At 35.4% G+C, this 144,179-nt stretch overlaps 2 protein-coding genes across 5 annotated transcripts in view; both read right to left on the bottom strand.

Annotated features, from left to right (window-relative positions):
* The window catches only part of LOC138710601 (very long chain fatty acid elongase 7-like), a 47,076-nt gene extending 13,115 nt beyond the window's left edge, over positions 1-33,961 (bottom strand). The window contains exons 1-4 of one of the 2 annotated variants that reach the window (XM_069841604.1): positions 33,831-33,961; positions 11,803-11,993; positions 10,250-10,330; positions 1,558-1,614 (exon numbers count right to left, since the gene is read on the bottom strand). In XM_069841604.1, the coding sequence (XP_069697705.1) occupies positions 1,558-1,614; positions 10,250-10,330; positions 11,803-11,993; positions 33,831-33,891 (390 nt within the window). In that variant the 5' untranslated portion in view covers positions 33,892-33,961. The remainder of the gene's footprint in view (positions 1-1,557; positions 1,615-10,249; positions 10,331-11,802; positions 11,994-33,830) is intronic. The other variant, XM_069841605.1, reaches the window with a different exon arrangement.
* Positions 33,962-58,815: 24,854 nt separating this feature from the next.
* On the bottom strand, positions 58,816-141,399 carry LOC138710600 (very long chain fatty acid elongase 2-like). Of its 3 annotated transcripts, XM_069841602.1 has the most exons (8): positions 141,242-141,335; positions 140,538-140,631; positions 130,900-131,090; positions 121,153-121,233; positions 93,462-93,518; positions 85,213-85,318; positions 66,311-66,447; positions 58,816-60,514 (listed from the first exon to the last, which is right to left on the bottom strand). In XM_069841602.1, the coding sequence occupies exons 3-8, from the start codon at positions 130,987-130,989 to the stop codon at positions 60,350-60,352; spliced, it is 636 nt and encodes a 211-aa protein (XP_069697703.1). In that variant the 5' UTR covers positions 130,990-131,090; positions 140,538-140,631; positions 141,242-141,335; the 3' UTR covers positions 58,816-60,349. The 3 variants fall into 3 exon arrangements, with proteins under 3 accessions (XP_069697703.1, XP_069697702.1, XP_069697704.1); XM_069841601.1 differs by lacking the exon at positions 140,538-140,631 and having other exon boundaries at positions 141,242-141,399; XM_069841603.1 differs by lacking the exon at positions 140,538-140,631 and having other exon boundaries at positions 130,900-131,007; positions 141,242-141,333.
* Between the last annotated feature and the right edge of the window lie 2,780 nt (positions 141,400-144,179).

The following is a 144,179-nucleotide window of genomic DNA, read 5'->3' as shown; positions in this document are numbered from 1 at the left end:
GCTATTGCCATCTAGTGGTGCCGGAAATAAACTACTATTGCTTTCTAGTGATGTTACTTCAAGAGGAGTAGAAATATTCTACTCTTCTTGTGTTACTTTATGCATTTTACTTGAATTTTCTTGATGTCCTGTTCGACTATAGGTAGCCATATGTCGGAAAGAACGAGACTGGATTGGCTAATAGCATTATTCGAAAAACTCATATATGTGCGGATTCCTTGTACTTCCTCTGAACCAGAGAGTGCTCGGTTTGTAAGATGGAGGTGTTTTCCCATTTTATTCTGTGACCACATTCAAAGCTATGTTGAGCTACTCTAGATCTGTCTATGAGGCATTGTTTGAAGTTGTAGCCTACTTGTGTTCTTTGATACTAGTGGACAGGGGTCTGCTAGTCTCCCCTACGTACACACGACTTGACGACTTTTCACAAGAAATGTTGTAAATGCAATCTCTGGTATCCGTGAGATCTGACTTCAGTTTGTTGTTGTTGGACAGTACTTGGCAGAGTGTATTCCTTATTTGAAGACCGTTCTGATATTATATTTCTTAGAAATTTTCTTGAATTTTAGGAAATGCCCTTGATATATGGAATTGCAATGATACTGATGGGTTTAGAGGGAGAAGAAATAATGTCCTTGTTGATGGTCCTATTGATAAATTTGTAGGGGTAACCCTTGGATACGGAGATGTTGGTGAGAGACTATACTGTATCCACCCTACACAAGAGGGCTACCTTCATCTCTAGTAAAGAATCCAACCTTCAAGATGAAGTACAGTCTCTCACCAACACCTTTGTTTCCAATGGTTACTCCTACAAATTCATCAACAAGGAAAAACAAGGACATTATTTCTTCCACCACCACCACCACCACCACCACCACCACCACCACCACCACCACCACCACCACCACCATCATGAAATTACTATTGAAGTTAGTTCTGATGTTGGTGGTTGTGATCTTGTATATAATGCTAATAGTTCTTATACATGTTGATGGGTGTATTACCTAATAATGCTAATGTTGTTAATGTTGTTGGTGATGCAGTGGTGATGGGCATAGAAACAAGATTCATGGAACACGTTATTTGTGCCAGAGTGATGTGAAATTTCGCTTAGATATCTATGATTGTGCAGATGACGAAACTTCTGTGGTAAGTAGAAAAGCATTGTTTTTAATGGCCTTTCTGTATAGCCATAAATACTAAAAATAAATTCTTCATTCTTGATTACACTCTTTTAACACTTATATAATCAACTTACAAACTGTTGTTACCTATTTAAGTTAAATAAATAACGACTTCACTGTGTTAACATTTTCAATTATGGTGTTAATATTACCTGAGTGACTTAGTTTTTTTGATGTTATTTCCATCATCTAGTCAGGATTAGGATGCAGGAGATGATGGGAATAACATCGAAACTTGTCATTTAGGTAACATAGCACCTTAATTTAAAATGTTAACACAGTGAAATCGCTATTTATTTAATTTAAATAACTCAATAGATTAATCAGTGGCAAAATAAATTGTACACACCTCTAACCAAATTCTACTTACTGTGTCCAAGAGGTCGAAAACTTTCGTCATATACATCATCCATACCCATGATGCCATCTGCAGAATTAAAACAAAACGTTGTTAGCCATTAACCTAAGTATACTTAATTTTATGTAGCAATTTTTTTAATAACATGTAAGAATAAGGTACCTCAATAGACGAGGATTATAAGTTCGTGTACATTAATTATAATCTTGTTTACAAAATTATAACTTATGTCTCGAGTAAAAATGTCATATATAGGTACTGGTACTAATTCTGTGTGATTTTAATCAAGCTAGGCAATTTTTAAGGAAACTTTAAAATTTTAGACTGTGCAAATTCTGTATCAGTTTCATTCATAATTTGTGTTTTTATATACTAGGTAATGGTATTAGTTCAAATTTAAAATAATTCATGTAAAATTTTGTAAGAGCTTTAAAGGTAAAAATAGATTAATGTGGTTATTTGAGACGATAATTTATTACAGTAGATCTTCAATGCACATTTATACCAACTGTTCAGCGAATTGGACTCTGTGATCTGTTGCAATTGAGATGAAGTTAGGTTTATGTTAATTTCATTTTCTGTTTTATAGTAAAATATCTATTCACTCGAAATTCGACATTTAACCTGTCTCAGCAGCTTCCCAACATTGAAGTCATTGCTGAATTCCACTGATGAATTGCCACAAGAAGTTCAATGTCATCATTGAGGATCTGAATGATTTAGCGACTAGCTTCAGAGATTACTTCCCTCCATCAGATTCTGAGAACTCATGGATAAGAAATCCTTTCGAGTATGGTGTGGTACAATTAAAAACTTTGTCTGTGAAGGAGGAAGATGAACTTGTTGATGTTACTTGTAATGGCTGATTGAAAATATTTTTCAAAGAATGTACACTTGATCAGTTATGGGTGAAGGTATTTTCTGAGTATAAGAAAATGGGTGAAAAGGCATTGAAACACCTGGTTTCATTTTGTAGCACATATCTTCGTGAACAAACATTTTCAATACTTTGTTTCCTGAAAAACAAACCTAGAAATCCCCTCGATGTAGAACCTGATTGAAGGCTAAAAGTAGCAGATATTGAACCAGACAGGGAAAGAATTGTCCGAAACAAAAAGAGGTGTGATATTTCCCATGACATCTAGATTGAGATATAGGCTATACTGTATGTTGAATTTAATTGTTGTTAATATTGCTACCTACCTCTCAACTGCTACTTCTATGCACATACCAAAATTTAAAGGTGTGGAGTCCGTAGCTTGCCTTAAAAATAAAAAGGGGGTTTATAACTGTAAAGTAATTGGGAACCACTGCACTAAAATATTTTGGGTTTCTTTCCGACTTCGGAATTATATCGCGAATATTAAGCCGAAAAAAATATATTTAGTAGTGATGTAATGTAATGTATACATGACTAGATGTATGTAATATTACATGCTGTAGACATGTAGATTTACATAAATGTTACACCTTAGTACATCAATATTCAACATTACACGCTGTACCTAATATCTTATAGGCCTACTGTTAATATTGATGCATATTGTTAGGTTGTACATGAATATTTTGCATCTAACAGCTTAACAATACGGTGGAAAGTATGAGTTACGTAATATTTTACATAATATAGGTACCAGTACATTATAAACTATAAAGTACAAACTATAGCTAATGTCTTACAATATTGAGATCGGTAATTGAGTCATTGCTGTGCATTAGTTTCAAAGTCTCTACTATTTAAAAATATATGGAATTTTTTCAGATGTTTACTTACAAATCCATGTTTTCGCGATAGCCAGATTACTCCTCCTTAAATTTTATTGTGCTTGTTCTTAAGATGTTACGTTACTATTCAAGTTTTGTACAACACATTAGTCATGTTTAGGGGGCAGATTTGAGCATATTTATATGTTTTGTTCCTTTGTTCAAATCCGTAAGCTACCAGGATTTATATGGGTTTCAAGAGATTTGTAACCAAATGAGAGTTTTTTCATATCAGATATATATCGTCGTTGTTCCTGCAATAACTCCTATGTGCAAAATATAAAATTTTTCAGTAGGGGGGAAAAAAAAACATTTATTCATCCTACGACAGCCGTACATAGGAGACTGTGAATTCTTACATTTTCAAAACGAAATATAATTACGTATAGGATATTTTATTATATGCTGTATCACTATTTAAGTTTTTTAATACAGCAAAAATCTGAAAATCGATAAATATGTCACATAGAGTTATTGCAGGAACAAAGACCATATTTCAAGAGTTAGTACATATTTCCGCTTTTAGTGCATATAAATACGTATTTGTTCCTTTTTATCAATCAACCCTCAAAATAATGTAAAAAAAATGAAAATCGCGATATGCAAATTACAAGAGACGGAGACAATGTAATCACTTTTCAATTTTATTTAACTTATTGTAATCTGACAAAACACAGATGGTGGCATCACCATCAATAAAACACACATTATTAAACTCATTGTTCTGGACAGATATAACGTAACATCCTAGCAGTTCATCATCATCATCATCATCATCATCATCATCATCATCATCAGTTCGTTCATTACTGGTGTAATGTAGACCCTATGGTGCACTCTGTATAATCTCTAAGTAGTTTACACTTCTCGACATTACCGACATCTGGGATCTACACTTGTAGAGTAGGGGAGACTAATGGCAAGTTTAGGACTAGCATTTTACTTACCAGCTCCTTTAAAAATATTATTGTGGAGAACAGAAAATCTTTGTTTTCTGAAAATTTGGGGGGGGGGGAAATTGCAACGGTGTCGTGTATAGTTCCTGGGGTAGCTCAGTCGGAAGAGCGTTCGCGCGCTAAGCGAAGGGACCCAGGATCAATACCCGGCCCCGGAACAATTTTTCCTTGAAATTATTCAAACCTGCTTTACAGGGAACTACTACCTGAAAGCCAGATTTGTATAATATATGTAATAGTTTATTGCAACTTCAATTTCACACATTTTTAAGTTTCTTATATGTAATAGGATAACTTTACTGCCTTATTTGTAAATATTTATTGTAGGTGTTTACTCCACTTTCGATGTGAATTTACCTCCAATTTCTATGTGAATTTAGGAAGTATAAAGGATGTGCATGCATATGTTTTACATTTTTAGTGTCCTCTAGTAATGTTCCACATTCTGATCGTCCTAGTTGGGTACACCCTGGATCCTCTACTATGTGGAATCTGTAATAGTAGATAGTCTTGTCACCATTGTTGGAAAGTTGGGCATTATTGGGATTTTTCCTTTTAATCTATCAGTGATGTGGAGAAAATGTTTTTGGTTCTCTGTGCATTTGTTGATGTGTCCCATTCTCTTTGCCACGTTGTATATTTCTTGTTTGTATTTCACTTTCTCTTATTCCGAGTGATTTAGTTGGAGAAAAAAATATTTATAGAAACTCACCTTATCAATTTAGAAATTTTATTATGTACCAAGTGAATTCGTACAGTATGGGATATCAAGTTCGTCATCCTTATGTTCCAACTTTCATACATTTATATGCAGTGGCATTTGACTGGAGTCATTGGCCATACAATGGCGATTAAAAACAAATGAAAGATAGAAAACAAACTAAAGCAAACAATGTGCAAAGTGAAACTACGAAGGAGGGATGTCAGCACTGTTGCATTCTTTCTCTGGCCTCCCAGTTCCTATCCACAAAGCTGACAGATGAAAGTGCTGACAAGTCCTAATGTGACTTGAGTTCATGTTGTCTGAACATCCACAGAGCAAGCAATGGGGGCTGAATAGTACACCCAGGCGGTAGAGATGATTAACCAGACAGTCATGGCCTACTGCGGTGCGGAACGTCGCAAAAGCTTCTCTTCTGGGCCATTAGGGGAACGGGGAGTTTAGTGCGTCCTTCCAGTGTTTATCCTTAATTTGTTCCTCCAAACTCTTATGGAAATATTGTCTTACTCGACTTCTTATATTTGTAGATGCTCTATGGAATGGCAGCATGTTAGGATATGAAAGGCGGAATACCGCAGTGAGAAGGTATTCACTACAGATGTACAATTTTATTTAGTTTCTACATTTTTATATACTGGAATGGTTCTGGTCCACTTAAACCACCATTTATTCCTTAGAACTTTTGCGTACACTATTAGTTTCTTCTTCTCTGCTGCTTCCTTTGCCAGTCAGCTATTTCATTTCCATAGATTCCTGCATAAACCTTGACCCATCGGTAGTGTATTGGTATAGTTCAATTTTTTCTCTAATAATGTTAGTGACAATCGGGTCCTTCTGTGATTGTTCTGGGGAGCCAAGCTATATTCACAAGACTGCTTATAATTTTTGTAGTTGTAACATAATTGACAATAGTATATAACAAATAACAGTCTTGTGAAGAAATGTTTCATAAATAGGAAACAGACAGATGCCTCAAAGTGTTCAAACAGTGATTATTATTTCAAAAGCACCTGATCGCTTATGGTGATGGAGTGTAGTAGTTGGTGTTCATTATAGTTCTAGCTCTTACTGGAGTACTCTTAGCTCAGTAGTAAAGAGTTAGTTACTTGTTGAGGTCGCACGTTCAGATTTCCTTGGTATTATATGGAAACATTTTATTATATATTTATTTTTAATAGATTAATAAAAAATGAAGTTTGCTCCATTATTCTATCCTTATAATAATTTCCTCTTTTATTATTTGGCTCCTATCTTTGGCCGACATGTAACTTAAAAAAAAATAGGGAATATGATTTGTAACTAAAACATTACTGTGTCATCGAATAAAGCTTTTAAACTCTTTAAGCAAAAACAATAATCATTAATATATGTATATTTACCAGAAGAAGAATAAGAAACAAAGAAGCTACAGCCTCGGTAATCACTTCAGTAAATTTCCACATTTATAATTCCTCTCAGTTATTTTGGTATGGAGTTAACTAATCTTGGGGAATAATTTCTTTTTCTGGCTATAACCTTCCAAGAATTGTGGACATGATCGCACAAATCATTTTCTGTGCCACAGTATTTGCGAGAAAAATAAGAAACGGAATGGCGAAATTATATTGGAGTCACTGGTAGGGGGTGACTTTATAGCCCATCATACTGATAAATGATAAATGTGCATATATTTTGGTACCTGGCGGCTTATTTAAATTGGGGAGGTGATGAATTCATGCTTATTCTACCACATGGGTGAGCAATTTACTTTATAATGGCAAATGTTCATCGTACTTGTAATCATCTGTAAGTAAAGTCGACTATCTTAGCAAATTTAACTGAAAATATTACATCAAGAATCAATGGGATAAAAATAATATGAAAATGAAATATATCAACAACGAGAGATCAAATGCGAATGTCAATTTTATTGCATGGAAGTCTATCAGCCTAACCGTTACTCTATTACAAGCACGCTGTGGAGTTGCCACCAAGAGTTCCTTGTATTTTTGCATACACAGAAAGTGCATAGAGAAGTTCCCTATAGAGAACCATGCACTCACCCAACAGGACGTAAGTAAATTCACTGTTCAATAGGTTGGCCAGTTTTATTTTGACCGAATGTACAATTTATAAGTCGCAAAATAAATGGATGGGTGGGTAAGTGTGACGAACAGATGGGCGTCAATAAAAAATACAATTTAAGATATACTATTATTAAAAAAACTCTTTAACACTATAAATATGATTTGAAATCAATGTTGAAATGGCCGTTATTTTAAATAAATTATAATCTAGGCCCTTCACGGGCTGTAGCGCCACGGATTATTATTATTATAAGTTAGATCTCTAATATTATTATTTGGGAGCTTATTAACTCTGGATAGGTTGCGACATACAGAATTTTTCGGGTGATTACATACCTGGTATTTTGCCAAGGCTAGCACGGCATTGCATATTTTCTGTGAAGCAACAACACATGTTTCTTAAGACTACAGGCTTTCTTTTAATGTTTCACAGTACATAGTTCTTTGAAAAAAAATGTCCATACTTGCTTCAATATTTTCGGCTCTATTATACTGTATGTTCAAGTATCTTTTGTACTGCAAAGTTGGTGTACTTTTATTTCATTTTATAAAAGGATAAGTTTTCTTGCGAAATATTTGCATTCAAGGAAAGGTTTAGGAACTTTTTAAGGAAAGTAATAAACCTGAATAGGATAAGAAGGCCATTAACTTCATTAGTTTCGCTACGGTAAGTATCTCTTAAATGGGAGAGTTACTTGCTTTGTTCACTATTCAGAAAGTAATTGTTGAGAGTGCTGGCATACGTTATTAAGAATGTCCGTTACTGGGAATATTCTTTTCCTTAAGAATGTGTGTATTTATACAGGGACTTCTATTTGGAAGTGCTCGTTATGGAAAGTTTGACTGTATTAAGTTGACACAAACTAATAAACACAATCTGGTATCTAATTCTCTCAGATGAACTTGAAAGTTAGCAACTTATTCTAAATAGAATAAGATACATAGTTATATAGAATAATCAATATTCAAATTAGCCAACAAGACTCTAAGGAAGAAATATGAAATACACACTATCAAATACATAGCACAGAAAAATGGATACAACCCCAACATAATAGACAACATCATAAGAAAGACTAAACATAAACAAAGAAACTCAACACAAACACAGAAATACAATAAATACATTACACTAGCATACGAAAATAAAAACACATACAATATTGCATCATCTTTCAATAAATTAAAATATAACATTGCATACGGAACACACTACAAAAAACAACTCAACACACACACAAGAGAGACAAACAAATACAACAGAACAGGTGTATACAAACTAATAATAGTTGTAATGACTTCTACATTGGACAGACTGGAAGATCATTTTAAACATGTTAAAAGGAACATAACACAGCCATAACCAAACCACACAACAATTCAACATACGCAGAACACATCACAAACTCAATCACAACGAGAGCAATATAAATGCAGACATGAAAATACTACACATTCAACCAAAATACCAGAAACTCGGTACTGTACCAGTACTCTACGTAGATTCTAGAACAATACGGAATTGATAGACATACAAAAACACATCCTAAATACTCGATTGAATTTCAGAAAACATACAGTTTTCGATAAAATTATGAACACACCCTACTATAACAGGAAACCAGAAGACAGCGCTGAAACTTACTAGGATTCAACAGATGAACATTGAAACTAGTCAATGAGGTACAATAACAACATTGCAAATCAAGCTTTCAGGTATAACTCCCTGTGAAGTTGATTTGAATAATTTCGAGGGAAAAATTGTTCCGGGGCCGGGTATCGAACCTGGGACCTTTGGTTAAACATACAAACGCTCTATCAACTGCACTACCCGGGAATTCTACCAGACACCGATCCAATTTTTTCCTCTATGTTCACAGACCTCAAAGTGGGCTGACAACCGTCAAGCAACCAACATTGAATGCACACTAACTCTGTGTGACTTAAATTGTGGTTTTCTGTTAACGAACAGTGACGTTTATTACGCAAATCAAGCTTTCAGGTATAACTCCCTGTAAAGTTGATTTGAATAATTTCGAGTTAGTGTGCACTCAATGTTGGTTGCTTGATGGTTGTCAGCTCACTTTGAGGTCTGTGGATATAGAGGGAAAAATTGGGTCGGTATCTGGTAGAGTTCCCGGGTAGCTCAGTTGGTAGAGCATTGGTACGTTTAACCAAAAGTCCCGGAACAATTTTTCCTTCGAAATTATTCAATAACAACATTATTTAAAATGTTAACACTGTGAAGTCGTTATTTATTAATTTAAATAACTAATCAGTGAGAATAAAAGATCTTGAAATGGTTCGGATGTTAAGCTTAGTATCGGAAATACTAAATTTATATTCTTCAGCCAGTAGCAATATCTTAATATTACATTACAACTTCAATGACAACTGTGAGAAAAATATTGTATATAGACTACATCTATGAATACCAAGGTACCAAAATAATAGAACAATTAGCAGAGTAAAGATTGTCCGTGCAAATAAAAAAGAATGAAACAGAGACAACAAATGGTGAAGTGCTATACTGGTATAGTGTATGATCTGTTTCACATGGTATTGAAGCGTGGACTCTTGAAGATAAAGATAAAGTTGAAACTTCTGAAAAGTGATTATACCGAAAAATGCTTCTTATAGGTATCTATAGTTGCCAGAAGTGCCAAAAAGAGCGAACACAGTGAATTGATAAGATTAGCTGTTAAATACTTGTACTTAAAGATTTCAGAGCTCAGACGTGTCTCGAGTAATTATCATTATAGATTTTTATAAATTATCATGAATGACAAGCTAGAAGGAAAATGCGGCATTGGAAGAAAGCAAACATTGGGGTTGAACATATAGTATGCAGTTGGACCAGGAATATGGAGTGCAAAACACCTTTTTCGATTTGCTGAAAACCGAGTTCGTCATTGACGTGATAGTCTGGGAAACTAAATATGATTCTTGCAAAAGAAGAAGAGGAGTTATGCCAAAGATATTCTTTAGTAACTGTCTTGCAGCAGGCCTGACAAAAGCCGGTATCACAGCTGCAGGTAGTGAAAATGCCGCTTGACGTTAAACAACTAAGAGAGCCAGACTATACATAAGCGCTCGCACACACTCAGACACAACTTATACAGTACAAGTCTGCAGTAGGCCTACTATAGGCCTACATTGCATTCTCGGTATGAGAAAATGGTTTTCATCATACTTACTTCAATAGCGTCTGAATTATTGGAAGTATCTACTGGTTCGCAGTTGAAGCGTAGCTTCGTTCCCCATCCGAACGTAATACCCTGTAATATAAGGTTTATTTAATATTTCATCTGTTAAACCTTCAAGATTAAAAATGTAATACCTGTAGAATATAACAAATTTGAAATTATATGCTTGATTTTTAAGTAACTGTGATTTGTTATGCTATGTTCTGGAAGTCTGTGACGGACACCCACTAATAATTAAAGACAGGATTTCCGTGCAAATACATGTTTTTATAATATAAGCTTGCTACACTTCTCAAACTTTGTATGTATCAGTATGAAACTGAGTCAAAATAAGTATATTTTTCTTTGGATATAGGCCTATGTATGTTCTGACATTTTCAGGAATTACAGTCATACATATTGCTCTTTTTTTTTTAGATTTCAAGTGTAATAAATCATATTTAGAGGTTTATTCCGCATATTACGTCCATTTCTTATTTTTAATTTATATTTTACGTTAAATAGCACTTTATAAATGTCGCCTTTTAGAGTACCGGTATGGTATTCCTAAGCTTACAATATTTCATTGCATCATCTGTAAAATATAAGTGAAATAGAAGAATGCCTCTCATGCATCCCTCCCATACTTAATAGGCACACTGGTAGTTCGGCGAAAATAGTGCTAATATAGGCTAATAATTCCCCTTACAAGCCTTTAATTTGTACAGTTAGTAGGTCTGTAGTATATGTACAGTTGCTTTGTGAATTGATATATTTTTCTTCCATAGTGAATTATGAAGTGCTGCAATGAAACTTGTATAAAATCTTATCTTATAAATAATGTCGGAAATGTGGTACTCCCTCGGCTAAACAGGCGTTGTATCGAAAAACTACATTCTGATTAACATGATTAAGTTCGACACTGTAATGTTTATTGATTTCGTTTCTGTTTTCCTTTAGAACAGAAGCAATGGGTCGACTAAACCTTTATTGTCCGATGCAAAAATTCACTAACAATAACATACTCGTCCTGCTGGATCGCCTGGTTGAAAACAGTAGATTCCTGTAAAGCTGTAAGGTTTGGATTGTAACAATCTTGTTGCTTTGTGTGAGGAAAAAACTGAAACCTCCATTTGTGGTAATTTCGGGTGTGATTTTCGTTTAATTTTTCCTCTTTTAAAACTGTACGCTTTTGCTTATGGTTTTGTTTTGCACTGAGTCAGTAGATTGAAATTTTTCCACGATATCTTGAATTACAGTTCTGGAAGGAGGTAATTGATGAGGAAATACCTGATCAAATTTCGCTTGTGTAAGGCGAGCTGATTCGTACTGGAAAAAAAAGGGGGGGGGTTTGAACAGAAAAATGCGTTAGTCTAAAGTAAACTGTCTAACAATCTTCGTGAATGAATGTATATTGCCGTGAGACATGAATTGTCGGGCATTGGGAGAGAAAGCGGAATTTTTATGTATGGGAGTGGCATGCAGTAGCTGAGACGTAAAACAGTGCTTGAGCGGGTAAGATTTATAAGTGAAACCATGTATTATATTGCCTTGTATGTACTTACTTTTATAAATAAATAAAAGCAGACAATTACTTGTGTGATGTTATAAATTGCGATGATTATATCGAGATTATATGCAGGCCTGTCTTTAATAAAGCGTGGGCCAGCAACTTTTACGAAGTATAAATATAATCCCAGAAGGACGAAGAGAGTCCATGGCTTGCCAACAAGAAACCAATTGTCAGTTCTCCGATCTGTAACATAAGTTCAGAGGAAATTAATGAACTATAGAGTGAGTGAAATAATAGAAAAATGAATTAATAAATAATGCCAGAATAAATGAGCGAATGAATAAATTAACGAATAAGTTAATAAACGAATAAATTGATGAAGAACGAAAGAAGGAACGAAAAAATGAAAAATCAAATGGAGCAGTTGCAGAAACGAAAGAACTAGAGAATAAAAGACGAATGAAAGTATGAAGGAAACACCAGAGAACTTAATGGGTGACGAAAGTTTGGAAGAAGGAACGAAAGAGTGGACGCAGGAAGGAATGAATAATTGAAAAACAAAGAGTGAATAAAAATTATTTATGAAATAAAGGTCGCCATAAGCAAGATAATACTAATGTATTGCATTGTAAAGCAGTAACATGTTCTTAATTATCTAAGTTTTGACCCAGCATAACTACAATGAGGACTTCAATGTTTAAGTAACTATTCCGAAATAATATGTGTGCCACTATTGTTGTTGTTTAGTCAACTGTTCGAAGATAGGTCTGAACCTCAGAAGTAATACCAAGAAGGCACCACTTATGAGGTAACTAGGTAAAAAAAGTAATGGGTTACGGTGGCCAGTTCCTTTCCCTCTCCATTGCATACATCGCCGATAGAAGCTTAAAGATAAAGACAAGACAGGGTAAACAAGAAAATACTTATAAAAATATGGTGTACAAATTTTACTGTAGGCCTATAGTTGTGAGATATATACTCCTATGCTATTTGAAGTACGTCCAGGTTAGTGAAATATTTTTGTACACTTCGTCTTGTAGAGTTCTCCAGATATCAAAATTATAAGAAATCGAGGGGAACATACGTTCCTATAGATAAGTGAATTCTTGAATATACTACAAATTTAGTTCATAAAATAATCTCTTGTATGTGCTGTAGCAGAATCCCGTTGGAAAAAGTCATGCTACCTCTCCAACATACGTCTGCGACAGCACATACGGCCTACTATCTCATGGACGAATTTAATAGAATATTCGAGGAAGGAATTACGAGTAGCGATGCGTCATCCCTTCGACCTCCGACGCAGTTCCTCGTAAAATATCTCTGGGAAACCAAAGTTCACAAAAATAATCCATACCGTAAACAATCTCGGAGTGCATTTCGAATCTAATCTCAGTTGGGGTACGCATATTAAATATACATGTAAGAAGGCATTCTCTATTCTCCATTCACTAAAAAGATTTTATCATTATCCATCTAAATTAAAACAGACGCTGGTACAGACACTCATTCTACCTCACTTCGATTATTGCGACGTTTTGTTCAGTGATCTCAGGATTGATTCCGCTCAGAAACTACAGCGTGTTCATAACGCGTGCGTCCGCTTCATTTGTAATGTTCGATACTATGATCATATCTCACCTTCTTTCGAGAAGTTATCATGGCTTAGGTTACATGAGAGGAGAAATCTGCACTCACTTTCTCTCCTATATCGAATTATGCACACTTCATCTCCCTATTATTTATTCGCTCGTTTTCATACTCTCTCTCGCTATCATAATATTAATACTCGATCACAACGCGATAACACGCTAGAAATTCCACTTCACACATCATCTCTGTATTCCTCATCTTTCACTGTTGCTACCTCTCGTCACTGGAACTCTCTGCCGCCTGAAGTCAAGGGCTGCCGAACATTGAAATCTTTCAAATCCAAGTTAGAAAATTATCTTATGACGAGTTGCCAAACTAACTTACTATTATGACAAGTGTTATATTGCATGTTTCCACGTATTCACATTTTTTTTATGTTCTAGTGATATTTAACTTATTTTATATTTTTGTTTTCATATTTTCCGATAACGGTATATCTCTAATGTGATAAGTTGAGCTATATATAATCATAATTTTCCTTACTGTGTGTACTTAAAAATATTGTATTCATTGTATGCTTTGTACTGCACTATTTTATTACTACTATTAGTATTATTATTACTATTAGGCCTGTTATTATTATTATTATTGTTATTATCATTATTATTATTATTATTATTATTATTATTATTATTATTATTATCAATAATTGTCTTATTTTTTTATACTTTGTATGCCTTATTTATTTTTGACCTGCTGTTCACATTTTATTATGCTTTTTTCTTTCTTTCTCTATGTTATATATTATGTCTGATTTTTTCTTACTTGTTGTTTACATTTTATTATTATTATCTTGTTCAGTTTTGTGTGTAAAATTGTAGTGTACTTTGTAAATTTTTAGTGTTTTTGTAACGCAGTTTTTATTCCTGGTTGAGTGTTAGAGAAGGCCATATGGCCTTAACTCTGCCAGGTTAAATAAATCATTATTATTATTATTATTATTATTATTATTATTATTATTATTATTATTATTATATCCTGAGTTAAATAATATCATCTAGAAAAACTTAGTCTTCTTTGCTAAACAGGAACAAAAGTAATATTACTTCCTAAAACTCCTACCACGTTTTCCTTGGATAGCCACGAGCACTCATTATGAAAGTATTGCTTTGCAACACAATAAGAATTATAAAGTAATTTTCACATAATCACTTGATTTGCAATTTTCTAATAAACAAGAGCAAAAATCTCAAATGTAACATCCCGTGAAAGAAAAAAAAAATATTCAAACGTAGGCCTGTATATAATTAACACACACATTTTAACAAAGTTATATTTTCCCCTATTCGCAACGTTAATAGCTTTTGATTGAGATATCAGACAACTTCATATTTTAAAGTTGTCAAAATATTCATGCCAAATTTAGATTAAATATATGGATGGCTATTGTAGACATAGTTTCATTTGAAGATCATCATGAATTAGAGTTTTTCGATAATTTAATATAAGAGTTGAGACACAGGATCCAATCCAGTAAGTACTTAAAACGGCTTTGCTTCTAATAAATACAAGTTAACAGGTTTTCCTTATTCCTCAGTTATAAAGTAGTTGTAATAATTTTTATGTAGGCCTATTATATTATGTCATATAATAAATTATAATATAAAATAGGGCTTCATATATATTATAAAATTATGTATCAGATTTGTTTAATAACTGTATACAATCCACAGGAATTATAATTTAGTTCTCATAGGAGATTTTTTTTCAGTGCTATCAAATCATTACATAATTGCAACTGCTGATGGCATCAACATCTCAACTTTCATTATACAGGGACTCTAGAGTCTAGGCATTACAGACTGTTGTTGTTTAGTCAACTGTCCGAAAACAGGTTTGAACATCAAAAGTAACACCAATAAGGCATCACTCATGAGGCAACTAGGCCAAGAGATAATGGGGTAGGGGGCTAGTTCCTTTTCCCCTCCAATGCATACACCGTCGATTAGCTACATATTCCACTAATCAGACTTGAGATGCATACAAACAATTATTCTTCCTCTGACATATATCAAGTGAGATGTACTTTCCTGATATAGATACACATATCAGCCAGAAACTCGATCATTACAGGTAACATTACAGATAATGAGAGATTATTTCATCTACCCAGTTTATTTTTGAGTATACATGTGTACCTAGATTTATTAATTGTATCAGAAGGACTTCATTATCGGGGGACTCTTATCATGAATCAAGTCAATTCTGGAGACCATAATCTCGGACGTAGGCCTCTATGTGCTTCGCTTTGTTTTATTAATCTCTTTCCTCGGTTCTGTTACAGTGCACTTACCGCATATGCAGTGCAATATACTATATCCCACGAATCCACGTAATTTGCGTGGGCTGTGCATACTTTGCGTTATTATATTGCAAGTTAGGCCACGTTTCCACTATTGCAACTGCGCAGGAATAATGAGAGGCAAAAAACAGTTGCCAGTTAAAACTGCAGATTTTCTTGCGCACATCTCATTTCTATTTGCGCACATATTCATTTTGGATAAGCAAATATCACAAAGGAAGGGATGAAACTAGAATCATGATTGAGGAAGTGAGCTGGCCGAAACATCATTTTTGTTTTTTAATTACGCGGATGTCAAGACCAGATTTTGAAATTAAATTACAATTGATTGGACCAGGAAGAATTTTTTTTTCGTGAAGCAGTTTCAGCAGTTACCACACTGGCCATGAGTGTAAGGTTTTCAGCCTCTGGTGACAGCGTTCCAAATTTAAGATTCACTTTCAAATTTTCACGTCCTACTATTTCACACTATAAAAGAAATTTTCCCAACGATCGTGAAGACTCTCTAAACTCAAGTAAAAGTAAGCTTTTTTAAAATTATTATTATGTTACTAAATTAATTTATTGTGAAACATAACAATAAACATAAATAAATAAGACAACAGAATAAAAGTATTTTTTTCTGCAATCAAGCTCCTTTTTTCAGAAGGAGCCCAATAATTATCTAGATAAAATTATTTCTGATTAATTGGATTATCGGGACAGAGTATAATACGTAACGGTAGGGACAGGAGAGCAAATAAACCAAATGGCTTTAAGAAACCTGGAGGTTCATTATCGCCCTCACATAAGCCCGCCATCTATCTCAATCATGTGCAAGATTAATCCAGTCTCTATCATCATATCCCACCTCCCTCAAATCCATTTTAATATTATCCTCCCATCTACGTCTCGGCCTCCCCAAAAGTCCTCCCCAAAAGTTTTTTTCCCTCTATATGCATTTCTAGATTCACCCATACGTGCCACGTGCCCTGCCCATCTCAAACGTCTGGATTTAATGTTTCTAATTATGTCAGGCGAAGAATACAATGCGTGCAGTACTGCGTTGTGTAACTTTCTCCATTCTCCTGTAAATTGATCCCTCTTAGCCCCAAATATTTTCATTCATTCATTCATTCATTCATTCATTCATTCATTCATTCATTCATTCATTCATTTTATTCTATAGATCTTACATGAGCAATGAAGCTTTAAGATGTGGAACAAGTCAAAATTTTACAATATTACAATTACAATTTTTACAAACTTTTACAATATTTTACAATTTTTATTTTTACAATTGAGTAATTTTCTACAATTTTTACAATTTTGTGCAATTTTTTTATAATATTTTGGCGAGATGTAGTGAGATGAGGTGAGGTCCGAGGATTCGCCAAAAGATTACCCGGCATTTGCCTTTTGGTTGGGGAAAACCTCGGAAAAACCCAACCAGGTAATCAAATCAAAGGGGTGAAATGAAGTGATGCCGAGGACTCGCCATAGACCATCCGGCTTCAGTCTCAATGCTGGGGAAAACCTCGGAAGAAACCATTCAATTAGAGAAAACATTCAACTCAAACACCTTTAATTTCTGTTCCTCTCTCGAAGTGAGAGTCCAAGTTTCACAACCATACAGAACAACCGGTAACATAACTATTTTTTAAATTCTAACTTTCAGCTTTTTTGAAAGCAGACTGGATGACAAAAGCTTCTCATTCGAATAATTTCTGACATTTCCCATATTTATTCTGAGTTTAATTTCCTCTCGAGTGTCATTTATATTTGCTACTCTTGCTCAAAGACATTTGAATTTTTTCACCTTTTCGAAGGATACATTTTCAATTTTTATATTTCTATTTCGTAGAATGTTCTGGTTACGAGACATAATCTAATACATGGTATTTTCGAGATTTACTTCCAAACCTAACTTCCAAACCTAACTCTGTACTTGCTTCAAGAGAAATTAAAAATGAATGAATGAATGAATGAATGAATATGTAAGTGCATGAATATGTAAGTGAATGAATAAGTGAGTGAATAAGTAATTGAGTGAATAACTGAGTGAATAAGTGGATAAATAAAGAAATAAATCATTAAATAAATAAACAGGCGAATGAAGAAGTGAATAAATGCATGAATAAATAAATAAGTGAATGATTAAGTGATTAAATAAATGAATAAATAAATAAATGATCAAATAAATACATAAGGGTATATATGTATATGAAAAAATAAATACGTGAATAAATAATTAAGTGGATAACTAAATAAATAAATAAGTAAATAAATTAACAATGAGACAGGTGTATACAGACAGACAGGCAGATCATTTCAAACACGTTACAAAGAACACATTACAGCCATAATCAAATAACAAAACACTTCCACATACGCAGAATACATCACAAACGCCAACCACACCTACAGCAACATAAACACAGACATGGAAATTCTATATCTCCAAACGAAAAACCAGACAGAAACTAAACGCACTAGAACAATACGAAATATACAGACACACAAAAACACACCCGCATCAAATCGTCAACACATAACTCAATTTCAGAACATACACACTTTTTGACCCCACATTACACTACACAAACACACCCCCACAGGAAATGTAATCAGAAAGCGCAAAGACCACCCAGTTCTGAGGATAACTCACAGGCTGAAACTAGTCAACAATGTAACTTAGTTATTTAACACGCGGAGGCATATATATATATATATATATATATATATATATATATATATATACTTTATATTCCAAGTGATATAGTGTTAAAAGTTGTGTGATCAAGATGTATAAATTAATTAATTCGGTTTTCTTCGCTCCTGCGTGAAGCCTATGAAAGTGGCATTTTAAACTTTTAATTTTATAGTTGACTGCTTTTGTAAATCCCAGCTGATACTTTTCTGCTTAAAAATTGATGGGCATCCCCCCCTTTTCTGACAGTCCCTATAATTCGGTTCTGAGGTTCGCCAAAGACCAGGATAATTTGTGTATTCTTCAGTCTCTACGCTTTTCCCATTAGACCAGTTCATCACAGTCTCGCATACAGATAACCTATGAAAAAATACTTGACAAACTAGTCGAAAGCACCGAACCTATACAAATGTTTGGAGTGAAAACAGCAGCTCCTATGGAAGATCTGAAATCAGCTGGTGAAGAAGCAGATAGTTGTCAATGTCTCCCCGTCCCAGAGCGGGAGACTCGCGCATACTTGTCCAAGGATTGGGCGCACACAGTTTATTCCTGCATCTCGCCTTGCGCATATCTGCCTAACTGGCAACTGTTGTTTGCCTCTCGTTATTCCTGCGCAGTTGCAAAAGTGGAAACGACGTTTTAAGTGGAAACTGTTGTTTGCCTCTCATTATTCCTGCGCAGTTGCAAAAGTGGAAACGACGTTTTAAGTGGAAACTGTTGTTTGCCTCTCATTATTCCTGCGCAGTTGCAATAGTGGAAACGCGGCTTTAAGCCGCAAGCCGCGTTTCCACTTTTGCAAATGCGCAGGAATAATGAGAGGCAAGCAACAGTTGCCAGTTAAGATATGCGCAAGGCGAGAGACAGGAATAAAATCTGTGCGTACGTGCCTTGAGCAAATATGCGCGAGTCTCCCGTTCTGGGACCAGGAGACATTGGCATCTACCTGCTTCTTCACCAGCTGATTTCAGGTCCTGCGTAGGAGCTGCTGTTTTCATTGTGAAAAGACCTATTTGTATAGTTCCGTTGCAGTTCGACTAGTTTGTCGAATATTTTTGTAGGTTATCTGTGTGTAGGAGTGTGATGGAGTTGTCTAATTAGAAAAGAATAGAGTTCATTCAGGAATTTAGGAATTATTCTTGTGTTTGTCAAATCTCAGATTCAAATGATAAGGACCGTCAGAAAAGGGAGGTGTCCATAAATTTTTAGCAGAAAAGTATGGGCTGGAAATAAGAAAAGTAGCCACCAACAAAATTAAAAGTTTCAGATCCTACTTTCATAGGCTTCACACAGAAGCAAAGAAAACCGAAGTCTGTCTGTCTGTTGTCTGTCTGTACGCCTGCCTATTTATTTATTTTTTTTTTCCTTTGCTTATTTCTTTGTTTATACTGGCGGAGTTAAGACCATAGGGCCTTCTCTTACACTCCACCAGGTCACAAAATTCACAAGCAATGAAATTTGACAAGTGAAAATAATAAAATACTAACATACAAAATAATAATCCATGATCGACTGGAACATAGTCAAGCAACTGAGGGCTACCAGTTCGAAAACACACACACACTCACACACACACACACACACACGCACGCACGCACGCACACACACACACACACACACTCTCTCTCTCTCCCTCCCTCCCTCCCTCCCCCTCCCTCCCTCCCTCTCTCTCTCTCTCTCTCTCTCTCTGAGTTTGTTTATAAAACTGTGACAGAGAATGTGAATTGAAAAAGTGCAATTTTAGTTAATTTTTAAAACTTGGTCATATCCGATAGCCTTTGAGATGCTGTGGTAGAGTGTTCTAGAAATGTGATCCAAAGACGGTGAAGAGTATCTATTTCGTGATAGGAGGATAAATTTTGAAAAGGAAAAGCCAAATATTTAGTGTTATAGTTCTGAAGAATATTGAGGAGTAAGGTGAGAGACTGAATAACTGTTCTTAGTTTTCTGAATCTGACCCAAGACATCATATTAAGTGTAGATGAGATAGGTCAGATCTACGGATGTTGAAAATCGAACACATGCATAATGAACACGCTGTAGTCTTTATCACACTCTCGTATTAAGCCAGTGAAGATAATATCACAGTAATCAAAATGAGGCGTCAATAGTTACTGCACTAGATTCTTCTCAAGAGCCAACGGAAGGAACTTCTGAATTATTTTAGCGTGTGAATTTTTCTAAAAATTATTTTACATATGATTAAAGATAGAAAACATGCAACACAATTTCATTGTAAGGAAACTAATTCAGTGAAAGAGGCTGTTCTTTGGTCCGAAATACGAAACAAAACATTAAAAAACGAGATTATTAAACTTCTTTTAGGACATACGTAGAAGAAGGCATTAAAATTTAAAAAAACCACGGAACTTCTGAATTATTTTAGCGTGTGAATTTTTCTAAAAATTATTTTACATATGATTAAAGATAGAAATCATGCAACACAATTTCATTGTAAGGAAACTAAATCAGTGAAAGAGGCTGTTCTTTGGTCCGAAATACGAAACAAAACATTAAAAAACGAGATTATTATACTTATTTTAGGACATACGTGGAAGAAAGCATTAAAAATAAAAAAGAACCACGGTTACAGGCAATTGCTCAAATACGAATCAATAATGATCTTTTTGAGATGGAAATGAGTCAAAATGCTACAGTAGGGCTATTTACTTCTGAGTTTCAGTCTTTATAATGCACACCGATATACAAGTACCTGCAGCTACCAATCCCTGCCCGAGTTACCAGATGCCTAAAAAAAATAATCTGTTAGCTCAGGCTCAAATAGATACTCCTTCACTAGCCGATTCCCGCATCACCTCAACTCTGGGAACTAGTAATTCAAACTTGAGCTGTAAAAGTTTTTGTTTAGTTGTGAATACCACAAACCACAGCGATAGCGGAAAAGATTTCACTTTTACAGACGCTTCGAACCTTCTGGACTTGACAATCGGTGATTATACAATGCAAATTATCATTATAATAAGTCAGAACGAAGCTGTAGTAATGAAGTATATTTGAAAATAATAATGATCGAAATAAAACATAATAAATAAATAAATAACAATAATTAATGGTTTATTTGACCTCCTCTCCATACTCTTACGTATTCGTATCATACTCTGTAACGATAATCCAATCAATCAAAAATAATTTAAGGCACATAATTATTTGTCTACTTCTGAAAAAAAGGACTTGATTGTAAAGAAAAAGTTTATTTTGTCTTATTAATTTTTCTTCATTAGTATGTTTTATCAATAATTAAAATTAATAACACTTAATTAAAAAAATCTTACTTTTACATGAGTATACAGAGCCTTCACAATCGCTGGGAAAACTTCTTTTATAATACGTGAAATAGTAGGAACTGACACTTTGAAAGCGAATGAACGTTAAATTTCGAAAGCTCTTCCCAAATGGCTGAAAACCTTAAACATATGACCAGTCTGGTAGCTGCTGGAACTGCTTCACGAAAAAAGTATTGCATTTATTTGTTTATGGTCCAATCAATTGTAATATAATTTCAAAATCTGATCGTAACATTCGCGTAAAATTTTGGAAAAAAAAAAAAAAAAAAAAAAAAAAAAAGGTAATTTTTCGGCTAGCTTCATTTCCTCAATCATGACTCTACTAGTTTCATCCCTTCCTTTGTGATATTTGTTAATCCAAAGTGAATGTCTTTTTTCTCGCTTCCGTTGCATTCTATTGTATTTATTAACATTCCATGGTATTCGTACATTGCTTCACAGCTAGAATATGGAACAAGTCAAAAAACTTAATACTACCATAAAGTCTTAAATTATAGTCACAGTCTAGTTGAAATATTTACAGAAGAAGTTTACAATATAATCTACTAGTACAACACAAAGTTTTAGTATCAATTTCATGAAGCGTTGTTGAATGTCATGAATGTTGTGGTTGTTTAGCAACTATAATCAAACAGCTGCAGTGATAGCTACGTACAGTACATCATCAAGCGTTGGAAAAATCGCAGAAATATGTGCGCAAATGGAAACTAGATGTCCGCAAGAGAAGCTGCGGTTTTAACTGACAACTGTTGTTTACCTCTCATTATTCCTGCACAGTTGCAAAAGTACAAACATGGCATTACGTAAACGGAAATGCAGTAGAAGTCTAGGCTATCATCTCTTCGACTGTACCTATTCAATGGGCAATATAAATAATGTATTATCGCGGCGCTCTCATGCTTAACATGTCGGCATCATACAATAACGTGCGGTGTGCTTTTAAAACATAATTTTTCCGACCGATTGTTGCTCTGTAGGTTTCACTCTAAGCGTCACGTTGTCACGTCTACTTCCTCGATAAGAATAAGCACTAGTTTGTTATATTGTTAAATGGCTATTATTATTATTATTATTATTATTATTATTATTATTATTATTATTATTATTATTATTATTATTATTATTATTATTATTTCGTATACGAGTACGTTGACATTCTTAACTTTAATAATAACTCTTTAATAATTATTTTTAATCACATACCTTAATGTTCGTCCTCAGCACAAGACATTGCAACCTCGGTTTTAGTACACGTGGATTAGACAAGTAGGTATCATTTAATAATGGAAGCAGCTTATTGGTTGCAATATTGAAATTGAGGCGAGTGATTGGAGCGGCGACATAAGAAATTGAAAACAATAATGCAATTAAATTTCAAAGACCTGCCGAATGTTACGCACGAGGCCGCTCAAAGACCTGCCGAATGTTAACCAGCTGTGACCACATGCTTCCACGTGGCAACGAATTTGAAGGTGGTGGTGTTGTTGGCTGTGGTATAACTTTGACCTGCTTCAAATTATGTTCTATCGCGTTTACGTTAATGTTAATGGACAATTGGAGTGTAATCCGCTTGTTCGGCAGGTCGTCTATTCATTCAGTTTCCTGCTCAAGGGCAGGTTTTTCAACAGTAATCTCACTAGAGATTTTGATTTATCTAGAGAAAATCAAAACTCGAGTGAGATTTGACTATTACACGATTAGAAGAAAGTATATAAAGATTAGAAGAAATAAAGTACTCTAATACAACCATGGGGAAAAATGACTCCGAAGGGCCACTGCACTCAAAGCCTCCTTACCTCACTCCACCGACCATCCCCTCCACCTACCATCTCCTCCGCCTTGTGCTTCGTAAAGACACGCTTCATTTAGTGGCGGGTATGGCTTCGATCTCGGGACGTCAGTTTCAGAAAGAGTGGCAGAAAGAATTTCTTGTTACTTACAAAAAGAAGAAAGTGTGCTGTTTAATATCCGGATTTAAACTTGCGCATATAAAACGCTTCAATATTAAACGCCACTTTGATCAGAAGCATAAAGTGGTTTTTGGTGATCTTACAAGTATTTATTTACAATTTGAAAAGCTATTTTCGTAATATTTGTGAAAAGATACAAAACAAAATATGTTTATGGTATTTTCGGCCTTTCGGGGTTTAGTTACTTATTATTTTGTTAAGCATCTGGAACTGAACTTACTTATTTAAAACTTTGAGTGCATATTAAGCCTATTTGATGCGTTCTCTTTCCAAGAAGATTTTCAGAAGTAACTGCAATTGACAAGGAGATGTGCCTGTTCAATAATCCATTTGTATTTGATGTTACCCAAGCAGCAGAGCCACTACAGAATTGCAAACGAGCATGCCAGTAAAGTGTTTAAGAAAAAATGGATTAGATCTCTTTAAATACCTACCAGAGAAGCAATTACCTAATCTGCGCACATTTGCAATGGGTATTGTATCTATGTTTGGCTCAACTTACTGTTGTGAGCAGTTTTTCTTTTCAAAATGAATATGACCAAAAGTATCTCCAGGTATAGGATCATAGACATGCATTCAGTTTCAGTATTACGGTTGAGTTAGTCCCGCGCCGTGGCGTCGTGGACTAAGGCATCCTGCCTAGGACTCGCGTTACGGAATGCGCGCTAGTTCGATTCCTCATGGGGGGAAGAAATTTTCTTGTGAAATTTCGGGCAGTGTATAGGACCGATGCCCACCCAGAATCGTGATGCACTTGGGGAGCTACGATAGGTAGCGAAATCCGGTTGCGAAAGTCAGCTATAACGGTTGGGGGGATCATCGTGCTAACCACACGATACCTCATTTTGATTGGATGATCGTTCAGCTCTGCTTCGGCATATGGACGTGAGGCCAGCAGCCGGCTGGTCGGTCTGGACCTTCATGGGCTGTAGCGCCACGGATTGTTATTATTATTATTATTATTATTATTATTATTATTATTATTATTATTATTATTATTATTACGGTTGAGTTGTTCTACTTTAGAGCCAAATATTTCCTTTTTAGTTAATAACAAGAAACTCCGAGGGCCATCAACAACAAAAAATGAAAACTAGCAGTATAGGCCTACAGTATTATTTCGTTTCATTCATATCTCATATATTTTGTTTAATATGTTTTAAAGTTAAATGACAATGGAGCTTAGTTACTTTCTTTAGTGTTTTACAAAGAAACAATTGATTATGTTGATCAATATATTGTGTTTAATATGTTTTCAACTTAAATGACAATGAAGCTTAGTTACTTTCTTTATTGGTTAAAAAACAATTTATTACATTGATCGTTATATTTTTTAATATATTGTACAGTTAAATGACAATGGAGTTTTGTTTTTTTTTCTTTCTTGTTTTTAAAAAGAAACAATTTATTATGTCGATCACAAGGCAGTTAAAGAATTTTTCGTGCACATGATAAAGGAATGGTTATGCAATTGAAGAATATGTAATTTGCCTAATCATAGTAGGCGGCTGTAATAATTATTGTGTGATACATCATGTACTTCATACAAACAAAAGACTGTAAAGATTTTGAAAAAAGAACTAACAGCGCAGAAATTACTGATGCGCAAGGTGTGTCGAATCCACCACTGCACTTGACTTAGCACAACAACTGCCTTACCCCTCGCCTGCTAATCAAACGAATGTGAGGTGAGTAGGAAACATTCCCTTCCTACTTTGCTGATAGTCCCCATAGCTGCTCTACTAATACAATAAAACAGATATTAATTGCCTTACTAAATTATATTTCACTAATGTTACCTTCACCAAAATGTTTGAACGGAGCCGCCATTTTCAGTCAACTATTTATGCGGGAAACAATTAATGACGATCGCAAAACATGTTTTATAGTACCGTAAAGAATTTTCAGTTTGAAATGTTGGCAAACAAAGAAACAAATGCTAGGGAAGCGATGAAATGTAGCGATAAGCAGCCATGATTGGTTGAAATACGTCCTTTCGTAACGTTTTATTGGGCAAAAGTAGTATGGCATAGTAAAAGTGTAATAGTCACTATAAAATCCAGCATTCTCCAATCTTTCTTATTTTTTACCTTCCTCTTCATTTCCGCAAATGATCCATATATCTTAATGTTGTCTATCATCTGATATCCTCTTTTGCCCCGAACATTTCTCTCGTTCACCATTCCTTCCGTTGCATCCCTCAATGGGCAGTTTCTTCTCAATCAGTGACCCAGCCAATTCGCTTTTCTCTTCCTGATCAGTTTTAGCATTTTTCTTTCTTCACCCACTCTTTCCAGCACAGCTTCATTTCTTATTCCGTCTGTACATTTCACACGCCCCATTCATCTTCATATCCACATTTCAAATGCTTCTAGTCGCAATGTCCATATTTCTGCCACATGCAATGCCACACTCCACACAAAGCAGTTCTTTTTCCTGAGGTCCGCATAAGTTGTTCTTTTTTCTATTAAAAGTTTCCTTTGGAATTATTATCCACCTTTTGACTTCTGGCAGCAGCTCATATTATTGCTTATTCTCTAGTACACCCGAAGTATTTGAAGCTGTTCACTCGTTCCACTGCCTCATTTGTAATTCCCACGAAGCAGGCTCGAGCGGACACGAACTTACCCGAGTATCGCTGCAAACTGTACAAGTTACCTCTTCCCTCGCGGAGTAAGTTTATTTATATAATGATAATTCGGAAAATAATTAATTTCGAAGAGTTTTTCGTGTGAGATAATAGTGTGTGTGAAATTATACAATAGTCCTTTAAAAAATCCGTACGATTTACGCATTTACGGCCTAAGTTAAATCTGACGAAATAATGGCACTGGAACATGTGACTCCTGCCAGTTCCAAATTCAACGAGACCGAGCGCGAGCGCCCTGATGCAAACCAAGACATCGCGTGTTGTGTTCGATCAGCTTAAGTCGAGAGCGTTTAGTTCGAACAATTTTGTTGAGAAAGCGCGGTTATTTAGAATGGCAAACCTACTCCTCTCCTTACAGAACTTAAAACTAAAACAAAATCTTATACAAGACATTTTCAAAGTAGTTACTATAATTCTGTGAAATGGTTAACTGGGTGCTCGTCAAGCAGTACATTGTAGGTTTAATTTAGGTTTAATTATTTTTACTTAACGGTATTATATATATTTAGGCCTAATAATATCAATATAATATCATTAATTTGTTTTATATTAACATATTCTTTTTCTGATTAAGTTGTAAATGCCAAAATTAAAACAGACTTTAGTGCAAACCCTCTTATTACTACTGTTTGACTATTGCGACATAATACTTACAGATTTGACAACTGAACTTTCGAACAAGCTACAGCGTGTGCACAATATGTGTATCAGATTCATCAGCAATGCTCGCAAATTTGACCATATTACACCTTCGTTCAGATATTTATCCTGGCTGCGACTCAATAACCGTAGATCACTTCATTCGCTTTCCCTTCTGTTTCGAGTTCTCCACACTTCTACTCCAAATTATCTTCGTTCCCGGTTTAACTACTTATCCTGCAATCACAATCTAAACACCAGGTCACAAGAGAGCCAAATCCTAGCAATTCCTCCCCATAGAACATCCCACTATTCATCCTCTTTCACTGTCTCCGTCCCTCGTGAATGGAATTCTCTACCTCAGAAGATTAGGGGCTGCCAGACAATAACTACTTTCAAGACAAAGCTAAACAATTTCTTACTGATGCAGACAAATTGAAGTTGTAATTATAATCATAATCGAGTTTAATGATTTAATTATATTTAGGTATGATTATTATTATTAATGTTATTACTAGTACATAATTATTTCATTGGAGTGTTGGGAAGGTAACAGAATTGTTATGTATTATATTGTATTGTATTAATTATGTTTTGTTCCTTAGCAATATAGTAATTTTGTATTTTTGTGTCGCACTGGTTGAGTGGATGAGAAGGCCGAATGGCCTTAACTCTGCCAGTTAAAATAAACCATTATTATTATTATTATTATTATTATTATTATTATTATTATTATTATTATTATCATTAAATGAAGTAAAAAACAAGGAATTGGTAATGTAAATGTAAATCATAATACAGATTATTATTATTATTGTTGTTGTTGTTGTTGCTGCTGCTGCTGCTGCTGCTGCTGCTGCTGCTGCTAACCTGTTCCCCATCGAGAAATAGCACCGCACGCCACTGGCAATTAGGGGCCGTATTCATAGACATCCTTAGCGCGGGCTTCCGGTGGATGTTCAGCGAACTAACGTTTTTCGTATTCATAAACCAGTGTTAGCGATATGAATTGATATGAATCCTGTACAAGTAACCAGTCGATAGCCGGGGCTAGTTTAGCATGCTCGTAGCGCGGGCTAGCGAAATGTCTATGAATAGCACCCTAGTTGTCTACATTGAACAAGTAACTGAGGACTACGTTTTTACCTTTCTTTAAATATACGTTTAGCATACCTACATAAACCGATTAATTGGAATTCCTACTTACAAAGCGAAACACCAAAAGTATGGAGTGCAAGACGTTGTGTGCCCACAGATTCTAAAGAAATACGTTGAGGAATATTTTTTATAAATGAGGAAAATACCACATTTTGTAGTGTTCCATGTTGATATAAAAGGAGACAAAAGTTGTTGCATTCAGAAACATTGTAACAGTAATAGGTACAAGAAAGAATAACAAAACTAAATCCAGTATAATGAACATATTTCAACTTCCCCATCACGCTTAGATAGTCAAATACATTTTTTTCTCAATTTATGTTTAATTTTGGTACATGCAGAATTCGTTGGAAAATATGAACATAAATTCTTCAATATTCTTCTGGTACAAAGTTTTAGTAATGATAAGAATAGTTTTACTTTTGATATAATATTTAAGATGTATTTCGCAAATAAATACAATGAATTGTGAAGGAATTACAAATGTATAGCAACAAAGTGTGACATACTAAACGTTTTAACTTTTATATTTTAAGTCTTCATTGTAGCCTGTATGCGAACATGTTATAGAACGTCACATCTTATGTAGGCCTACATACAATACAAATATATGAAACTAATATTTTTGTGCAAATTGTATTTTACGTAGGTAGGCCCACTAGTCTACTAGAAATATACAGTATTTGTGAATTTAAACATTGCATTTTTCACTCGACTATACTTACCATCCATCAAGGCGTTTGTAAGAAAAGTACAGGGATTACCCCTCACCTTACCTCTCTTACGACAGAGGAGAATGTTACATGTTCACATAACATATTGAAGAGGGATAGGGGTGGCCGAGCTATGTTGATGATGATTAAATATTAATTTCTTCTGAATATTGTTCCAATGGGATAACTTCGGCGCTTACAACATTTCTATAAAAACGGTGTGAGGACATATTTTTTATATTAAGAATCAAAGTACTCAAATGGAAAAATAGTTGAACAAACGCTATGTTAATCGAATAATGTTTTTTGTCAAACATAATTTACCTGTAAATCAAGCTTACTGGCAACTTGCTTTGACGAACTTCATCCATATACCGTTGCTAGGGGCCGTATTTTTTGGTAAAGCAATACACACGATATGTTTCACAATATCTATCATTGTTACATTTACCCTTTCCTGATACGTAAAATACCATATTATTTCGAGCAAAACAAACACACGAATTAACGGGAAATTTGGATCATTGTGCGTAATGTGTCAATTAACACGAAATATAGGCCTACCCCCTCTATTGCAAAAACTACGAAACATACACAGAATATTGTTAAAAAACATGCTTGTGGCTTTTGTTTCAGTTACTTCGTCGTCGCTTGGTAACACCAATATCTGTAATTTTTGTGTGAATATTACGTACACTTGACTTTTCTGTCTCTATGGCTATAAAAATGATCGATTTTTGTAGTCGACTACAGCAAAGATTGATACGACGTGCATCATTTTTGATGCAATATGTCATGCACCAGAGGTTACAGTGCTAAAAAAATTGTTGCATATTATTTTATTACAAACTTATGAAGAAATATGCAAATTTATTTTTATGCTAAAATATTGCCCACTTCTTAATAAGTTTGGAATAAACTATTATGCAACAATTTTTTAATAAAAAACATGCAACAATTTTTTGAGCAAAAAACAAAATATATAATTTTTCATAAGTCTGCAATAAAATTATATCAAAAAAATTTTCTTTTAACACTGTATATCTTGATGCGAAGCGGGTTTGGGGCACTAGTAGAGGACCACAATGAATTTGGTGTGAATTGTTAGCAGACAGTGTGTTTTCCTATATCTAATGTAGCTTCCAGAACGTTTCGTCAACAGCAATACGTCTACAGCCAATTCAACATGTTTTTTTTTTTTTTTTTTGGTCAGCGGACAGTACCTAAGGCTATGGTCATTTCGTCAACAGTCTTTTCGCCTACATTTATTTTAGTCAATAGGAAAATTCGCACAAGGACTTTCCGTCAATACAATTATTATTATTTTTATCGCTTTCATGGTTTTGAAAATGAAATTATCGTTTCCATGGTTTTGTACATGAAAATGTAATCGAAATGTTTAGTACGAGTATAAGCGTGTATTGATTTTAAGTGCAGATTCTAAACAAAAGTTTCGATATGCCAAGACTACTACAGTCCAACAGGAGACGACCTATGTTAGAGGACGACAATCGCAGGTACAATTGAGGGGTTGGGTGCAAGGAAGTCACTTGTCTCAAATGCAAGTTTTGAGAAAATTGATGTTGAAAATTCAAACCGTAATGATGTTACCTATGCACGCCTTTACATTTTGGGTACTCCTGACCTCTATGATCAAAGTATTGAACTACAACTTGGTGATCATATGCGTAAGGGTACGTACACGTTGGAGCAACGATAAACGATAAAAGAAACGACCTAGCGAGGCTTTGGTATTATCACAGTCTACTATATACAGTCGCGAAGCTCAATATGTAGTAAAAATGCAAACATGGGTAGTTGCCCACCACTAGGATCGCTACTATCGCCTCATCATCGCAGATCTCTCTCCTAGCAGACGACAAAATATGTTACACTTTCGTTGTCGTGTTCTTTTGGAAAAATTAACACCTTCCTTCCATTATTGAAATATTAAATGCATAAAGTTAATTTATTATTTTAATGAACTATATTAAATTCCACCATAAACTCGAAGATAAATGCAATAAATAGGTTAATATTATTTTTGTTTGTGCAACACGAACTGAAATTTACTAAAATCACTGCACTCATTCAAGATTATAGCTATAATTAACTATGAAACCAATAAATATTAATTTGCATTTCCCTTTACAACAATAATAATGAAAATATTAATTAATGGAGTAACGTAAGTGTACCGGTAATTGTAGTGTAGGCTTACGTAGTTAATAAAGTTGGATGAGGTTAAGCAATAATAATCACACCAGAATTGGAAATAAAACGTGATCAATAAATTTTATTGTAACAGACTTTTTCTACGTCTCTAGTAAAGTAACAAATAAAAATAACAACAAAATTAACAGCTATAATTAAAAACATATCCTTTGAAAAAGAAAAGTAGGTCTAAGCAATAATAATCCCACCAGAATTGAAAATAAAACGTGATCAATAAATTTCATTAAAGCAAACTTAATTTTTCTACGTCTCTAGTAAAATATTATTATTCCAATTATTGTATTTTAGCCCTTGACATTTTCATTACAACCAATAACGAACATTTCACAAGCACCAATGTGAAATACGCAACGAGCTAGCACTCGATGGAAATACGACACAGTCCAAAGTCGACCGTGGACAGTCTATAGTTTCTAGTTGCTAACCGCTTGGAGCGCTTTATCACGAGATTTGCAAAAAATCACCTCAAGCTTCGTGACTGTATATAGTAGACTGTGGTATTATCAAAGAATCAAGTGTTCATATCGGAGCAACGAGGACGCGGGAAGGGAGCATTTTGATTTATCAGTAGAAGATATTCTATACATCCACTTAATGAAAGAAGATACATAGGAAATATCAGCTGCTAAGTTCAAGGTTAATATAACTTTTTATAAATACGTACAAAATTAAACCCGTTTCTCATCCCAAAGATAATATAAATTCGTTGTGTTGTGATGGGTTCTTGTGATCTCATAACATATGACGAATAAATACACAACTGATCAATTTGCCAATATCTACAATAATTAATTTAATGTGCCGAAATAATAATAAATCGATTAATATTCGAATATATTGATAACCACCGGTAATTATACAGATTAATATTATCTTAATCAGAGATGATATGAACGACAAGAGCGAAGAAAATGGAACTTTTCTTTTTCGTCGCTTTTATCGTGTATCTTCACTTTTATCGTTATTCCAATATGCACACCTCAATGACAATGCATGCTTCAATTCTCTCTGATATAGCATCGCTGCTTCTTTTATCGTTTATCGTCGCTCCAACGTGTACGTACCCTAACAGATCAGAGAATACAATAAAGCGTTTTACTTAAAAAGGACACATCCTCTAAAATTCCCTTCTTGCACCCAGCCTCTCAATTACAATGCAAGTAATAAAAATACACACGGAAATATTGTCGCTGTGTCAATAGAGAGCCATGCACAGGTTCATGTGTCAAGAATTTCGACGTGGACACCCATATAAATATCATTAGCGTTAGACCCCACCAATGTGCTAGTGACTCTACTTCAGTTAAAGTAAAGGAAGTTCATGCAATCAAAACAAGAGCACAGGCTCATTCTAACGAGCCCTCAGTAGCCGTATTCAGAGATGAAATAGAGCCCATTAATGATGAGGCAATAATAACAGGACTTCCGAACAGGAACACGCTCAACAGTCAACAAAATAAGCAATGATCACCTATACCATGATTACTCTCCGAAGTCGTCACACGAGCACCGTACTGAATGATGCCACTTTTACCAATGAGGGGTTCCTTTTACATGACACAGGGCAACACGACCCCAATCGAATTATTATTTTCTCATCAGATGATTGTCTACGTGTCCTAGCACGAAGCCCACGACTTTTTGCTGATGGTACTTTCAAGATCGTTCCTGAAATCCTTCGACAGCTATACACACTGCATGGTATGGTACACGATTATGTGTTTCCATTAGTAGACTATACATTAGGCGGGATGAAAATTCCTATACCACACCCTTCGAAGCACTGAAAAATGCAGCACAGCAGAGAAATTCGGTTCTGGAACGTAGATGATGTATTAAATACTACAAATAAAATTTCCGCTTTTACACTTCATTATTTCCATTCATTCTCGCCAAATTTTTCATTTGGTGTACATATAGTAAGCCTATTCACGAATTTCACAAAATAGTCAAAATATTTCGTTGACGAATTTCACAAGTAGTCAAAATATTTCGTTGACGAAATATCTGTTGTCGACATTCCCTTTGTCGAGTTTCTCAGTTGCCAAACGCATCTTGATGTCGAATTTCACAATCAGGTAAAATTAATCGTTGACGAAAGATCTGTAGACGAAACGTCTGCTAGTCCTAATGTAGGCAGTGAGGAGGGCTTTTCTGCGTGAAGGAAAACACTCACCGACTGTCGCAAAAATGCAGAAATCATGCTTAGTTTATGTTATACTGGTTATGCTGACATGTAATATGAGTAAAAAAAAAATGTATTAAACGTACGGTAACATAATACATTTAATTGAATACTTTTTTCACGTAATATTCACGAATTTATAACTTATTTCATGAAATGCCCACCAAAATGGTGGTAAGCTTGAAACCGAAATGAACCATTTGAAGGGTACACGGGAAAAACGAACAATGTCACATTTCCATTAAAGGTGAGATATTGATCTATTTCAGTATATTACTGCTAAATTTATTGATGTTTCTACTTGAAATGAAGGAAATGATGAGTGTATCCGCGGTTTTAATTCTCCTTTAGCACTTTTGGTAAAAATAACACTAAAGTTCGTAGTAATACAGTGAATTAGATAATGACATCACCCTTAACAGCATTGTGACATTGTTCATTTTTCCCGTGTACCCTTCATTTCATTTCACGAACAAATATGCTCCTTTTCCATTACACTCGGCGTCACTATATTATGCAACCGCGACGTTGTAGAAATGAAAAGCGTCTCTGCGTTCATAGTCGTCGAAATTTGTTCAACTTACCAGCGAGATCATACCCTATGTATAGATAGGCGTTATACACGCCCGTCAGGAGTCCTTCCATTGTCCCACGAAGAGATGGAGTATACGTCTGCTGTTGGCTAGAGCGGGGGATGGAGCGAGTAGAACTGTTGAGTAACTCGTTTCTAGCTGTTTAATGTCCTTGGCGCGTGGCATCGAAGTTACCCGGTCAAGCCTGGTTCACAATAAACCGGAAACGAGAACAGAAATATTAAAATATGTGTATTTAAATGTGAGCATTGACAATTAACTATTGTGAATGCTCACATTTAAATACACTTATTTTACATTATTTCCGTTCTCGGTTCATTATGAACCAGCCTTTAACCGTAGCCGTTACTGGTCAATTCAAACGTTCAGAGTTCACGTGTTGCACATAGTTCTAGCAGACAATGACGTAGGTAATATTTATTATATTTAAATATTTCCTGCTGCAGGACAAATTATTTCCGACAGGAAATCATCTTTATCCCCAAGGCGGGCTGAAACCCTAGTTGAAGAGGAATTCATCTATATATGACCTGACAAGTGAGCCTAATGAACACTGACAGTCTGTACATATTACTGTATGTAATAATAATAATAATAATAATAATAATAATAATAATAATAATAATAATAATAATAATAATAATAATAATATTGTTATTATTATTATAATTATAATTATTATTATAATTATAATAATAATAAATTATTATTATTATTATTATTATTATTATTATTATTATTATTATTATTATTAAAGTCCAAGATAACAGAGAAGATTAGGAATTGAACGGGTTACATGAGCTCCTTGTTTATGCGGAAAACCTGACTATGTTAGGAGAAAATCCACAAACTATTATGGAAAATTTTACTTCAAGCAAGTAGAGAGATAGGTTTGGAAGTAAATCCCGAAAAGAAAAAGTATATAATTATGACTCATGACTAGAATATTGTACGAAATGGAAATATAAAAATTGGAAAGTTATCCTTTGAAGAGGTGGAAAAATTCAGATATCTTGGTGCAACAGTAACAAATATAAAATGTCACTCGGGAGGAAATTAAACGCACAATAAATATGGGAAATACGTGTTATTATTGGGTTGAGAGCTTTTATCATCCACTCTGCTCTCAAAAAATCTGAAAATTATATTACCGATTCTTCTGTATGGTTGTGAAACTTGGACTCTCACTTTGACAGAAGAACAGAGGTTAAGAGTATTTGAGAATAATGCGCTTAGGAAAATATTTGGGGCTAAGAGGGATGAAGTTACAGGAGAATGGAGAAAGTTACATAACGCAGAACTGCATGCATTTTATTCTTCATCTGACATAATTAGAAACATTAAATCCAGACATTTGAGATGGGCAGGCCATGTAGCACGTATGGAACTCATATAGAGTGTTAGTTGGGAGGTCGGAGGGAATAAGACCTTTGGGGAGGCCGAGATGTAAATGGGAGCATAATATTAAAATGGATTTGAGGGGGTGGGATATTATTGTAAAGACTGGATTAGGGACCGATGGCGGGCTTATTGAGGGCGGCAGTGAACACTCTGTAGGAAGACACTAGTATAACAAAAGTACCAAGACTGTTGCACAAAGAAATGCCCAAGTTAGTTGCTTCGCGTGTTTATGAAAACTATTTGTTTTGTAATGTCTGTTTATGTGATTTTCTATACCTCATGGCGATCGCCATGACCGTAGAAGACACATTGATTCAAAGTTAATAATGATGACACGAAGGTCACGAATTCCTAACTGTTGTTTACATAACTTCTTTAGAGCACAGTACCTCATTATCTCTTCGCAAAAAAGTAGCTGTTATATGGAAGCCATTGCCACGAAGAATGTTTTATCGTAGAGGAACTGACAGGTAACGAGCAATTATATATAGCCTAATATGTTTGAGATGTGACTTTTTGAAAAAAAAAATAAAAGGCAGGTTAAATACGATGGCATTACTGATAATCCACTTCGATGGTTGACATAACTGATAATATGGTTCAGATCTTATTTTTCTTCGAAAAGGAGGGTGAATGCGTTAGGATTACGGATAACCCATTACCAAGGTTGGCATTTCTGCGAAACAGTTCATGTACATATTTTAATCACTGAAGTAACATCCAGAATTTCAGTTGGATATGTGATTCTGAGGACTTTCTTTTGACGAAAAAGTATCTTCCCCCTGTGTACCTACAGTTTAATTAATTTTGCAATATCAAGCCCCAAGTGGAAGTATAATTTACGAACGTTTTCGGTTGATGCAAACGTTCGTGGCGTTTTTTTGCTGTGGCAAAAGTTTTTAATTTAGATTAATAGACGACAGCAATTAATCAGTAATATATTCTCCTACATTAACTATGACTCTCTGTCAACACTGGGGTAGTTTTCCGATTCCGCGTCTGAACAAATCTGCTGATTTGGAGTTAAAAAGCATCTTCGTATTCGGAAGAGTTCCCTTGAAGATTGATGGATAGAGAACGGGGTGGACATCTGAGGACGTAAGATCGAGAGAATATGGGGAATGTGGAATCACCTCCCAACCAAGTTCCTGGATAGCTGCTTTTGTCATGTTGGCGAAGTGCGAACATGCATTATTATGTTATATTGCAGCAGCACTTGATGCAATTTTCCCGATCGTTTTTCTTCAAAGCTTCTGAGTTGTTGGCAATAATTGTCAGCGGTTATGATTCAATTCCTGGGAAGAAATTCGTAGTAACATACAAGTATTCTTTATCCCATCATCATCTTCTGTGGATGAACACTAACTTTCGTATGGAATGTTGATTTTTTTGTTAGGGCTTAGCCATTTCTTTCTTCTTTTGATGTTGAAAAAAATCACAATTTTTCGTCACCAGTAACAAACAACCTTGGATAGGAATGGTTGATCTTATTGACAATCTAACCGATGACGAGCAAGCAGAGAGTGATTTTTAATGCTTTCACTTAAAGCGTACGGTACTCATACAACCGGTTTTTTTAACCTCGCCCATGAAATGTAAATGTTACACGATAATTCACTGGTAACATTTCATCACATCTGTCAATTCTCGAGTTGACTGACGTGGATCATCATAAAGCGTTCAGAAGACTTTCGTCGAAGCCCGATGGTGGCTCTATTTGAAACGACAGAACCATTTTATTGGAGTGCTTTCCTCGATGACATTATCTCTATACACGATACAATGTTTCCAGCAGCCTCTTTTTAGCCTTTGCTCCTCATTGAAATTCAAAACAACTAGTGGCTTGTGCAGCAAATGCTGCTGCAAACTAAGTTCGTTAGACGGTCAAATAAAAATTTTTCAGATTTATTTTCAATGAAGAATACTTGTTTTTTTGATAGTTATTTGCTTCCATAATAATGAAACATACTCCCTCTGAATGGATTTTTTTAGGCCAAATACTTTTTCTTGAACCTATCAAACTTCAGTTTTTGAGTTTCAACTCGAAAACGCAAGTATTAATGTCAGGACGATAGCAGTAGGTATTTCAGGTCATTGTGGATTGTAGGCGAAAGTTAAAAAAAGTCAGGTTTCCTAAGCTTTCGAACAATAGCATTTTCGTATAGCTGCTGCATGTAGAACTTGAAATGTAGAGCGTAAAATCATTTTATCCTACTAAGAGATCTTGCTGAAATGATCTGGAGACTACAAAATTTTCTAGGCCTCTTATTTTATCTTTACCTTTTGATCTTTCCTTAGGAACTGTAATTTTTGCGCTCTCTCGAGCCAATACTGAAGACAATGACACATATCAATATCTACACTACACCGCCATTAAGTATATGAAAAAGACCCAACTCCACTGGGTTAATAAGTATAAAAATATTTGATTTTTAATAACAATATTAATATCTTAAGTTTTGTAGTTATATATAGCAGCCACTCAGTAAATTATAGAATTAAAGATCTAAATTAAGATATTCTCTACATTTACTTACATAACCTCAAAACGTTTCACTTTCATGTCATCAATGTAGCATCAATATTATGTACAATTAATGAAAAATAGATGCATCATGATATTAACTATAATAATATTTAATTTCTAATGGTAATAATGTCATCAAACCACCTCAAGTCTCGTAGATTTTAATATCCAATACACAGCTGTACTTAGAAAATTATACACTGCAGAATCAGTTTTTAATAACAAATTGAATTGAGCTCTAAATATGTCGGCAATCCTGCAGGTCCATGGCCTTCGTGTAATAGCCTATTGATTATTGTAGTGTGTTTTGTTCTGAAATTCAATCAAGTCGGCCGTGATTCAATAAAATTAGTTCTCAAAATTGACAACAGATGGATTTTGGAAAATAGGAAAATTATGTAGGAAAATTGACATTTCACTGAAAACTACTATTTTTCCGAAAAACTTTGGATGCCAGGCATGAAAATGAGGGGTCACTCATTAAATCCGTTCAACCGTTTTCCCGTAATTTCCATTACCAGTTCAAATTATATATATAGATATGTCGGAAGTGTTCTTTTTTTTTTCCACTTCCTTTTTCTTATCCTACAAATAACAAAAACTTTCTTCAAATCCGCAAAATATAAGACGTGTTTACAAGCACAACTCCCCAAATAATAAATGACAAAAATAAACAGTATCCTAACAATGCAGTGTTGTAATGCCGAACAGAAACGCTACGAACTTAGGTATGCACAATCAATATAAATTTGATATAACAGTTTTTTTTTTACAGATACACACATGTACCGTTTAATTTTCCACTTCTTCTTGTGGTGGAAGTTCGTTAGGATGGAGTTTGAGTAATTTCAGTTACATATTACTTTTGAATGCGAGTAAATTTTATTAATTAAGTAAAGACGACTAAAGACGAATGAACTCGTAGATACTGAATTTAAACAAATTTTCGTCCACCATACTCTCCCAAATTTCTGTACGCAAATAGAAGGGAGACTACATATCTACTCGTATATCCATTTTCCATACCAGGGATGCTGAATAGTTACATGATAATCTCGGAAGTAGAATTTTCGACATTATAATAAACTTATCCTTGTTGGCTACTTATAATGAGAAAGTAAAAATGCAAAGATTTGAATCACAAATATCGTAATGACTTCCTCCAATTTAAAGAAGTTTCTCTACCTTGTCACATTTGTAAAAAGAAGCAGGGGAACCTAGGTTCCCAAGTTGTCGTTGTATAACATTACGCAATGTATTTGTATATGTATGTTACAACACCTCTTTTCTTTTATAGAATAACTACGTTCATATGTTTTTTTTTCTAAGCTCTGTACAGATCATAACGTGATAAATCTTGTTCACCTTGTAAACATATAGGCCTATATTGCTCATTATTAAATAGTTCGCTCGAGCAGCATCAGTTTTTACTTATCGAGTGATGTATGTCATTTTTTCTAACCCGTAATATACATATTAGAGCTTGAAATTGAAACATGTTTGATGAATTTTCTCGATCGGTTCGATTTGGCGCCCAGCTTAATTGCTTCTGCAGTTGATAATCGTGTTTTATAAGAATTAGACGGCATAGTGGAAATCATCCTACACCATTCTGTTTCAGGGTATTGGCAATTTTATCTTTGTTGTAATGCAACTTTATGTAAGCATGCGCCTTGGATACATTTTCTCGAAAAATTTTATATTAAAAATGAATCCAGTGTGAATAAAAACAGTTGATTTTTAATAAAGTAGACCTGTTACCCGTTTATCTTCCCTCTGAAATTCTCAAGTCTTTTGTACAATTAAAGCTCTGAATTGACAAACATCCCTAGTCCAAAATTTACCGAATTTGACTTTTTATCTGAAATATATTGTGTTTGGCACAGGGTACCCCATTTTGTAAAAAAGAAAATTCCAAATCCGACTCTAAGCCTGTGAATTATAAACATTAACAATAATGTTAGACGCTAACGCGAGAGTTCGCAAACTCCGAGCTTTCATGTTCGCGTTGACGTGATTCGAGGGGGGAAAAAAAAACACTGTCGTATCGCACAAGCACAAGTGACAAGAGAAGAACGCGCCAAAATGGATTCGTTTCCTGACAAATTGATTTTGTTTCAGTCATTATTGTTTCGTATGACAAAAATCACAAATCGTAAAGAGATAATTTGTTAAAAGAATATGGAAATAAAATAGCTTATGAAATGAAATCTGATGGCAGGTTATAATTGTAACATTATTAATACAGAAGACGAAATCGGAAATGAACTAAAATTAACAGACAAACAAGGAATATTGAACAGGTTGACGAAATATTTATAGGCTACTTCGTTCCATAATGTCTGACAAGTAAACATTGCCGGCAGAAGAGGAGAGAAGTATAATCGCTACTCAACCAATGGCAGAGGTCTCATTACGCCCTTGTCTTGAACTTGGTCGAGTAGAACGCTTCAGATCGCCCAACTTCAAGTCAAGCGTGGAATGTGACCTCTTCCATTGGTTGAACAGCAATTAGGCCTATAGTTCTCTCCTCCTATGCCGGCAATGTTTACTTCTCCTGTCAGGCATTATGGAACAAAGTATGGAAGAGTTATTTGAGGCAGGCAATTGTCCAGATGTCTTATCTATAGAAGGCGAAGCAGCTGTGTCAGAAGATAAAAAATAATTTTCTATTCTAAGGGAAGAAGTTGAAACAATGCCTAGAGAAATGAAAAATGGAAAAACAATAGGAATTAGTACAATCACTATTGAATTAGTGAAATGTTTGTGTGAAGATAAGAAGGAAATTATATCATGAAACGAAACGTAATGAAACGGATGGCCTGAAGATTTTATTGAGACAGTGTTACTGCTAATACCGGAGGAAAATAAAATGCCAAGAAATCTAGCGAGTTCAGGACTGTTAAACTCATATCGAACTTTGCGAAGATTCTTCTGCGAATACTGAATCGACGTTTATATTGTAAGATGGAAGAGTTGGAAAAGAGAAATTCCATTAGAGTGCTGCGAATGATCAGCGAATGACACTTACAGAAGAGTAAAGAGGTGTACAGGTATATTAGTATTCGCGGAACTGGAAAAGGCATTTGACAGAGTGGATTGGAATCCTGAAACATATACCGTAAACATATGGGGATCCTGAAGAAAATTGATATGGATTGTTCAGTAATCATTATACAAAACAACGGTAAAAATCAGGATAGGAGAAGAAATGTCAGAAGGAAGTTAAATGGAGAAAGGAATAGGACAAGGATGTCTTTTATCAACAACTCTGTTCAGCATCTTCTTGTAGAATTTAGTGAAGAACTGTTTTCAGAACATGGGAGGAGGAGGAGGAGGAGGAATAAGAATAAAGTGCATAATATTTGCTGATGATACGGCGCTGTTAGCAGAAGAAGAGATGATACTAAGAATGTGCTACAGGAGCTAAATGACAACTGTAAGCGGTACGGGATAAAGATTAATGCAAACAAAATGAAGACCATGGTTATCGGAAGAAAAATAGGGAAGTTAAACGTGTGAATTCTAAATGAGTCATTAGAACAAGTGGACAGGTTGAAATACTTGAACTGCTGCCAGAAAGTCGAAGGAGAATAGCAATGGCAAAGCAAGCTTTTAATAAAAAAGAAGCATCTTCTTTGGTCCTCTGGATAAAGAACTAAGAGAAGAGACTAGTGAAGTGCTTTGTGTAGAGTGCGGCATTCTATGGGGCAGAAACATGGACATTACGAGGAAGTGAAGAGAAACGCCTAGAAGTGTTTGAAATGTGGATATGGAGAACAATGGAACATGTGAAATGAACTGACAGAATAAGAAATAAAGCCGTGTTGGAAAGAGTGAGTGGAAAAATAATAATTCTGAAACTGGTCAGGAAGTGAAAAAGAAATTGGCTGCGTCACTGGCTGATAAGGAACTGTTTACTAGCGACACACTGGTGTGTCGCGCATCTCCATGGAGTGTGTCGCGAAATTTTGGAATTGAAAAATAAATTGTATGTTATCCATGAAACCGAAATATGTGTGAATAACTATGTTTTAATACAATTTTTCTTTGAATTCAGCTTAGATCTTGAAAGTTTTAGTTGGACGAAAACAAGGTTAAAAACTACAAAATTCCCGTACAGTGAACAGTAATCATCTCCCTGTCCGCTATAAAATATTCGCCTTTTTCTCCAGAAGAAAAGTACTGGTTATTATTATTATTATTATTATTATTATTATTATTATTATTATTATTATTATTATTATTATTAAATGAAATAAGTATGTCGCGATATCGTGAGCTTTCAGTAAAGTGTGTCGTCATTCAAAAAAGGTTGGGAACCACTGTACTAAAGTATACACTGGAAGGAATGAGGAATTGGAAAGAAGTTTGGGACAGAAGATATCAGATGATAGACGTCATTATGACATGGATAATATGCAGGAACTAAAAGGAAGATAGAAAGTAGGAAACAATGGAAAATGTTGGGTTTGCTGTGAAAGACCTGCCCTTGGGCAAAGTATGAATTAATGAATAGACAGTAGTACCTTTCCGCATTATGTGAAAAAATTAGCTTTGTATATTATATTTTCTATTATTGAGTGTAAGGAATAAATATTTATAGCATAATAATCTTGGAATAGTCGAACTATAGAATCAATGGATTATCGTTTTGTATGACGTTCTTTTATTACAAGTTTGTCTATTCAATAGTTAGCCGAATTGGAACAGGTTAGCAATATTTTAGATGATGTTTTGTTAAATAATAATAATAATAAGAATAGTAAACTGCCCCCCATTGAGGGTAGTCCTTACGGACTCAATATATCCTCAAAAAAATTATTATACATATGTGAACATAGATATTAAATTTTAAAGAAGGGAAACAAAGAAAAGGGCGTGAAAAATTACAATTGCTATTAATGCGGCACCATGTGATTAATTAGGATTTGGCAGGATTTTTTTAACACAATTATTACAATGTCACCCCTCAGAGATGTTGGCAGAGCAAACTGCCGTCGAAATTCTTTGAAAAAAAGCTGGTATAGTAACTCGAGCACCTATGAGCAAGCCGAATACCTCAACGTGAATTAAGGCATATTTCAGCTTGAAATAGTTAACTGTAGGCTCATAGATCGACTTCTTCTCAAGGTGGACCTCGGCTGACTGATGACATTCTACTTCGAAACGTATCATGGGGTCCACAATGGTGCCCTGTTTAGTGTGAGCATTGTACGCTAAAATATCTACTCGTCTCGTTGACCCATTTTCAGCTAGTCAGGAGATTTCTTCTTCTACTATCCAGCACTTATTTCTTAATGCGGCAGCAATTTTTGATCTTACAAGATGATGTCTAGAGTTCCTCAAGAGCAATCCCTGTTCACAGAATCCCAAGACGTGTGCTAAAGTGCATTCAGAATACCACTAATTGTTGAAATTTATTTTCTGAACATATCACTGTTTTGTCTACGGATTTTAGTATAAAGAAATGAGTAAATAAGAATAAATTAGAAATCAAAACTATAAGATAGAAGATACACTTAGGCTGTATTTGTGATAGCATTTATTATAATTTGAGGAAAAGGCACGAAATATTTAAAGGCAGATAATGCAACATTTTACACGAAACAACAAATTCCTTCCCAATTTTCTCAGACCTAGGACTGGCATATTGGTGAGGTTAAAAGTGTTTTTTCTGTTTTTTACAGTACAATTTTTAGCTTTGCATTTTTAAGTATATTTGAGTCTGAAACTGCATTAAAATGTCAATAAAATCGAATAAGTTGGGGTGAGACTTATAAAACTTATGCTAAGTGAAACTATTCGCAAGCGTTCGTGGTGTTTTCCAAGGAAGCTGTAGCTCGTGCCCATATTCCTGGAGAGAAATTTGAATAGATCTGTATATAATTTTCAAGAAGATAATCGGACAGTTCTGTTAATTTTGAATTAGATGACTGAACTCGCAAATAAGTCGAAAGCAAAGAAATTACCAATGTCTTCAGGTTTTAGAAATGCCAACCCAAATAAATAACGCAACCACTTACCTTCTTGGGATTTATATCCTTGCTAGGCTGCGCTTAGACCAAGCTTTTCCTCAAATATATTTTCTGTATTTATTTTCCTCAAATTACAACTATCTTTTCTGTGTCAGTGAGCGGAAATCCTCTGCGGTTCCTCGAATTACTGTCACCGTTGAAGATGTTGCTATCGTGTGAAAAGTAGGCCTAATATCCCGGACATGGGTATCCCTGGAGGCAAAACATGTGATTGTGCTTTTGTTGAACACAAGAAGACAGTTTCTCCCATTAAGAAATCCTTGAATTTCTTGAATTATGATCAGACATAGGACTGAAAAGTACATTTAAATCTATGAGTAATTCAAAATTCTGAATATGAATGGAAAATTAATATTCAAATTTACATTAAATAGCAATCATATTTCTTCTGTGTTTTTCCACCACATATCTTTATGAAACTGTGTTTTTTTGCCATGAATGTGCTTAAAACAAAGTAGAGGAATCGTCTGCAATTTTGTCACTCTTTGGCTTTCAATTAATTCCAGAATTAACAAGGTAACGGACAGAAAACAGCAACAAAAGTCTCACTAGCCTCGCTAAAACCTTAAAAACATTCAGGTGTAATAGTCGGCCTGGTTGGCGAAGTTGGTATAGCTCTGGCCTTCTATGCCCAAGGTTGCGGGTTCGATCCCGGGCCAGATCGATGGAATTTAATTGTGTTTAAATGTGGCAGGCTCATGTCAGTAGATTTACTGGCATGTAAAAGAACTCCTGCGGAACAAAATTCCGGCACACCGGCGACGCTGATATCAAATACCTACTATAATAATACCGGACAGCTAGCAGTTCTGCGCGCTAACGGCGCTGTACCTAGACGTCCGGTATGGTGAAATCCAGGAAACAAGTGTAATCATCTGCAATGTATATTGTTGCTGGGCTAGTTTTAATAGTTGTATTAATTAGTGCTGTGTTAAAATGTCAGGGTGTATATGTGCTGTTTATAATTATTGCTACAATTACAGCATTACAAACTGCTCCAAATCGTACTTTCGATTTCCGAGAGATCATAAAACGTGAGTCAACAACATTCCTCAGTAGGCCTAATTTCTTCGTCTTTGTGTTGATAGAAAAATAAAAATTAGCCTTTTTATTTAGGGCTAATAAATAAATAGAAGTTAAAATAAACTATATTTGAAATTTTAAGGCTTATGAAATTAAGTTTTATGTAATTATTACAAGCATCAGATTACTATTAATTTTATCTTTGCAGCTGTCAGCAATGGGTATATAAAGCATTATTGTAAATTCATTCTTAATGTCAGAATTAATTTTGTCTCACTAAAGCAAAGAAAAAAATATGTAACAATTAATTACGGAAAGTAATATGAAGTATGCAATATTTCTCATAATAAGCAGCTTTGATATAAGATAATAATGTTACATTAAATACTCTTCAACATTTCTTAAGTCTTTCAAATATTATTCCACATTAATAACTCACGTTTTAAACAATAGTCCGAATCCCGCTATGTTAATATTTGTATTTGTGGGCGTAATTTCACTCCAACCCGCTAGATATCAGGTCCGCGATATTTTGCACTCAATGCTGCTAGTATACAGCTGTTCGGTACTTAGTATTATTGTAGCAGTAGCAGTAGCAGCAGCAGCAGCAGTTGTTTACCTGGCAGAGTTAAGGCCATAAGGCCTTCTCTTCCACTCAATCAGGTTTCAATAATATACATGAAATACAACATTATGTGATAGATTACAAAACAACACAAACTTTAGAAATTACATAAAATACAGTAGAAATTTACAAATAGTCAAGATCAGTTACACAATATAAGGACAATATAAAATAAAGTAGAAAATTACACATAATCAAAATCAGTTACATAACATATATGGGTATATATATGTACACACAATTTATAAGACCTAAAATGCTCGAGATAAATTCGACGATTAATTCACTTGAGATATAGTATACAGTTAAGGTAAGGGTAAGGTATATCTATCTATTTATTTATTTATTTATTTAATCTGACAGGATTAAGGTCATAAGGCCTTCTCTTCCTTCCTACCAGATAGCACATATAAATACAAAAAAGAAATATAAACACTGGTGAAAATAATACATATTAAATTAAAGTCCTGTAGAGGGTCAACTATAGAGCTCTCATCGAGCTAATACAAGAAAAAAAGGAAGAAAAACAGAGATAGCAATGATGATAGTGATAACTGATAATAATAATAATAATAATAATAATAAATACATTACATATTAACTGTCAATTTTACAACAGCATAGTTACAATATTTACTATATGTCATGGGTTAAGCCGAAGTTGCGCAACCTGACAGGTGTTCAACAAGCAATTCCATGAACTAGAATGCACTTTTTTAATTTAAATTTGAATTTTGATATTGTCCTACAGTCTCTGACAAGGTATTTGCCGATATAGCCTCGGCAGTTGTGAGCTTCGTTAAATAAACCATAACATTTTTTTCAGGTGTAATAAAGAATGTAATAAACCAAGCACTAAGGTTAACTTTTGAAGAACTTATAATTGCGATATTAATGTGCTGGGTTTTCAAATTCATAATAATAATTAGTTTTAGAAGAAGTGTTTAGAATTGAAAGATTCACATATACATATAAATTACATACCATGCATATTATAAAAACATTTGGTGTGTCTGTGTGATAAGCGTCTCGTCTACATGTTCGATACCCTTCTGCTGCTTCCCCTGCTCAGCTGGCTTCTGTGGTGAGATACAGTGCATAATAATTCCTCCCAGTAACTTTTATTTTTCAAACCAACATAATTAAAACCAATTTAATAAAACAATATTGATTGTTATAAATTTTGTAAGGTTTTTTGTGATCACAAAGGGATAATATGACAATGAAAATTGGTATAAATTAACTAATGAAGTTGACTTGAGGAAACTACAACACGCTAAAAAATTTCATTAATCCAGTGATTGACAATTAAGTTATTTGTCAACATGTCACGTCGTTTTCTATTACTCTTGAAGCCCTAAGATTACGTCATACTTAATTATTAATACTTATGTGAGTTAAATGTATGAAGCTCTAAAAAATCGGAAAGATATTTACGAGTAAATTTGTTGGTACCGGGCCCTCGTCTTATAGAAAAATAATTTACCGAGCTACGGTCTCTCACAGGTTGAGAACCACTGCTCTAATAAATGGTTAAAAACGTTGTTTCCCTTTTCACTGCATAGGAATTGTAATGTTCTAAAACAGAGTCTCTGGTTGAATTTCAATCCCTGTTGTCTCGAGAGTGGTTTAAGCTCAAGGAAAACGTGTTTGTTTTTTATCAGCGGAATGCAGTCTTCCCACTAAGCCATGGAATAATCCAGAATTTGTAATTAGCTTTATAACTAGAATTCTTGTGTAACTAAGTTTTACACCGTTAGACATTACTGCCAGAATACTGACAAACATTTTAACCGTAAATTACAGTTTTCGATTTCATTTGGATTAGCTTCCGCTTTGTCTGACCCTAATATTAAATACCGTTAAAAATTTATGTATTTCTGGCAACTATAAGACCAAAGAATGACGAAGTTCAAGAAACTTCGAAACATGTTATATGAGTAAATGCCTTAAAATTGTTTACATTCTATAAGAAACCTTAAAGTTATTTTGTGCGAGATCGTGCGTATTTGCTTGTTTTCCGCACAGAACCAATACGCGGTAAGTGTGAAATACCACATTCAGTATTCCCAACGTAACACACATAACAATTTCCCTTTTCTTACCGCTTAAGCGCGACATTCATTTTACTGCTTTAGGCTTTTAACATATTATTTTTAGAGACGTTTAACATAGTAATAATTATAAATTGGAAACTTACCACTGCAATTTCACCTAATTTGCAATGTTAATTATTGTTTTTAAATATTTGCAAAAATTAAGTAAAGTCTACTACTCCACGAAACTTATTGCATTCCTGATACAAGTAACATTAAGGAAGCCGTGAAAAAATCAACAAGATTTCAGATGCCGATGTTATTACTGCAATATGTTATATAAATAATATTGTTAAAATATTAAAATGAAAAATAAATCATTACATAACCTTACCGTTTGTTTTCAGTTCGCATTTATAGACTGGGGGGAAAAAAAAGACAGACGTATATCACGGCCTGCTGGAGTATAGTAAACACAGAAAACATTTTATAGCAACAATGTTGAAGATAGATATTTTAGTTTTCAAGAGTTGCCGTCATTGAACAGAAACCAAGATGGAAATGTCATTGCAACTAATTAGACATTCCTCTTTCAGGTATGTAATAAACGATCTTGACACAAAATAATATACGATACACGAGCGGTATGTTTTTCATGTTCTCGGAAATTAAAAAAGCTCAACTACTTTTCGCTTTTTCAATCTTTTCCTCGAACATGAAAACATCAACATACCGCTCTTGTAACGCATATTACTATTTCAAAGCTACGTATTCAAACAAACGAAATACTTGTATGTTATAATAGGCTTACTGGTCATGTAAAATCATAGCTGCATATTTAAGAACAGGTTAGCCAACTATTATCCGTGACATACAGACTACTAGAAAAAACTAATTTTAAACATTTACTGCAGTGCAGAAGAGTATGGTATAGGACTCGCAAGTAGGGAATACCGACGGAAGGAATGCGAATGAAACAATGCGATATGGAAGAGCGGGCGACAGGAAAGGTCACGAGATAGCTTGAACGATATTCAAGAGTACAGTCGAAAGAGAAATGACATCGATAGAACCAGTCTTGCGTTTTGATAGTTACATTACGACTTTAGTTTGTTCCATTGCATGTGAATACTTGACTTGTATCGCACGGTATTATTATTTCATTCGTAAACATATGTTGCGCGTTTAATTAGCTTCGAATTTTTCTCTTGCTACGTTCTTTATTTCCACAGCGATGTCCTTCTTCTTGGAAAAGACAGTACTTCCATCGGCTCGTACCTCTCGCCCCCTTGGCGTACCTACATACAAAAGTCAAAACAGACAGCAACGCCACCATTGCTTTTCGGTAATCGTTCCTTGCGCGAGCTATAAATGAGAGAATTACCAGACATATTTTGTGAGTTTACTTTCCTCACGGTACTTATTTTAATTCCAGGTTCGTATGTAGGTTTTCTTCATTGATTATGACTTCTTTGTTTTGCTAGTTTCTTGGACACATTTTTTGTCATTCAAATCTCTGGTGTAGTTATTAATAAATATGTTAACTAACACTCTCATACATTTTTAAACAAAGGCACATAGCAACTGCATTTACTATCTACTGTGTATGTTAGATTTTTCAATAAATTTAATTCCTAATGTTATCACAGCATCCCTCTGAGATTTTAATGAAAAAGTTCAGATTCATAATTGTAGTAATCAGTATTTATAATATTGAGTAATTTTTAAAACATAAACAAACACACCAAGAAAGAGGAAGGACGCTTTAATTCACCTCTGTTTAATTCAATTGAAGTAGAAAAGAAATATTCCTCCTGTCACAGTTGAGACTCACATCACATCACATATACTTCATATTTCAGTATTTGCTTACAATCACTGCTTTTCTGATTCTCCTAACTTTTCCGAAACTATCATGCTTGTGTAACTAGCTATGCATACAATTATTTTGTATTTCTAAGGGAACGGACACAAATGGCGCTTCGTTCCAATGTAGACTGTAATTTATCTAAATTTTTCTCACCTTCTTCTTGACTGAACATATCTGCCAGTTCCTTCGATATGAATTCTTCTAACTTTGCAGAGTTTAGTTTCAGCGAACCTAACACCTTGATTCTATGAGCAAGCATAAATTTTTGTAAAATACACTCTCATCTAAATTACTCCACGCTTTAACAGAACTCATCGACACAAATGGAACATAATAATAATAATAATAATAATAATAATAATAATAATAATAAAAATCATCATCATCATCTATATCTATATCTATTTTAATGGCAGAAGGGAAACATCTTTCCGGACTGCAAACTTACATCGAAATGATGAACGCATACTATTATTTTATCATGGACTTCAAAATTATCACAGTGTATATTCCTGATCCACATTTCCCTTATTTTCTCTTTAGGAAATTTGAAAAGTGTAATAATGTAGTAGTGCATCAGTTATTCATAGATTTCAAAAAGATATATGACTCGGTTAAGAGAAAAGTTTTATATGATATTCTTATTGAATTTGGTATTCCCAAGAAACTAGTTCGATTAATTAAAATGTGTCGCAGTGAAACGTACAGCTGAGTCCGTATAGGTCAGTTTCTGTCAGATGCGTTTCCAATTCACTGTGGGCTAAAGGAAGGAGATGCATTATCACCTTTATTTTTTAACTTTGCTCTAGAGTATGCCATTAGGAAAGTGCAGGGTAACAGAGAGGGTTTCGAATTGAACGGTTTACATCAGCTGCTTGTCTATGCGGATGACTTGAATATGTTAGGAGAAAATTCACAAACGATTAGGGAAAACCGGGAATTTTACTTGATGCAAGTAAAGAGAGAGGTTTGGAAGTAAATCCCAAAAAGACAAAGTATGTGATTATGTCTCGTCACCAGAATATTGTACGAAATGGAAATATAAAAATTGGAAATTTATCCTTTGGAGAGGTGGAAAAATTCAAATACTTGGGAGCAACAGTAACAAATGTAAATGATGCTCAGGAGGAAATTAAACGCAGAATAAATACGGGAAATGCCTGTTATTATTCGGTTTAGAAGCTTATATCATCCAGTCTGCTGTCAAAAAATCTGAAAGTTAGAAATTACAAAACAGTTATATTACCGGTTGTTCTTTATGATTGTGAAACTTGGACTTTCACTTTGAGAGAGGAACATAGGTTAAGGATGTTTGAGAATAAGATTATTAGGAAAATATTTGGGGCTAAGCGGGATGAAGTTACAGGAAAATGGAAAAAGTTACACAACACAACTGCACGAATTGTATTCTTCACCTGACATAATTAGGGACATTAAATCCAGACGTTTGAGATGGGCAGGGCATGTAACACGTATGGGGGAATCCAGAAAAGAGTGCATATAGAGTGTTAGTTGGGAGACCGGAGGGGAAAATACCTTTGGGGAGGCCGAGACGCAGGTGGGAGAATAATATTAAAATGGATTTGAGAGAGGTGGGATATGATGATAGAGACTTTTTCCCAATACCAATTTCCCAAAGCATTTTATCCCACTATCCGTATTTCCCAGCACTTTTGGTCCCCAAAACCTACTTTTCCCAATACATTTTTTTTTACGTTTCCCAGTACGGTATTTCAAGATTTACGAAATAAAGTAGTGAGTAATGTGTGCTTTTATTTGCAACTTTCTGAAAAATTTATAATACAAAATTGTGCCCTAATGTGCTTAGATAATCATCCGGCCTTTCTTCTTTTCTGAAGACGGTATACTCACAGTATTCTGAATACGAACTTGAATGCGGAGCCACTTCTTTTTTGGTTTCTTGCGTACCACTTCCATCTGTGCAATCGTTGTCTCTGTATCATGTTGTTCTTTAACGAATTCAATTAAGAGCCCATAAACTGATGGATGGTGTTTGCCGACTACAATCATAAATCAGTTATGCCACCCGTGGTTTTGTCCTCTTCTACGTTCACGTCGCGAAGCTTCTTTTAAGGTCTCTCCAGCGAATAGGGATAATGAAGAATGGACACTGAGCGTCGGTACCTTTGATGTAGCCGGACCGATTTCAATGACCTTCAAGCCAGTTAAAGCGTGAGATTCTGCTTTCTCCCTAGAGTTGGCGCTGACATCACACCAGCTAGCCGTCGACACAGCAGAAATATAACACATATAATTAATATATCTAGTACATTATGTACTCAAATAAAATAAATTGGATCCATAAAATAATAAATCCGTCATTAACTGTAATGTCTATATTCTAGAGTTCCTTTATAATGAGAGTTGAGACGTTGAACCCAACAACAATTAAAATATGTAATGATTTGATAGCGCTGAAAATGGAAAAACAAAACTCTTACGAGAAGTAAAACCATATACTTATATTATATTATATACAAATATTAAACGAATTCGATACTTAATTTCATAATGTATTATATTATTTTATAATATAATTTATATCTGAAATATAAAATATTATTACAACTAGTTTGTCACTGAGAAATAAGGAAAAGCTGTTAACTTGAATTTATTTGAAGCAAAGCGTTACTGGATTATGCAATAAGGTAGGCGATGTTCGGATCCCGTGTCTCAACTCTATTCTGAATTATTATCTTAGCGTATGCTCGATTACACTAACCTCTAGCGCTTGAAAGTGGAACTATACGCTGGCGCACAGAGAAACAAAACACAGGAAAATTCGCTCAGTGTCCATTCTTTATAATCCCTATTCGCTGGTCTCTCTTTCTGGAAGTTGACTAAGAACACCCGATGGCACTCTTGACAGCTCTGTACGAAGAATTTGTAGTGATGGGATCTCTGGATGAGCAGCTGCCTTTCTCTTCAAATTGCTGACAATTGATTCTGCCTGTAAACTCTAATAGTTTGGCGCATGAGCACGATCACCTTCCTTCAAAACATTGATAGAATTTTCTGTACTTTGAGTGATTGCAGTGCCTCTGCATTTATTTTTGCGAATACATAACCAGTAATCTTTTCCGTTCTTTGTATCACTCCTGTGATATTCATATAGTAGTAATTTCTTACCACCTCTCGATGACACAAAAATTTTAGGCCCACCCATTATTAAATTCGAAACAAAACTTGTAACTATAGTTACCATCAATAAATAAGAATACAATAGAAGAAAGGGAACTTGATAAAATACATTTGTGCGAGATCGTGCGTATTTCCTTGGTTTCCGCACAAAACCAATCCGCGATAAGTCTAAAATTCCACATTCAGTATTCCCAACCTAACACACATAATAATTTCCCTCTTCTTACCGCTTAAGTGACATATTGATTTTACTGCTTTAGGCTTTTAACATATTATTTTAGAGACGTTCAATTATAAATTGGAAACTTACCACTGCAATTTCACCTAAATTGCACTGTTAATTATTGTTTTTAAATATTTGCAAAAATTAAGTAAACTCTACAACTCCACTAAAGTTACTTCATTCGTGATGCATGTAACGTTAAGGAAGCCGTTTGTTTTAAGTTCGCATTTACAGACTGGGGGAAAAAAGACAGACGTATATCACCGCCTGCTGGAGTATAGTAAACACAGAAAACACTTTAAAGCACCAATGTTGAATATAGATATTTTTGTTTTGCAAATTTGCCATCATTGAACAGAAACCAAGATGGAGATTTCATTGCAATTAATTAGAAATTCCTCTTTCAGGTATGTAATAAACGATCTTCGCACAAAATAATGTACGATACACGAGCGGTATGTTTTCTTTCAATTCTCGGAAATTAAAAAAGCTCAACTACGTTTCGCTTTTTCAAACTTTTCCTCGAACATGAGAACTTCAACATACCGCTCTTGTAAAGAATATTACTATTCAAATGCCTTGAATTTTTTATTTATTAGTAGAAATTGATGTGGTCACTGGGAGAGCTGTAAGTCCGCCGATCCGCCTAAATACGTAGGCCTACATTACTTATATACGAAAATCGTCGTGCGTGAATGATGAATGCGACCATATTTCGTTAATGTAACAGTGGGTTTCAGTGTCGCCAACATAGTAATAATACTACACACTTAATCAAACCTAACCTCTCTCATAATAACTAGAAACCTAATCAAACCTAACCTAACACATAATACATACATAATCTAACCTAACCTAACCTGTCGCATAATACTACACACTTGTAGTAACATTCATCACATTTAGTATAATTTCGTTTGCATGTATTGCCGGCCCTGCTTCTGGCGTCGGTAGCCATCTATGGAAGTGGATCGTAATTCCATGAAGAAAATATGGCGACTTTCATAATAATTACATTTAATTCGTTCAGTCTATATGTTGTGATGTATTAAATGTGTCATTATAGTAATAATTATATATATAATAAAATAAGAATTGAAATGTGTTATGGTTGTGATAAAAGTACTAAAAACTGGTGTATAGCGCCACTTGGCAGTGATAAAAGTGTGCAATTTTCGTTCAGTGACTGGAGGATATTCTATATTGACCGAAGAAAAAAAACCGAGTAATGAAAAGAAACTTGTAGAATACAATAGTAGAAAGGAATCCAGTAATAAAAAATAAAGTAAATTAGTATTAGTTAAAGTACCGTAATATAGAAATGGGAAAAATTGATATAGCGAAGAACGCGATTTGGGAAAGATGGATATTGGTAAAAATGTATTTGAAAAAATACGGCTTGGGAAAAATTAAGTGTGGGAAAAGACGTTTGGGAACAGTGAATTTGGAAGAGTATGGAGGAATGCTCTTCCACATAATTTATTAGTACTCTGCACTCTACTTGTCTCTTGGCTATAGACATTCCAAAATGCGAGTGAAAATCTTGGAGGTATCCCTCTTCTACATCTTGCCTCTTGCTAGACGGTCTGTTGCATATAGCCTATTGTCTCAATGTATGCAAAACGATCTTGAACATCATCTTCACAACTGTCTGCTATTTGGTCTAAATTATCTTCTAAATCTTCCACTGAAACAAGAGGAAGATTCAGAAGGCGACGAAAGCCAATGCGAATGACATCATTTAGGAAATGTTTTCTAAGTCCAAGATTTACTGCGTGACTCCAAATATTTTAGCGAAAAAGAAATAGACATCTCTTTGCCATAGTTATGGAACGAAACTTGAGCGGCATTTATTGCACTAATTTTGAATTCCACTAAGATTAATTTGTAACTTCAAACACAATCCCATTGACTTTTTTTGTTTAGCTGTAAAATTGAGAAGGTATTTTTATTGCCTACAGACATTAGACAGCTATTAAAATGGACGTAGGTCCCAATGTGGAGTGGACGTATCTATGAACGAAAAATTGTGGTTAAGTAAGTGGTATTGAGTATTTCTCCTCATCACTATAGTTATCTTTTATTCTTATTGTCCTCCACATCAGTATCACTCCAGCTCTGTCTTCTCTTCGTTTTCAAACGCTCAGTAAAGACACATTTTATATGCAATAATAATGTTGTTTTTTTTCCAACTGCATATTGTAAAAAAAACAGAACATTAACAACATTAATTAAAACTAACATAACTTGAAACTGATTTCTTATACAGACACTTTTTTTTATTTGTAAATATAGTATTTCATTCTAATAATAATTTAGCATATTCAATGTAAATACCTTTCGTTCACTTTAAGTTACTGTGACGGAAACTGTTTAGGTGTTACTATCCGTACTACTGAATTTACAGCTCTATATCAATAAGCTACCCGTTTTAGATATGCATTTATAATAATAATAATAATAATAATAATAATAATAATAAATACTATACACTTGAGCTACATTAGGCATTGCAGCCCGAAAGAGCAGAAGCTCGTGCTCGGGCGCAGTTCAGATCAGTTATACAAAATATATCACAAAATTACGAGAGTTCATTGAGCACAATCACATTAATAAATGGTAAAATACATACAGCATGTAATAACAGGGTCTTTATACAAATAGAAAATACAGAAGTACATGAATATTAGAGTAACAATTTTAACTCAATTAGCTTAAACAATTAAATAATTAATCTGATTTGTTTCTTAAATCTATGTGTGTTAAGTGTACTTAGCTCAGGGTAAGCTCTAATTAATGTATTATATATTTTGGGTCCAAAATTTCTGCTGTGTTTTAATCCAGCAGTTGTGTGGCATTTGGGAGTATTTAGAAAGAAACTGTAGTTTTGTCTCGTCTGGTATTCATGAGGATCAAATTTAAATTTATTGTGGTTTTTATGGAAGTAAATCAGCAATGTTTGTTTATAAATTTGTTCTAGATTTGATACGCCAAATTCCTGAAAAATTAATTTTGTTGGGTAATCAAAAGGTTTATATAGACAAATTTTGATAATTCTTTTTTGGAGCAGATTTAAAGGACGGAGAGTCGATTTTGCCATTCCTCCCCAACCTAAAATACCATACTGAATTATTGATTGAAACAGAGCTAAGTACACAGTACGCAGAACATAAACAGGTAAATAAGAGCGTAGAATGGAAAAATTGTGGATTGTTTTACGCAATCTGTTACACAGAAAGGAGATATGCTTGTCCCATTTTAAATGTTGGTCAATAATAATGCCTAAATATTTAACTTGTGAGGATATACTCAAAGCGTTACATGAGCAAGTAGGTAGGTTACAATCATGTATAGTTATACTTATATTATTATTTATTTCTAGTTGCTCAAGGCCATGTGATGTTAATGAAAATGGTATTAATTTTGTTTTAGAAACGTTCAAAGAAAGTAAGTGAGCATCCAGCCATTCTTTAATAATATTAATACCACTGTTAGAATTTTGATAAGTTTCATTCCAACTCGAACCGCTAAATATAACCACAGTATCATCAGCATAAGAATACAGAGTACCAGAATATTTCTCAATGTCAATTTTAAGTAAATCGTTGATATATATTAAAAACAAAACAGGACCTAAAATCGTCCCCTGAGGTACACCTATATCAATGTTACGTGATTTACTAAGGTGATCATTTATTTTAGTTGCTTGAGTTCTGTTACTTAAGTAAGATTTAAATAATTTTAAAGCAATTCCATTAATTCCTAATCTATCCATTTTATTCAAAAGTATACTGTGATTGACCGTATCGAAAGCTTTTTGTAAGTCTAGAAAAATTCCTAGACATTTATTTCCTACATCTAATTCTTGAATTATTTTTGAGGTAACTGCCATAATAGCATCATCAGTGCACACATTTTTTCTGAAACCAAATTGATTATCATTTAGTAGTTTATTTTTTTCTAAAAATGTTATTAACCGTGTTTTTATACATTTTTCAAATACCTTAGAGAGACTGGGTAATAGTGAAATGGGTCTGTAACTATTAAGATTACTTTTGTCACCAGACTTGTGAATTGGTATCACCACAGCATGTTTTAGGGCTGAGGGAAATACACCTTGAGATATGCACAAATTAAATATAAAGGCAAGTGGTTTAGAAATAGCTTCGATAATAAGTTTCAGGGTATTTGTTGTAATACCATCAATACCAGGAGCCACATTATTTTTTAAACTGTTTACAATATTAATGATTTCACATTCGTTTACAGGAAACATAAACATAGATGATATACTTTTATTATAAAGCTTATAGTGATGAGTACCAAATACTTTCTTTTTTATATTAGATACGATGTCATGACTTACATTAGTAAAATGATCGTTAAATTCATTTGCGATAGTTTCCTTATTTTCAATTGTTATTCCATTTCGACTTATAATTGTCTTTAATATACTATTTTTATTACATTGGGTGTCAGTAGCTTCGTTTATGGTCTTCCAAAATTGCTTTGGATTATTTTTATTTTTGTTAAATTTTTCAGAATAATATTTGATTCTCTGATTTCTTATTACATTAGTGAGAATATTTCTATATTTTCTGTAGTAATTTAATAAAACATTGTTTTGTGGGTCTCGTTTAACTTGCTTAGCTAACTTATCCCTAGATCGTATTGATTTAACAATACCTGTGGTAATCCAAGGTTTAATTTTTTTGTACTTACTTGAGAATTTGAGAGGGACATGATTAGAATATTTACAAATTAGGTTACAGAGTATTTTATAAAAATTATCGAAACATGTATCTGCGTCTTCATTGTAGAATATAGATTCCCAATTAATATTATTAATATTTGATATTAGGCTTTTATGGTTTATAATTAGCTTATAATTGTCCGAAGGTTCAGTGGCTTCTCTGCTAATACTTTTATTACGGATTGACAACAATGCAAAAGTCATATAATGATCTGTTATTGCGCTTGCATATACTCCAGGTATAAAATTTAAGTTATTTCCCGTTTTTAGGAAAATATGGTCAAGACATGAATTGGATGATGGACGAGTAATGGAATTTAAGTATTTCACGTATCCATATTCATGCATGATATTTAAATACGTGTTGCCAAAATTATCTAATCTATTTTCTAAAATTTGAATGTTTATGTCACCAAGAATAACATGGTTGTTTAAATCTTTGTATATTGACAAGAAGCTTTCAAAATTTTTCAGAAATTAATTTTTGCATAGTTTTGGAGATCTGTAAATTGCAGTTAGGTTAACAAGAGTATCATTAATAAGTGTTAATTGAAAATGTATAGCGTTGCAATGGGAAATGTCAATATCACTTAAAGACACTACGATGTTTTCCTTGAAATATACAACTATACCATCACATTTATTATACTTATTACTTTTAACAAATTTTTTATAACCATTAATATCATAGCCAGAGTCATGATCAAGCCAGGTTTCAGTTAGAACTATAATATCAAAGTAAAAGGAAAAATTATTAAGTAAAGTACTTGCTTTACTTAGCTCTCGAAGTAAGAGCAACGAACGATACAAGCCTGCATGATATGATGAACGGCCCAGTGCTCATCTCTAATTGACACCCATAAGGCACCCATTAAGTCTCAACGTCACCTCAGGAACTGAGACTTTAATACGAGTAGTTAATTAATGTTACTTGTATTTGTGATTAGATGCATGAAAATTCTATGGAAAAAACTCAATTTAAAACCGCGTTGCTAGCAATGATTCAATATTTATGTTGCGTTCTCCTAAATGGCTCTGCGCAAGAAATACTCAACACTAAATATACTTGAAAAGAAAGTTAGTTAGTTAGTGGGGTTTAAAATGGGCGCGTCAGCTACTATGGCTATTTGCGCCCTTATCTAAAACCTTTCACTAAACACAAACACAATACAATAACCAGAATGCTTAAAAGAACTAAAAAGCGTTGTCACGGTTAAAACGAGGCAGAAAAGAAATTTTAAATTTAAGTTGCAAGTGAGTTTTATAAACGAGTGCGTTTATAAGTTCACATTGTGCTACAGAAAAGAATAAAATGATGTCAGAATAATTTGTGCTTTTATTTTTTTCCGTAAAATTACAATAAAAATCACGTAAATAATAGATTCAATAAGTTCTACATTAACAGCCATTTATACACACGTCTCAAATCTTTCGAGACGGGCACCAGTATTTGAGACAAGCTAGAAACTTTTAAGGAGATATAATTGTCATCCCGTAATGCACAAATTTTCAATTTGCTTATTTAATTACTCTTTATCTCAGAATTACTGAAGATATTATACTTACTGATATTTTTACAGGATGAAGATGAAAGGTATCTAATCAAACTGACACAGATTTTATCAGTAAATATAAGTTCTAAACAACGATCTGAATTTTTAAAATTATGTTGACATATTATTTTTATGCAAATATCCCATTTTCTTAGAGATTATAAATTGAGGAGTTGGGTGCAAGAAAGGCACGTCTCTCAAATGTAAGTTTTGATAAAATTGATGTTGAAAATTGAAACCATAATAATGTGATCTATGTACCCCTTTAAATTTTGGGTAATCCCGACCTCTATGATCACAGTATTGAACTACAACTTGGTGAAAATATGCATAACAGATCAGAGAACACAATAAAGCGTTTTACTCAAAAAGGGTACATCCTCTAAAATGCCCTTCTTGCACCCAGCCCAGCAATTATAGAAGGATGCAATTTTAAATATATGTTGACAATACATTAATGAAATATACTCATATTAAGTGGTGTATGTTTATTAGTTTCACTAATTTAAAATACTATATGTTCTTTACAACTTGTATTTCTTGATCAATTGGCATTAGTTCGATTAGAAAACTTGTATCTTTATTTTTCAAAATTTTCATTACGATATTACTTTCAGTAGCTCCTATACAATTAAGCAGGAAAATTTAATATTGGTGCTATAGGGCAATTAATCTTCCCTTATTGTGAATGACGAAGTTCATTATACAGAGTAAACACAGTCTTTCCCTGATTATTGTTAATAACTGTAACTTAAAAACTATCTTGTGGCATTACATAATCCGATTCATAGGGTTTTCTTTGTTACTGGTAGAACTGCGGCAAAGTACAGTTCAATATCAAAATGACGTCTATGCAGAGTTTGTTTATGGAGTACACAAAGAACAAAGTTTACAATTCGCCAGTTCCTGATGTTGGTTGAAATTCTGAAGGTATGATTAAGGGATGCTATAGCGATGGTGACTGAAGAGGTGTTTACTAAAACATGCTATGGAATCGAGTATCGATTAGGTGTTCTCCGCGCAGTAAACATTTTGAAGTCTATGCATGGAAACGTTTGCAAGTTTACATATAAATTGCAGATAATCACACCCCTGTATCTAGTGAAGGGTTTCATCAATTAAACTTTATAATCAGGGAAGGACTTTATATTGAGCTTATATATAAATGTTTGCACAATTTGTCGGAAGTAATAGTTCTGGAAGATCAAAAGTAAAGTTACGCCACTCAGTTTCAAATTGCATATTACTGCTTCAAGTCCAGTCCATGACAAGAAGTAGCGACAAGAAACCACTGAGAACTTAGTTCTCCTTTTTCTTCCAGTATGTGTTTACATAGAATTTGAAGAATAGTATAAGCATGAGTATGCTTTCAATATACATCTTTCTTCCCGCGAAAGCTGAGAAGGCGCAGTCTTCTTGTATAACTGTGGGAAGATTATGGAGATTGATGAGAATGAACTGGACCTGTGGCAAGAGATAAATCATAAATAAATTATTTCGTACACTATTAAATACCTTTATTTCAGAGACTTACATATTATATTAGGTCGTCTCACAACTAATATCGGTTTTTTTAAGTTTGGCGTTTTATAAGATTTCAATGAATTTCTTTAGCTTGGGCGATGCAATTTACAGCACACTATGGTTATTATTGCGTATTGTGATCATGTGACAATCGTAAATTTTCAGTACAATGGATGTGAAGTGCAGGCGATAAAGTTTGAGATTAGAGTTCTTCTAAAACACTACTGAAAACAAGATTATAAAGCTGCTGCCGCGGCTCGAAGAATATGTGAAGTCAAGGGTGAAGATGTCGTTAGTGAGCGTGTAGCACAATGATTGTCCCAGGGTTTCAATAATGGAAAAGGAGACATTGAAGATTTACAACTCTTCGAATATAAGATACTATGGAATATTGAAAATACACTCAGAGTTTTGGAAGAAAACCATGAAAATATACTCGTAGATTGTCGGAAGAACTTGGCGTTTCAAAAGATACATCGCCACATTGACATACTTAGGAAATCATAGAAAAGTTATAGATATGAAGCTCATGAATTGATACCTCTACTGGCTCAACTCAAACTGGATATCTGTCGCCAGCTTATCGCTACCCATTGATAGTAAATTTATTAGGATAAATATCACATGTGATGAAAAATAGGTATATTACCGCAACCCTGACGCCTCAAAGCAGTGGCTTGACTCCGTCAGCTTGCCAAAGTCGTTGTTAAACAAAATCCTTATGTTACTGTGTGTTTTGTGGAATTCTTAAAGTGTGGTTCACTTGGAGTTTGTTCGAAATGAATGTGCAATCGATGCGGATCTTTATTCTGAACAGCTGAAACGAGTTCATTAAGTTTTGAGAGAGACGGGTACCCGGGATTAGTTAATCGAAATAGAATTCTCTTACAACAGGACAATGCGAGATCTTATACCGCTTCAACAACCATGACAAAATCAAGGAATTGAAATGCTACTACACTAGAAATATGGCCCTGATTTTGTGCCTTCAAATTACCATTGGTTTCGATCCACGGTGCACTTCATGCGTGGAAAAAGATTGCAAAACATAGAAGTCGTTGAAATGGGTATTACAGAATTCTTTGAATCAAAAACCAGAAACTGATACCATCGCAAGACAAACCTTTCTGAAAGGTGGCTGAAGACTATAGAATCTAAGGTCTTCATTTCGAAGATTAGATTAATTTATTGACACAACACACTGCAACTAAAATTTTGTTCCAAAGCCGTCATTACTTATGAAATAGTATTTATACTTTCGAGAAGATTGGGTAACGTTCCAAACATGATTCAAGTTTATTGAGAATTTTGGATAATTTACTGTAAATATAATCGAATTGAAAGAAAGGGAAAATGGGAGGAGAAATTTAAAAGGTACGCGAAAATGCGTCCTTATTAAGGGAGTTCGGGGCCGAGAGAAACTGCATATGTGAGCTCCAAGCCTGTCTCACTCCGGGTTTTGCTGCTCCACTGAAGGAGTTCTAGAAAATTTTGAAGGGGAAAAGCCAAAATTGGACGTAACCTCTTAGGTACCACATACTGTAAAGGAAAGAAGTCCCTTGCGTATTTATATTTATTTTTTTTATTTCTCACAATAAGTTATGTGCTCGTGTGACAGTTACACTATTAATATGCTATTTTTCAATCCTTTTTTATTCACTTCTTGTTTACTCCTTTCCAATAAAGAGGCCCCTACCGTTGCTAATTCCCCAGTGTTTATTTTCTGAACTGGTCGAGCTGAGTTGTCAGATTCTCGGGATGTGACTTTATTCTGGAGATTGAATGGAGTACATCTCTAATCATGGACAAGGGTCGATGCCACATGGAAAGAGGGTGAATGCTACGTAATCATTTCTCTAGATTACTCAAGTTTAGATGAAATGCAGAATTTTTCGTGCCCTGGCGTATTTCTACAATGTTACTCCTTGTGTATCGGAAATTATGTTACACAGATGGGGAGCGGGTTCAGTAGCTCAGAGCGATGATATTTGCTTAATATACTTACGACCGGAAAGGCGTCATGTGTGCAGTAGAGACTAGCGAAGTTTTGTTGAGTTTGTTCCTATGAAACATCTGACAACTCTGCATGCCGATATATGTACGTAAAGTTGGCCGTGCTTTGCCAAACCAAAGAATCTATTCATCTTTGGCTTGGTGCACAGTACTGGTGAATGTACGTATTTCTTTGTAAGTATAACAGTTTTTGTTTATATTAATAGTTATGAAGTTAAATGGATCGGACTTGGATGCCTTTACCGCTTACATGAAGTATGCAGCAATTAAAAATAACACCATTCTCCATAACAGAAATGTATCTATATCACATAGTCATAAGTACAACATTAAGAAAAACTTTGTTGGTCTCTACATTTCACATAGCCTAACCTGTTTCCGGCCATAGGCCTAAGTACAATTTCTTTAGTTTGGGCGGTGCAATTTACAGAACGCTATGGTTATTATTGCATGTTGTGTTCATGTGATAATCGTCAATTATCAATACAAAGAATGTGAAGTGCTAGTTTTGTCGTCGCCTGGCAACCTGAAGCTGTTTAAATTTTAACAAATACAGAATAAGTCAGTTCATTCGAAATTTAATTGATTAAATTTACTAAATTAAATGTTCAAAATGTGCTCCATTACTAGCTAGGCAGTAATGCAGCCTATTTTGGAACTCCTCGCGAACTTTTTGGTTTTTCCTGACATCCGAATACATTTTTGCGTTATTCTGTTTTTCAGTTCTTGAATATTCTCAGGCGGACGAGTATAAACAACTGATTTCAAGTGACCGCAGAGGAAGTTAAGCGGCTTCAGGTTTGGAGATCTCGCCGGACATTCTACTGCACCTCTACTACTAATTCATTTTCCAGAAACTTTTCTGGCCAATCATTGTCGCAAAAGTACTGCATACTGTGGGGGAGTTCCGTCCTGTTGAAAATGCAAATTTTGTTCGTCCAAAGCCATGTCTTCTTCATTGATTTGGTTTTATAGCTATAGTGTGATATGTGGATCAATTACATTGTATAATAAGTTCAGATACAATTCTCCAGTCAGGTTTTCTTCAATAAAAATCGGTTCAACAATGTCGTCTCCAGAAATTCCTGCCCACACATTGATCTTCTGAGGAAACTGAGTATGATCGTCACGAAACACAGGGATTTTTTATTGTTCCAGTACCTATTGTGTGTGTTGACAAACCCATTCAAAAAAAAAAAAAGTCGCTTCACCACTGAAGCAGACATTTTATGTTAAATTTGAGTTGTCTTCAATTATCACAAAATTCTACTCTTCTCCTAAAATCGTCTTCGCTGAGCAGTTTGGTGAGTTTGTATATTTTTGTAGGGGAAAAATTTGTTGATTTTTAGCACTTTATGTATGGAACCAACCGAAATGTTTGCTATAATAACTACTTTTGTTTTGGAATGGAAGTGTTGAGTTCATTAATGAAATGGTCTAGTATTTCAATCTGCTAAGTTTCATTGAGTTTTTAAGATTGATTATTTGTTTTGTTGCACACGGAACCGGTTTCTTCAAATTTCGGTACTAGATCTATCACATATCGGTGACTTAAGATTTTCTCAGGATGCCTCTTCTTGAAAGCTCTAGAGGTTTTGCAGGCACAACGATATTCAACTCCATAAATAAATATGATTTTTGTTCTCTCTTGATATGTATACACCATTTTAAAATAATTTAATAAACAAACACAACTATATTACATGAAGTGCTCAAGTCTTCGTACCTTTATTCTCTTCATCACTAATCAATAATAACACAGTCTTGGTTGTCAGGCTACGATAGAAAACAAACGATACGAGAAAAAATGAATGAAATGAATGTTGTGTATAAACAATTGAATACTCCTTCAGATGTATCACAATATGGAGGTGTCATTTGAAATTTCAAAGGGTGGGGGGGGGGATGGATGAAATCTAATACGCAATTAAGACTGATTATAAACTTCCCTCTGGATATCTAATGCGACGTGATTTTTTTTCTTTAATTAAATTCAATTTAAATTTTATAGTTATTTAGACGAGGAAGTTTTGAAATGAAAGTCCTGTATATTTGAGATAAAAAAAAAGATAAAGGTATCCCCGTACCATACTATGAAGGCACTTGGGGGGCATGGAGATAGAGCCCCATGCTTTCCATGACCTCGGCACTAGAATGAGGTGGTGTGGTCGGCACCACGCTCTGACCGCCTTTTACACCCGGGAAAGACTCGGTACTCAATTTTATAGGAGGCTGAGTGAACCTCGGGGCCCTTCATTAAATGGACATGCCTACTTGTACCTGTATTTGGAAGCGTTGTTTTTATTGAAGAATTATGCATATCGTACTTTAGAGTGTAGATTCTCGTACAATTAGTTCTTGAGGAATACTTTTCATTACCAAGAAACGACTATGGCCTCGTAGGATAATCCCTGACAATAATAAAATGTTTTCGAAAAGAAAGAAGTAATTTTAATTGCTTATAACTTGCTTTTAATATTGAAAATCGCCATTCCTTAGTTCAGCCGGCTAAGGCGCTTGCCTGTCGATACGGAGTTGCGCTCGAGCGCGGTTTCGATTCCCGCTTGGGCTGATTACCTGATTGGGTTTTTCCGAGGTTTTCCCTAACCTTAAGGCGAATTTCGGGTAATCTATGGCGTATCATCTGCCTCATCTCGCCAAATACCACCCCACTGTCACCGATCTCATAGACGATAATTATCTAATAATTGATACCACGTCTTTAAATAACCAATTTAAAAAAAATTAAAAAAAATCCAGCACTCTCGCTTCACATAAAATCTGGGATACTTTTACGTAAGCACTTATTTTTTTACAGTAAAGAGATTATGTAAAGTAATTTCTTAAATATCAATGTAATCTCTTTGGAACGGTGTTTTTTTATCTTTTTAGTTGGTTATTTAACGACGCTGTATCAAGTACAAGATTATTTAGCGTCAATGAGATTAGTCATAGAGAGATGATATTTGACGAGATGAGGCCGAGGATTCGCCATAGATTACTTGGCATTCACCTTACGGTTGGGGAAAACCTCGTAAAAATCAAACCAGGTAATCAGCCCAAGAGGGAATCGAACCCACGTCCGAGCGCAACTTCAGGCAGGCAGGCAAGCGCCTTAACCGACTGAGCCACGTCGGTGGCTGGAACGGTGTTGTGTCAAGTTTTGTGTGCTGAAAAAATTAGTGCCTCTACCCAGACAATGTGTTATAGTGATTAATCACTTTTCTTTTGAATGCTAACGAATGTTTGTCTCTTCGACGGCCCGTAAACTAAACTAGTCTCATTGACCTGGTAGCATAAATGTAAATAAAGCAACCAAAGTGACTACAGATTTTGCAACTTTCGTTGCTGTGAATGAACTTTGCATAGTGTGGCTCTATTATGTCTAGTTTTAGAATTTAGATATATTAAACCGTGTAATTCAAGCCGGCGATCTCAAAAATCTGTCCTCTCACAATATTATGGTATGTCTAAAGCCTTGGTTTTTCTGAACCGACGCATGCGACGTGCGAGATGTGAGACCCGCCTCGCACAAATCCGTACTACAAGAGAGCTAGTGAGTGGTTTCTATAACTGCGAGATGCGAGGTCTGCGCAACTCGCAACTATAGAAACCACTCATTATCTTTCGTGTTGTCCAGATTTGTGCAAGGCGGGCCTCGCATCTCGCACGTCGCATGCGTCGGTTCAGAAAAATCAAGGCTTAACAGTCATAATGGCTTACCATTTGAATTTGGGTGATGTATTTCTTCCACCAGATATTCTTTTTGTATTCTGGGAACGCATTGGTGATGAAGTAGTAAGAATACATTACCACGTGGACGAAGCAGTTTATACTGCCATCCAGCACGCAGTGACCACCTGAAATGGGAAATTTCACGTTTTAATTATATAAATACTTGAGGGAAATCTTAGAAGTAATGGAAAGTTTATACATGCATGGATTTATGAGCGCCAATAAACTTCCACGTGTAAACCTTTAGTGGTTTTCAAATTTCGATAGTGCATGGAAAAGTTGGTGGCATTGTAACTTTTCAATGCGCATGTGGTGACGCATGCGCAAGTGTACATTTGTAATGCACGCGTGAACATGTAGTTTCTCATCGGTTAGAAGTATTGTACAGGAGGTACATGGTTTACTGATGCCTTCCCTTCAGGTTTCCTAAATTTAATTTATAATAATAAGTAAGTGGATGTCGAAGATTATCATAAAGTTTCTTGACGTATACGAATGCGGAATATGCAATCTAATCTTCATTAAAATGAAACAAACATGTCAGAATAGACACACTTACGAAAACATGTAAAGGGCAATGAAAACGGACGAATTTGGAATAGCCGAAGTGAAATAAAAAGTGCAATCCATACGGAATGCGTATAATCCTGAAATAAAGAAAATAACAAACAAAATACATGAAAACTGGTGCTAGGGTATGTCAACAAACCCAAAGTAGCACGGTTTCCAGTTGCTGATATAATTTTGCAGCAAGTGGTGCAAAAGAGAGAAACAGTCTTGAGAAATTTTCCTATTTTCCGCCGTCCTCTCAATCTCCATATACGATTCATGTACTGTTCAATATCTTAATGTTGTATATTATCTGATTTCTTCTGCCCGAAGTTTTCTCCCAGTCAGCATTTCTTCCAGTGCATTATTCTGTAGGCAGTTTCTTCTCAGCCTATTATTATTATTATTATTATTATTATTATTATTATTATTATTAGGGAAGGCCGTTGTACCTTTGAACAATTTTGTTTATTTAAATATAAATAATTTTTATTTATTTATTTCAAGTTACAAATACATACAATAAGACAAAAAGCATATTCTTTATCAAACCATGTCTCTAATATGCATGTTAGACAACACATTTTCAACTTTCACAGAAAAACAAAAATTTGAAAATTTGTTCAGAGGTACATGATGGTCATGTACTATTGAACACACCCTCGTGTACCTTTGAACGCATCGTTACTTAAGTGAATTTTTAAGGAAACTTATGAAATATTGTTCATCACATATCATAATACAATTTATATTAATGGAAAAGTTCTAGAAAGCATCAGTCTGTCCATTGACATCGTAATTTATTTTGAAAAATGAAATAAAAAAATTAATAACATCTCCAGTGTCATATAATCACTTTAAATTAAATTCAGGGCTTTTGCAGAAATCAACTTCAAAAATAAGTTGCTCATTCTGTCGTCAGTATTTCACTGGTTTTGGTAGTTTCATAACGATATCTATTTCATTAACGTCAAAAATGCCCTCACTGCCATAGATAAATTTCCTTTATTCTTTTCAAATATTTCACCTGATATACAGTAGCCACATTATCAGATTCTAATATTTCTCCTACGTAATGATCAGGGATGTTCTTTTCTTTAAAACTGAACCAACACAAAGTCACCAACCTCGTAATTATCACTTTGAAATCCACCTTTCGTCTTCAAATTCATCTACATCTTGCAAAATGTCAGTCACTATTTCATCATCTCCATCGCTGCTATCTTGCAAAACCATAACTCCTAAATCATCATTTTCTGAATCACTCTCTAGAACCTTTTTCGTAACTTTCTTACTTTTTTTTTTGGTTTGGTTGACATTGCTTTTGTTTTAAGTTGTTGTTGCTCATACCCCATTCTTATTTCTTTATTTTCAGGACTATTTATCTTAATCCTTGTTCTTCATGGTTTTCTTCCTCTATTATTAGAACTTCTTGGGGTAGCTTTGGGGTAGGACCGAAATTACACTGGGGAGATAGAGCTAGTTTGCCTATTTAATGCCTCTTCCACTGGTGTTGATGGATGTGTGAGGTATAATTCAACTTGCAATAACGAATTAGTCGTCTGGTGTGTTTATAGTGTTGACTAAACAGACAGAGTAGCTTCTGATTTGTTAAAAAGATTTTGTTTCGTGTCGCTTCATGAATAGACGCATCCACTCCTTCCCAGCTATCTCATTAACATCTCAATGGCATGCAGCCTTCTTTTTATTTGTAATTGTATCCCAATTCTCTAGCAGATTTCTTGCTCAAACCAAAATTCATTTTAGCACAGGTTTTTAAATAACCAACCAATACTTCCTCCTCCTCTTCAGAGAAAACTTTCTTCGTCGAATATTGTATGAAAGTGGTTCACTTGACCCCGAGTTTTTGTAATTTTTAACATGTTTATGAAGAGTCCCCAATTTGACTTTATGAACTTTGCAAACTTTGCGCAATGATATTCGTTTGCTTGGTAATTACAGCATTCATTGCATTTGTATCAATATGATCCCTCGTTTTGCCAGTTTTACTTATTGCCATTGTTGAATTATTGCCAATAATAAAAATAACTTAAAATTTGGTAAAAATTCAAGTGACGAGTAATTACGCGTGTTACTTTTTCAGTTAAGAACTTATTATGATAGGATGGTACAGTCTATATAATTATTTACTAACATCTTGTACCTATGAACAGTGTTCAGAGGTACATTACATAATAGTGTTCAAAGGTACAAGACTGTGCCTGCTTTAGAAAAAAGCATACTGCTAGGTTTAGGTTAAGTTCAACAAGAATACTTATTGCAATGTATTGCTCACAATATTGTAGACAACCAAGCTGTGATATCAAATATTTAAAGTTAAACAAAGCATGAACACAAATAAATAAAAACTGAGCCAACACAATGTTCGTTTTCATTGCTCAAAACATAAACTTGATGACGAAGACAAAATGGCTGTGAGGAAAAACCTCTAACTACAGCACTAGTGCACTCTGGAATTTACTTGACAAACTAGTATCAACGGCAACCATAGAATGGCATTGTTAGTACAAAAAAGTTCCAAGTGTTCAAAGGTACACTAAGTCAAAGGTACAACAGTCTCCCCTATTATTATTATTATTATTATTATTATTATTATTATTATTATTATCATCATCATCATCATCATCATCATCCTATTTTCTCATGTTCTTGGCAGGAAATTGAACTTTTTCAACGCGTTGATGTAGACAGTATTGCAGATGAAGCAAGTTCTTCTCCTCTTGTTAAATCCTCACCTATCTTACCAATAGCAATACAAAATACTGCTCTTATATGGGTACTATCTGTTGTTTAGTCAACTGTCCGAAGACAAGTCTGATCCCCACAAATGTTACCAACATGACACCACTTATGAGGCAGCTACGGATTAGCTAATATTACACTAATCAGACTTCAGATGCATAGAAACAATTATCCTTTCTGTGACATGCATCAAGTGAGATGTACTGCCTTATAATAATTGTACAGCTGTCAAAAAAGAAGTGACCGCACTCGTCAACAGCGAATATGTTCTACGTCCACTTCGGATCACGATGATGTTGCACGATGCATGAGCTTGTAGATTCGTACTTGAAGTAGTTTCAGAACTATACTATTTAAGCAAGAGTTATTCGATCTGTGTCTCATAGAGCAGCGGTAGACTATTGGCTTAGTGATTCGAAGGTTGTGAGTTCGAGCCTTGTTAGGGTTATTTTACTTATTTTAACCTTAACTTCAATGAATAGTTATATTTATAAATTTTATTGATGTTTTTTAAAATACTGATGTCATTTGGATTGAATAACAAAATAAATATTCATATTATGTTATATTGTACGAGTATATTTACTTGTCTGAAAATTACTATTAAAATGCTTAATAAGATGATCTCATAATGCAGTGTAGGTGGTACCTGAACTTCTACAAGAACTTTGATGTTGTAACTGTACACTTTGGAACAGGATACAAATATCATAAAGAAGCAAAATAATGTCCAAGCGCTAAATATCCCAATGTACGTGCCGATTTCAATTTAGGACGTGCAGCATTTCTCATATCAATTCAATTTTTGAATATATTTTATGGTGTTAGGCCTACATGTTGTACACTATCAGAATTGACTATTGTCATCCTTAAATGATTTCTATAACAATATCATATTCTATTGAAACTGCTTTCGAAAGTCTCGCAGATGTATCAAATTTTTCGAATCGGGACTTTTCGTCCCCGAAAACTGGCACCTGAGACATTTCGTCACAAAAAAGAAAAATGTCACTGGGACATTTCGTCACACAGAAGAAAATGTAATTGGGATTTATTTGTACGTTTTCTCAGTAACTTCAGAGGAGCTGACTGTTGTACGTTTCCTAAGTAACTTCACATGCTGAGCTAGCTGAAAAAATTATCGTCTATATTATGTCTTCTTGAGCATTGACAAAGGCGTTTCACCGAAATTCAACGGGACGTGGAGAAAATACAGTGAGAACTCACTTGTAAAGAAGAAGTATGACGATGTCGATAAGCGGGTTAAACGTGTTGTGTCTTGCTAAAAATATATCGTGTTGAGAATAATATCCCCCTGTATTTAAGGATTCTTTTCCACAACTTTTCCCGAACTTTTTGAAGTTAATTCTACATAGTATTCTCCGATTCCAAGACAGCAACTAAATAAATATTGAAATAAACCAACAGTGTATTGCCTATGCAGGATGTTTCCGAGGTGGTGTTACAAACTTTCAGGGATGATGACGAAGGGCACATGTATCAATTTGAGATAGGAACCATGGTCCGGAAATGACTGAGTCGAAAGTTATAAGCAAAAATAGTTGTGTGGAAATGGAATTGTAATTTGGCACCACGTGCCCTTCATCCCTTAACTTTTGGAACAGTCGTGGGAAAATGGTATGGGCCAGATGTCTCCTACGTGGGTACTAGGCCCGATACAATCTGTGAGCTTGTCTAATGCTCCCATTGGCTCATCCGTATTCGAAAATCAGGTCTGCTTATTCCGCTCTCTTGTATTCCTCCATTTCACTAGGACTGATCGACTGGACACTGCTACTTGTATACATACACTGCTGTCTACAGACGTGCATATCAGGACCGAACATGTCCGTTACACATTACGCCATCTGCATTGTTTTAGTGTAGTTTCCTGTCCCCATAACTCAGACAGTGCACTAAATGGAATACTGTAAGTAGACAACGTAAACAACGTCAGATGAATACAGTATGTGTAAGATGTACAGATAAATACACATAAATAAGGTGTACAGAGGAATAAAATTATTTCATTTCCATAGAATTATTTTTACTTGTAACTTTCGACTCGGTCATTTCCGGACCAGGGTTCCTTATCTCAAATTGATACATGTGCCCTTCGCCATCATCCCTGAAAGTTTGTAACACCACCTCGGAAACACCCTGTATTTTTACTCTAGTAGTCTGGTACGCATTGACATATGAGCAAATGTCCACTGGTATGTATTAGGCTTATGACCAAAAGTCCACTGGTACGTATTGGGTATATGACCGAAAGTACGCTGTTACCAACTGTCAGTGAGACGAAATGTCCATGGTACGAGTTTTTATGTACAATGTGTTCTGGAATTCAAATTTGTTCTTCCAAACATTCCACTTTTTCATCCATATTACGACTTTTTTATGTTCCTTTCGTTATTCCAAGTCAGAAATAATCTCCTCAACCAAGAAACTGGCTACTATTACGCAAGCGCCATAAACTAGTTCAACTTCATTTACATATTCTGTACTTGTGCAACAAAGAACTAGCAGCTTGCAATTCAAATGACATTGACTAGTCAAAATAAAGAAATCCGTGTAAATCTTTACTGGCGCAAAAGCACGACTGGCGTGTTAACTGGCGCCGATATATCCATGCATATGTAAATCCACCTTAATGCACACAGCGCATATGCTCCCATCCCCATGGAGTTGCATGGTTTTTGTTATTACTTTATTGTATTAATAGTTATTCTGAACGATTTTGTGCAATTTTAACTACAATACATACTTTCTTGTGTACAAGCGATTGAAATGGACGACGAAAATCTGCCAGATCACATCACTGTCTTATATCAAAGTTCCTTCATTCAACTAGAAACTTTTCATTGACGTACGTCGACGGACATTTATGAATTGCTTCAAGAAGTGTGAGGCGACTGTATTCCTGTACACCGTTTCTCGATTGTATCTACGTTTCCGTGAAGGTCGTATTGCTATAGAAGACAACTAACCCCTTCAAAGATCGAAATCATTTACGGACTTCACTGCAGTGGTCTTTGCTGCAAATATTCTGGAAAAAGACAGACGGATGTCTTGTGCAGGGATAACCCGTGAGTGCGGTATATCCCAATCATCGGTACTTAATACAGAGTGATTCACGAGGATTTAACGTCACGGAGCTTATTTCCGAAGACATTCTGAGCAATAAATGTCATAGTCATTTTCAGAGCTACACTAATTTGAAGTTGTTTGTAAAATACTATTATTTTTTAGTTTGAAGGGTAAAAGAATGCTACATATAAGGAATGAACTATTCAGGAGTATCATGTCTTTAATAACCTAGTATTCTGAAGGTAAAAATGTGTTGTGAATTCCATAGTCGCTTCGTACAGGATTTTGTTTTTCCGAGTTTTAACTACAAAATTACATTTCCTTACTCATTTATCAAAGGCTGTAAATTAGGATGTATAATTAAACTGTAAAGAATCAAGTTCCTACAGTGGTATGATTTGTAACAATTTTTGTGGTAAGTGCGTAAGAATGATGTAATACAAAATCTGTACAAAGCAATTAACAAGCATATTTTTAACTTCAGATTACCAGTCAATTACACTCGGGAGGAAATTAAACGCAAAATAAATATGGGAAATGCCTATTGCTATTCGGTTGAGAAGATTTTGTCATCTAGTCTGCTGTCAAAAAATCTGAAAGTTAGCATGTATAAAACAGTTACATTACCGGTTGTTATGTATGGTTGTGAAACTTCGACTCTCACTTTGAGAGAGGAGCAGAGATTAAGGGTGTTTGAGAATAAGGTTCTTAGGAAAATATTTGGGGCTAAGAAGGATGAAGTTACAGGAGAATGGAGAAAGTTACACAACACAGAACTGCACGGATTGTATTCTTCACCTGACATAATTAGTAACATTAAATCCAGACGTTTGAGATGGGCAGGGCATGTAGCACGTTTGGGCGAACCTAGAAATGCATATAGAGTGTTAGTTGGGAGACCGGGGGGAAAAGACCATTGGGGAGGCAGAGACTTAGATGGGAGGATAATATTAAAATGGATTTGAGGGAGGTGGGATATGATGATGGAGACTGGATTAATCTTGCATAGGTTGGGGACCGATGGCGGGCTTATGTGAGGGCGACAATGAACCAGAGGGTTCCTTAAAAGCCATTTGCAAGTTGTATGTTAGCCAATTAAATAAATTATACTTCTGAATAATTCATTCCTATTTGTGATATTTTTAAAGATATTTTACTAACAACTTCAAATTAGTGTAACTCTGAAAATATTGAGATTGGGACACATGTTTATATGACATTTTGTGCTCAGAATGTCTTCGGAAATAAGCTCCGTAAGTGATGGTAAGTCCTCGTGAATCACTCTGCATTTCAACAGACAATTTTCAGAACAGAGCGGTCTCTGCTCGGTGGGTTACCTATGAGCTTACTGAAGAACAAAAAAAAAAAAAAAAAAAAAAAAAAAAACAGACAAAAGAAACTGTTAGTCTCTGATTCTCGCGCATTCAACCAGAAACGGAACTATTCTTGAGACGCATTGTTGCTATAGTTGAGACGTGAATTCACGACTTTGAACGTGAATTGAAGTCACAATCAGCTGTGTGGAAACACCAGTCTTCGCCGCTGTCGCCGACAGCAGTCAAAAGTCAAGCAAATGATTATTAAAATATTTTTTGTGGTGTTTGAGTTTTTTCTTCTAATCGTAAGCATTTACTTATTACATTATTAAGTCTACAATTTATCCATAGGCGGAGTCATGGGGTGGCACTGCCCCCCCAACTTGTCCGAACCCTGTTTTTTTAACATTAGAAAATATTGAATACAAAAGTTCTTTTTTGGTTTTGTTTATGATTAAGTTTCTGTGCTTAAATTGAATTAATGTCTTCAGATCATGTGTCTGGACTATAATATTTATTTAAAAATTTTCAATGTATAAGAATTTCTATACTTCATGAGGATTGGAAGCCTGTAATGTTTCTTTTGTAACAACCATTACTCATGTGTTAGAAGTCTGCAGGTGTTCAGGCCGCCACTTGGAGAAATATGAATAGAATACTGCACAACAATGCAGAAAAAAGAAAGGTGATCCCGGTATAATGTGTAAACTTAAAGACGAGATTAAATAAAATAATAAGAGTTTATATATCGTATATCTTCAGGAAAGCTTGATATAAAAAAGTTTCTGTTAGCATTGTTACGTAGTTTTATTGATGTATATGTGTTTCTGTACGAAAGATAAGAAGAGAAAGATTGTTTTAAATTAGTAGTAGTAGTAGTATTTATTTATTTAACCTGGTAGAGATAAGGCCGTCAGGCCTTCTCTGCCCCTCTACCAGGAGATTCCAACTACAATATCAACAATAAAATTACAATTAGTATTAAATTTACATTTACAATTACAAATAATATTACAGTTAGTATTAAATTTACAATTACAATAAAATCAAAGTACGAAAAGATTACCTGAATAATTAAAACTAGATAATTTATCATAGAGAAACAAAGAATATTTTATATTTACTGAATTACAAATTAAATCTAGAATAACAAAATTGCATAGTGATGAAATTACTGAATATTGAAATATTTTGTGATAGATTAAAGAAACTATTTACAAGTAATCAATTACTGACCAAGTGCCTAGTAAGTTTTCGTTTGAATTCAATTTTATTTCGACAGTCCCTGATGCTAGCAGGTAGCGAATTCCAGAGTCTTGGCAGGGCTATTGTGAAAGAAGATGAGTATGAGGAGGTGCGATGGGATGGTATTGTTAGTATTGTTTCATGACGAGAGCGTGTGTTCAGATTATGGTGGGAAGAAAGGTAAGTGAAGCGAGACGACAGGTACGAAGGAATAGAAGAGTTCAAGATTTCGAAGAGAAAGAGAAGTGAATGTAAATTTCTTTTCTTATCTAGTTTAAGCCAACCTATTGCTTCCAGGGATGGGGTAATATGATCATATTTACGAACATTGCTTACAAAACGTACACACAAATTATGAGCACGTTGAAGTTTCATTTTGTTGTCGCTGGAGAGGTCAGTCAGTAAAATGTCCGCATAGTCGAAATAGGGAAATGCAAGTGTCTGCACAAGGGACTTTTTTAAGCAAGAGGGGAGATGAACATTTATCCTTTTTAGCACATGTATAATAGAATATACTTTTCTGCAGGTTTCTGTGATTTGCATGTCCCAGTTGAGATTATTATCCATGTGAATGCCAAGATTTTTTACTGAAGAACTGAAAGGGATATGCACTGTACTTACTTTAACAGGGGAAATGTCGAGGTGTTTTACAGCGTCGGTTTGCCGTTTGTGTCCTAATATAATTGCTTGTGTCTTTCCAGGATTGATTTTAAGACGGAGTTTCTTTGTCCATGTCACAATCGAGTCAATGTCTTCGTTCAATTTATCTATAGCGTCATTTACTCGGTCTAAGCGGGAAGAGATGTAGCGTTGAAGGTCGTCAGCATACAAGTGATAGTTACAATGCCTTACAAGAGATGTAATATCATTGACATATATTGTGAACAACAATGGTCCGAGTACCGACCCCTGTGGTATACCTGATGTTATGTCAAGCCAGGAGGATCTTCGATTCCCGGATACAACACATTGTTGTCTTTCCCGTAAGTAGGATTCGAACCAACTCACAGCAGTCTCTGACAAATACATATTTCTCAATTTATGGGTGAGCAGGTCAAAATTTACAGAGTTGAAAGCTTTGCTAAGGTCAAGAAGTGTTAGTATTGTTACTTTATTAGAGTCGATTGCTTCACGAATGTCTTCGGTCACTTTAAGTAGAGCAGTGCTTGTGTTGTGTCCAGCTCTGAAACCTGACTGATACTCGTCGAATAGTTTGTGTTCGTTCATGTAGTTAGTAATTTGTCTGTGTACGATTCTTTCCAGTGCTTTTGAAATGGCTGGCAGGATACTTATTGGTCTATAGTCGTTCGGGTCGGTGGGAACTTTGACTTTTGGAAGAGGAAGAACGAAAGCTTGCTTCCATATTTTAGGGAAAGTTGAAGTGATTAAGGAACTATTGAATATATGTGCAATCGTAGGTATTACTATGTCTTGTAATTTCTGTATAAGTATTATGCTAATGTTGTCTGGCCCTTGGGCTTTTGTCTTGATGCGTCGGATGGCTTTCATTACGTCAATGGGAGTGACGTCGGTAAAATAGAATTTGTCTCGAGTTGGGGGAACTGAGTCAGGCAAAACTGTGTCTTGTTTCGTTGTGTCGTTCAAGCTCGGGTCCTTTACAAAGTGTTCGTTCAAGCGGTCAAGTGGGATGGGAATGTCTGCTTGTTCACTAGCCCTTCCAAGTCCAATAACCTTCAGATTTTTCCATAATTCGGAAGGGGTTGTGTTGGGTTCTATAAGTTTGTAGGAGTATTTCAGTTTAGCGTTTCTTATTAGTTGAGTCGTTCTATTTCTTAGGTGTTTATAGGAGTTAAAATATTCGTCGTTTTTGTTGCGGGTGTATTTTCTATAAGCTAAGTCGCGTTCGGACATCAGGCTACATATTTCAGTCGTCATCCAAGGGGCTGGGTTTCTTCTGGTACGTTTGGTCTTTAATGGTGCGTGTTTGTCATAAAGTTGAAGTATTAACGTATTGAATAAGTCTACTTTCTCGTCTACAGTTCGTAATGTCCAGATCATGTGCCATGGAAGTTGTGCAGCGTCTTCTTTCAGTGCAATATCATCTATTCTTTTAATATCCCTGTAAGTAATTACTCTGGGAGCCGATTTAGGACACTGCAGATTAAATGATAGATAAATGATATCATGCCCTGATAGTCCTGGTGCAGGCAACTGTCCATGCGTCAGTATTTTGTCGGCATTGTTAGTAATTATCAAGTCCAGTAATGTGTCTGTACCTTCCGTATGATGTGTGGGAGCTAGGGGTAGAATTACCATATCAAGGCACTGAAAGAATGATTGAAGTCTTTTAGTCGTACTAGAATGTGAGTCAAGTAAGTTTGAATTGAAGTCACCCATGATGATAACGTTCTCATATTGCGGCGTTACGTTTAGTAAGGCGGTTTCGAAATCATCTACGTCATATATATGTGGGGGTTTATATACGACACACACTAGACATTTTGTGAATAAGGTGCAAATTTCAATGAACATGAACTCGGGTTTGGCAGAGTACTGGCTTGGAGAATTATGAATAATTTTAGGTCGCAAATCGGATCTAATATAACCAGCCACCCCTCCGCCTCTCTTGCCCTCTCTGTCATTACGGCAAAGCGTATAGCCAGGAAGGTTTACGAGAGTGGAAGGAAGATTAGGATGTAACCAAGATTCGGAGATAAGAATAACGTGAATGTCTAAAGGTGAGAAGATAGAAGAAAATTCGTCAAAATGACACAACAGACTTTGTGCATTCATGTGAACAACATTAAGTGACAAAGGAGAGAAAGAAAGTGCAGCCTTGAGTATGTCTGCGGTACAGGGCAGTGGGCAGGTAGAGTTGCTATTGTTCGTGTTAATAGAGGACACCGGGCTCTGTACACTGACCTGAGGGACTGTCGGGTGAACATGCTGCTTTTGGTTCTCAATGGTACCAACCTAAATGCAGTTGAAGTTTTTAAACTATTTCCTAGCAATAATAACTTAAAATTACAGTGCTAAATGCTAAAGAAATAAGAAGAAAAAAAGTTAATTATTAAATTAATAAAGTTAATATAGTAAAAGTTATAGTAAATAAGTTAATATAAGTATAACACTAGACTAAATCAATTAGAATAATACTAAATTAATTATAACACTAAATCAAAGGAAATACAGTAAATAAAATCAGAAATAATCTGTGAGTGCAGGCGAGTCGCATAACAGAACTAGTGAATGTCAGACGCACGAGAAATCTGCCTCTTGACCTCTCCAGTTTTGACAAAGATGTTGCCATCAATTGTCCAGACACTAGTGACGCCATATTTGTCAATACATTGTCTTAACAGTTTGTGCCTGGCTTGAGTCAAGTCTTCTCTAATCGTAATTGGTTTACCTTTAAGTTTCTTCTTGTTCAGGAAGACTTCCCTTCTTTTCCTGTAACTCACAAACTTAACGATCACCGGTCGTGGGCGTTCTCCTCTCCTCCCCACACGATGGCTCCTGTCGATGTCGTGCACCTCCAATTCCACACCGATTTGGGCTGCGACATCAACTGCTATCGCGTCAGTATCCTCACCCTCAGACTCTGGCACCCCGAAGATACGCAGACACTGACGGCGTTGATACTGCTCCAAGCAGTCGTGCTTTTCTTCTAACTTCGCTTCTAGAACAGAAATTTTCTCGTCCTTTTCTTTTAAGGCCGTTTCCAATTTCTCGATAAGAGCACTGTTTCTGTCGAGTGCGGCCTTTAACTCCGACACTATCGCGTCCCGCACCGAGTCCTTTATTAGGTTGGCAAGTTCACACAACATGGCGGGATCCCTCCACGCTTCCTGTACACTGCGCCTAACACCATCGTCAGCAGCTGGAACCTCTTGCTTTTGGTTTCTCCTTCCCATTTTCAGGCAAGCAGGAACTGAGTGCTAAATACACTGATTTGACACAAAACTAGCGTACACAACTTACAAACACCTCCGAAAAAGTAAGCGAACTCACGAGCCGATACAAGCGTCACACTCTACAATCCGCCATGACAGGTGGGACATTAAATTATGCCCTATTATAATAAAATTTGTAGTAGATCTACAGTTCAAGTAGCCTACTATACAATTCGGTCCGAAACATCGCGGATAAAGTCGCCCTGGTTGGCGTAGTTGTTAGCACTGGCCTTCTATGCCCGAGGTTGCGGGTTCGATCCTGGACCAGGTCGATGGGATTTAAGTGTGCTTAAATGCGACAGGCTCATGTCAGTAGATTTACTGGCATGTAAATGAACTTCTGCGGGACAAAAATTCCGGCAAACCGGCGACGCTGATATAACCTCGGCAGTTACGGGCGTCGTTAAATAAAACATAACATTTTTTTTTTTTCGCGGATGAGGATGTAACACTGTAAGAAACATGCCCCCCCCCCAAAATACTTTCATTAAGTGATCATATTCCGATATACTGTACTGAACCATGAACAAGCTATAACGGGGGGAGGAGGTAAATAATGTCCCCCATAACCCTGTTATATGGGGATTCTATGTTTTGCTTCCCCCCCCCCCCAAGGAAACGGTTCTCTCACCGCCTATGATTAAGGCATATGATTGCCAAGGTGTTATTGCTGATTATCGTCTTTCAGTTGGCACATCAGTCACTGCACTCAAAGGTTTTGCGTAATATATTGCGCCCAAAAATTCATCAGAACCGATCACAACTATTGGAGTCTGGTGTGCTGCTGCTCCACGATAATGCGAGACTGCATGTCACCAAATCATTGCGGGTAGTATTGATGTTTACAAGTGGGAAATACTCCCTCACACAGTCTACACTTAGGACATGAGTCGATCTATGACCTTTTCCCAAAATGGAATAGGCCTATCCACTTCTGGGTGAACGTTTTAAAACGTTAAATGACCTGAATACAGCTATGACCCGACACTTCCGCGAGCTAAACTTCAAAGGAGAATTAACGGCATCCAGCAGCTACTACAACGTTGGGAAGCAGTCGTAACATTCCCAGGTGACTACGGTATTTTGAACGATTCTGTTAAGTGTTTCGGAAAAAAAAATGTGTGCCAATTAAGTTACACAACACAGAACTGCACGCATTGTATTCTTCACCTGACATATTTAGGAACATAAAATCCAGACGTTTGACATGGATAGGGCATGTATGGGCGAATCCAGAAATGCATATAGAGTGTTAGTTGGGAGACCGGAAGGAAAAAGACCTTTAGGGAGGCCGAGACGTAGATGGGAGGATAATATTAAAATGGATTTGAGGGAGGTGGGGTATGATGATAGAGACTGGATTAATCTTGCACAGGATAGGGACCGCTGGCGGGCTTATGTGAGGGCGGCAATGAACCTTCGGGTTCCTTAAAAGCCATTTGTAAGTAAGTAAGTGCCAATTAAGTAAGTGTGTGCATTACTTCTGAGATCACTCTCGTATAAAATATAATGTGAGTATGCAAAGTCGATTGTAATATTTTCACGGAAAGACTTATCTCCAGCACCCTGAACACTAAAAGCAAGGTCTTACAATCTCAACTGTTTTAGAGATTTTGTTTTATAGTATGCAGTATCCATTTAATCACTATTAATCATTCCATTCGAAAAGCTTATTTATACAATAATTATCACAAGTTGAGAGAAAGTGGAATGATCAGAAGAACAATTCATAGTATGCTAATAAATGAATGGGTTATTTATGAAAGGGCCTAAGTCGCTAATTTTGTGAAAATGAGTTTGTAATGTAATAACTGCTCTTTGGGTGTAGATACAACGATTTAGATATGAAGAGGACTTAAGTTTCACACTCAAATGCTTACTAGAATTTATGATACAATTTTTATTTCAGCCTTAATATAAAAATTTCGGCCTATAAGCAGTTTTTCTTAAATACCTAACAATTTAGTATTCAAGACTTAGGCCCTTTCATAAATAACCCATTCAAATGAGCCATTCAGAGCAGAAGTGGTGCAAGTCAAAATTGGGTAATGAGGTTTAAAGTAAAAATTCTGTAAAATACGGCGTAAAGTAGCAATTAATATGTCCTTCGTGCTATCCATTGACTACTAATAGTTTAAATAAATTAAATATTAATTGCTACTTTGCGCCGTATTTTACAGAATGTTTACTTTAACCCTCATTACCCATTTCTGCTTTGAATGGCTCAAATGTTGTTGTCATACGGATCAGGTGGGAAGGGTACGCCTCATTCTTATAACCAGAAACTCACATTTCAGAATGTTGTGTTCGGTGATTAAATATGAAAAATTGTTCTCGTGGCGCGAGCAAGTCTACACAGTTTTTAAATGCTAGGCTTAAATCAATGCCATCTTCAAATAACAATATTAATTTAATGGCATTTGCTCAACCTACAACTAAGAAATAGAGATCGTATTTTTTTGGTGAAAAAAAAAAAATAAGAACACTGGAGGAGAGGGATTCAATCCGGTGCTGTGGATTGAACTTCGGCGTAGCTCAGTGGTTAAAGCACTTGGTACGTAGAACCAAGGACCCGGATTCGATCCCCGGCGCCAGAGCGAATTTTTCTCCTCTAATAATCGCTGTTATCATAACAAATTCATTCTGTAAGACCAAAAATTAATTTTTACGTAGATTAATTTCCGAGCCACGCATCGTCATGCCGGTGGCAAAGACTGCCGGACCAATCTGACTGATGGACACCTGTTATAAAAATGACAAATGTATGTACTTTAGGCATGCAGAGAAGAGAGGTTTAACTCAATAACAGAAAGTAAACATAGACCTATAATCTAGATAGGGGGAAAAAAAAAGAATAATAAATAGTACCATAGGCCAAATCTTACAGTCTGGATATATAATATGGACCTGCGGGGAAGAATCGGTATGCTATATAGGAAAATTAGAGTTTTTAGAAATAAAGACATGAATGAGATGAAACCAAAATCGTAATGTTACGGACATTCCATGTGAAATCGGACAGCAAAAGCCTTACAACTGTGTAATTCCTAATATATATATATATATATATATATATATATATATATATATATATATATATATATATATATAGAGGGGTAGGAGATACTTCTTTGTGTGGAGTTTCTTCTCGTTTACGTCCATTAATTTTCTTGTTTTAATGAGTTAAAATTATCGTAATTCCGCAAAAATCTCCAGTTTGGAAAGGCATAAACTTGAAATGACTTTATGATAGACATTCCAACAAAAGTTCATATTATAGCCGAGAGTACAATTTGCATAACTATGCATATAATATTTAACAGGGTATAAGTAAATATGTCCCGCGCCGTGACATCGCTGTCTAAGGCATCCCGCCTAGGACTCGCGTTACGGAATGCGCGCTGGTTCGATTCCTCATAGGGGAAGACATTTTCTCATGAAATTTCGGCCAGTGTATCGGACCGGTGCCCACCCAGCATCGTGATTCACTTGGGGAGCTACGATAGGTAGCGAAATCCGGTTGCGAATACCAGCTATAACGGCTGGGGGGATCATCGTGCTAACCACACGATACCTCCATTCTGGTTGGATGATCGTCCACCTCTGCTTCAGCATGTGTGCGTGAGGCCAGCAGCCGGCTGGTCGGTCTAGGCCCTTCACGGGCTGTAGCGCAACGGATTATATATATATATATATATATATATATATATATATATATATATATATTGATATTTGATAGTTTTTCCCAAGGAAAATAATTATATAAAAGTATCAACTTGTGCCTCTTTCTTTCTCTGAAGAAATATCAATTTTAAATTCTGTGTTGCATAAAGAAGAGCTCCTGTAAAAAATTATTTCCTTAAATTATATTAGCTATGCTCAAGTCCCTTGTCGGGTGACGGTGCGCGCTAACTTCGCTCCTGTATGCGTGACGTAAACAAAAATGTTGCTGCAATGCTAGCAGAACGACAGATGACTTTGTCCATGTGAAATCGGACGGAAAATTAGGAATATTTACCTAACAATTTTTAATTGTCATTATATTTCTTATACATACTATTATGCAGTACAGAGAGAGATGGATATTCCATTGCGAAATATGACCTCCCTAGGCGTAAGTTTTCGTTAAATGTACCGTACTTGATTAAAATTACATTATTTATGCAGCTATAGCTGCCGAACGCTTTAAAATTGAAATTTCACCAAAATGAATTTGAATAGGTTTTTTGAGTCACGAAATACAAAGTTTTGTGGAAATACACAAATCTGTTTAAAAGAAATGCATGAGTTAATAATTGGAATTTGAAATGGGAAATGTTGGTATAAACATAACTGATATTTCTGTATGCAAAACATTATTTTTTAAATAGAATAAGACTCAATATTTATGTTTGAAAGCGTTTGACTTATGGGGTTTCTCAAAATCAGGTAAAGATTTAACAAAACAATATCTTTACTTCATGAATTAATTGAAAATTTGATTAAAATATAATACGAATTTGATTCTCAAAACCAGTATTTAGAAGCTGACTTTATAATTTTTACTTCATGTGAACAAATGTTACTTTAACCTGTATGAAATGTCACTAAGGACATAAACCACAAAGTTCTGCATGAAATAATCTAATACATTGATACATTACACAAAAGGCGACAACATTATTCTAACAATTCCAAAATTCAAACACAAAATAATTAATCTACTAAACACAACAGCTTAGGCTATAGTTTTGTTCATTCTGTGTCTGTGAAGGGTCAAGGCCGACCAGCCAACTGCTGGCCTCACATTCACATGCCCCAACAGAAGTAAACGATCATCTAACCAGAACGGAGATATTGTTTGATTAGCACTATGATCCTTCCAGCTATTATAGCTGGTTTCTGTTAATGCGTTTCACTATACATCGCACCTCTTTAAAATTTATCACGTTGTTGGGTGAGCACCGGTCCCACACTTTGGTCGAAATTTCATAAGAAAATTTTTTCCCCATGAGGATTTCAACCAGTGTGCATTCCGTAACGCTAGTCCTAGGCATGATGTCTTAGACCTGTGGTATTCAATATTTAGTACATGTACCTCCAGGGTTACACGGAGTTGTTTCAAAGGGTAGGCTACGCATCCCACTGATTACGCATGTAAAAATGCTGACATATTTACATATTATTCTACTTGTTGATAATTATTGCAGTTTACGTGTTTCCTTTTACAACATCAACTCTTGTTTTTCCTTGCATCAGTAACATTTTACATGATTTATCATAATAATAATAATAATAATAATAATAATAATAATAATAATAATAATATTATTATTATTATTATTGTTATTTTCCATACAAAATAAATTATAGTTTAGTTTTAGTGTAATATGTAGCAATGGGCGATATATGAAATGGAAGGGAAAGGAACTCTGGCCACCCTACCCCATTATCTCCTGGCGTACTTACCTCATAGGTGGCGCCTTGTTGGTATAAATTGTGAGGTTCAGACCTGTCTTCGGACAGTTGACTAAGCAACAAATATATGCCATAGTATTTTGTTAGTTCTTATATAATTGCAATGCAGTTTGGGTTTATGAAGGTAAAAAAACTGTACTTTTTGGTACACTAGCAAAAAGATTAACTATTAGTGCCTTACACCAAAGCGTTATGGCACGGGATGCAGCGTTGTATTACAATCTCTAAAATTTTTGTATAGTATTTTTGTATGTATGTTTAATCAGCAGTCCGAAGACAGGTTGGAACCTCTTAAGTGACAACAATAGGCCTAGTCATGAGGCAACTAAGCCAGGAGATAATGGGACAGGGTGGCTAGTTTTTTTTTCCCTCTCATTGCATACATCGCTAAATAGTAACGTACTGTAGTTCTTTAATCAAACTTTTTGTATATTAAAATAATAAAATCATATATTCGTGACTGCAATAGTTGATATAAAATGGTAAATTCAAATACAAATTCTCAATGATCTTCGTACAAACCAAACCACATGCATTTTTAGAGTGTAGATTTTACCTGGATTCCACCGTGCCATCGTGTACAAGAGATCCAACATCATTACGTGATGGAAGACATGGAGGAAAGATACTTGATTGTTCTTTTTTCTAAGAACAAAAAACACCTGCAACATGTTTAATATTAGCAATATCTTAATTAAAATATAAAGGCTTCTTTTCATATCTGCTCATAAAATCAAGAGGTAATAACCATTCAGCAATAGAGTTAGTGAAATGTTCTTTATTCCAAAATATTTTAGACTGTTGTGTTCATTGTACAGTACTAATTTTAAGTAATGCAACAACTGCAACTAGTTTGCATTTAGATGGAGAAACAGTGAGGGTTACTGGAGAAACAGCAAACTAAGAGGTACAAGAATCGAGGCTCTTAGAAGATTTTTGGAACTTAACCTTCACATTTTTGTGAGATCTTGACCTAAAAGTTTTTCACACCGTCCTATTTAAGGGACTTTAGAAAAATCTTACAGGGGAAAAAAATAATAGTAGTGCATGATAATGGGAATGGAATGGAAATTCGGACATGGTCATTAAGACCCAGCACTGCGACCTTTCAAAATGTATTGCGCTAACTCTCAAGCTAGGAGCATTTCCAAACCCCCAACTGCTGACTGCAATAAGGTTCGCTACGTACCCAAGTTTCGAGCAGGCAACCCTACTCGTCCCTAGGCCAGCCCTCTCAGCTTGTCGCCAGCCGGTGTTCGGGAAATGCTGTAGATCAGCCGTGACGAAAATGCGACTCGCGAGCAAATTGTGGCTCGCAATGATAGCCATGCATTTCTCTTGCTTCCTACCTCCTTCAACCCCCACCCTCTCACTCACTGGAGTCAAACTCCGTTCCAATTGTATTTGTCTCTGACCTGCGAGTGGCGTATCGTCGCAATGTCTCTCTTGAAAACATGTACCTCTACAAAAACGAAAATTTCAAGTAGGATGGGACGACGTATTTTTTTGCTGCCAATATGATGAGAATATTGAATGTATGATTTGTTGATAAGTATTACGAGGAAAACGTTTGTATAACATAAAACGGCATTATACTACATGTTACTCATGAAACATTAAAAGGTTAAGTATTGTTATTATTATTATTATTATTATTATTATTATTATCATTATCATCAACATCATCATCTCTGTATGTCGATCCTTTTTCAGCAGATATAGGAATAATGCGGTTAGATCTTCAATTTAAACTCACAGATTTACAACGTGATGTTAAATGAAAGCTAGATGTAAAAACTTGACAATGTTGAACTTTTCAAATCTTTGCCAAAAGAAAAAAAAAATAGGCCTCCGAAGCGTCGTTTTTTCGTTTGCCGTTTTGAAGCCGTGTTCGCTACAACTTACGTTTGTGAAAAATTATTTTCAACAATGAAAATAGTAAAAACGAAATTTAGATCACGACTGACAGACAAACATCTTCGTGATCAACTACGACTGGCAGTAAGTGACATAATGCCTGATTTTGAAACTCTGTCGCAGAGACATTCTGAAGACAGTTAATTTTAGGTTGTGATAATCTGTCCTACGTTTTCTTATTCATATCTTTCTTCGTTACACGTACTAAATATTAGTTTGTAACCTTATACTGTATAAAATTATATTTAAGTGCTTGACATGAGGAAAATGAAAATCCATTAATAAGTCAGACAGTTGCTTCACTTCCCCCTTCGGGTGTCCGCCTCCCTCCATAAGTGCTATGCACGTTGCAGGTTACACAGTGGCTCGGCGCACGATCACATTTTCGCCACGGCTGCTATAGATTGATGACGAAATGGAGAATGGAGAAAGGTTGACGGGATGATGTAGATGCATAATTAGGTGAAACGGAAGAACCTAAAAAAATTCTGAGACCTAGTATGCAGAGTAAAAAATTCGCAAATGCACACATACGAATTACCACCGCGTCCTCTGCATCGATTACTAAAGCAACGTGGGGGAGGGAAATCCGAAATAGACCGAGAGGGAAAGTAGGTCTGCGCCTATTTCTTTTAGGACCTATCACGATATTTGTCTTAACGCCTTAATGAAACAACCACAGGCAGGAGAAAAATTCGGGGTTCGTAAAGTCAGTCTCTACAGTGGAAAATGTGGTAAACTGAGTCACTGCCAAAAAAAAAAATGTATAGGTAAACTGAGTCCCAGCTAAATTTCTTCGCCACAAAATCTTACGTTCTACTTTTTCCAGACTTGTAACTGGCAACCAACTAGTACAATAATTAGTAGTTTGTTGGCGTGATTAAAAATGTCACATTTTATCCTTGAAAACATTGTGGTGAAACATTTTGTCACTTCACTTTAAGATCGTCTACGAATCTGCCAAACTGTGACACTGTTTTAAGGTATAGGAAGGAATTTGAAGGAAACTAATTTTAAGAATTGAAACCTTGTGATATCTTGATTCGCTGTGTCTTTTTTTCCCTTGAAAATCATTCCTTCCCTTCGTTTGCTGTTTTCTTTTTACGTTTTGGACTCGGTGAAAGAGGGCATAGCCAGTTTCGTCCCAAAATCGACCGACTCGTCCCGACGTAATTTTCGATGCATTAATGTAATAGTCCAGCTCGTCCCCACTTAATTCTCGGTGCGTTAATCCTATAGCCCAACTCATTTCGAGTGTATAAGAAGAATTGAAACCAGGTGAAGACAAAATATTCCCTCCCACTTTGTGCAGACTTGGGACTGAGCAATCATTTTGCAGGTTAGTGTGGTTAACAAATTTGTCTTTCATGAGTAAAATACTGTTCATTTTATAAAAATAAATGTCATCAAATAATGAAATTACTTAAAAATAAATAAAAGTCACATGTTTAAAAGTAAACAAGGTCTCAACTTATCTGTCATTATGCGACATTATCCGTACAAATTGAAAGCGTATTACCCATTTTTATGCTTGACCAGGTACTTTTCTGATAAATTCATTTTTTGTAGGTATGAAGCTGATGTTTGAAAGGATCATTTATGCTGTTACACTTAACATACGTATTTGTCTCCTCTGAAGTCAATAGTCTGTGCATATTCAATTTATAATTGTTTACCACGAGAAATGTTTTAGCCCGCTGACTCAAGATTTCACTCAGTTGCGACATGTTGTGTTGAGTAGGTACTGATACAGGAAATACAGAAACGGAGATATCGGCATGTACTGTGTGGTTGACGAGTAGGTACTGATACAGTCAATATAGAATTGCCGTAACACTAACAACCACACATCACCATCTTTCGCAGAATTGCAAATAGTCGGTGCATGAGAATTTGTTTACTCCGTGAACATTTCACTCAGTCGTGTATACGAGTAGTCGGTGAATGAGAATTGGAATTGGAAATATATTTAAACCAGGGAAGAGACGGGTTCCTGGATTAATGAAAAATATTGCAGCCGGCCACGAGACGGGTTGTTTATTTACAGACCGGGGACGAGAGGCGCTTTTCCGGTGAAACATAAGGGTTTGACTGGATGTCCTTCAATGCGTCGATAAAAATACATTTGGATGATTACTCTAAAATAACTTATTCAAGTGCGAATGGAAAGGCTCGCAGCTGTTTGTGGTTCTGTTGTTGCTGCGAAAAGGGCCCATAGCGCTTCTGGTGCGATGTATGTCTCAAAGACGTAATCATGGCGTGTTATGAAAAAAATAACTATTTGCTTTCAAATATTCTACAGAACTATAACAGCATAATGAATCAAATAATATATCTCCACACATTTTTGTCAGGATTATTGGGACACAGTTTAGCTATAGCTACCCTTATGATCCTAGGGACTCAAGTTATCTATATGGGAGTAAGCAAACAACTACTCGGGACTCAGATTACCTGGCACCGAAAAATTGGAGGTGGTCAAACTGTTTATTGAATACATCAGTCGCTGATAGAATCTCTATAAAGCTGGATGCTGGACAAGTCATGCGTTAAGTTCCAAGCCAGTTAATATCCCCAAAATTGTGAAGGAGGAACGTGTAGAATCTGCCTGCGTAAAACAATTTGGTTATTTGCTGTCTGTAAGTTGATCAGTGATCATGCCGATAGTATGATGAATTTTAGACTAAAGATTGTTCGTGTACAGTAGTGGCAAAAAAAAAAAAACCGGACCGACTCTTGTAGCTGATTTCAGAGCCTTGTGCACTCCAGAGTACGATAGACTGGTAACTAAGACTTTAGTGTTTCGAATCCTGCCTGGAAAGGAAACTTTTTTTTGTTCCTTATTCAAATTCATTCCCAATACTTTTCGATTGCTGGCAAAATTCATGTTCTGGGAATAATAAGTTAATTAACTAGTAAAATATCGCTGCAATCGAAAAGTATTGGGAATAAATTTGAATAAGGAACAAAAAAAAGTTGAATAATTTCAAGGGAAAAATTGTTCCGGGGCCGGGTATCGATCCCGGGACCTCTGGTTGAACGTACCAGCGCTCTGCCAACTGAGCTACCCGGGAACTCCACCCGACACCGTCTCAACTTTTCCCTTTATATCCACACAACTCGCGTGGGCTGACGAAACGCCAGAGACCCACATTGAGTGCACACAAACTCTGTGTGACTTGAAATTGTGGTTTTCTGTTAACGTACACAGTGACGTATATATTACGCAAATCTATTCTTTCAGGTAAAGCTTCCTGTAAAGCAGATTTGAATAATTTCAAGGGAAAAATTGTTCCGGGGCCGGGTATCGATCCCGGGACCTCTGGTTGAACGTACCAATTTCAAGTCACACAGAGTTTGTGTGCACTCGATGTGGGTCTCTGGCGTTTCGTCAGCCCACGCGAGTTGTGTGGATATAAAGGGAAAAGTTGAGACGGTGTCGGGTGGAGTTCCCGGGTAGCTCAGTTGGCAGAGCGCCGGTACGTTCAACCAGAGGTCCCGGGATCGATACCCGGCCCGGAACAATTTTTCCCTTGAAATTATTCAAATCTGCTTTACAGGAAGCTTTACCTGAAAGATTAGATTTGCAAAAAAAAAAAAAAAAAGCTTCCTTTCCAGGCAGGATTCAAAACACGAAAGTCTTAGTTACCAGTCTATCGTGCTCTGGAGTGAACAAGGCTCTGAAATCAGCTACAAGGGTCGGTCCGGTTTTTTTGCCACTACTGTATAACCCTATGTTCACCAGTGACTTGTACCTGTGTGCCTTACGTACTCTGATCAGCGCATATGGGCGGTGAGCACGTTTGTGCTCTCGTTGACATCACTGGTTTGTAGCATTGTGTAGCGAGAAATGCAAAAAAAAAAAAAAAAAAAAAAATCCTCAAGCTTCGTGACTGTATGTACTAGAGACTGTGCTTGAAATACGTTTATATTTAAATGAAAAATATTATCCAATTTGGAAATATTAATGTATACAGTATCTTTGTTTTTTTAAGAAGAAAATAGGTTTAAAATGAATATAATATGCTCTATTTATTTGTATAACGAAGATTTATTTATATTTGTTTTCTCAGTACGTTGAGTGTTACCAATATCACAGGTTATTTGTAGGCTTATATGGTCGAACAGAATAAACACTGGATCCAAAAGAACCGGGTGGTCTAATAAGCCCACATTTTTGTGTATTTAGTATTGGTATGCAATTCTAATTGTAGTAGTAGATTGGTGGATTACATACAAAAAAAACATACATACACCATTTATTGCTGTAAAATTTCGTATAAATGTAGAAAAGTGAAATAAATTTAAAAAAAAAGCACATGAAGTTCAATGACTCTGGGAACATGGCTATTGAATTAATAGGAAAACGATTAATAACATGAAAAATTATTGTTTATTTAACGACGCTCGGAACTGCCGAGGTTATATCAGTGTCGTCAATGAGCCGGAATTTTGTCCCGCAAGAGTTCTTTTACATGCCAGTAAATCTACTGACACGAGCCTGTCGATTTAAGCATCCTTAAATACCATCGACCAGGGCCGGGATCGAATCCGCAACCTCAAGCACAGAAGGCCAGCGATATACCGACTACGCTACCCAAGCCGACTTAATGATATGAATATTTCTGTTGTACAGTAAATATGATTCATTGGTTTTGTTTTCTGGCTATTTACATTTGGAATTTTTGTGGTTTTTAAGAGACGTCAAACCATTTGGAGATAAACTGTCAAATGGTGGTTTTAGGGACATCTGTCACATTATGATTTTGGCGAATATTATTACCACCACCATCATCACAGTCAGCTACCACCATAGGGATTGTTGCTGTTATTATTGTAATGTTTGTGTGTTGCAGATGCTAATACTGTTATTAGTAATGTTGATTTTGAAAGTTTTTTTCATATTAATGCTGTTAATGATGTAAATATTGACAGTCATATTGTTATTAATTCTCTTGCAGATGTTGATGATAATGACCATGTTAATGTTAGTGTTGATGTTAATGTATAGATTTCAGAACACACACACTATTTGACACAACTCTTCATCACACGAACGCACCCACACAAGAGGCAGCGAAGTTGAGATAGCGCCGAGATCTAGTAGGCTCTGAGGATGGTGTCAAGTAACACCGAAACAGCTGTAAGCCACACATGCTTACATAATTAACACGAGTAAGATCGCCATTTAATCAATTTTATTTAATGTATAGAGTTTTTCAGAAGTTAAAAGTAAATTAATTGGTCATATTTTCATTTTCCAAACAAACCTACAAAAACTGGCACTGGCTTATTGCACAACAAATAGGATTTTTTGTACCACCACTACAACGAATTTATTTCTGATTGTTCAGGTGGTCGCGTTATTGATAAGAACTTTCCTGTAACTTGGCCTGCAAGATAGCCAGATATTAACCCATCAGATTATTGGTTGTGGGGCTATCTGAAAGAAAGTGTGTTCTTGAACAAACCTACGACAATAATAATTGATGAATTGAAGGACTGCATCACATACACTGTGATAGATATTCCAGAATACGAACTCAGAGTTGCTATATACAGCATAAAAGAGAGGTTGTTACTTATACAAGAACAAATTTGTGACCATATATTTCTACGATGAAGTTATGGCAATGAGCGTAGAGTTCATTTTTTAAAATTGTACCTTTCATACCGGTATCTTGTTATCTAATCTCCATTTCAGTTTGGTTGATAGGCTTTCCCCTCTACCCACACTCTTTACCATCCGTGAAGGGGAAGATGCTACTGTCTATCTTACTAACGTTCGACTAATTGACTTTGACCATAGTGAAAATTCTCATTATTGAAAATGTTTACCGGTAATCTATACTTCGAAAATCTATACTAAGCGTTTGTATTTCATTTTATTGCTGTTTATATCAACTGGCACATTAAAAAGCTACTGACAGCAGGAGATAAATGTTTTCTCCACCGCTAGTTGCTACTCTAAGCATACACAACGGGACAATCTGCACTGTGTCACTCCCCCCTGACTTCATAATACAGACTAACATCCCTTAATTAAATTCATTATTAGTTGAAAATATTGTAATTCTCAAACATCAGTGTTTTATTTTCTTGTGTGTACAACGTGAGGGGGTGCAGGTATAAGAGGTAACAGCTGCCGGTCTGTTACTGACGGACTCAGGGCAAGTAGAAGGGGAAAGAAATGCCTTCGCATCCTCTCAACTTCTATGAAATGTCGTTTAGATATAGTTTTTGTTCTTTAAAGTGGAATCTTTGTTGTATTTTTTCTGGATCTTTTATGATCACCTGTGATGCCAAGCAGAGGACTTTAATTAATAAAGTAATAACTTTAGAGTCATGCTGATAATTCAGATCTTATTGTTATTCCTGCTGATGTTGATATTGTTAATAGTAATGTCAATGTTAGTGCTGAAACTCAAGTTAATGTTAATTTTGTCGCTGATAAATTAATGTTAGTGTTGACTCTAATGTTCATATTGATGTAAATCCTGACAGTAATGTTAATATTATTTTAAAGATGATGGTTGTGATGATAATATAGCAGTAGGTGTTGATGCTGACATTGGTGGCAGTGATCCTCAATCTAATGCCGATAATTATGATACGTTGTTGCTTATATTAGTGATAGTAATAATGTCGATATTGTTATAGGCGGTGTCGGTAACAATGGACGTCAGTGTGTAAACAATATTCTTGGAACATGGGATTTGTGACAATGAGGTGAAAGTCTTCTGGGATGTCTTCAGGAATTGTACAAATGACGAGACTTCTCTGGTGAGCACAACTGCTGTGTTTTTAATGATGCTATACACTTATACTCATAAATACCCTAGTTGTACTAGGCCTATACTCGTATACCTATAGCCCATTTCTACTTACCGTATCAAGGAGATCGAAGACTTTCGTCATATACATCGTCCATATCCATGTTGCCATCTGCAGAATTAAAATAAGATGGTGTTAGTTATAAAGTTACATTAATTTCATGTTTCAGTTTTGTAATAAAACATATCTCAATAGAATAAACAGTACTTAATTACACATTCCTGCGCATTAATATTATAGTTATGCTTATTTTTTTCATCTCTAATAAATTTTTTCTCGTTGCCAAACTTTCAGAACGGCCCCAAAGTTCACTCAGCCTTCTATAAAATTGAGTACCGGGTCTTTCCCGGGGGTAAAAGGCGGTCAGAGCGTGGTGCCGACCACACCACCTCATTCTAGTGCCGAGGTCATGGAAAGCATGGGGCTCTACCTCCATGCCCCCCAAGTGCCTTCATGGCATGTTACGGGGATACCTTTACCTTTTTTTACCTAATAATGTCTTATGGCAATTCTGTTCAATTTCAATGCTAGGCAATTTTTAAGGAAAATTAAATTTTAAGTCACTTTCAGACTCTCGTTGTCTTTAATAATTATTTTCACACTTACAATCAATGTCAGTGTTCGTCAGGCTGACCTGGATTTTCTCTTTGAGAAGCGCGCTAAAACTCTAATCTTTCATTCGCAATCAAAATGCTTTACTCAGGAATCTCGAGTTGTATTTTATCTGTAGTTTCCAGCAAGAATTAACGTTCTGGTTTTGTACGGCAAAAAAAAGCTTGAAACTGCGTTTCGTTTTCCTGACAGTAATTAGGCGCCAGGGGTTATATTGTAGGGAATTCCGGGAGTGTACTTCAAGGGTTTCAAGAAAAGATGGGAATACCTCGCCGTACATTATAGATAATTTTATAGTAATCTCAAGGTTTTCTATTACAAAATTATATTGTTACACAATGAGACTGATCATGGCAATGAGAGTAGTGCGCAATACGATTTATGTACGGAACATAACGTAAATTATTTATTTATATATCTTTTTATCTTAATGAACAGTAAACAAGCGTGATGTCCATTTTTGGGCGACATAAAAGCCAGTAAATTCTCAAGAAAAATACGAATGCCCGGTTTCTCTAATATTGAGATATCTGTTCGGTCAGGCTACTATTGAGTTGTTAAAGTTTGCGATTTGTTGAATCTTTATCGCACTCTCTAACTTAACGATCTGTCAACTATTTATTGGTTGATCAAGTTTCACAAATATGCACAAGAAACCACGAGTTTCTAATTTCCATTTTATGCATTTATTATTAATTATTCAATTTAATTCTTAGATTCACAGATGCAAGCAGGGAAATCTCCTTTTCCAGACACTCTTGTTCTAGTAAGACCATCATTCTATCTTCAGTATTAGGATTTGGGATATTATTGGAGTCATGAGGTATGAACGACAAGGATAAGCACTGTCTCAAAGAAATATGCCGTCAAATTCCTTAGCATCAAATGTAGCTCTAATAAGGGAGCTATTAAAGATTATGCAATCATGAATAGATCCAGAGAATCGTACAACAATATGTCTTACATTCAAGGAATGACTACAGACAACTTGAACATTAAGAGAAAATAATTCTTTCTTGTTTCAGTAAAGTTCACATATATCTTTGTTCGGTGACTGAATAGAAATTTTACTTCCTTCAACACACCCCATTACATTAGCAGTGATTCTCAAACGGGATGCTTGGCTCTGGGGATGCCAAAGGGCAGTTAATGGTGGGCCGTGAACAAAATAATAATCAACCATTAAACAACATAGAGTTGCAAAAGTTCCGTAATAGTAGAGGCACAGAACAATCATTAGACCGTTTTAGAATGTTGAAAATGCGCACCATCGTTGACGAACCTATAAGTTAACAGACGACTTTTCTAACCGATAGAACTATGATACGTTCGAGAAACGCAAAAAAACCTCGGTTATCCATTCAATAGAGTTATAGTATCGATATTTCAAGCTCGAGTTATAGTATCGATATATATATCGATATATAGTGCAAGCGCTCGTCTGATTAGCATTATTCAGTCATGCAAATAATTTGCAGTGATACTTGAATATGGATCAGAATGTTTCCCTTCTACTTTCCCCTACTGAATTTTCACTCGGTGGCTTATCTAAAATGATGCAATGTTTCACACTGATAGACATTTGTTTGGCTTTTGGAGTAATATTCGATGATAGTTTGATGTTCAATCACTACCCCTACTGTTATTTATCCCGTTCATGCCCACGGGGTCATTTTCGACCCACCCAGAAATTTGTTTTATTTTCATTATTAAAGGTATTTTTTCTTTTATTGTTGATGAGATTAAGGCATGTAAGACTATAATGTCTCTAGGTTAGAAATAATTACACGGTGTTTTCTGCAATGCAGGAAGATTGATAACAGAAGAGGGTCGTTTTCGACCCAGTGGGCACATTCAATACCGTTTTCACTTGCTTCACATCTAAAATCTTATTCATTTATTGTTTTTACTGTCTGGCCTGCCAGTGAAATACGTACAAGATTATGTATATTCTAAAAGAGAAGGGGGTTACAGTAACTTGAGAAAATATTTCCAATATACCTACTTTCTCTAGCTGATGATGCTGATGATAGTGGCCACGACAAGATTTGTATTCACTATCTAGAGGTGGAATTCTAAGCAATATCGGTCAGGAAGTAGTTGTTTAAAGAGCAATGGATGAAAATAAATACTTCTGCATTCAAAATAATCACAAAGGACGTTGTCTCATTTGTGAACAGTTTATTGTTATAATTATTGTGGTCGGAAATACTTTCGTCACTTTTTCCGGGAGCACAAGTTTGTTGTGATCCTCCACATAGTTGTAGACGAGTCACGGAGAAGTTATTCATAGCCGGTGGACTGTACAAAAGGTAACCAATGCTTTCCCATGCTTCCACACATCTCTCTGTGAGTTCTGGATCCCTGAGCTAGGGTATTGAATGTGTTTTGATATTCATCAAGGCCATGCTGAAAATACCAATAGTAATAAGTTTGAGCTTAATACTTTGTGAGCCTACAAACAGAAATTCCCCAATCAATTCTTCTCTTTACATCGGTGCTTGGACAATTTTTTTTTACGTCTGCTAAATTTGTCTGTGCCCTAGGGAATGACAACTTCATTGCTATCGGTACTATAACGGAAAATAAGACTGATAATTTCTAATCGGCGATGTATGTAATGGAGGAGGAAAGGAACTAGCCCCCTATCACATTATCTCATGGTCTAGTTGCCTCATAAGTGGCGTCTTGTTGGCATCACTTGTGATGTTCAGATCTGTCTTCGGACATTTGACTAAACAACAATTTCCCATTGATGACATCCAACAGATGAAGAGTATGGTTCGCACAGTTTATGAATATCTCGTATCCAAAAAGAATAACATTGCTGCAGTCAAATGGGAAGACAATGCTATGGTCATATGTTATCCCATCAAAATGCAGTTGTATTTATTTGTAAGGCAAATATTTCCTTCAAAGAGAAAACAGGATAGAAATACCTCAGCTTAATATTATTTGCAACAACAACTGAAATATTGTGGAAGTAGACATAATGGACAACATTTCAAATGAATTATAGAATTGGAATCCAGGGGAACAAATGGTACTGTACATGCCAATATTTTGGAGAAGCGGTGTTCCAGCACCACAACAGAAGTACAGCACAGCTCCCCTTCAAATAGAACCAACAGTACACAGACCAAATGAAGAAACATATTTCTCCATCTGTGAGAGTGATCGTAGGAGGACAAAGTTGGAATCATTGGTATTGCACTGTATAGTAGAATATAATGAAGTAATAGTTATTTATCCAACAAGTGGGTAATCTTGATGATCATGTCATGAGTGAATGTTTGTCGCAAGAACGATAGTGAGGGCGACAATTTTCACGAATGTCGTAATAAGATTATCCACGAATTGGATACAACACTATATGGTATCTTAGCATTATAAATTGTAGGAAATAAATTATGAAAGAAATTCAATTCGTGATCCATAGCTGACAAATTGACTTCATTTGTTTGTATCGATTAGTTGCGCCTGGCCTTGACATTGAGTAAAGAGTAATGGATGACATTGCAGGTTATATTAAAAAAATAAAAATGTTCCTTTATTTTGTTAATGTAGTTTCTCTGAACCACAGAACTGTTTTATGATATTACAAAAGTGATACAAAATTGTTAAAGATTGGAAATAAATGCATTTCATTTCTTCTTACATCGCGCGTAGAAGAGATAACCAAAATAGCAAGCGTTCCGGTATTATGTTACAGAAAATACGTCATTGCTTTTATCGGCACGCGTGCTATAAGAAGTCAGCCAATTACGCACGGCTTTCGATGTAGTAACAACCTGTTTATAATGGTAGAATGGCAGAAAATACAATATTTTGACAATTTTATGTTATGGAAGAATGTTTCAATAGTAACATTATTATTATTATCATCATCATTATCATTATCATTATCATCCTGTTTCTTTCGGTAAACTGAGGACTGACGCAAGTCAAATATGCGATTAGCTGAATGCGAAGATGAAAATCACCTCAGTTGAAGGACCTATTTACCATGGTAGAATTTCTTGATGTGAAATACAGAGAGTTTTATACTTTTTGTGTCAGTGACATTACTCTGTAAGAACTTTTAGTGTGGTGACGCAGATCACATTCAGCTTTTTCTTGCCATTGCGACATAGCACATTAAGCGTTTTGTTGGCAATGCAGGATAGCACATCTTTACCAAAATATTCATTAAAATTAATGTAATTCTGAGACATCTTTACCAAAATTGTCATTAAAATTAATGTAATTTTGAGACATTGTTCAAGTTAGGAGTTAAAAGTTATGTGAAACTATAAGAATTTTCAGTTTAATTACATTAAAATTGAATAATTTCGAGGGAAAAATTGTTCCGGGACCGGGTATCGAACCTGGGACCTTTGGTTAAACGTACCAACGCTCTCCCACTGAGCTACCCGGGAATTCCACCCGACACCGATCCAATTTTTCCCTCTATATCCACAGACCTCAAAGTGGGCTGACAACCGTCAAGCAACCAACATTTGAGTGCACACTAACTCTGTTATTCAAATTAACTTTACAGGGAGTTATTCCTAAAAGTTTAATTTGCATAATACACGTCACTGTATGTAACAGAAAACCACAATTTAAAGTCACACAGAGTTAGTGTGCACTCAAATGTTGGTTGCTTGACGGTTGTCAGCCCACTTTGAGGTCTGTGGATATAGAGGGAAAAATTGGATCGGTGTCGGGTGGAGTTCCCGGGTAGCTCAGTGGGAGAGCGTTGGTACGTTTAACCAAAGGTCCCGGGTTCGATACCCGGCCCCGGAACAATTTTTCCCTCGAAATTATCCAAATTAACTTTACAGGGAGTTATTCCTGAAAGCTTAATTTGCATAATACACTTCACTGTACGTAACAGAAAACCACAATTTAGTCACACAGAGTTAGTGTGCACTCAAATGTTGGTTGCTTGACGATTGTCAGCCCACTTTGAGGTCTGTGGATATAGAGGGAAAAAATTAGATCGGTGTCGGGTGGAGTTCCCGGGTAGCTCAGTGGGAGAGCGTTGGTACGTTAACCAAAGGTCCCGGGTTCGATACCCGGCCCCGGAACAATTTTTCCCTCGAAATTATTCAAATTAACTTTACAGGGATTTATTCCTGGAAGCTTAATTTGTACATTAAAATTATTTGTAATATCAATGTTCATGTTTTTTCGTGTTTTACGATAATTTAATGTTTTGCACTTTCAGTGTTTCTCATTTCCAGTCTTCTGTTAATTAATAGTTTATATAAACATCCAAGTTTTATGCCTCAAGGCCGACAAGAACATCCTGTTTGCCTTGAATTTTTTCGCCGCAATGGAGACCACATTAAACACATAATACAGTGAATGTTATTTCCAAGAATCTCATTTTTTTAATTGTTATTAAGTTTTGTTGTAAAATAAATGTTTAGTTAAAATATAAGTGTGACAACTTCTTTTGCTAATGTGTACAGTGCTTTACACTGAAAATGGGATGCCTAAAAAGCTTTAGTATCATTCCCGCTATTCTGCGCATGCCTGCCTAGCGAAAGCTTTATGCACATTGATAGAAGGTTTATTTTACGTGATGCACAATATGAACAATAAAAAGAAGCAAAGCCAGCGAATAAACGTTTAGCTCATTACAGAAATTCGTTGAAAACAATCTTGGAATGGCACTAAATAATTATACCGTGTTCGAATTCTATACACTATTATGAATTTCATAAATTTTCTAATGTGCTGTTTTTTTCGTTTTTTATTGTGCTCTATTTTAAGGATTTTCTTTAAAACACAAAGTGGCTAAATGAAATTAACTTCTTTAGAGACGTAAGTATGTAAAAATAACCAAAATAGAATACTTCTCGCCCGAGCTAAACTGAATTGACTCTCGATTACTTGCATTTCTGCTATATGACGAACTTTTGTGTGTCTATTTTGTGCTAATGACTAGAAGAGTAATAGTAAAATGGGATGTCATACAGTAACTAGCTCTCCCGCTCTAAACACGTAGCTATTGGTTTATTTACTTGTCATCCTTTAATGGTTTCTGCATTCACTTGTGGGAGGAAAGACGATTTACGAAACAAACTCTCTTTATATTGAAGAAATTTGTGAGGAAAGAGAAAGAAAGTAAAAGGATAGTTACACAAATAACGGTAATTCATCAACTATATATTGATATTTAAAAAGTTAATATAACCCTTGTTATTTAAAAAATACGGAATTGTGAATATAGATTGAAGAGTGTAACCAGTATTACCAGTATAGTAATAACAAGCCCCTTACTTTATAGTATCATAAAATGTGTCATAGCCTCTACTCTATAGGTCTGTTCTTATAAAAAGTGTCATATAAGTCTTATAGGCCTAATCCCAAAACAGCAATAAATTGTCATTTTTTTAAATAATTAATACACGTGAAACAATATAAAATGGATGTGGTTATGGATAGGCATATGTGAGCGAACAACAAATACAACTACTTGAGTACAAATTGTATAGCAGTCGGTTTATATTTTATAAGTTAAGCTATAAAAAATTAGATGCAGCATCAATGCGACGACAGTAATTAATAATGTAGGCTTAGCTGAAATTGTTAAAGTACTTATAAAGGATGAACCTTGAGTAATTTCATTCATCTCAAGGGGTTAGTCTTTGAAATATTTCAAACAAATGCGTCTAATCTCTTCTCTTCACTTCGTCGTAATGTCCATGTTTCTGCCAAATTCAATGCCACACTCCAGACAAGCACTCCACTAGTCTCTTCCTTAGTTATTTTTCCAGAGGTCCGCAGAATACGTTCCTTTTTCTATTAAAAGCTTCCTTGGTCATTGCTATCCTCTTTTTGACTTCCTGGCAGCAGCTCATGTTACTGTTCATAGTACACCCCAAGTATTTGAAGCTGTCCACTTGCTCTGCTGTTTCATTTCGAATTCACAAGTTTGTCTTCTTCATTTTTCTTCCGATAATCGTGGTCTTCGTCTTGTTTGGATTTACTTACCTACGCCAGTAGCACATTTCTTACCAACATCTCCTCTTCTGCTAACAATGTCATATCAGTAAATCATTTCATTCTTATTTCTCTTACTATCACTCCCTCCCAAGTTCCTAAAACAGTTCTTTACTAAATTCTCTAAGTAGATGTTGAAGAGGGTGTTAAATTAAGAAAACACAAAGGTAATAATTTGATAGAGACGGATCAAGTGTTTACGTGAATGCCGTAATGTTGTTCACACCAATTTTCTGGTAGGCTCCATGATTTCTGACACGCTGCTTGTCATTAACAAACAGCAACACAACATCTGTCATGTCAGCGATGCAGATAAATAGGTTGTAGATGAGAATGAATTTCTTTTAATGTTCTCACATATCCTCAGAATTAAAGTGGGCAGAGTCTGATATGATGTCCAAGAAAAAGAATGCTTTCCATTCCTATAAAATCGTTGCTATGAAATTCTGTACCTTAGGCCCAGACTTGAATTTATTTATACTTGCAAAATTTACATGAAGCTTTTGCTATGAATGTATGTTTCTTAGATTTAAAACAGTGCATCTCACTTTTATTATGCGTTTCAGGTCGCACTGGAAGACCAGTGTTTTGTTTGTGCCTGTAAATTGTCTTGGTAGCTGCCTCTCACACAGCTGTGATGATTCTAACTAATAGTGCTATGCAAATACACTTGCCCAATTCAGTTTTGTAACATTTCTTTAATAATGTGAGAAACAGGACAAAATATGTAAAAAAAATACAGATTTGAAAATCTGCGCCATTACATTCTTCGTTTTATTCCGAACAATTTAATATACAGTTTATTTATATTTCTTTTCTATTTGAAAAATACTTAAATAATATGTCTGCATTTGTTAGGTAATTTAAAAGATGAACGTAACGCTTGGTTAGGATAGATAAATTTAATTTGGTTTTTATTGTCTGGTATTTTTTGCCCACTTTTATTTGTGATTGAGTACCATACTAGTAATTTATTGCTTTTTGTCTCGGGGCTATTCTTTTGTTTGTGGTCTTGTGTGGAATAGGAAGGTTAACTTGTTTATAGTCAATATACTCTTTACTTTTTTCAGTTCCCTCAATTTCTTTTCCGTTGGCAAAAATATCAGAGAGATAATGAAAACCCTAATGGAGGCAAAGCTATTTCATTGATCTCTCTGTCAAGTGCTATAGTGTGTCATATCAGCTAGTATTCAAATTTTTATAGTGGTTATGTTTGTGTACGTGTGTGTTATTTTCGTGGGCGAACCTCCAAGTTTTTTGTGAGATTGTAAGTTGAAATTATGTAATCTACCTTGGGACCGAAAGGGAAATTTCAAGTGAAAGTCTTGATGTAGAGTTGTGTAGTACAAGTGAGAATGGATAGGCAAAAGTTGATCACGGCCTAAATCTTGGTTGTGAAGGAATGTGGTTAATTGAATTTGGGAAACTGTAGTTCAAGAAGTAATATATATAGTCAATAGGGCTGGCATTTTCCGACCCGTGAACGTGAGGTACATTGCACACATACTGGGCTATATCCTACCACAAACAGTTCACATGCTCTGAGGAGAAGTGTGACAGCAAAAACCTCTGTGACCCAGAAAAGAGATACAATGCAACAAATACATGAGTCATTCAATAATTAGTGGCAACATTTGAATTAGCAACAAATAAAACATTTTCGGAACAGCCAGATTGTTTCAATGCTCAGAAGTAATCTACGCCAACATGAAGAACCTGCCTCCACACCTCAGGAAAACGACGGATGCCATCCGCAGAATCCTGTCGTACTAATTCGAACAGACTGCTCTACTGCTGCTATAATTGCCTCTCTGGTTCTAAAGTGAACTCCTCTATGTGATAATTTCATTTTCTCCAAAAGGTCAAAATCACATGGGCTCATATCTGGGGAGTATGGAGGATGCTCCAGAATTTCCCAGTTCCATTTGCGAAGTAAATTAACCACAGGGGCAGATATGTGAGAGCGAGCACCATCATGTAGCACAATAGGATGAGAATTAAAGAGATTTGGACGTTTACGGCGCACCGCTGCTTGTAAATGGTGTTCCCGCAGGAACTGAATAGTGACAAGGACACCGTCAAAATTATTAGCAATAATGAACATGACCAATCCAGTCTCCAACATCATATCCCACCTCCCTCAAATCCATTTTAATATTCTCCTCCTATCTACGTCTCTGCCTCTCCAAAGGTCTTTTCCTTCCTGCCTCCCAACTAACATTCTAAATGCATTTCTGTATTCGCCTATACGTGGTTCATGCCCTGCTCATCTGAAAGGTCTGGATTTAATGTTCCTAATTATGTCAGGTGAAGAATACAATGCGTGCAGTTCTGCTTTGTGTAACTTTCTCCATTCTCCTGTAACTTCATCCCACTTGGCCCCAAATATTTTCCTAAGCAGCTTATTCTCAAAGACCTTTAATCTCTGTTCCTCTCTCAAAGTGAGAGTCCAAGATTCACAACCATACAGAACAGCCGGTAATATAACTTTTATGAATTCTAACTTTCAGATTTTTTGACAACAGACTAGGTGACAAAAGCTTCTCAACTGAATAATAACAGGCATTTCCCATATTTATTCTGCGTTTAATTTCCTCCCGAGTGTCTTTCATATTTGTCACTATTGCTCCAAGATATTTGAAATTTTCCACCTCCAGTTTTTATATTTTCATTTCGTACAATATTCTGGTCACGAGACATAATCATATACTTTTTCTTTTCAGGTTCACTTCCAAACATATCGCTTTATTTGCTTCAAGTACAATTTCCGTGTTTTCACTAAGCGTTCGTGGATTTTCTCATAACATATTCACGTCATCCTCATAGACAAGAAGTTGATGTAACTCATTCAGTTCCAAACCCTCTCTGTTATTATGAACTTTCCTAGAGCGAAGTTAAAAAGTAAAGCTGATAGTGCATCTCCTTGCTTTAGCCCGCAGTGAATTGAAAAATCTTAAGATAGGAACTGGCCTATACGCACTTTGCTGTACGTTTCACTGAGACACATTTTAATTAATCGAACTACAGGGACATCGTTTTATTTTTACTTGCATTTTTATTGTACCTGCATTTCTGAATGTACTTCACTCCCAAACCTTCACTAATGTCCTTGGTCCCGATAGACACACAAACTTACGGCCGCTGTTGCATTCAAAGTCTTCAAGCACTGAAGTAAACACTGCAGTGCATAGTGTGTTTCATAAATATGGTTGCGTTTTCTGTAGAAGAAAGAACCTATATTAATAATATCGTACTAAAAAATTATATTCAAGAAACGATAAATTCAATTTCAGAGAATATGCTTCAAAATGTTTTTAATAATATGCATAAAGAATTGAAGCCTGCATTGTAATGAACGGCAACCATTTTCAGCAACTTGTTTAAAAATTCAGATTAGCTTATTTTGAATTGAGGTGGCTAGAAGCAAAGGAATGCTAGTGACATTTATAATAACATGAGTTAAGTGCATCCAGTGTAAGCTAAAGTATCTAAAATTTTAGTGGCAAAGGGATATTTTAATCTCATCACACATTAAAATTTAAATAAAAATTTCACCGATTTTACGAAAGCTTAAATATTTAAACCCCATTTTCTCAAAAGTAACTGCACTTACAGCCCTTTACTTATGAGCCCTCAATTTAAATGTACTCTCTATATTGTGTGTTAAGACCAATAATTAATATGCTAAATAAAGTAGACATTACATAACGAACATAGCCACCTGAAAAGTTGAGTTTTTGAAAAAAAAATGTTACTACTTCACTGTATTTTGATTAACTGCATAAAAGTGATGATCGAATTGAAAATCGTAATATCGTATTTCCCTACAACATAAATGGATACACTACTTTTCTCTCCTCCTATAGCTAGTAAAATGATTTGTTTACATATTGCAGTAGTAACATCAAACTCCTGTAATGGAAGGGGGCAACAGTGTTTCCGAGTATAGCCAGGTTAATGTTAAAAATGTTGGTAAAAATAAAGTGATGTCCCTGTAGTTTCCTGGAAATACCTAGTTCAATAAGAATATTATATAAAACTTCTCTCTTAACAGAGTCATATACCTTTTTGAAATCTATGAATAACATGTATTGTACCCTTATATTCCCATTTTTTCTCCAATATCGAATGGTAACTCCCAATCTAAAATAATTTACCCATACATATAAAAATGACATACAAAATATACAATTAAGATTCTAGCTTCATTATAACAAATAACAATGAATATTTTCATTTTATCAAAAGAAATACTTCTTTAATGAAGAGAGAAAAACAATATTTGTAATCTGAAAATGTTTGTTCTACGTCACAAGATGCAATATTTCTTACTATCATCAGGTGAACAACTACTTTGTGAATCTAATAATGTATCTCGAATGTGGCACATAATATTAAACCCATAATATGTTTTCAAAGAAATTTTTCATCACCTCTAGAAAGTTCGTATCGTAATTCCGATGTTGAACTTGGGACTGTAACGCAACCGAATACATGGCACCACGAGACGACATTTAACGATGAAATAATCCGGGAAATAGTAAACGTGTTACATACTCCTGTTTGCATAATTATTTAATAACAGATGTTTACTTTTTTGGAATCATGCATAATATTAACATTACGTAAATAATACAATAACAAAATAGCTCACTTTGTTCAGAACGTAAAATAGCATTATAAATTAAAATATTCTCCAAACTATTCGCGACTCTACACACTTCCACAGAATGATACCATGCGTTGTTTATGCGAACTGCGTGTCGTCTGAAGCAAGTGTGAGCAGGGCGAGGTGCGGGTGGCATACTCCTTGCTGTATTCAACTGAAGTTTACTGTTTCGGTACGAACTTCCTACCTATGGCTATTAATGGACTTCGTTGAATTGCCACATGCAGCATGCAATCAGGTTGCCGATGTACGGTAGTATAGAGGAGGTGAGCGACCACCCGGTCTCGTAGTATAAGCAGTTCATGTTAAGACTTGTGACCGGTCCAATAGACAGAGCAGCTACAGCTAATGTATACCTATGTAAGCACCTGCTTTTGCATTACTGTGATTGGAATAGTCAAAGTTTAACATATTTTCAGTGCAGACAAGAATTCAATCAAACATACTACAATGAGAGTGTTGCTGTTCCAAATAATTGCCCCTGGAATACCTTTACCTTCCGCAGCCAGTCTTGACCCGTTACTGTTAATTATTATGCAGGACATTACGGCAAAATAATGGAGATAATTGATGCATTGGTTAGCAGAGACAGTTCCGCTATTGTAGCTGTAAAATCATTGCCTTCTGAACAGCTATTGGAAGATATTCTGTTCATTGATTCTAATTTTAAAATCGTGCCCAAAAGCATCATCCTGGTAGAATCGTCTAAACTACAACTCTCAGAAGCCCTAAATATAGTGGATAAAGTATCACAAACCGTTATCCAAAATAAAAATTCATTAATTTCAGAAAAAGTGAAATGTAAGTTGAGAAAAATTATTGCTAAAAATTCTGCCTGTTCACAACTTCGTACTATAAATGATGTACTATCAGGTCACGACAAGACATCTGAAGTTGGTGTACTGAAAAGTAGTAACTTTCCGTTCTTCAAATATGTACGTATTACATCGTGTGATGTTGAACATACATTTTCCCAAAATAAAAACTGTTTAACTGACCATCGGAGGAGGTTACTTTGCAGTCGTTCAAAATGTACGTAACTCTTCACTGCAATGCACATATTCAAGGATGATGTGAGTATCTTACATTAAATTTTAATAGTTAATATATCTCAGTATAAAATAATTGTGTATTTACATGTTTAAACATTTCCTACTTCAATGATCATTTATTATATTTCTTGAATGCAGAATACAGATTTTATTGTAACCGCAGTATACTGCTCAGTGTTTACATCAGAGGCATACTCCATCCGTTGCACGCCCCTTTCTTATACAGTCTATACTGCGTGCGTAGTAAACCTTACGATTCTCGTGGCAATTCCACGAAGTCTAGTTATTAATATTCTGGATATAGAGAAATCTCTTGTTGTTGGTCTGTATGTTAAAGTTATATGTGTACAAGCAGCTATAATGTGAGTAATACATTCTTTCTCAGTGGTGTGCAACTTCAAAATTGGTCACAGTTCTGCCATCTATCCTTAGTATGCGGAACTAAAATCACGCAAGTGAAGTGGGTAGGCATTAAACACACACACACATTTTTTTTCTTGCCCTGTCGACAAATGTCATCGGTCCCTAAACTTCGGCGATAGCTAGTTAGCGACTTAGATAGATTTGAAATTTGTGATCGCAACACTGGCCTTCATCTCAATTTCCTCTGTAGTATCGTTTTACTGTACCATTTCAGCAATGGATTCTCGACACTTGTTTCAAACTTGCAGAAGAATTCAAATTCATGAAATAATTTTACTATTACTACAGTATGTAGTATCCGCCATAACGGTCTCACTGCATGCTGCAGTCAGTGGTGTAGGTGAAATTTATAATTCCTACTCACAGTTTAGTATTACGGTTGACTACCACAGCAACTGATGTATCTCTCGCCTCCAGTGCCTACATAGCTTTGGTGCCTCCTTATACATTGATCAAAACAATTAAAGCGACACTATGAATGCAATAAATAGGCCTACAGAGTGTGAAACGATTTAACTATGCAGATTGAAATGGACAATGGAATACATTAAAATAAAACAACCTATAATGTGTTTTGTAATTAAGTGTTTGGTTAACTAGAGAATTAGGCTGAAAGTCTACGTAGTTTGGCAACAGAGCATCGTCGGCTCACCTATGAAAACAGTCTGTTTTATTGAAAAGCTGCAAAGGGATCAATAGGCCTACTATAATTCCTCATCAAGTTTCTCCAATTATAAGAGTAAAAATCAGAATCGTAAGGATGGTACTTATCGAGTAAATCAGTGTTAGCATTCAAGGGAATAGTAATATGCGTTACAAGACCGGTATGTTGAAGTTTTCATGTTCGAGGAAAAATTTGGAAAAGCGAAACGTAGTTGAGCTTTTTTAATTTCCGAGAATTGAAAGAGAACATACCGCTCGTGCATCGTACATTATTTTGTGCGAAGATCGTTTATTACATACCTGAAAGAGAAATTTCTAATTAGTTGCAATGAAATCTGCATCTTGGTTTCTGTTCAATGACGGAAAAATTTGCAAAACAAAAATATCTATCTTCAACATTGTCGCTTTAAAATGTTTTCTGTGTTTACTGTACTCCAGCAGGCCGTGATATACGTCTGTCTTTTTTTTCCCCCCCAGTCTATAAATGCGAACTTAAAACAAACGGTAAGGTTATGTAATGATTTATTTTTCATTTTAATATTTTAACAAAAGAGTTATAGAGTTTACTTAATTTTTGCAAATATTTAAAGACAATAATTAACAGTGCAATTATTTAGGTGAAATTGCAGTGGTAAGTTTCCAATTTATAATTATTACTATATTGAACGTCTCTAAAAATAATATGTTAAAAGCCTAAAGCAGTAAAATCAATATGTCACTTAAGCGGTAAGAAGAGGGAAATTGTTATGTGTGTTAGGTTAGGAATACTGAATGTGGAATTTTAGACATTCCGCGGATTGGTTTTGTGCGGAAACCAAGCAAATACGCACGATCTCGCACAAAGTTATTTTTCCTGACAAAAGTATTCATTTGCGACTAATATGTTGTTAGAATTTTTTGTACCTTATCCAAGGAATAAGCTATTATAGCGATGTACCGAAGTACATATGATATTTCCATGCAGGAATTCTGCGTTATCATATGATGAAGGATCGGTGGAGCGGAGAAAAATTATCTCCGAGAAAGGGATTCGAACCCGGGTTTTCAACTTTACGTGCTGACGCTCTATCCACTAAGCCACACCGGACTCCAATTCCGATGCCGGATTGAATCCTAAGTTTGAGCTCCACCTCTTAGTTTCCCTTTAGTAGCCAACCCTCATGCACTGTGTCACAGATGTGTGACAGTGCACTTTAATGTGCAGAGGTGCACTCATTACGAGTAACTAAGTGGCTGGGATCCGACAGAATGAGCGCCGTCTTATATCACTAAGTAATTATATACGCATATCATATTATAGCGATGTACCGAAGTACATATATTTCCATGCCGGTGACGGTGAGAATTTTTCTCCGCTCCACCGATCCTTCATCATATGATAACGCAGAATTTAAGCATGCAAAATACTTGTTTCCCTTGGGAATAACATTATTACAACACACAATTCACAGAACGGAACATCTTTAGTACTATTAGAAGCAGAAGTGAGAATCCTTTAGTCACACCGAAAGAAATGTTAGAAACTAAAGTAAAAGATGAATAGTAGAGATATGATGAGCTTTAAAAAAATCGACACCTTATCTTAAAACTGTTGTTACCTAGTATAGGATGCTTTTTTTTTTTAGTTCGTTATTTTACGACGTTTTATCAACTGTTATGGTTATCTAGTATCTTAATGAGATGAAGGTGATAATGCTAGCGATATGAGTTCAGGGTCCGAAAGTTACCCAGTATTTGCTCTTAATGAGTCGAGGGAAAAGCCCGGAATAAACCTCAGTCAGATAATTAGTCTCAACCAGGATTTGAAGCCGGGCCTGTTAGTTTCATGGTCAGCATATAAAAAATTATTATGATAATGCTTGTATTATAGTATAGTAACTGTGTTGTGAATTTTATCATGGGAGATGAAAATATATAGCTTAAGTGTTATTTACAAACGTTTCCATTATTTTTAGTTTCATTACCAATTCTTGAAGTTAGAAGAAATTCTGTTTAAACATGACTATACATCATTAGTGAGGCAGCAGAGAATGTTGAAGATTTTTTATTTATAAAAATACAAATGATGTAAATTTTCCTGTTTCATTACAATGAGATTATTACTCTTCATGACGGTATTATGAATTTTAGCATAGCAGAAATGATAATAGTTTATTTACTAATTTTTGGAGAAACACAACACCATTGTGAACTTGAACTAAGCAGTAGAGCAGCAGTCGTCAGCACAGAGCATGCTCGGGCTAGCGTCTCTTACCCGCGGATAAGAGACTGCACTATGGTGCACCGTAGCTGCTGGCGGGTATGCTCTATCCCTCTGCCTGCTGAACGACGGTGCATTTGGTGTAGCTCCTAATACCCTTTCCCTTTTTCAGCGAGCGCTGACGACCACTGCAGTAGTGTAAGAATAGAGTAAATTTTGTTTTTCATTGGCATCCATTTCGATTTCGTGACCAATTTACAAATAATTAAAAATTACATTAAATTGAATGCTTGAAACAAACCTGATCCAATAATTCAGTTTGGTATTTGAAAACATTTCTTTTTCACGAATTCACATCTCAGCTAATTTTCACGTCATGCTGCGTCACATGGCATACAGGGAATTATATTACCATATTCAGGGTCTGTATCCTGGTTTCTGAGAAATTATTATTATTATTATTATTATTATTATTATTATTATTATTATTATTATTATTATTATTATTATTTAGCGTCCAAAAGACCACTGTTCCATTCCATACTAGTCGTACGTACATGTTCCAAAATATCATTGTTCCACCTAGTCGTGCGTACATGTTCCAAAATACTACTACGCACCAGTGTAGTTAAATATGTTACCATTATTTCGGAATTGTTATTTGGAACCTAGTATTTTCAAGGAACTAGAACAGTTGGAACTGTTACGAGAAAATAACTTTTCCCATCTCTATAAGACTGGCATCATTCTCAGTGCAAATGTATATAAATTGTGTTCTACAACAGACAAACCTCTGCAATGACGCCAGCCAGTAATTGTAACTAAATTATATCCACAATCATTTGGAGGTTTTCCAATAACAATTTTTACTTAACTACCCATTGTAAACGACTTACATGTCAATAAAAACGAAAGGTTCAAATAAAAACTTGTTTCTGATCTGGAACTAACTATATCTCAAGGCTCAGTGCTACAGAATTGTTCCAAGTAATGATTTTGCCAATGGTCAGCGAGTGGAGCACGTACTTTAGATTACATCAGGATCAGGCTTAAGACTGCACCAGATCGTGTTTGACCTTTCTGACATTTGACGACTTCTTGACACCTCCGTGGTATACTCTGTGAGTTTGAGTATTTCCTCTTAATCTTCAATTCTTCCTGTAGAGAATTCCTCAACTTGCTTCAAGGTTTGTGGTGCTCTATGTCGGATTCTGATTTTCGTAACTAGCAGAACCCACAAGTATCTTTTCAGGACCGGCCCAAAACAATACGAAACCTCCACCAAACGTAACAAACTTCCCGCACAGCTGCTGCAGAAAATCTTTCTCTTGGCTGTGCCCCTACTCGTACACAATATTCGCAACGTTTAAAACAGATACTTGGATTCTTCAGGGAAGAGCGAAGATTGCTATTGGCTCAGGTTCCAATCAGCATGGTATGCTGAGTAAGCATAAGCCTTCTGATGTTAAGCGAGATTTTTGAGCTGTCTTTTTGGTTATATTTTGTATTGCCGTGTTAAACATTTCCCGTTACTCGTCAAAGTAGGCCTAACGTCACTACTATGCATTCGCTTGTTTAGGCTTAGAGAACAATTACTTTCTAATTAATTAAATTAGACCTATTTTAAACTTTCGTGTAAGATCAATCGCTCTCTTACAAACGTGGTATTCCTCTCTTCTGTTTAACCGTACTCAGTGAGGATGCAGAAGCCATTATACCACGTGCGTACTCGAACAAAGAGCTCAAGGTCAGTCAAGTGACGCCAGCTTGTTACAAGAACAGATTACCTTGATACTACATTTTGTATCCATCCGCTGTGTTGAGAAATTCTGAGTAAATAACAAAATAATATAAAAGTACCTTTTGTTTTACATAACGTTGTTAATATCTTCAATTTGATTAAATAAATTTATAGCCTATGTGTATGAATTAATCAACCTATATTATATTTGTATTCTATAATTTTGAAATATATATTAATCCTACTTTTCACGTGCGATATTATTCTTCTCTAGTGTTAATATTATATTATATACTTAATTCCATTGCCGCTGTAATTATATTTTAGTTTCTATTTTATTTTACTTATTTATTTATATTATTATTATTATTTTTTATTTTAATATTATATCTGAACTGCGACCGAGCACGAGCGCTGCTCATTCGGTCTCAAATTTTGTTAATACTACTGTATCTTCTTTTTATATTGCTTGTATTATTTTATTTGTATTTCTCTTTGTTTGTTTTTGTAATTATATTTCTTTATTCTGTATATTTGAATTTAAATAAATAAATAAATTAAATAAATCATGTAATTTATTCTGTATATGAGTCAAGTTATACTGTATGTTTTTTCGTATGTACCAACTAAATTTCAAATTTTCATTTAAAATAAGTACAAGATGATAGTCCTAAAATATAGAACTATATTTTTCTGCTATAGGTTTGGTAAGCAGGGATTACCGACGACAGGAATACGAACAAAACAATTTAATAAGAAAGAGCGGGCGACAGGAAAGATCAGGAAATAACGTGAATGATATTCAAGAGTACAGTCGGCAGAGGAACGACATCGATAGAATCAGTCTTGCATTATGATAGTTACATTACGGTTTTAGTTTGTTCCATTGCATGTGAATACGTGTCTTGTTCCAAGTGCGTTTATTATATTATGTAGTGATGGAACGTTCCGCTCGCAGAATATCATTATTTTATTCGTAAACATAATGTTGCTCGTTTAATTCGCTTCGAATTTTTCTCTTGCTACGTTCTTCATTTCCACAGGTGATGTCCCCATCTGTTCGTATTCTTAGAACAGGCAGTACTTCCATCGGACCGTATCTCTCACTCCCTCGGCGTGCATACATACATACGTCAAAACAGACAGTAACGCCACCACTGTTTTTCGAGTTATAGTAGCCAATCACGAGTATGACAGCCACATGCTTGTGTTTACACGAGAATTATTCTAACAGAGACGAGTTTGTCTCCGTTGGATGAGGTATCCTCCACTCCGGACGGCGAATTGTGTTTTGTCGTATTCTTATCTCTTGATTTCATCTGGATGCTTGAATGACTATTTGCTACTAGTGAGGTGTGTGATTTGAAGACCTGTGATTTTGTCGCTGTGATAGGTTTATCACTGGTCCCGAGTGTGACTATAGTTCCAAAATCACAACTCCTAGAAATCGCCATCTCAGACCGATGCGTGATTCATAGGTATGGCGATTGAGGTACAGCTCGCGCAGAAGACTTGAAAGTCTTGTCTACGTCACTTGGGAGGAGAGAGAACAGAGTGAAAACGGCAACAAGCGCGCATTAAAGACTGGATTGAAAACATTGATCTGTTTAACTTGAGCTGCTAGACCGAGTCTTCCAGTTCTGCTATCCCGCCCATTTTACCTTCAGAGTTGGAACCATCATTATCGTCATCACTGATACCACCGAGACTTGTGACACTGAGACCTGTGATATCGTCACACAATAACTTGCGCTGCTATAATATACAATTTTTTTTAATGTTTAGCATTTTCACAAAGAGAACGGCTCTTTTAAGATTGGTGTCTACGAAATATTTGACAGACGAGGGTTTGTGCATTTGTATGAGTTGGTATGATGTTGGTTTCAACAAATCATCACTGTAAAAAATGAAGTCTTTTGTAATCCATTTCTTCGTTACAGTTGTTGAATTTTAAGTGAAGGCTTTGTTTAAAGAGACATTACGGTAAGCAGTGTTATCAAATACAACAGAATACGGGGTCAAATTTAGAGTCAAGTTCTTTCGAATCCATTTCTCATAATAAACTTGGATAATTTGAGAGTGGTAATCCCCAGATCTCTTCTGAGATTTCGAAATTAGTATGCCATTAGGAACGAACTCCTGCTCACCTCCGACGTGTAGGTTATTATTACCGTAGTAGGCGCTGTGAGATACAAATTATTTACGGAGTGGACTTTTAAAACGCAGTTTTTCACATTATTTATTTTCAAGGAAAACTGGGTGGGGGAGGAGGGAACGCTGCCTGGAAAATAATAAAAAATCTCGAAACCAACTTCATACCTACATAACTGCAGAAATTGCTTTATTTTGATGTGAATATAGTTTGTATAATATGGAAGCTTGTATATAAAAATCATAGGGACATTAAAGCAATTTTTGTAATTATGGACAAACTATTTTTTTTTTTAAATCTACTTCTCATTTCTTCTCTCAGCTCGATAATTAGATATAATCTGAGATGATATATCCTCTTTTTGGCTAATATCATAACTTTCAACTCTGTAGTGCTCGGAAAAAGTGACACAAGCCAAAAATGTTAGTTTTACAGAAGGAAAAAAAAATTTCTTCACACTGATTTATATCGATTTGAATTTCTTCTGTATGAATTATTGTAATGGGAGAAATGCTTGTCTCTTACCCCAAGCTAGCAAATGTTCGTAAGTTGTCAGTAAATTAATAAAAAACGTTTGTGGAAACTGACTTATGCCACTTTTCCTAAGCATTCCAGAACTAATAGCGACGTATTTATTTTTCGTTCCTCCCAACAATAGCCCAGTTTTTAGCAGAGTTCTAACACTAATATTGTCCTACTAAAGCTAATTGCGTTTTTCAGTTTCATTCTAAGTGCAGTGACTGTTGCCACGCGTTTCTTGGTTATGTAAAGTCGTACGTACACTGTCCTTCGTACTACACTTTCGTCATATGCGTCTATTCCGAAGATACTCGTTTTAAATTATTATTGTCGTTTTATACGGCGTTTCGACAGACGTACCGTTGCCACTCTCAATTTTCCTCGTTTCTGCAACATGTTTTCACACTGCTATGGAACACGCCTGTAGCCATTACCACTCGCTTTTGAAATATGTCTAGAGGAATTTGAGAAGCTGCTTTGGATATAAACACCAATACATCGTTTATAACTTATTTGGTTTCACTATGAAGCTTCTTCCCGTTTGATTTTTAAATAACTGCTGGAGCGATTTCCTTAAGTACAATTGCAAACTACAAACACTTAAACTCTATATACACAATTTAAATACATACACACTTGTAAATTCATCCACTGAATATTTATAAAGCTTCCATAAAGTAACACAAAGAAAATCACTACAAGCATCTATCAGCGAACGAACGACTAGCAAATGTTTTGCAAGTGGATTTTAGGTTGTTCGCACAGCAAGTTTGTGATGGTTTGAAAACTGTTTGCAAACTATCCCAACTTCACCTAATGCGCATGATCGGTTTGAAAACCAATTTCAAACCATCCGTGATTTTAGCTGTACGAACTCATTTTGGAACCGGTTGGAACCACTGCCGTCTAGTTAAGTGTTTGAACTTACAACAGAATCAATTAATTAAAATATTGCTTAAACTTCTGCGCAGCCTCGGCTGTAGGGGTTTGATTGTGAGTAAAGCTGGTCAAATACACATTCTCGGATCTCGCTTCTCAAGCTTCCCATTCTCGTTGCTTCCACGATGGTACTATAGGTTGTAGAGGGGAGAGGGAGTATAATGCAAGCGGGAGGTCCATTGTCTCGCATTTCACGTGAGCAGCAAAGAACAGTCTTCATAAGTAAAATAATGTATACAGTAGCTGCGAAAACTAAAGAGAGTGTATTGAATAAACTAGCTGATGGAACTTACATTCTACTAGAGAAACCGGGTATAAGTCGGGGTAGCAGTAGCTGGGAGAACTTCAGGGTAAGCTTTTTGTGAATTTTTGGTGCTTCAATTGTAGCATAGAAATTATGGAAATTAAGTTATTGACTACGACTAATTTTGTCTAAATAATATTACTCTTGTGATCATGAGATTTTATATTATTTTGAACGCTAAAAGCCACGGAGATATTTCATTTATGGAATACATTGTAATTTATATATTTTTAATGATTTCAGTTGGTAGTTCAAAAGAACACAGATACTCCTGTTGGCTATGTTCAATGTCAAAGAGAGGGTTGCAACACATTATTTATAACGGTAGCACTTCGGGTATGTTGAAACATAAATGTAAAGAAAACAGGTATTCATCAAGGAACGAAGTTTCCAAGGCTGATAGGATGGTGGTTAAAGACAAATGTGTGTCTGTGTGTGCAACAAATCGTTCAGCGGTGAGAGGTTCATTAATCTGTCACAAGAATTAATACAGGTACCAAATATGGACAGGTCAGTGCTGAAGATGTTTTGCTTTCCCCGAGGACTGTGTCTCGACATATCCGAGATCTGGCAGACCAAGTCAGAGATGAAATGATTCCATAATAATGTTTATTCGAAAAGAAGGAAATTCTTGCACTGTTGCGAAACGTATGGCTTCGTACATACAGTAAATCCTTCTTGTCACCGCACGCTTCAACCTTTCCTATACTGTACAGCACAAGCACTACACAACTTCGTCCTCCGTACTCGCTGTGGGAATGCCGGAACTTCTCATTGTCGAGCTCTTGTTACCGCACTCCCTTTCAGCTGCTCTCGCTTGCGGGAGCGAGAGGGAGTAAACGGTATTTGACCATCTTTAGTTGTGAGAAATTACGATACTGTCGTAGAAAAAAAATTAATGGTATTGATAAGTGAGTGTCCATGATAGTCTTTAAAGACTAAGGGCCCTTACACACGAGCGACTTTTAGCCGCCAAGGTCGACTGCAAAAAGCAGTCGGTCTGCCGCCGACATGAACGGTTCTTCGACGGCAGACGCAGTCGAGATGAGCGACTCTGCAGTCGATACGGGCGTTGTGTGTCGTCGGTTCCGGCGGCAGTCGAACTGCAAAAGGTGTGTCATTTTTCACTCGTAATATAATAATGCACGTCGAGGAAGAACTAATTTTATTATTTCTTCTCCGTCCTAGAAAAAGACGTGTTAAATGCAGAAAATATTGGAAACATCGGATTGTCTTTCAATGAGCGCAGTATGGCCAATTTCACTGCCTTTTTCACGAGCTTCGTGCCTATGAAGATAATTTTCTTCACTACTTCAGAATATCAGGGCTATCATTCGATCATCTGTTGGAAAAAGTGACAGACGGTGCAGACCTAGGAAACTTTTTTCTGAATCTTCTGAAAGATCTGAGAGAAGGTAAGCTAGAAACATACTGCAGGCCACCGGCGTCATTCGGCTAAGGTGCTCGCCTGTCGATCCGGAGTTGCACTCGGGTGTGGGTTCGATTCCCGCTTGGACTGATTACCTGGTTGGGTTTTTGCGAGGTTTTTCTCAACTGTAAGGCGAATGTCAGGTAATCTATGGCGAATCCTCGTTCTCATATCGTCACATAACATTTTACTATCACCAATCCCATCGACTCTAAATTATCTACTGGTTGATACATTGTCGTTAAATTACCACACACACTGCAGTCTCAAAAAAGGAGATAAGCTTGACAGATCAGGGAAAGAAAGATGCTGCTAATTTTGTGAAGGAAATTACAGTTACTACACCGAAACGTGCCACAAAATAAAAAGAGCGTGCAAGTCAGCTGTTATAAAGCCTATTCCACTAACTTTGCCTCTTGTTACAAAATAAATATTTTACATCTATCTGCTGCACAAAGTTTGATCCTAATCTGATAGATAGAAGGAAACTTAATAAATTTGTCTAAATTCACCCCTATAATGGGATAGTTTCCTTTGCACAAATATAATTGGAGCTTGTACACAAAACAAATATGTTACACTTAACTACCGTGCAATTTTGATGAAAATTTGTTTCGTATGAGAAAAGGTATTAATTTTATCTAAATTCACCCCTACAATGGGATAGTTTCTTTTGCACAAGTACAATGAGAGTTTGTATAGTACAAAGCAAATATACTGCCTGTAACTACTGTGCAAATTTTAATGAAAATCTGTTAGATAGGAGAAAAGTTATTAATTTCCTCCAAATGCACCCCTTTCTCTCAAACGTAACAAGAGTTGCTATACAAAACAAATATACTACCTGTAACTACTGTACAAATTTTCATGAAAATCTGTTAAATAGGAGAAAAGTTAATAGTACGAGTAATTGTTAATTTTTCTATAAATTCAGCACCTATTAGGGGTAGTTTCCTTTATAAAAACGTAATCGTAGTTTGTATACGAAACAAATATACAACCTATAACTACTGTACAACGTTTCATGAAAATCTGATAGATAGAAGAAAACCTATTAATTGTTCTCTAAATACATCCCCCGTAAGTGTAGTTCCCCTTGTACCAACGTAATCAGTTTGTATATAAAACAAATATACTACCCGAAACTATTGCACAACGTTTTATGAAAATCTGTTACATAGGAGAAAGTTAATAATTTTCTCTAGATGCAACATATAAGGGGTAGTTTCCCTTATAAAAACGTTATCGAAGTTTGTATAAAAGACAAATATACTACGAGTAACTACTGTACAAAGTTTCATGAATATCTATTAAATAGGAAAAAAGTTATTGATTTTCTCTAAACGTACCATTTATAGCGTGTAGTTTCGTTTATACAAACGTAATCAGAGTTTGTGTACAAAAAATGTATTACTTGTGACTACTGTACAAAGTTACATGTTAATCTGTTAAATAGGAGTAAATATATTAATTATTTCCAGCTAAATGTAATGTTTTGAACCATTGCTTGTCGCCGACCTTGGCGGCTAAAAGCCGTCCGTGTGTAAGCAGAAAACGCTGCCGCCCGTCGCGGGGACCGACTGCAAGACAGCGGCTGCAGTCGGTCTGCCGTCGGGGTCAGCGCTCGTGTGTAAAGCAACCGGCGTTTCCATTTAAATACATTACCGACTGCATCCCCGCGACAAGCCGCTAAGGTCAACTGCTTTTTGCAGTCGACCTTGGCGGCTAAAAGTCGCTCGTGTGTAAGGGCCCTAACTTGTTGACGGCATGATGCAAACAGCGCAGTTACTGATAGTGAAGTTGCAATTTATACGTGAAGAGATAAAACAGTGACACTGTACAATTGGGTTCAAAAAGAATGGGCCGACACTTGGTAGTTTAAATGTGACGTTTTTAAGTCAGGTTCACACGAGTAAATTCATTGTGTTCGAAGGCAATGCTGTAATGTTTGTTCCGGTTGATTCTTTGATAGTGATCAGTCTACAATGCAGCCAGTGCTACGAGGTGGTTGTAAGTTCGCTTCCCCGTAGGGTTGATTTTTTATTGCATTATTATATATTTTTAATGATAAGTGTTAGTGGAATTTGTTAATAAACTTGGTTATGCAAGTTTTGCAAACATACTATACCCCATCATTCGTGGGCTATTATTAGACACGACCTGGCCTGTGTACAAAATTAATAGTTTATTTGCTTCCTCTAAAATAAGAAGCACATCAAATATAAAGAAACAAAAATTTTGCAAAACACACATAAACAAAAAAGGAAAAGGCATGTGATAGAGACTAGTATTTCGTCCACAAACCACTTGCATCAACAACTGCCCTCATTCTGCGCGGCATGGCGTCCACAAGATTATGGAAAGTGTCTACATCCATGGCCATCTCCTCCCACGCATCTAGTACTCTGTCCCAAAATTCGTCTGCTGTTCTTATGGGTGGTTCTGCTCAATTAGAGCGTAGGATCCTTTTCAATCTAGCGCAACATTTTTAATAGGATTCATATCGGACGAATTTGGAGGCCGTTGGAGTAGATCGACACCAGACTCTCTCGTAAACCATCTTTGAATGCAATTGACGGTGTGTACCGTGTGGTTGCCCTGCTTGAACATAAGTGTTCCGTCTTGATACCATTTTCGGGAGGAAGGAATCATTACATCTGTGAAATTGTGTTCATATACTTCTGCCGTAAACCGACTGAATGGGTTCTAGAGTCCCTGCCCCAGTGTATGACATCCACCCCCAACACGCAACACTCATGCGACCCGACCTGTGAAGTCGTCCCACGAAGCATATTGTATCGGTGGCCATTCATACGATATATACGAGCAGGACCATAAGTGCTATTGGAGACAACTACTTCGTCAGAGAAAATGACATTTCTCCAGTCAAGTCCTGCCGGATAGTAGCATAAGCTAGGCGGTCAACGACATGATCCATTTTCAAATGTTCTTTCGTTTCAGTTTGACGTGACCTTATGCCACCTTCTCTAAACCGTCTCCTCACATTTAGTGGGGAGCCGGGAAAGTTAGACGCTATCTTAATTCAAAGACACTTCGAAAAGGGTGGTTTTCAAATTATATGATTAAGATGGCGTCCTCTTCCATTGTAGAGATGTGCGGCCGACCAGGAATTGGACGATTCGAAATTTCATTGTTCTCAAGAAATAGTTTTGCCCACCTCTTAGCATTTTCAAAGGGACTTCAATCTCTTTTGCTGCGCTCAATGCAGAATAACCTACGCGAACGAGAGCAATGAGTTGTTGACGCTGTTGCAGTCTTTCTACTCTATCTGTCATCCTGAAAAGTGATGACGAGGCAGACTCAACGATGTTAACGCTCCCTGTGAAGAATATAAGTAAACCAAAAATACAAACAGCTAAACTCCAATTTGAATTGAAAAATGGTAAACAATATAATTTCAGTATTGCCACTTTTAAAACAAATAGAACTAAATTCTATGTTTACAATGGTAACACGTTTTATTGTTGTAGTTAAATATAGGCCTACTTTTGAAAGCTATAAATGAGATATAAATGCAGACAGTTTTATTAACAGACAGGAATGTTGCCCGGATGAGGGGTTGTGCTATTTCCTAACATTCAATCGACTTTCAGGCGATGTCGCCACTTGGTACTTGTGTAAGTAGTGTTTATAAAACTTATTGTGGTAAATTCTTAATGTAAAATTTAAGACTAACGGAGATTCGAACCTACTACAACGAATGCTATATTATGGTTTAGACCCATGCTTAAGCCACTTACGCTACAAAGGCTCATACTTTAATACGGCGTATTACATAGCTTTCTCGTTCATCTGGATTTCCATAAATTTCATACCCCGTTTCGATAGATTTAGTATTTGTCAATTTTATGCCTATTTGAATCTTCAGATGCCCTGATGCAGCTAGAATCAAGCCTTCGTTTTATTTTATAACATATTTTAGAACAAAATACAGCACATTTACATAGTTCATGTCATCTTGTGAACTGGTAACTTGTAGCGTCTTTCATTTTTGTTATTATAAATTCTGTTTTTATCTTACTTACTTCAATAGCTTCTGGTTCATTGGAAGTGTCTACAGGCTCGCAGAATACGCGTCGTTTCCTTCCCCATCCGAATGAAAGACCCTGTAAAGAATGATGTTAATTTAGTGCCTTGAAACATTGGGATTAATTTTCCGGCTAAAATGATTCTTCTGTCTATTAATGCACACCTCAAAATAAATTTTTAAATACAAGACGCTTGTATGCAGATTCTGTGTCTCAAATAACACTGTTCTGTAGATATAATTTCCAGATAAATAGTAGATCATTCAAGTGAAACACGGCCATCGCTAATGGAAAGAACTAAATCAAACTTACGGTTTAATGCTCGCCACGATTGTCAACACACTGCTTTCACAGTGACACCAGATGACGGACACGGCTTGATAGAATCTCTGTGGCCTGGAGGTGAATCAGTGTCTAACAGCATTTTATACTGCTTCTTGCTATGGAAATGTGGTTCCAGTCAGGCTTTTGTTTAAATGTTCAAAAATATGGAAATAACATTAAGATAAGTCTGGGCTTTAAGGCCAATGTGGTGGTGTTTTCGAGCGAAAACTTAGCATCTTGTCCGTTGTTAGATTGGCAGTGAGCTCGAGAATTTTCGTGGAGTCAAATCATTCTTCTTGTCAAAAGTCACAGGTGTTTATTCTTAATGTTTTGCCTAAGATGCCTCAGGTGTCTGTACAATTCTGAGCATTGATCCGGTATGTTTCAATTCCAGGGTGAAACGATGGTAGTGTGACTCAAAATGATAACACCAGAACATGTCACCTGTCACAGTGCGATATAAAAACTGATAATCTTCCTCTTTTGACAGATTCTCACACGTTCGTCGTTTTCCTTAGAAGTTTAAGAGTGCGGAACCCACTGTGTGATGCTGTAGGTGTTCGTGGAGAATTTTATGGAAACTTCCCTAGCTAATATTCAGAATTAAATAAAGTTCGGTAAAATGCTATTCTCCTTTTCTCTCTAATAAGAGCAACAGCATATAGAATTGGGCTTGATAGACTTCAGCGTTTGCCCTTCCTGGTCGTGGATTGCCCTCTGGAGATGTTCGGTCGTACAAAACCGCGCACACCAATCTCTACAACTGATTTCCCTAGCCATGTGTCCAGATATTGCAACTATTCTGCGGTTGATTTCAGCAAGTGTACGCCCTACTATAGTAAAAATGAAATATATTATAGCACACTGTTCACTTTCGGACTCTTCCATCGTGTATCATTGGCTTTTCTTTTTTCATTTATTCTGAGCAATAATGGCGGGTATGCCAACCGCACCTATCAGTAGAAAGTCTATAAATTATTTTTGCCATTATCTCTAAAGCGAACTCCGGCCGATACTCCTGTTGCACATAGTAATCCTCGGCCACTTTCACTTGAACTTGTCAAATAAAATACTGCCTCTTCTCTAAACGCCATTAAACTCTCTTACAAGCAAAAAAGTGATATAGAAGTGTCGCGATTAGTCAGTCACAATATGAATTTTACACATATCAGATACGTTTATTAGAAATGTATGTTTTAGTTTGGTAGCAATCAGAGGAATGCAACACTAAATATGGAAGTGATAGAAAATATAAAAAAAAGGAATGGATATAATGAAATCCGATGAGAATGCATGTATAATTAAGCTAATGTAATTTGGAGAGTGAAAATATAAAATATATATGTATAAGGACAGCTGAGAAAAGCATTCAGTATAAAGAACTTGAATCACAAGAGGAGTAACGGCACGAAAATCATTTCTGAAAGTCTTTTTACTTAAATTGTCAAATAGTCATTATACTTTGCTGTTAACTTGTAACGACCGATGTTTACATAAGGATATTATAATTTTTGTTGAATTTTTGCTGAATGTTTAATGAAACTATTTTTGAGACGGTTTTCTGTTAAAGGTTAGCTATTATCCAGCATGTAAGTTACACAGTAATATTTTTTTAGATATATTCTGGTTATATGTATTTTTTCAGGCACATAAAATACACCACTTTGACGTGAAAATTATTTGCCATTTTTCAGATATGTTCACAGAATTTGTTTAGATACGAACCGGTCCAAAACGTAATGTTTTATCTAATCGTCGATAGTCAACTCAGTTGAACGGAAATTCGATATTCAATTTTTTCATCTGTATGGCTAGGTACTGGTATATCCAGTATTTTTTGTCTTACAAGGTCACTTTGTCTAGAAATGCAGTATTATAAAAATAAAAGTAATTATTGAAATTCAAGTATTAGTTATGTACGACTTTTTCAAACCGGCTTCTGGAATACTCGAACTTGTTTTGAATTACAGCAGCAATTAACTTACTCCTTAAAGTTGTATGCCGTTTACTACAGTCATTGATTGCAGAAGTATTTTGAATTGAATTGGAAGATTAGTTTGAGCTTAGATATTTACTAGTAGGCGTGTGAGGTTATATGTAAAATTCGAATAGGCCTACATGTTTACTGTTATAGCTTGAAAAAATGTAGATTTCAATAAAATTTTATAATTTTGGCGGGCCAGAAACTTTACAAACTCTGTCGTAAATTAAGGTTATAAATCTTGTTCTCTTCATTTGGTATAAAACACATTTCCTTTCGCATATTAATTTAAATTGCTCCTCAGTGGTCTCCATTAGAGAACTGTTTTTCTGTTTCCAAACGAACACATTATCGGTACTTCAAAATAAATTTATATTTCATGTAATTCACTTTTAACTGTACATTTATTGACATGACCCAGAATAATTTTATTCGTCTTAAGTAGAATTCATACAGAACCAGATTTAGTGAATTTGGTGGTCAGAGATTATCCAGAGCAGTTTATTATTTTATTTATTTATTTATTTATTTATTTATTTATGTATTTATTTTGGTGTAGTTAAGGCCATCAGGCCTTCTCTTCCACAACACCAGGAATACAAATACAATAATAGAAATAAACAGAAAAAAATACCCTACATACAAAATAAAGCTACACAAAAAATAAAGAGAGAGAGAAAAAACACTGTAAACAAAGTAAAGCCACACAAAAATATATACAGGTTGCAGTCACACAAACTTTAAATGAATGATTTGGTATCATGATTAATTGTATCCTAACTAATTAACTAACATAATTTTAATCTAGATTAAAAAAGAAAAAGAAAAAAAAAACACAAATCAATACTTCTAGCAATACCTAAAAACATTAACTAAGACAAAATTTTCCAATTTAATTTTGAATTGTGATAAAGTCCGGCAGTCCCTGACGTCATTAGGTAACGAATTCCAGAGGCGAGGTATTTCTACAGTATAGGAAGATGAGTATAAAGACGTTCTATGATAAGGGATAGAAAGAAATGCTTGATGACGGTCTCGAAGAGTTGTAAGAAATTGAAAGCGCGATAACAGATAATTCGGAGTAGAAGTATGAATGATTCTAAACAGAAGAGACAGTGAATGTATTATTCTTCGTTCCTTCAGACGCACCCATGAAAGTAACTGGAGGGAAGGTGTTATATGGTCAAATTTACGAGTATTGCAGATGAATCCTATGCACACATTATGAACACGTTGTAGTCTCTCAGCTAAGAGTGAACTTACATTAGTTAGCAAGGAATCTCAATAATCAAAATGGGGCATTACAAGCGTCTGAATAAGATTCTTTTTTAGACAAAATGGTAGAAATTCTTTCATGTGCAAGAAGGAATGAAGTTCAGAACATATTTTTTTGCAAATGTGTGTTACTTGAGTGTTCCAATTTAGATCGCTATCCATAAAAATGCAAAGATTTTTAACTGTTTCTCTGTACTTAACAATAATCCCATTATGGTATAGTACTACTATCAAGAGTGCTTCGCAGACGATTATATCTCATTATGATTTCTTGCAATTTCTCTGGATTTAACCTTAATCCAAATTTATGTGCCCACAGTGAAATCGAATTCAAGTCTTCGTTTATTTTGTTTACTGCGTCATTAGTCTCGTCAGAGTGGAAATGCAAATAAATTTGCAAGTCGTCAGCATACATATATGGTATCTGCAGTGTTTTGTCATATTAGTCGCATCATTAATATAGATCTTGAAGATTAAATGTCCGAGAACTGATCCTTGTTGAATTCCAGATTTCACGACACACCATTTTGAAGAATAATGGCATGCAATGATACATTGTTGACGTTCGCGAAGGTAGGATTCAAACCAAGTAACAGAACTTTCAGAAAGATTCAGAAGTCTTAATTTACATAATAGAAGGTCCGTGTCAACTGTATCAAATGCCTTACTGAAGTCAAGTAATGTCAGTAATGTTAATTTTGGTTCATCCGTGGCTTCACGTAAATCCTCATTCACTTTTAGTAGTGCTGTAGTCGTACTATGTCCATTTTTGAACCCGGATTTGTATTCGTCCAGTAAGGCATGTTCGGTTAGATAGTTCATTAATTGTTTGTGAACAATACGTTCCAGAGCTTTTGATAGAGCAGGTAGGATACTAATTGGACGGAAATCATTTACACATAATGGGGTTTTAATTTTGGGGATCGGACGGATAAAGGCTTTCTTCCAGAGGTTCGGGTATGTAGAAGTTATGAGTGAAGCGTTGAATATATGTGTTAATGTCGGCAGTATTATGTCCAATATTTTCTTCAATAATAGTATACTAATATTATCCACACCTTCAGCTTTAGAAGTAATACGTTTTATTGCCGCTCTTACTTCAGTTTCTGTGACATAAGTGAAGTAAAATATTTCTCTATTCGGAAATGGATTCATTCGTAATTCGTTAACTGTCTGCATTTGTCTCCATTGGGAAAATTTTAAACAGTTGGATTATTATGAATACACATTATTTACAGGATCTGCCAGTTTTATAGCATTGGTATTATTATTATTGAACTATGAAATTCCATTTGGTATAGCCGAGTTAGAGTTTCAGTCAGACACAAGTATCGATCAATATTAACCCTAGATGGACCAAGGGAGGATCAATTTATGTCCACACTTTTTTAAAACTATTGCTATTATAGTATAGAACATGTTCAGACCATGGTATTCTCATTTTGTGTCAGAAATAGTATGAAGTTTATGATCCAATAAAGAAAATCAAGTTTTTTTGGTTGAAAACCTAATTATACGGACCAAATTTCGAAGTGGTCACAAAATAACCCTCCCTTGGTCCAACTTGTAACAATTTTTTTTTTCGAAATTATAAATGTATGTTACAACAAAAAAAAGTTAATCCATGGCGCTACAGCCCATGAAGGGCCAAGACAGACCAACTGGCAGCTGGCCTCACGTCCACATGCCGAAGCAGAGGTGGACGATCATCCATCCAGAATGGAGGTATCGTGTGGTTAGCAGGATGATCCCCTCAGCCGTTATAACTGGTTTGTGAAACCGGATTTTAGCTACCTATCGTAGCTCCCTAAGTGCATCACGATGCTGGGTGGGCACCGGTCCATACACTGGCCGAAATTTCATGAGAAAATTTCTTCCCCCATGAGAACTCGGAACTAGCGCCATTCCGTAACGCGAGTCCTAGGCACGATGCCTTAGACCACGACGCCATGGCACGGGACTATGTTACAACAATGAACTTATTGTAACAATGTACTTATTTGGAAACCAACATTGTATTACGAGGCGCGTCCATAAAGTAACTTTCCCACTCGTCCCACAGCTAGCAAACCATATGTTGCGCAAAGCGACTGCGCGTAAGTGATAGAGTAATGTCCTGGCATGGCGCATGCTCTAGCGGAACTTCCCGAGTGCTCTCAGTAGCTTCGTTTCATTGGTTGAAGACGCTCCTATTCCAGCTCCCGCTGCGTGTGAAGTGCGATCAATGATAAAGTTTTTGAATCCATAGGGCATAGCGCCGATTGAAATTTATCGTCAGCTGTGCCAGGTCATGAGCAAGCAGATGGTGCGTCGCTGCTGTAGACAATTTTCAGCAGGACGCCAAAATGTGCACGACGAGGAGCGCAGTGGGAGGCCGACCATCATCACAGGCGACCTTGTGGAGCAACGCACCATCTGCTTGCTCATGATGTTAGGCCCATAGACCTGGCACAGCTGGCGATCAATTTCAATCGGCGCTATGCCCTGTTCATTCAGAAACTTTTTCACTGATAGCACTTCACACGCGTCGGGAGCTGGAATAGAAGCGTCCATCTTCAACCAATGAAACGAAGCTACTGAGAGCACTCGGGAAGTTCCGCTAGCGCATGCGCCATGCGCTTCGCGCAACATATGGTTTGATGAACATCTGTACGAGTGTAAAATGACTTTAGTTGGTTCCATGAAAAATAATCGCAAACATATTCCTGAAGAACTGAAACCATAACTGGAAGAGAATTGCACTCAAGAAAGTTCGCATTCACTGACCCTGCATCTGGAAAATCACCTGTCATGTTAGTGCCGTATATTCGTAAACCTAAGAAGAACCTAATCATGCTGTCATCACATAAAGATGCCAAATTTTCTGAAGATGGAAAAAAAAATCAGATATAAATTTAATCTATAACTCAACCAAAGGCTCTGTTGACACCATAGATCAAATGGCCAGGATGTATACTACTAAGAGAGGTACCCGTCATTGGCCGTTATCAGTATTTTACACCCTAATTGACATTGCGTGCATAAATACTTATACATTGTACATTATGACTTTCCCAGACTGGTACAAAAAGAAAACAAACAGGCGGCGCTTTTATCTACAGAAACTGGGGTTACAACTAATCAAACCAAACGTGGAACATCGTGCTGCAACCATAATTGGACTGCAGACCAATATCATTATGTCAATGGACGCCATCCTCAAGAATAAAATCACCAAAACAACCCAGAATCAGCAGCAGCCATCAGGGAAAGGGAGGTGCTATACATGTAGCAAACAGTGTAGCACCAAGAGTGAAAAACTAAACAAATTAGCAAAAACAACCATTGTTTGTGGAAAATGCAACTTGTATGTGTGTGGAAAACACAGTCAAAAGACAAACATACGCTGTGAGTGTGTGAATGAGGTGGATGAATCTGAATGAAGATGTGAATGATGTATAAGAATTTGTTCAAGCATTAACTTTCAATAATTAATTTAATTTGACAATTTGCAAGATATAAAAAATATTTGTTTCTTAAAATACATTATTTCTTACTTAAATCACTCAATAAAGAAATAATACTTATGCAAAAATTGTAAATATAACAATAAAGGTAAAATATAATGGTGGACATTAATTAACCCTCCCTTGGTCCAGCGTGTTACCAAAAAAAGCTTGGTCCATCTATGGTTAATCACTTTTATTCGGTTGGCAAGCGATTAGATATTGGTGATCCTTTTACATTTGAATCTAAAAACACAGAAGCTGTTTTGAACAGATCGGGTAACACAGAGAATGTGAGGAGCAAACTTTCAAAACTTGACATGTCACTTTTCAGAAAATGCTACAAATATGTGTCTCTGTAATGAACGTTTTTTATGGTGAATTTTTATAAGAATATATAGCAAAAAATTATATTTTAATATTTCACCACAGAAAATATTTTACTCATTGCATACAGTAGATGTAAGCTTTTGACGTCTGATGTGTTTTTTTTTTCCTAAAAATAGATATGTCAGGTTTTGAAAATTTGCTTCTCATGTGTCGTCATTGGTTTTCAATTTAATGTTCAATCATTATATACATATGCATAATTGTGTTAAATGAAAATGATATGTGGTGTACATACTGTTGTTAAACATTTCATTTAAACAGAAATAACTGCACGCTCTTACCTTTGAAGAGTTATATGAAAAGTACAACTACAGCTACTGCTGCTGCTGATATTACTTCGACTCTTACAACAAATATAATAATAATAATAATAATAATAATAATAATAATAATAATAATAATGTTATGATGGATACTGCAATACTGATCGGGCAGTGTAACATGAGATGTAGTTCCGATTTTTGCCACCAGTGGCTTTAACTTTCTCTTATACATTTCAGTAGTCTCTCAAATGTATACCAGGCCTGGGCGTTAATAATTTGATTGACTCAGATAGGTTATTAGTGACAATTAAAATTTGTTAGTGACAATTAAAATTTATTTCATGTTCGTCTATGCTTATCCTTATTTAACAAGTATATTGGTTATACAATATTTTGTTACATAATATATCAATTGAACGTTTTCGGCTCTATGGAGCCATCATCAGAAACAAGTAAGCCCATATGTATAATATAAGTACACAGTATAATGCCGTACAAGTAAACTCAATTAATATTAATTAACATGCTTCTGTATAAAATCGATGATTGTCTGGCAATAATTACATTATAAATACAAAGCGGCTATGTAGGTCGTATTAGAGTGTTAAAATTGTTAATGATAAAATTACATAAAATACTTTAAAATTATTATAATCAGGAGTAATAGTTGTCCAGTTTGATGCCTGTGTGGATATCCATAATTTGGTAGTAGCTGGGACAACAACTGGGACAATTATGGATATCCACACAGGCATCAAACTGGACAACTATTACTCCTGATTATAATAATTTTAAAGTATTTTATGTAATTTTATCATTAACAATTTTAACACTAATACGGCCCACATAGCCGCTTTGTATTTATAATGTAATTATTGCCATAAAATCATCGATTTTATACAGAAGCATGTTAATTAATATTAATTGAGTTTACTTGTACGGCATTATACTGTGTACTTATATTATACATATGGGCTTACTTGTTTCTGATGATGGCTCCATAGAGCCGAAAACGTTCAATTGATATATTATGTAACAAAATATTGTATAACCAATATACTTGTTAAATAAGGATAAGCATAGACGGCACATGAAATAAATTTTAATTGTCACTAATAGTATATTAGCTTATCGGTCCCATCATGCCTTTTAAATTTAAATTTGACTCAGATAGGCAAGCATTGCTGAGTGACGGATTGTAAAAGGCAGGTATCATAGCTTTCGGCTCTCGCTGGTCGCCTAAAATCCACCACTGATGTACAGTGCCTGATTATGTGTTTGTTTCTAAAGCAGAGTAAGCGAAAATGATATGGGTGGGGTATCTCCTTTCTATTTCCCTTCCCCTTCATGCCCAAGGCTGAAATATACACTGAGACACTGAGTTGGAGGTCTCCTTTGTTATTTGTCCGTAATCTAGAGTGTAACACAGGTGGTGAGTTTACGTTGCAATCGTAATGAATTATGATTGAGAATTGTTAGGATGTCACAATGGAATCGCAGAACTCGTGTTCCATGGGCCACGGGCTTTCCAACGAAAGTTATAAATTCAGGATGGAACGTGATTTGAACCTGAATCCCCTGGCTTATGAGTCCGTAAGTCCAGCGAGCTAGCTTAGAGCCTGCATCGACAACATAAAATACTGCAATAATAATCTGTTACTTGATTTTCAACACCTTGATACAGAAATGACTTTGATGTGTCTTTTGGCAATCTGTCAATTCGTTTCACATTCTGTCTCCTTACTTACTTACTTACTTACTTACTTACTTACTTACTTACTTACTTACTTACTTACTTACTGCTTTTAAGGAACCCGGAGCTTCATTGCCGAACTCACAGTCCGCCCTATTCTGTGCAAGTTTAATCAACTCTCTATCTTCATATCCCACCTCCCTCAAATCCATTTGAATATTATCCTCCTATCCACGTCTCGATTCCCCAAATGTTCTTTACCCCTCCAGCCTCCCAACTAACAACCTTCTGTCCCCTATAAATATTTATTATAATAATCTTATTTGTACTTACTTTTATAACTAAGTAAGAACAGATTAATATTTGCGCGATGTTATACACTGCGATGATTCTATCGATGTTATAGGCAGGTCTGTTCTTCATAAAGCGTGGTCCTGCAACCTTTACAAAATAAAGATATAGTCCCAGAAGAAGAAGGGGAATCCATGGTGGGCCAGTAAGGAACCACGACTCAGTTCTCTTATCTGCAAAGTGAATCCAGAGCGAATTAATGAAAGAAATACAGAAGAAACAAAGTAGTGAAAAACAATTGAATGATAGACTTAATAAACGATAAATTGAATGAGCAAATTCATAAAAGATAGGAAAAGGAAGGAAAGAATGATGGATCGAATATAGGAGGAGAGTTGGGTAGTATCGGACATCGGGTAATATCGGACAGTGCGTTTCTTTCATCTACCAGCAGATGGTAGTAGCCTACCTGAATGACATGGTCACGTTTCTGTGATATCGCATACAGAAACCTGACCATGTCATTCAGATACTATCACCTGGTGGTAGATGAAAGAAACTCACTATCCGATATTACCCGATGTCCTTTATTACCCAACTCTCCCCTATGATATGATATTTGTCAAAAGTAATGACGGCCTTCTACATGTCTGTATTGTGTACCACCACAACTACGAGATCATTTATCTTAATATGCGCTGTTTCATATTGCGTCTTTATATACATCTTAAATTTAAATTACAGTATTATAAATACATAATTATTTCAGTCCGTTCTCTAGTATCATCTACTAAATTATCTCATTCAACTCTTTCTGCATTCTAGTCCCTATACAGTTAGGCTACTCTCTATTCACTTTCTGAGTCCTTCCTTTCGTATCATCCTAAGATCCAAATTCACTTTATTTATTTTAACACACTTCACACGCTTTGATACACGTTTACCCTCATCGGCTTGGTCATTTATGTTACCACTACTTATATAAGTTTGTTCCTTTTGTCTTTGTATTATTTTATTCATATCGGTCTCACATTTTGTAAATGAATACCCAATTTATACACTCTAATCTTCATTATTTTGCAATTTTAATGTGTTATTGTAACATCTTCATAAAATTTATTTTCAATATTTCCTTAAAACTGACGCAACACTAATTATATTGTTTCTTCAGCCTGAAACCAAAATCCACTATTTAAACACCAGCTTTTACGATTACATGCTTTCCGTTCTTTTTCTTCCCTCTAGCGTCAAAATCATCATCCTCATTTCTCCCCAGTTCATGTCTTCATCGCCCCCTGATTTGACTTGGTGGGTATTTCTCCATCCTCCATTTAACTCCCTTTTCTCCTTCACTTCTCTCGCTGAGAAGCTTCTAACTCATTGTACTCGTATTCTTCACCTGACATAATTAGGAACATTAAATCCAGATTTTGAGATGGTCAGGGCATGTAGCACGTATGGGCGAATCTATAAATGCATATAGAATGTTAGTTGGGAGACTTGAGAGAAAAAGACCTTTGAGGAGGCCGAGACGTAGATGGGAGGATAATATTAAAATGCATTTGAGAGAAATGGGATATGATGATAGAGACTGGATTAATCTTGCACAGGATAGGGACCGATGACGGGCTTATATGGGGGCGGCAATGAACCTGCGGGTTCCTTAAAAGCCATAAGTAAGTAAGTTAGCTTGAAATAGGATTATAATTGATTGGACACTTTGGTACATTTATCTTCATAACTAATATATGAATCAACTAATGGACACGGTAACAACAAAGGAAATAAGCGTAACGCATAGATGAACTCTGACATGTAAAAAAATACAAGAATAAAATAAATTACAATTACTTACAAAATAGAAGAGCAAATGTACTCACTTACTATTGTAACGTTCATACTTTAAACTCAAAATACGTAGGATATCTCTGAAAGAGTAGTTGTTAATATGGTCTATGAATTTAATTGTTCTAAGTGACTGTAGGCCCTATTATTATTTCTCTAATAAACCGTTTTTAGGGAGATAAAAATTAACAAAACTAAAAGCACTCTCATGATGCGTGCTTCACTCAAGAGGAGAGAGGAGGAAATATCAATTGAAAGGTACACGATGATAATCGTTTCCTTGTAATGATTTTTGGAACTACTGGATGGCTCAATATTATCGCCTTTCATGACCCAGAGCCGTCCACCCGAGTGAGAATCGGATATTCGTTAAACCGAATATTAGACCACTCCGCGAGACGCAAGAGCTTCGCATACTGTCTATAGCGCCAGGCGTTCAGTATCTATGTCTTTTTTATCTTTCGTAACCGGTTATGCAGGACTCTAATAGCGAATCCTCGGTGTCATCTCAACAAATACTATCTTGCTATAACCAATAAAATTACATCAACACCAAGAAAGCTAATAGTTGCTAATGCGTCGTTAAATAACGAACTAAAAAATTCTGCGCTGTCTCAGGAATAAACTGGTATGTAGAATAATACATCATCCAGTTTCGGGAATGAAACTACAGTTGTTTTGGTTTCAATGTTTAATCTATTTTCGGCTTACAATTGAAGAGTATGATTATATGTGAAGATAATTAATAAAGGGCATAATATATATTTTATTTTTCAATAAAGCAATATTTCGAAATTAGTCCAAGCTCACAACAAATTTTCCACTACGATTCATTCAAAATGAAGCAAACTAGTGATGGCACAGGTCTACAGCTGCTCTCGATGCCGATATATTACTGATAGAGACTATACCGCACGGCTGATTTTATACGCAAATTCAGCGCCCTCATTCCCGTAATGAGGGGAGAATGACGTCATTGGACATGGTCGCACAAGTTACATTGGTTCGTGGCTCAACTAGGCCTAATAAAAATATTAGGATTCGGCTGTGTCTCATAATGTTGTTACAGTAAGCATTTGAAATCCTGTCACTTTTCTTATCACCACAGATCCCGGAACGGGTGGCCATATTCGGTGCGGGGAAATACATATGAAGAATAAAGGGGGGGGGGAAACCTGAACAGTCACGTTTTACTGCTTTTATAGGCGAGCAAGTTAAAAGTTTGAAGATCCATGGGTATATTCTATCGTATTTCGGTTATCACTCTTAAAATTTCTTTGGATTAATGAAGTTGTTATTTTGTACTGTTAAACTATACAAATCTATATTACCTGATATCTAAGAATAGAAAATATTTTGGACTTAGCAAGTTTTTCCCCTGGTGCTCTTCAGTTTCTACGACAAAATCATGTCCAGGTAGAAATTCATAGTATAAGTTATGTTTGCTTATTGCAAGAAGAAGAAGAAGAAGAAGAAGAAGAAGAAGGAACCGATAAGTTGTTTTCCAAGAATAGCCTATTCATTGCAGTTCTTTAATTTATCTTATCATTTGAAGGCTGCTTGTAATGAATTCATTTATTGCATTACAAACGGGCAGATACCCGGAGGAAATAATGATACAGTACAAAAAGAAAAGAACATAATTCACATAAAAATACAGAATACTAAACAAACAACACAACAGAATCGAAATGCAAAACAAATCACAAAATAACACGACAATACAAAATAAATAAAACAACACACTGAGCCTACAGAACATACTGTCATATAAACCGATGGAACATGGCTACCTGGGACCGGTCTGCATAGGAACTCTCTGTACACTACAGAAGAATCAGATTTTTATATTACGTACAACCAGAATCAAAGCAAAAGGTAAGATAAATTTCTAAATTTCCCTCACTATTTGGTCCAGTTTGTAGGTACATCTTTAAAATAAACATACAATTTAAGTATTGGTATTAAGTTATTACACTGCCTTATAGGAATATAGGCTATAACTAGTTTAAGAGGTTAGGTACAGCTTACAGCAATAAAAGTTTTGGAAATATTCAACATTTTTTTCCTCCATTACTGTGTCTTGTACAGTAATGAAAATAATAATTGGTATGTGTAAAACACTGTCTTTCTGCTATATGAAAAAAACTATATATATTTTTACGATTAAAAATTATTTATATACATTTTTTTTTTCAAAATTCAAAATGGTGGCAGTTTACTGTGCAGTGATGAAGCGTTTCCCTCATAACTCATAAACTTGTTAACTTTTTCATATTCTCTCTCTTTTATTTTATTGCTGAAACTCATGTTTACAATATCATGCTCTTTCAACTACATTCCTTAATAAAGAATATTTTTTTTTATTTTGTGTTAATGAAAATATTGATATTTGACCATTTTCTTAAATGATTTTATTTTTTATCAGACAATCTATCAAAGGAAGAGAAATGATCTTGCATCATATTGTAGATATGGTATGCTTAAATACAAAAAAATATATATCACTGAATGTTGGATAGTTTTTGAGTTAAGTGGAAAACGCTTCATCACTGCACCCCGTGAACTTAATTTTGAAAACAAAAAAAATGTAAGTAATTTTTAATCGTAAAAATATTTTTTCATATAGCAGAAGGACAGTGTTTAACACGTAGGCCTACTAATTTTCATTTTTATACAAGATATAATAATGAAGGAAAAAAATGTTGAATATTTCCAAAATTTTACTGCTGTAAGCTGTACCTAAGAATACTGAACTCACATGAAAAGTACATGTTGACAGAACGTGAGCCTTTCGTTTACTAGTGCGCGAAAGATATTTTCGTATAGTTACGTATAATATTTTTGGCACAACTACATGGAAATACTATGTGAATTAATAATCAAAGAATAAAATTACAGGCTATTGAGGTTTGTGTAGGCTAGGAGTCATGACCTTCTATTACTACATAGTCTTTATAGTAGGTCTAGTTATAACGTCATGACGCGTCATGATTATTGTGTAGCTATAGTGAGGGCTTGTATATTCTGAACCATGCAAAAACTCAAAAAGGATCTATCAAAAATATATTTATTCTAATATTAAGAGAGAGATTATGAGGAGGCGTTATGTAAATTAATACTAGAAAATCTAAAGAACGATACATGAAGGAATTTAATTCTTTTTTTTTTTTTTTAAGAATGGACGAGATATAATAGTGAGGAATTAATAACGGAACACGTAATGCTTGCGTTTTTCAATCAAAAGATATGTCTGCTTATATGCTGTGTTAAGCTGTAGCTATGAAATTGTTTGTATATTACTCGTATTTCTGTTTCTGTAAGTAAAGCTAGCTGTAAGCATTTTTAGTAGGAGGCATTGACTATAATATTATTTGTGCGAGATCGTGCGTATTTGCTTGTTTTCCGCACAGAACCAATACGCGGTAAGTGTGAAATACCACATTCAGTATTCCCAACGTAACATACATAACATAACAATTTCCCTCTTCTTACCGCTTAAGCGCGACATTCATTTTACTGCTTTAGGCTTTTAACATATTATTTTTAGAGACGTTTAACATAGTAATAATTATAAATTGGAAACTTACCACTGCAATTTCACTTAAATTGCAATGTTAATTATTGCTTTTAAATATTTGCAAAAATTAAGTAAAGTCTACTACTCCACGAAACTTATTGCATTCCTGATACAAGTAACATTAAGGAAGCCGTGAAAAAATCAACAAGATTCCAGATGCCGATGTTATTACTGCAATATGTTATATAAATAATATTGTTAAAATATTAAAATGAAAAAATAAATCATTACATAACCTTACCGTTTGTTTTAAGTTCGCCTTTATAGACTGGGAGAAAAAAAAGACAGACGTATATCACGGCCTGCTGGAGTATAGTAAACACAGAAAACATTTTATAGCAACAATGTTGAAGAAAGATATTTTGGTTTTCCGAAGTTGCCGTCATTAAACAGAAACCAACATGGCTTCGCACAAAATAATGTACGATACAAGAGCGGTATGTTTGTTTTCATGTTCTCGGAAATTAAAAAAGCTCAACTACGTTTTGCTTTTTCAATCTTTTCCTCGACCATGAAAACGTCAACATACCGCTCTTGTAACGTATATTACTATTGTATGTTCATAGTTGACGATGTGTTGATATTGAGACTTGATAGTTTTCATAATATTTCATCATAGCTGTTTATATTACTATGACAACTTTACGGTATTCGTACAGAAAAGTGAATCATAAACTTGCTCTTGCCGTACGCGTACAGCAAAGAACTAGGGCTACTTTCTAACCAATAATGTGGTATAAAAGCTGTAGTTTTTATGTAGGTGTGCCAAAAAAAACGTTATTTTCGATCGTGACGATCACCTTGAATTTTGACCTGTAACACAATGCTGCTGATGTTGCAAGCAGTACATTCGACGTTTCTCTGTCTTTGAATACTTCCATTTATTCAGCGACATAATTTTCTCCCTCTGTTGAATTCTCACAAAGGACTAAACTGTAATAAAAATACGAGAATTTAATTTAAGAAGATAACTATGTATTGTACCATTAGTCAATGTACAGGGCTTTTGGTTAGGGAATGTTCTCTTCTATTAGAAATACGGGGCTAGGCTATAGACTTGCTAATCTGTTTGTTTCTTCTTGTTAGATTCTAGAGGGGGGCAGTCCATACATTTTCTTAAATTCCTGAGGCACAGTGAGAGACAGTTTTCTTTAATGATATTTTTAAAGTTACCGTACAACTGCAAACTACGCAGTATTTTGAAGGTTCTCTGTCAGCTCTCCTTTAAATTATGTACAATGGATGCATTGCCATAAATTTTCTTAATTATAACTTTGATATTTGTGTATGAAGGCACGTCCTTTATAATAACCTGATAGCAGTTATCAATTTCATAGCTTTATTCTTTTCTTTAAAAATGAGAAAAGCCTGTAAGAATTTTTGTTACTATTCTAGTGCTTGTAGAAAGTAGAAACACATAACCATCGCTTTGTACCAAAATAATGAAATGACTAGACCTCGTGTACTTTGAATATACACAGACACGAACACAAAAATTAACAAAATTTGTAAAAAAAATGCACTTAAGCTACTTAAACAATTTTTTTACTTTATTTTAACACCATAAACTTCATATCAACTTATAACGTAATACACGACTTGAAAGTTGTTTAGAAAACAAGATGGCGATCACCATGGCAACGGCAGCTCCTGACGTCAGACTTAAGGAGTTTATTACTGACGCCGAGAAGCAAATGAAACAAATATAACAATGTAACATAATCTCACCCATTTTAAAAACTGGTTCTTACAACACGTGTATTACTTTTATACTTGACGCGACATTTAAAAAAAGAAGTGTGCAAACCGACGTAAACATATTATTCACCAGTTGTCTATTTGCAAGGACAGCTAGTACCTCAAGACATTCTGTTGATAACAATTTATTCCTATCTAATAAATGAAGTAATAAGCATGACCGACGACCAATAATAATATATTTTAATTAGAAAGGCCGATGTGTTGGAGGTGTAATTTAGTGCGGTAAGGCTGGTTTTTTATTTTTAGGCAGATGATCCCTAATAAAGATCATTCACGAACGGGGGAATTATATTTTAAGTAATATCTGCGATATCCACGTATCAGGAAAATGAAACTGAAATGAACAATGTTTTCTTCTGTCGAATGGAGGGTTGTAATATTTATTTCAAATTCAACCCGTAACCTAATTTTTCAGCATTTTATTGAAGAAACTCAAGAAACTATTTCCCGGTGTTAGTGTGTGAGACAAAATACATGTTCTTTAAGACATCATTTAAAAATACAAAGAGTAGGCTATTTGTAGGTAGACTGTAACTACATCGATTCTCAATTACCGACATTTTAACATTCGGCTACAATGATTCTGATGCACTAAATCTCAGCCAATGATGTTTAAGAGGGATTGATATTGGGCTCAATTCTACAACAATATTGGTCTGCAGACGTTCCGTCTACGTGTTGCTTCTCGGATTCAATCAGTCCTAGTTTTCTGCCCGAGGGCAGTTCTTTACTTGTCCCCTTAAGGGGACTTGGCCCTGAAATATGACCTAATATATTAAAAAATTTCATAAAAATATTTGAATTTTATTTTAACAGAATAACATCATTTTAGCACTGTCGCTCTTTTTCAGTTGACTCTTTTTTTTCAACATTTGCCGTATAAAAAGGCTTTAATGTCGACAACTTTTGATTTTCACAAAATCTTTACTGTGTGTTAGAAATGAACTAATAATAAAAAGCCACCGGCGCCGGCGTAGCGCAGTCGGCTGAGGCGGCTGCCCGCTGATCCGGACTTGCGCTCGGACGCTGGTTCGATTCCCGCTTAGGCTGATTACCTGACTGAGTATTTTCCAATATTTTTCCCATCCGTAAGGCAAATGTCAGGTAATCTATCGACCTCACCTTGCCAACTACCATCTCGCTATCACGAATCCCATCGACGTTAAATAACCAACTAAAATTAGTAAACACATATTATAAATGTATTTCATATCTTAAGATATTATGTATTTATTAAATATTCACATAACAAATAACAGTTAAGAATTAGTAAACTTCATTCTTTTCTCCATAAACTGAAAACGTAAGTAAGGTAACCTACTATATTGTTTAGTCAACTGTTCGAAGACAGATTTGAACCTCATAAGTGACACTAATAAGGCACCACTCATGAGGCAACTAAGCCAGAGAATAATGGGGTAGAGTGGCCATTTTCTTTTCCCCTCCATTGCATATGTCGCTGACTAATAAGATATTACATTAATCAAACTTCAGATGTATACAAACAAATTGTTCTCCCTCTGATAATTATGGTGTAACATGTATAATCATTTGAATGTTCAGGACGAAAATTTGTGACTGTTGCAGCATTTTTAATCCGCTATTGTTCAAAACACTAAAATATCAATGACAAGGTAATAACAATAAGGTAGGAAGTTCAAATTTGGTAATATCACTAATAGTGTCTTAATATTTTCAGAAAGATAGGTTAAATTTGTAGGATTTTTATACCGGTAATGTCCCCTTAATTTTAATAGAAGATTTTTGTGTTTATGTATCATCTTCATAATTGCATTAGACTATTATTATTATTATTATTATTATTATTATTATTATTATTATTATTATTATTATCATCATTGCAAATTGTTAACCTATTTATTTATACCAATTCCATTAGGTCAATCACAATTCTCTGTATAGAGATTAGACGCAATAATAGGGATTTTCTCAAATCCTTTCTCACTTTTTCTGTCAAATATATATATTTTTGTAAATATTTGACTTTCCGTACCGAAATTATAATTGAAGGGTTAAAAAAAACAACCATAGTCCAAAAACATGAATTTTCAGGAGAAACAAAAAACTATATGACACGGGTGTTGTTGACACTTCAAGTATGAAATTCATCTTCAACTTAAATTACCTCATAGAAATACATGTGTAAATGTGGTAACTGTGTGCAATGGAATAGAATGCTTTATTTTCGCTGGCAGAGTTAAGGCCATAAGGCCTTTTCATCCATTCAATCAGCCTTAATCAATACGATAAAGACATTTAAATTACGAATATTTACAATGCACTAAAGAATCTCCAGCAATATTCTTCAGTTGAATTTTAACGACTGTTTATTTAATTTGAGATAAAGCGCATACTTAAAAGTAATAACTTAATTTATGAGCTAAACGTAATTCAATTCAGTCTATATACAGTATGTAAAGAATTATAATTAAGTTGAGATAACTATGGTGTTTTTAAGAAAAAAAATACTCAGTTGTGGCTGAAGTGTGCCTCTCCTTTAAGCTTTTTTTATTTATTATATCCTGTTTCTTCTCCCCCCTGTTTCTTACATGGGGTTACTTCTGCACCTAAAGATGACCTTATTGAGTGTAATTAGTTATTACTGCCACCGGGTATACACCCATTTGCAGTGTGAATACATACATACATACATACATACATACATACATATATGCATAAGTAATACAACAATTCACTTGCCAAAGTATTTTTCTCTGAGGCGGTTTTTGCCGCGTACGTAAGAAACAGTACTACCAATCTGCTACAGTTTAAAATTGTTGGATAAATGTTTCAAGATGATATGGGATATCTTTAAATGCACCATCGTCCTGGCTGGACAATGTTTTCACAAAAAAGAAAAGTATTTGTATTATGGTTGTTTCATGAAAGCCACTGAAAACTTCCACTCCTATAACATAGGCCTATGGCGTTTTTCCCTCCTAACAACTAATTCAGTAGATGGCCGCTACAGTATGCACACTACATGCTTGATATATCAAATTTAATTTTTTTTACTATGGTTTTTTTTTTCAAAAAAAAAAAAGCTTCAATTATTACTTCTTACTGATTTACACACGATATTACTCTATTGGTGATTCTATGCATACAACTTCAATTTTGTAGACTCGAAAGGCTTCCATGGCTTTTTAGGTAGCAGTCAAACTGCGATAAACTTACCGGCGAGATCGTATACTATATGTACGTAGGTACTGTACACTGTTGTCAGCAGTCCCGTCATTGCCACGCGAATATGTCCACTGCTGCGTGTCTAATGAGGCTTAAGGTACGATCACGTTGACGATAGTAGAGTAACTGGCAGCCGTAGTGGGGGAAAGAATCGCTAGAACCATATTATGACAACGTACACGTTGACTCATGAATGGTCGCTTTACTGCTATAGCTTTTCAGCAAGCTGTAACACAGGCGGCGTTATGGGGGGACACTGCCCCCCCCCCAAACTTGTCTGAACTCTTTTTTTTTCTATTAATTTTAGAAAATGTTGAATTCAAAAGATCTTTTTTGCTTTTGCTTATGATCAAGTTTCTGTACTTAAATTGATGAATTAGTCTTGAGATCATATGTCTGGACTATAATATTTATTTTAAATTTCTCAATGTATAAGAATTCCTATACCTCATTTGAGGAATGGAAGGACTATAATGTTTCTTTTGTAACAGCCTGTACTCATGTGTTAGAAGTCTGCAGGTGTTCAGGCCGCCACTTGGAGATGTATGAATAGCAAACTGCACAACAATGCAGAAAAAAGAAGTGATTCCGGTATAATGTGTAAACTTAAAGACGAGTTTAACCATAGCCCTCTCTAGTCATGGCCCGGCCCTGGTAATTGTGGCAACGTCGCAGCCCGTCCTATCAGCTCAGCAATGTGCCATGTGTTTCAGTGTAAGACGCTCTCCTCGCTTGTGCATTTGCGCCTATATTTCCATTGTTATGTTGTCTGTGATAACATAAATTTTTCATAACCATGTCAGATAGATCTATGTGTAGTGACGGGCTGCTTAAGTAACTACGATAAGACAATAAAAGCAGAAGGATAATATTGTAAGTTGTTTTCGGTTTCCTAAAGATCCCAAACTACGCACTAAATGGATTCGTTGGGTTTCACGGGGAGACTTGTCACCAATCAACACATCTGTGGTATGAAAGGAATATTTTCAGAAAAACTGACTTGAGCTTTGAGAAATACACCGGCAAGGACGAAAAGACGAGGTTTCGTAAACGCGGTCATCCAGTTTTGTGTGAAGGTGCAATTTCGAATGCGTTTCCAAATTTTCCTTCATATCTAAGCAGTGTGACTGAAACTAAATGGAAAAATCCGCAACAGAGGAGAGAAGAAATTGACAATCGCCTTAAAAACCGAAAAGAAAAAGGCAGACGAAGAAAACAGTGTGTAGCATTTTCCTAATTTTTTGGAAAATATATCAAAGAAACTGTCTAAAAAAGACGGGTCACTATTTAAAAAGGAATCTTGTTGAATAGTGTATGAACTAAACGTAACTAATGCTCCTAAAATAACTGTTAGCATTAGAATAAACAGGGATTTTAGTGTGCAAATGCACATGGATGGTGGACGTCTACCGAATGAAGTTTTAATATGGACAGCCTCTAACTTGCTATAGCTGTAGAAATTCTTTGCTCACAGAATGAATTCGCCGATATGCCGCAGTTTTGCCCCGCAGGAGTTCTTTTACATGCCAGTAAATCTAATGACATGAGCCTGTCGCATTTAAGCACGCTTATATGCCATCGACCTAGGCCGGGATCGAACCCGCAACCTCGGACACAGAAGACCGGTACTATACCGACTACGTCACCCAGGGCGACAATACGATGTATCCTCAATAATTTATAAAGTCATTTTTAATTTACATCCAGAATGCCAAGTGTTAGGATATGATTAGACTGAACAACATCTTGTCATTACCTCACTCTCGATAGCCTATCTAAGAAAACTTCCCTCGTTTAAAGTATCCCCTTCTTCAATATCTGAGACTAGATAGTTCTTGTAGCATGTTAGGCAGTATTCAGAGAGTGAAAAAATTGTGAAGATTCAAGTAGATTAAATTCAAGTATAAGGAACTGTAGACTACGAAAATGGACGATTGTTTGTGTTTGCTGCAAATAAAACAGATGATCTCGCGAAAAGTATTGTACTGATAACTTTTTAAATTAGTGCTGCATTTTTGTAATTTTGAAAAGGTGATAAGTGATAAGACTTGTTTTGGTTAAACAACTTACAGGGCCAAGTTCAGCAGAAATACAATATATAAAGATATTTTACAACAAATAAGTGTATGTGGATTGCAAAACATTGTGCGTCAAAACTGACAATAATAGGGTGATCTACGTATAATGTTTAGTGAATTCACCGAAGATTTAGGAAGTCATTACTTTTCCTTTGAAACAGAAAAACGATGTAGCCTACTGCTTTTCTCGCATTTAACAGTTACGCAACAGCATAGGACGGCAACTAACGTGCTGTCCGACGTTGCCACGTAGTGTGGGCCGGGCCATGACTAGAGAGGGCTATGGTTTAACCCATTAACATATATGGATCATATGAGGAGACAAAGAGGAAGACAGAAAATAGGAAAGACTGGAGAATGCTGAATTTGCAGTGAAAGACCTGCCCTTGGGCAAACCACTATGAATGAATGAACTCATAATCACGTAACTTTAAAAAATTCAATCAAGTTCACTGTGATATAATTGTCTTCACACTGTCAACAGAATCCAGTTTTATTTGTGCTACTCATGTCGCAGATTTCGTGACACCCAAGTCCGGTCGATTATTATCCTTAAGTTAGATACGATTAAATTATCCGCTATTATTACATATTAAATCAAAGTTTGTTCTCGCACCGAGATGGCGTTATTACCTGCAGTTGCAAATTCTATTTTAAATGGATAGTTACTGTAATATAATATTATACATTTTAAATCACCACCATTCCACTAAACGTAAGAGCATATATAAACGAATTTCTCATAACTAGATATCTGATTTTTAGATTTAAAAATTACGTTTTACGTGCCTACATAGGTTGAAAACATATGTAAAATAGGTTCTTATAGTTTTAAAATACTGTGGGTACAG

The sequence above is a fragment of the Periplaneta americana genome, chromosome 12, assembly GCF_040183065.1.
Source record: "Periplaneta americana isolate PAMFEO1 chromosome 12, P.americana_PAMFEO1_priV1, whole genome shotgun sequence".
Classification (NCBI taxonomy): Eukaryota; Metazoa; Arthropoda; class Insecta; order Blattodea; family Blattidae; genus Periplaneta; species Periplaneta americana.
The sequence above is the reverse complement of the archived record's forward strand: the minus strand, read 5'-3'. Positions and strand labels throughout refer to the sequence as shown.

Excerpts from the sequence above, each read along its gene's own strand:
- LOC138710600 (XM_069841601.1), bottom strand. The coding sequence starts at position 141,302 with ATGACGGGACTGCTGACAACAGTGTACAGTACCTACGTACATATAGTA. Across the intron at positions 131,091-141,241 it reads TATAGTATACGATCTCGCCG|ATAAGAGAACTGAGTCGTGG; the intron begins GTAAGTTTATCG and ends TTCACTTTGCAG. Across the intron at positions 66,448-85,212 it reads GATGGCACGGTGGAATCCAG|GTGGTCACTGCGTGCTGGAT; the intron begins GTAAAATCTACA and ends TTCCCATTTCAG.